Source organism: Neopsephotus bourkii, unplaced genomic scaffold (genome assembly GCF_033783945.1).
Source record: "Neopsephotus bourkii isolate Nb327-2 ecotype Australia unplaced genomic scaffold, CSIRO-AGI_Nbou_v1 NB_991, whole genome shotgun sequence".
NCBI lineage: Eukaryota > Metazoa > Chordata > Aves > Psittaciformes > Psittacidae > Neopsephotus > Neopsephotus bourkii.
In genome coordinates, this window is record NW_026901483.1 from 1,023,505 (window position 1) to 1,167,683 (window position 144,179).

At 37.0% G+C, this 144,179-nt stretch overlaps 1 long non-coding RNA gene across 2 annotated transcripts; it reads right to left on the reverse strand.

The window, feature by feature from the left end:
* Positions 1–202: 202 nt before the first annotated feature.
* On the reverse strand, positions 203–77,439 carry LOC133215623 (uncharacterized). 2 transcript variants are annotated; one of them, XR_009726434.1, is made up of 3 exons: positions 77,412–77,439; positions 76,271–76,328; positions 203–260 (listed from the first exon to the last, which is right to left on the reverse strand). It is a non-coding gene; the product is annotated as an uncharacterized LOC133215623 (long non-coding RNA). The 2 variants fall into 2 exon arrangements; XR_009726433.1 differs by lacking the exon at positions 203–260 and adding an exon at positions 62,913–63,565.
* Between the last annotated feature and the right edge of the window lie 66,740 nt (positions 77,440–144,179).

Sequence of the window (144,179 nt, forward strand, 5' to 3'; positions counted from 1 at the left end):
GCCAAAAAACATACAGCCAGCTCAAAATATCTGTGAAAATGTCAGGGAAGTCAGAGTCCTTAAACACATTAAGACAGTTAATTTTTAATTTTAACTTTTAAGCATATTTTAAATGTGCAGTAACAGCTAATTTTATACTTTATCATCAAGAAATTGGGATGATTTTTCCCTGCTGTAGAATATCTTGTATTTATCACGTACATGGCTATACCCACTGGTGAAGAGAGAAGATACGTTTCTTCTGATACTCTGCATTTCTCCTATTGCAAAATAAATAGTAGAGTTAATAGACAACAATGGCCATAAACTATAAACATAAGCACTAACAAGAGTGACTGCCGAGGTCATCAATTTCAGGCTCCTTTTGTGCTGTACCATATACTTCATATTTGATGCACTGCTGCTGCTCCTCAAATAACATGCTGCCTAATGTTACTGAATTCTCTCAACACCAGTTAAGGCTTTTGAGAACCACTGATATTATTAAGATGGGATTGTCCACTTTTGATGACTAAAAACCTTCTCAATGAGCACTCAAATACATTCATGTCCAGTGAACATTCTTCATGATTCACAAACACTATAAGGTTTAAAGCAGTTGAACATGTAAAAAATTTAAACACCAGGTAAACAACTTGAAAACATCTTGATTTACTAATAACAGAAAATATGAGAGGTATTTCTTAATGTCTGTGCTTATTGTGCTGCTTTAGAGAGCAGTGTGCTAAGTGTTATTCAAAGCAAGATTTTGGTGGATTTTAAGGAACTCCATCATCCTCAATGGAACTTAACTCCCGTAATCTACAATTGTAGGTAAGATTTGCTGGGATATGTATAGATAGCTATCCTGACATTTGGAAATTTTGCGTTTTAATGTCACATTTCTATATTTCAGCAATTATTTTACCCATTAATTTTCATCTTTCCGTAGAGGAATATTTCCAACTGATGCTTCTTACATGTATTTCTGTCACACGTAAGATTTTAATGACAAGCAGCAAAGAAAAAGAAAGTCAGTTCACAAAGGATTCAAACTGTGCTGCATTCCCTTTCTTTGTGAATGACCTGATACACAGTCTCCAACGCAGATAAACGTCTCATCCGGAACTACTGAATCAGTATATTTTGATATGAGTATTTGCTTCCTCTTTACCCTCACACTATTAGGGGGATCACACAAATCTGCTTTCCATGATTTTCATAAGAGTGAAGTAAAACAGAGTTATGAGAGACTGATTCTTTTAAGCAGACTGCTTCTTTTGCATGATTTACTTAAAGTCCTAACTAAGGCATGACAGTGCACACACAGAGAATTGGATAATTCCATTGAACTAGAAAGGCAGGGTTTGATTTTCTTCATCACCCTAGCAGATGATTGCTGAAGAAAAGTTGTTTATAATTTAAAGTTACTTATGTTACTTGTTTGCATTCGAACCTTCAGCTACTTTTCAATGTTTTATTGTTAGTTCTATTTCATTATTTCATACTACCAATATTAACCATTGATATAAAACACTGATAAACCTAAAAGGGAAAAAACCCAGCTCAACAACTTCATGTATAATTTCAAATGCTATGGCTACGGTAATAGTACCTTCAGAGGATTCAGCATATTTAAAGCATGTTCTCCATATTTAAAAATGCCTACTGTTCATCAAGCTGTGTCCTTCCAAGCAGTCTTCAACTTATTCCCTAAAATGGTTTCTATAATTTCATCCATGGCTTATGGTAGACAGACTGAAATGAACCTGTAACTGCATGTATTTGCTTTGTATAGTAAGTGAATGAACATAGTGTGGTGGTGCAAAAATAACTTGCAGCAAGAGCCTTCTGCATGTTTTCCATCAGAAGCCTCATTTATGTAATTATCTTCAGAAACTGCTAAAAATTGAGACTGCAAAGGATAATATTTTTAAGTCATTTGAAATACTGTTTAATGATACTTCTTGATTAGAGAAACAAATAACGCTTAAGCTTTAGCTGCATTACTTAACTTCATAATATCCAAGAGTTAGCCTTTATTAAGTACTGTTTTCCATGTGTTTTAACTTTGTAACTGTATTTGTAAACTTTTAACTTCCACATTACAGACTCACAGTAAGCAAATGTACGTGGAGTCAATCTGCCTGTAAGTTAAAGAGTGATTCTCTCAAAAGCCCTTAATCTCTTTAAAGGAGATAAATATCTTTTAAAGAATGGACATGGTTCTGCAAATACATTTTTGGAACACATGGAAATTTTCCAGTAGAGCTATGGCAGCCACTCCTGTGCTTTCCAGTATCCAAGCTAAAGAGCTGCACATCCATCTGTTACAGAAAGATATCGCAGAAAATAGGTATAATTGATTGATGCTTGGATTGCTGCAGTTACCAATAATAAAAAAGGTACAGTGATTACAGTGATTAATAAGTGATTTTCCCATCATCACACAGCTGCAAGCTTCCTCTGTGGCTTCTCTACTGGCCAAGAAGTAAGAATTCCCCCTATGCATTCTTTCACTGGATAGATAGATTCACTGACTAGTTAGATGACTAACCTACTCTGTTCTTCTCATTCCCTGCCACCCCCAGTCCTGTTAACCTATCTTCATGAAACTCTCAGCAATGTTATTTTTCTTGAGATTTCTGCTGCTAACAAAGGTCTGTGGAGAGAATGTGGAGGGATATACAGGCAAACACCCTGAATAGACAAGAGCTGGTGTCAGGACAAGGGGAGTATGCTTACATTCCCTATGTAGGAAAAGGACAATTATGCAAGACTACAAAATTAGAAGAAATTAAGTGTGTCTTTCTGAGTATGTGCAAGACACGCTTGAACTGAATAGTATCATATTAGAGAGAAACACAAGCTAATAATTGCACATAACCATTCTCTTTCTTATTTTTCTTTCCATCCTTCTTTGTGTCTCTTTCTGAATGTGTAAAGTAGAATATGTGTGTGTTTGATAACTTTTGTTTTCCAGCTCCATAACAGCATGAACACTGTATATGAGCATTTAAATATGCCACTTTAGTAGTTGGGTCCAAATCTGAATATATATCTATGGCTTGGACCCCTGTTGCTTAAAGCTATTTGCACTCAGATCAAATTCTGACCCTCAGAAATGGAAGTATTTATGTTGAAAAAGAACCGAATAAAATATTTATAAAGCTATTGTTACAAACCAGGAAAATTATGATATAAATATGATTACACTGTATAAATCAGATAAAATCTACACAATCTGTGTTTCTTTAAAGAAACACAAATGATTTTGTTTCTGAAGTACACATAAAAAGAATTTCAATAATGTTTTTTCAGACTTTATTGCTAAGGGATAAAAGGAAAGCTTTTCCCTGGTTGCAATGTTTTCTTTATAAAAGCATTATTTCAGACAAATTTAAAGTTCCCACAAAGGACTGATATGTTTTGAATGGTTTTGATTACCTAGAGGAATGATACGCCATTTTTTGAGATCCCAGTGTGACTTTATTTTCTGGACAACTCAGTTATTCTCTCATCCTCTGACCTTATTATGATATTGTTTTTCCCTTCTCTTCACTACACCATTCTATGAGAAAGCTCTGTATAAATTTGATTCAAATCTTGTTCACATACAATATCTGCAACGTAGTCAACTTCACAACACATGAAGGGATCAATTTCTTTTCCCTTATACCTCAGTTCTTATTTTGGTACAACATTATCCATTTGTTATTAGTTTCCCAAATGTGAACTTACACAAAATACCCATATAAACAATAAAACCCAAACCCACAAATCCCAAACTAAAATCAATTTTATCCACATCAACTACAGGATAAATTTTTTGTTTCCTGTGTTGGCTTGTCTTTTTTTTTTTTTTTAATGTATCAATTTAAATGCAGATGGACAAGGAGAAAGAGTATTTCTTCCACTACATCCACTGTGTACATCCACAGTGATGACAAGATGATCCAGACATTGTGGAGTGTGTCTCTTGTTTGGTCAGGAAGCTCTGAGTAGTTTCCTATTGATTATCTGTTCCTTTATGTAACTTTTTAATGTTAAAATCAGTGGAAATATTTAATAAGTCTGAAATAATTATAGATTATAATATGTCTGCAAGTAGATAGTTGCTAATTTAAAGATATCCATCACATGTATAGGTTAGATTTGAATATACTACTTTTATTGTATTAGGGAAAAAAATTGAGTTTGTGGGGCTGTCTTGATTTTGATTACAAGGCAATGGAGGTTATGATGTCTCATCCTTATTTGCATATTAGAATATCTGATAGCATGTGGTGAGTCAGCCAACACTAAATTAAAACTGTTCATAAACAAGGAGGAATTAAAAAATCAAAAATGACTGAGATGTGCCAGAGCTACCATGCAGCTGTATTCTGGAGCTAAACATAAAGTTAGTAACAGATAGCTTCCTATTTCTGTTTGCCCTGGAAGGTGCTGGTTCATTGTGAACTCTGTAAAAAAAGGCACCCAGATTCTGTAAGGCTATTTATTAGAGCTAATACATTAAGAAGAGAATAACACTGATAGTCTTATACCACTTTAGATGCTCGGAGCCCCCAGCGGTGTAGCATTGAACAGAACTCACATGCAACATGCCATGCAGACCCTGTCCACAGCAGACAGTCTCCCCTTTCAGTGTTTCAAGCTGTTACAGGGTCCTCCGACAAGAAAACAACTCCATTAATAAACTCTGCAGCCAAACAGAAATGATGTTCTCACAACTTCTTGCTGCCCTGTTAGCTAAAGGCCAGGCCATGTGGGTGATGTGACCACCAGTACCAAGTGGTAGTTGCCAGCAGCTTCCCTGGAGCAGAAAGCGGTGACCCTGTGGCCAGGAGACCTGTGCAGCATAACCTGTGTGGCACAGCACCGAGCAGGCCTGGGCCTGCATGGGTGACCTGTTATGTGGATCACTATCTCCTCAGTTTACAGTAGTCTTCCGGCCAGGATCTCTGCAAGTGTCTACATTTTTTTTAACACCTTACAATGCAGCTACCTCTTACTATATAATATCATAAATGGTTCTCTTATGTATAGACTTCTTGCAGAAAAATGCGGTTCTAGAAAATAGCACTTTGCATATGATTAGTATCCTATTGCCACACATTTACTTAAAACATAATTGTGCTGCCACTGTTGAGCCTGGACAGTACTTTTCTCTGCAAACATCTTATTCATTTCATTCCTTTTTGGCAGCACAGTCTCCCAAGAGTTTTTTCAGAACTTTTGAAGCTGCAGCCCTTCTTCATTCCTTGGGTGTAATCATGCATGTTATGATGAACCAGAGTGGGATGGATATGCTAAGAAGGGGGGGGGGAAGGGAAGAAATATACAGAGATTTCTCCAGAAAACCAAAAACCAGGTATGATTTTGGTTATCGCAGACACAGATGTAAGCAAAGCTAATTACAGGACTGTATTATTGTACAACTAAGAGGACAATACTTGAAGAATTCCAAGACAGTCTTGACAAGACAGCCTTCTCCATAACCTTGTCTTGGTGGTTTTACCACTAGGAGAGGGAACTTAGCCTTCATAAGTAAGACCCGGTAAGTAAGATGGACAAGTGACAGCATTGGACTTACTGTGAATACATTAGCTTTTTCAGGAGGTCTCTCACATGTCAGTAAGAAGACGACAACTACCTCAAGGCAGTGACAGCCTAAATCAGACAATGCAGCTGAAAAATTTAATGTCTTAGGCAAACCAAAGGAGGTCAAAACTCAGCAACAGTGAGGACAAGTTATCTTACGTGGTTGGTAGGCTTCATGGAAGAAATAAGTTTATGTATGGGCTGCCTCCTCTAATTCTGAATTCTCAGAGTTTATGAAAGATGGTTCATCTGCTAACAGCCTGCAGGGATTTGGTAAAACACCTACAGCATCAAACTGAAAAATAATTGAAATAAATAAAGTACTACCTGGCACTACCCTTGTTTATTCTATGCAGCTGATATTAACATTCTGATGTCTTATGCTCGTAATGCATAATAAGAAATGAAAATGTCATAAAATCAATACTTTGTAACAGCAGAGGGAAATGTCACAAATTATCCCATTCTCATTATAGTTTTCAGACAGTAATTTCAGAAGCCTCCAAGGGATTAGGAAAGCTGAGTATATTTTGCTCTTCCCTCAGATGTCAGTTTTATTGTACATGATCTAGGCAGTGAAGGTTCTCTGCACAGGAAGAAGTTAGAAATCAATTGTGTTGCCGATGAGATTCTTTCGCAAGGCTGTTAGCTGCCTGTGTAGGTGTGAAACTACCAAATTCCATGACCCTGCTTGAATTACTTTGAAACAGAAAATTACAATCTATCCTCTTAACGTGGTACAGAAGCAGGCTGTATGCACATGCACAATGGAGAGTTGTGCTGCTAATAAGCAAAATCTGCACATTCTGAAGATATTAATTATATACAGCAGATCTCACAACTCTCAGAAGTTTTATGAGGAGTGCAGGTTTTTGGCTTGTGTATTTTTTAAACTAGGGATTAGAGTCTGCCTGACCCTGCCTATATAAGAACGATCCCGGAAGAAATGGGTTGTCATAATCCCAGTGATGGCATTTGCAAGTCCACTTGTACCACTGCTGTGGTAGTGGATGCTCCAGCTAGATTAAAGTGAAGCTCAGAACTGTGAATAAATGTTACCAAGTTGATTCACTTGCTGTTTTACTACTGATCCTAATCCTCTGATCAATCATGCTTCATACATGTTAGCTTGTATTCAAACTCTTTTGGAGACAATCAGGCTCAAAATACAGTGAAGTACAGAGTCTGTTGTCACAGACAACATGGAAGGCCAAGCCCACCTGCATCACTTGGCCTTACAACAAGGACTTACTTCTTGTAGTACATAATAAAAACAGATGCAGCCACTCATTTCACATGAGCCAGAACCCCAGGATATTTTCTATCATATTAAGAAATCTTAAGAAAGTCATTCTGTGGGAGTCAAATAGATGTTATGGGACACTACACACATCAACAATTCTTTAACCCCAAAGTGTGAGTTATACCAATTAAAAACAAAATAAATCAAAACACAGAAAAACTCACTATCAACTACAACAACAGAACAAACAAAAAGAAAAAAAGAAAGAAAAAACAAACAGGCATCAGGGCTAATTTTAATTATGTCTATACATAAAATATAAACTCACTGAAGTAGTCTAGAAAAGGATACTACTTTTTGGCTAAACCTCAAGAAATAAGAATGAGTGAAATCTAAGTCTTTCATTGTGAAATATCTCCGGTTTTGATCCAGAATGCAAAGCAGATACTTTTGCCAAATATTATGCCATGCTTCTTCACCAAAATATAAACTACTGTGAAATCATAGAATTACAGAACAGTTAGGGCTGGAAATAGATCGAGCTAAGAGAATACAACTCATACAAATATGAAAAGGCTGTGATTTTTAATAGCATCTCTTTCCCAACAAAATTTTATACAGAAAATTTAGTACTTATTAGACTGTAAGACTCTGAAAGTTCAGATGGCCTCATAGTGTTAAAATAATTTGGGTGGGATCAAAGGTTCTCTGTAAGGGAAAGTCTCAGTGGGTTACTATAGAGATAATTCACAGTTTACACCTGAGACCTCTAAATGGCTCTGAAGCTCAATACAATATATTATTTCTTTGAAAAGCCCACTTTCCAAATAAAGGATATATTAATAAAATATACATTAGATTATATATGATTTATTATATATGATTTTAATAATGCTGAAGTACACTGGAAGCTGGAGTCAAATTCAATACCAAGTCCTCACTGTACATTAATATGGCCACATTCCATTTGTTACAGAGAGTGTCTGAACTGTCAGAACAACAGCACACCTCATGCACGAGGGCCAGCTTTGCATGTCAGGCATACTCCTTGTTAGGGTAAAACCCCAAGTGTACTATTCCTCTGCCCTATCAGCTGCTTATGGAAAGGAAGAAACATTAGGTACCCTCCAACTAGTGAATAATCAGAGCATACCTGGCTGCATCTCTGCTCAACAGTGTAATTGTAAAAAGAGCAGCAAAGAACAACTAATAAATTAATGTTCTGCTGTATTTAAATGCTCTTTTGTTAGCACAGAATACTGAAGAGCCAAATTCTAATCTCAGTCCACCCATTTGGAAGCACTTACATGACAAAGATTAACATAGTCAATATCCCAGACCTTGCCTGTAAGAATAAAGGCCAAACTCTCTCAGTGGGCTGAAAGAGCCAACACCCACCCTCTGCCCACACGAATGAAAAATAAGTTTTTTTCATTAATTAGACAAATGTATTCATCAGTCATTTCTGAACATTATGCACTTGGAATGCATGAATGAGAAACATACTAAGCGTAGGTAACTGCAATAGTGAGCACAATGGCTCGCAAGAGAAGTATCAGAGGAAAATGACAGCAGCTATAATTCATTTCAGTATTTATATTTTCTTATTTCAAAATGGTATCTTATTTATACAAACAAAAGTAACTCAGCAGCTGAGGAAAGAAACCCAACTTGGGTTTTATTTACTCTAGAGGAAACATTGTAGAAAAAGCTCCTTTCCTTGAAAGTCTGCATTTTTCTTTTTCTATCGGCTCCAGATCAATCCCCTATGTTTTTATTTCCCCATGAGTTGTGTTCAGGCATGTGTGCTTGCAAGGATTTATGTGCCACTATGTATTAAAAAAAAAAAAAAAGGTCAGAAAATGCACTGTAATAGAGGACACCTTTTTCTCTGGGAGATGATTCTGTAAGTTACTGAAATCCGTTCAGGAGGGTACCCCACTTTCAGTACTGTCCAAGGCTGTTTGTGGAGATACTTCCTAGTATGTATTCCATATATTAAAACTTTATGAGTAGTGAAAAGTCATTTTGCACAAAGGATACAATCGTCTCTCTCATTATGGAGACCCCCCCTCACATGCAGGTGAGTGAAATCCAGGCTACAGTACAATGTTTCCATGGGCTTTAATTTCACATGGTGTGCTTGCCGACCACTTATGATGCTTGAGAAGCCAGCCTTGTTGATGCGATTAGAAGGCTATGGCACATAACAGAGTTGGCCTGCATTACAAGGACATTTATACAACATATATTCCTTTCAAGTGTGACACAAGTACCTCAAGGCAGCTTTGCTGCATCCTTCAGGAAAGCTGGATTTTTTAAAAAATATTTTTATGTTTTCCTTTAATCTCAGGTTTTGGGTTGGTTGGTGGCTTTTTCCCTCAGGCACTTGGCAGCACATCAACTCAGAAACTGGACCATTTCCATGATCTTTAGATTCTCAATGAAGTAAAGTTTGGATTTCCTGGTTTGCTCATTCCTCTGCATTAGTTTCTTTCATTTCTGATTGTATTAGTGCTATTAGAGTTTTCCTTTCACACTGTAACCCCAGGATTTATCAAATTAAATGCTGTTTAGAGGGTTTGGGATTTGAGTTATGACTCCTATTGCTGATGTCCTGAAGTATTCCAGCTGAATGCCAACTTATTAATCCTTAGCAATTATTTAAATCTTAAAGATGTCAAGCAGTTAATGAACAAAAATGTGGAGCATAGCATTTGGCTAAATAGATGCACACTGGAACAGCAAGGTAAACGTGAGCTCCTCAAAGTGCAAAGACTTGACGGCTCAATTATATCCCCAAAGTGACTTTGAATATGCTTATAGATTTGTTTTCTTGAGCTTGCTTTTGAATATGACTCTGCTACACATCAAAAATACATAATTAGTATGTGTGATTTCAACATGTCCAACACCTGTAGAATATGGACAGTCTGGCTCTGCAGTTATGTAAATGCTGTGCAATGACCTTAAATTTGGAGGGCCAACTGCCAGAAAAAGAAATCTTTAATTTCACTGACTCATTAAACTAAACTCATTTTTCAACAAAAATAATCATGTGTTAATCACTGGATGTTCTTGAATTTTAGGAGACTGAGAAGATTTGTAAATAATTAGAGTTCAGAGCTGTTCTTTTGAACTAGAACATTTTCAACATTTCATATATGCTACATTTACAATCCCGTTGAACATAAAGTTTTGAAACAGCAGGCAAAACCAGGTAAAGATATGAGTGATGCTGAGAGTTGCATACTGTTTGCCAAAAGATATGTAGCAATTTTAGTAATTTACTTTCAAAGTAAAAGTCCATAGATGAAGAATATATTATAATGACTAAGGTAAATCCACAAGAAAAGCTTAGGAGATTGCAGAACTAATTGTGATTGTTTTTTACTTTTATACTGACCACATATCCACATTGTGTCCTGAAGTAAATGTAATGTAAGTGTTAGAGTTGTTGAATATGATTCACTGATTCAAGATAGAAAGGAGATGAACAAGAGAATCTGCTGCAAGAGATAAACAAAATCTCAGTAGGAAGAAAATCCAGATGAATAGGGGCACCATCTGTTCTCCTACAGTTGTTCTTAGATTCATCACTGAACTAATTATTGCTACTAAAGTACAGATGCACCAATCGCACCATGCAGACCATGGAGAAACGGGTAATCTTTGATCTAAACCAGAATGTTTCTCTGTGCTCAATTCCTCCTTTTTCCAGTTTACCCATCTTTCTCTGATTCTTCTAGAAAAATAAAAATAAGATGTCTTATTTCAGAATGCTCTAATATTATTTATGAATTCCCATCAACCAAAGTGAATTTATGATTTTCGATTAACCAAAGTGAATTTAGGAATTTAGACATACCCTGGTAAAACTTAGGCTACAATCTAATGAAATTATTAACATCAGGTAAATCTGAGCTAAAAAGAAACTGAAGCTTCCCTGAGAGGTAGACATTTTTTCACATGAAGTTATATAGACAGACTTCAGAATTGTCTTCAGACCTTACTACCCACCTAAATTATTCTGTCCTTTGTATTACTTCACATTGTAAGCAACTATAATGTGCCAACTAGGTACACATCCATCAGAAAGCAGTCTGGCAGTGTCAGAAGTCTGTGTTACGAGTTCTATCTTTTAATCTTCCTCTTTTTTTCCACCAAAAGATGACTTAAGTGGTGATCCGTGACCAACAAAGTTTCCTGAAAGCCAGCCACAGTGCTCTTGTAAAGGAATACCAAATAGGTAACCTCTCTGATGTTAAATTTTGTATAACTATTGATATCTTTTGGAAAACCTAAGTCCAGACCCTGCACACATCCCTAAGCAGAATGATTTCTGATCACAATCTGGCTCCAAACTTTATTTTTTGGAACTGCTCCTGCTCTTACTCTAAGATATTTCACTGTATGCCTCGTGAGAAATAACAGCAAGATCTATATGTCACTTCCCAAAGAAAAACTCTTGAAGACCTTTTTGTAAGACAGTGCCTTACTAACACAGACATCTGTGCTAATCAGTGCTGAACTTTAGAACTGATTTGTTTTGTTTAATACAAACCCCTGTGGTTTGGGAAGGTGCAGGTTTTAAAGATTTAGTTTGCACACCCTTTGTTTCTTTGAAGTCATCTGTAAGACTGCCCACTGATCTCTTGCTTTCCGTTATCACTTTTTGCATTGCAAGTGATACTGCTGACTGATTTCTATATAAAACAAAACTGCAGTGAACTTGAATATGAAAAAGGGAATAGGTGATAAAGAGAATATTATGTTGCATTAGATGGCAAGAAGATAAGCCAACTTCAAAGATTAAACCAAGATCATTATGTGAGCTTCTTTTGTTGAATAAATGATATTTAGAAGAACAGAAATGGGAAGCAGAGTATACAAGTAAGCACTATAAAAATACAGTAATTTGTTACAAAAAATATTACACAAATCTGTATGTTATTTATTTCTTTAAACATTTAAACTGTGTAAATGTGATATTTTGAAAAAATTAATTGCACCTTCTATAAACTGAAATGCTGTGTGAAAATTTCTGGTCTTGGCCACAGTTTCTTTCATCTACCTTTATCCTCAGCCAACATCGTCTCCGCCTTTTTTACCCCTGACACTATAATCTTCAGCTAAGCCGACTGGTCATACCACTGTATGGATTTTTAATTTCATTTCTGAAAAAGGCGAAAACTGCTTACACAGATGCTTGCAAAACAACATACAATTTTAGCTTGATTTATTGACAGTTTGCATTCCTTCTGTAGGAAAGATTCTGGCACAGTGAGTAACGAAGGCAAAATTAGAGTACTTCTACATAAAGCAGGAGGGGGCATGTGACAGCCCCATAGCAGAAGACGCCTGATGAGGCACCAGACTTCAAGAGATACAATATTTACATCACATAATGAACAAGTATTTCTGTAAATTAACTTGAAGCATTATATGAGATGCATGGTGTTAGAAATAATATTTAGTGTTCTATTTTAAAGGCCTGCTTACATTCTGGAAGAGTTTAAAGATTGTGGCCTTAATATCCAGCCTTCTCAATAGCCTTTAAACACAGAGCATTAGGCTATGAAACACATTCAGAAGCTGGAAAAGAAGTCCTGGCAATGCAACCAGCAGTCAGAAGAAAATACACCACTCTGTCCATTAAAGAATCATGTTAGATATAGAGCAGAACACATGTAAGTGATGGTGGTCCAGTCTGTTTTCCAAAGATAATATAATTCAAAATGCCTAATATATTCAACTATATTTTTTCTTAAAGTTCGATCCAACGCTGCCCAAATGGAAATGGCTTGTTGGAATTGCTGGGAGCCTTTGAATACAAGCAATATTTTATTAGATGTTTTGATATATTTCTTCCATTTGGAATTAAACCAAAGTGTTGCTTGATGTCAAGAACACTTACTAGGCAATCACTTTACAGAGCGTGCTACTATTACTATTTTGGTCTTCCTGCTACCTAGAAAGACAGAACAAAAATACACTGCAACTGACTAACTACTGAAGTTGCCACTTCCAATTAATTTTGAACACTGCTCGTTTTCCTATTTATAAATTCTTAAAAAAATTGGGATGATCTGATGACAGCAGCAAGCTTGGAACTGATGTGGATGGCAGATGAGGAGAAAGAAATGGAGAATTCCTTTCTTACCCAACAAGACAAGCTCTGACTGTGCTGATAGCAGTTCTTGCAATGGCACAGTGATGCTTCACCCACAGTCATTAACTTGAAGCACATACTGATGAGATGTTCCAGTTCTAGAGTTAATGCAGCCAGTGGAGCTTTGGGATTCCTGTACTACATGTAGTAATAATAACCAACAGCTTTGACCTCTATAGAGGCACTGAAATTTCTCTGAACTGGAACAAAGCAGCTACCACAAAATCTGAGAGCAGTTCAAAACAGAAATAAGAAAAAAAGTATCTGTGATTGTGGACAGATAAATCCGAAATGCTGCTCAACATGTCAGAAAAAAAGAGGAAAACAAACCCCATAAAGGATAAGATTTATTCATTGCTGGCACAATTTATTCATTATAGCTCCAAGCTGCTGGCGCGACCTGAGTGAATTATAATAATTCTTTAGAACTGACAACAAGGAGAGGCAAACAAGAGATGTTGGGAATTTGTAAGAGTAGTTTGTTTTAAGAAAATATTCCCATTTTTCATATCTATTAAGGTTGCACCCAGTGAATTCAGATGCAAATATGAACACTACAAAAATAGTCTACAAAAGTCAAAGTTCAGGTTGAAGATTGAGCATGAGGAAGATCAGCATTCCTACATGGTTCTTCTAATGAAGCTTATTAACTAACAATAAGCCTAACTATACAAGTATGCATATAGCATATGCACACTGCTGCACTTACAAACGTAAGTGTAAGAAACAGAAACATTAAATAATAGATGAAAACTCCACCTGGGCACTGAAATGTTTGATCTTCATTTAGATTAAAAGAAATCTTGCGGTATGCATTAATTTCTAAATGAAAATATAAAATTGGTGTTCAAAACTCCAACAGTAATCAAGACTCCTGGGTTGGAGCAATCCCAGGCACAGCTACAGGCTCGGCAGAGAAGAGATTCAGAGCAGCCCTGCGGAGAAGGACTTGGGGGTGCTGGTCGATGAGAAAATGAACATGAGCCGGCTTCAGTGTGTGCTAGCAGCCCAGAAAGCCAACCGTATCCTGGGCTGCATCAAGAGGAGTGTGACCAGCACATCGAAGGAGGTGATCCTGCCCCTTTACTCTGCTCTCGTGAGACCTCACTTGGAGTATTGTGTGCAGTTCTGGTGTCCTCAACATAAAAGGACATGGAACTGTTGGAACAAGGCCAGAAAAGGGCCAAGAGAATGATCAGGGGACTGGAGCACATTCCATATGAAGATAGGCTGAGCAAGTTGGGGCTGTTCAGCCTGGAGAAGAGAAGGCTGCGTGAAGACCTCAGAGCAGCCTTCCAGTATCTGAAGGGGGCTTATAGGGATGCTGGGGAGGGACTCTTCATTTGGGACTGTAGTGATAGGACAAGGGGTAACGGGTTAAAACTTAAACTGGGGAAGTTTAGATTGGATATAAGGAGGAGATTCTTTCCTGTTAGGCTGGTGAGGCACTGGAATGGGTTGCCCAGGGAGGTTGCGAATGCTCCATCCCTGGCAGTGTTCAAGGCCAGGTTGGACGAGGCCTTGGGCAATATGGTTTAGAGTGAGGTGTCCCTGCCCATGGCATGGGGGTTGGAACTTGATGATCTTAAGGTACTTTCCCAGCCTAACTATTCTATGATTCTATGATAGTAAAGATGGAGTTGTATAGGCTACAGCATGGAGAAGGTAGAAATACAATTCACTTAACCATACTGACAACAAAAACAAGCTGACTGCTTTTTTTTTTCCTGCTGAGCCTTGTATGAGCTCTAAGGATGACTGTCTTCCCAATTAATTCTGTCCTATTACATTTCTTTCCTTGACAGAAGGTCCAAGCTATCATTCCACTGATCGACTGCTTGATGTTCTGCACCAGATCTTGTAGCAGCCATTAGCATTACAGAGGCCCTCAAATAACTTTGGTCAATCAATGTAAAACATGACCAAATTTTAATTACTGCATTTAGCCTGCCTAAAACATACAAAGCTCTGAAAAAAAAGAGATTGTACTTTACTAGTATTATTGATGTGCTGTTCTGCAAGTTCTGATGCCTAATGGAGTAATTTTAAAACCAGCTTGAATTCTTGTACACAATGCTACATCATTTTAAATGTCCCAGCTTTACCTTTTTGGAAAATGCATTCACCCAACATACAGACATAAAAATGTGCCCTCAATCACTTGAGAATTGTTTTTAAAAGCATCTTGAAAAGGAGGCTATAACATACCAGATCTCATAACAAAACCAAATTAAACCCCAGAAGTACAATAAAAATTAAACCAGGTATATACGAACCCATAGACAGATAAGGCTCATCAGAGCAAAGGTTCATCTAAAGAAGTATATGTTTACCCTGACAGTCTCCTTCTTCTCTTGGAAAGAAGGAATTAAGGGGGAAAAAATTCTCCCCTCAATTTTTCTATTTTTCTATTATTTTGGAATCTCTTATCTTCCCCAGTCTTGTCAGAAAAATAACTCAAATACCAAAGCTGTATTTCTATCCTAGTACATTGTTGCCTAGTTATATTTGGTATCTATCCATATGTCAGCTTGTGGTTTACCATTATTAGAAATGTAATACAACTTTTAAATAACTTTTTAATTAGGAGAATGGATTGTTGCTAAAATTAGATATAACATTTCATTGTATCTGACAGTAAACATCTCTAAAACTTAGCACCACTGTGCACTGAGGTTGGCAACTGGAGAAAGAGGAGCACCTCTTCTCACCTCTGTACTAATTATCTTCTGTTTAATGCCATCTCATCTCTCGGAGGGATTTTAATTGTCTCATAATTTTTTTGGAGACAGGCACAGATAATTAATAGCATAATTTTCACCTGATTTCCATATTTGCTAAAATTCCATGGAAAACACATAAAAAAAACATACGTTATTATAAGCCAGGAAATTTCTGTCAGGTAGTAAAAACCTGAGTAACTGTCCCAAATTATTCAGAGCTTAACAACTGCTGTAAAGGGCTGAATGTAACTGCAGGTGAAGGGGACAGACTATATGTAAACCACTGACAAAATGCAACAGACTGTATGGCAGAAGGATTTTTCTTTCTCTGCTGCAGGGCAAGTTGCGTGATTTTTCCTTGAAGTGAGAGAAACAGTGGAAGGTGAAGCAGCTGAAACAAGTCTGTATGCTCACATAGTCCTAAATACCACTCACTACAGCAAGCCAGGTTCACTTTAGCTTGCTACCCTTGAACAATACACATATCAAATGTAATACTGAAGAAAACACAACATGTAACACAGGCAACAGAACTACATTCAAGACGTTTATCTACATATGCCAGGAATTTAACAAAGTTGAAACATACTGATGGCTTGCAAAGAAAATTTCTTTCTGTTTGTGAAATACTCACAGAAATCATGACAACTTTAAAACGGTTCATCCTTACACAAAAGTATTCAACAAAAGTACATTAGGCTTATTCTGCTTTGTGGGCTTGACTGAGTAGAAAACGTGGGTTGTAAAAGAACCAAGCTTAATTTCATACTGCTCCCCAAACTGCCCATGTGGTAAAAAAAAAAAAAAAACATAAGGAAACTTATAGCATTTGAAGCCTGGCTTAGTTTTCCTTTAGCTATTTTACTTGTAATGCTTAAAATCACGCTCAGCAGTACATTATCTCTCTAGACATCTTAAGTTCGTAAGTCATTTTGCTAGGAAACTCAAGTTCTGCTCCTGCAGGTACCTAAAAATATCTGTTTGGTAAGCATTAGCTGCTTAGTTTATGCCAAATCCTTTCAAGATACAGTCAGCTTGCCACTGCTGTCCCATACCGAGTGAAGGGCCAAACAGCAGCATGCACACTACCGTTACAGTTTTGGGGTCTGACTTTGCTGAAAACAGTGACTGTCTTGCAGTTCAGTCGGAGTTTGAACTGAATCTCAGTTCTCATCTCTGCCTGGGAGAAGTCAAACTTGCATCTTTCAATTAAAACGAACATGTAAAAGGTTTGCTCATTATACCTGCTTTCACACAAGCACTCTCCTCCAGAGGTGAAAAATACTTCTGCTTTCAAAGAAAAGCAAGCAGAATATTGTTGCCATAAATAATGTGTATAGCATTCTCAGAGATGATAAAGGTATCTGACAGCTGTTCTTGTCTCAGACTGAAGAGGGAAGCAGAAAGGGAATAGACTGTGCTAAGACGTAGTCCAAGATGCTGTTACACACATAACTTCAAAAATATTGTAAAAGTTCGATGTAGTCCAAGATGCTGTTACACACATAACTTCAAAAATATTGTAAAAGTTCAAGCAGAAATTCATAGTATCCTGCACACGTTTCAAATGAATGTTAAGGGGATAAACCTGGTGTGCAGGCAGAAATTAGAAACACACCCTGATGAGAAACCCATGAGACTACTGAAATACAGAATTCCATTAACTGTGGTAGACTGTTAGGTCTTGCCCTTGAAAATTCGTAACAGAGTCACTGGTTCATAAAAAAAATGGCTCTACATCTAGTTGCTAAGAGAAAACATTAGGTAAACCGAGTGCCTGTGCTTTTCAAAAGCCAAAGAAAAGAAAATCACTTCTCAAACAATTTAACACTAAAAATATTGCCTCAAGTTACAAACCAACCAAAACCAAACTTTTTTAACACAGCACTCAATTTTGGTGTTTGCCTCCAGAAACAGCAGATAAGATGCTTGTATGATTTTCAGAATCTGACTCCTGTTACCATTTTTATAAGGTCACATGCTGAACATAAGAAACAGAAATCCCTGTGGAGGAAAAGTTCTGTTGCAAATGTTCTGAGTCCTACGTAGGTATCGTGGTTGGGTTAGTTGTTTGGTTTGGTTAGTTGGCTGGGTTTTTTGTTTCTGACTGCACTTGACTTTCTCATAATACTTTATTCTTGAAATATAATGTTTTTCTTAATTTTTTAATTGATTGGTATTACATAAACCATACTTAAACATGTTTCAACTGATGTTCAGATTAAAGTAGAGAAAAATATAATGCTCTGATATAAAATATCTTAATGTCTGAAATCTGGTGAGATTTAGGATTATAATTTTCTTCAAAGTTCACTGAAAGCCAAGGAACAGGACAGTAATTTTTGGCTTAGTATTACTGCTTCACCGCTTTTTTTCCTTCACTACTTCAAAAATTATTCTCTGCTGTGATAGGACTTTAGTTATCTGCAAAATGGGTTTGCTAGATGTATTCTGCAAAATTATTGTCATTATCAAGTATACTCACTGGTTATAAATTAGTATCTTTCACTTACAAACAAGGAAGAACCATGGATCATCCCCTGAATAGTAATGGCTGGATATTTTTGTTACTCGTAGTTCAGTCACATTTTTTGAACTAACAAAGATAAACTCATGACTCTGATGTATTTGAACATGTATTAGTTATTGAAGACAAAAGAACACACAGTTTGTAAAGCAAAACACATTAGACAAATAAACATCAATCATTTAACACCTTTCTCTTTTAATGGAGTGCTTGCTTTTCTTTCTACTTATATAAATGTAAAATAATGTCTTTATAGAATGGGATATAATCTTTTCATCTCGAGAGCAGGCCTGGAGAATGATGAGCTCCTTTTCCAACACTGAAAAAGACGGTAGGCAACTGAGCACATATAAGATGTCTTTCAAACAATAATAAAGAATAACTAAACCTAATTAAATGTCCATTTCTTGCCTCTCTCCTGTACAAGGAATTTGAACAAACAAAACAATTTGAACAAACAAAAAGGCTATTTATAATGGATGATATCAATTATGATCAATACTCATGTAAAATTTAGCATCTGATTTAAAGCCATTTGATACAATGCAAAAAAGGTAAATAATACATGAAGTTCTTTCTCCACGAGTGTTGCTTCACACTATTTAATATGTGAAGGGTGTTCATTTGAAACCTAACCCACACCTATTGCAAAATATTTTAGTCTTCAAGAGTCTAGGTAATGTTAGAAACTAGCCACCCCAGAAACAGAACTAAAAGGCATAACTAGAATCTCACACCATAGTGCCTTCCGGAAGGAAAACAGTTTATGCTCTTCTTCAATAAACCTTTGACAGGAGTGGTTTTAAATATATAGCATGGGGATAGGCAGCACTGAGCACACTGAGAGTGTAAAAATGCAGGTTCTGAAATTATTAATGAGCTGTCTCAGTCTTTTTTTTAATTAATTATAATTAATCAAAATAGGGCCTGACTCCAGTGAAAGGCAACCAATAGCTCGATGGACATGTTTGTTTTTCACATGGAGGTGCTGATAATTGCATTTGCTAGCCCTTTAGGACATTCATTTTACCCAGTCTCAGTCAACTATTAGATGCTTATTTTTAGGTGTTTGTAGGTCTTTTCTGTAGTTACTGATGAGATACACAGCTCCAGAAGCTACTTTTTTGCTCTGCATTAGATTTTTAAAGTCAGGTCTTTTGGGATGATATTCTTCATACGTCTGCATTAGATTTTGAGAGGGAGCTCAGACAACCATCTCAAACTACAGTTCAGATGGTGTGTATTAGGTGAGATAGAGATTAACTCCTAGAGAGTGTTGGAGATCTGCTGAGAAACTTACTGGATTTGCGGAGCTATTCTGAACACAAACATTTGTAACACCAGAATTTCAATACAGAAACTACGTTCTGTACTAATCACAACATATTCAAATGATGTTAATTGTATAATTCCAGTATTCCCCACACACACACTTTTCACAGTCATTTATAAATATTAATTATCTGACATACATAGAAAGGAAAACTAAAAAATGGGACAATTAATAATGTACCCAGTCATAAATTAGACACTACGTTTCAGGTAGCTACTCAGTCACAGAGGCTGTGTGCCAGAAAATATATCCTGTAAGTGGTTTTGGGGTTAGACAAAGTCCATTTTATCCTTTCAATATAATACTATTTCTTCCAATAATGATAGCTGTGGAAATTTTTACCTTCCATGCTATTATTGAAGAAGGATTAAGATATTTCTAATGTCCTAAAAGTACTCTTCGGGAAAGAGTGATGGTTATTAAAAAGTGTTCGAAAATTAGATGATTCAAAGGTGTCTGTTAGGCATGAATCCTGACAAGTTTAGTGGGTAATGATGGGGACAGAGCTACTACTGGTCTAGACATCTCTTCAAATGGAAGCAATTTTCTTTGAGGACAGGGAAAAAAAAAATCATGAACAAAAATACCAAAGTCTCTTGACCTTCAGCTCCTTGTCAAGTTTGGTTGATTGGATGAATATAGTCTAGGCAAGGTTTAACAGTATCTTACAATCCACCTTATTTACCACAGGGAACACAGTGAAGAGTGGTTACTTCATCAGTTAACCAAGTTTTGCAGTTGTAATCAAAGACAGCTGTTTACTTTTATTTTTAGAAATGCAGTGGGTTATGTTGAAGGACTATAATCTACCACTTACAGCACTGCTTTATAAAAGAAGATCAGATTTCAAACTATATCATATAGGAAGAAAGTACTGACGGGCTTTCCTCAATAGGTACCTTGGGACAAAGATAGAGTAAAAGTAACTTAGGGACATATTAATTCCTTTTCTTTCAAGATAGTTGATTTTACTCTAGAGGTCTGAAGCACAGTAGAGCAGGTCCTATTCTTTTCTACATAAAAATGAAAAATATATACTATCTCAGGAAATAGAAATAGAGGAGGAGACAAAAGCCAAGTTAGTAAACAGAAGCCGTTTGTTGCATGTTTGCATTTGTTCAACATTATCTGTCCTATAATAAAAGCCACACAAAAAAGAAAAAAACAAAACAGAAAGAATATGCAGCTTGTGATATGTCAGGATAATTTTCCATAAATTCTTAGCAAATCCTCACTCACATAAAGTGAGCTATTCTTGCATTTTGTCCTGAGTGTTGGCTAATACAAGGGATCAGAGAATTGCTCCCTTTCCCGCTCTTCTTTCTCAGTTCACATTTCCTCAGTCCCATTTTGTATTATTCAGCATTGCTCTGCATGCTCAGGAGAGCTGCCAATCTGCTTGTTATTAAACCTCGAAAGCTAAAGTACACCCTTGAGCAAAGAGTGACAGATCAGCAGGCTTCCTCTTCTCCAAGATATTTCAACTAATTTCCATTGCGGTTGTTTGAATTTCTGCCCCACTGCTACTCAAACACTGTATTTTCCTCATTCTTCCTTAACTAATTGTTGGAGTTACTCCTAATAATAATTTGTAAACTATTAGATTTTGCTTACAACCACTGGAATGTGTGGCTCTACATCTCTGCTCTCCTGCTACCACCCACAAACAAGGCTAAAGTTTGTAAGAGTCCATGAGGTATTTATTACACTGGCACTTCTCCTGTGTGAGCTGGAGAGCATGAAGCTAATATCCTACTTTTTTTTTAATCTACTTCTCCTTCCAGGAAGCTGAAATCTTTTCTTGCAGTCATTTTCTTCATTACAATGTTCTGGTGGCTTAGTTGGGGTTTTGTTTTTTTTGGGGGGGGGAGGGTATTTATTTATTTTTTGAAGAGCTTTCTTTTTGTTCTAGTTCTTACCTAGACATTAAGAATACAGGGTGTGGGGCTTCTGCATTTACAATTCTGATTCACTGTCTGCATGCATGTACATGTATATGAAGTGCTTCTTATTTTCATGTTTGCGATCTGTTCCTTACAGATTTAGTATGTTAAAATGAAAGCTGTTCAGTCTTCCTGAAATTGGATATCATTACTATGACCTAAAAATCTAAGTTGCTTGCCCATTTCAAAAGGTGAGTAAGTGCTATTTGTATGGCTGCAATGAATGTTGAATTAGGTCTGATGGGGCCACTATTCAATTTCATTAATGTAAATCATTGCTTGAAAACTTGCTGAGACATTTAATCATGTGGAGGTGCACCAGGAGGTGCATCATGTAAAGGTGAGAATGGCAAGGTTGCTGTCAACAGACACTGAAAACATGTTATGAAGAAAGTACCTCAGCTAAGTGCAGAATGTAAAGCTATTGCCTTTTCCAAGGTTCAAAAGCTAAACAAGAAAGAAGCATTCTTGTCATGTCTCCTTCCTAAGCTGAAAGTCAATAGCAGACAGACAGATGTATGTGAACAGCTTAGTTTGGTGTGATAAATAAAGAATTCTGAGGCCATTATCAGATGCCAGTTTGCTTTTCATAAACTCAGTTTGATTGTATGAGCACATGAAGGAAGAGTTTCATGGTGACTCAAGGACAGTGTTTGTGATACATGTTTAACTACTTTTGGTTGAGCCTTGAAGTTTCTAGTGTGGTGTGATTCTCTTTGATCTTTGGGTCTTGGACAAGGACTCAGGACTGGGCCCTTCAATAATACTGGTATTAAGCTAGTTATATCTGGAGCTTCTCTCTGCCCTGCCTCCAAACAGCACCAGTATCATTAACACAGTATCCCATAACGCAGTTTACATTTATAATAGCTTGTTACCAATTGCATCTTAAATACCAAAACAAAACCAAACAAAACAAAAAAGCAGACAGCTGGTCATACAAAGGTTAAAAACACTGATAGAAATTTGTTTCCTGAGTACAGAATAACAGAATATCAGCTGTCACAGCATAAATGTGTGCATAAAGCTGTTTATATTTTGCATACCATGAGGCTTCATTCATTATTTCTCCACAAACTTTCTGATGATACAGTCTCTGACTAATGCATTTCCTAGCAATACTGCAGCATATTTCCATGCAGAAGAGTGTGTGTGTGTTTTTTTACATGAGGAAGATCTCAGCCTTTTTCAAATGCCACATTCTAGTAAAATGTCTAACATCATAGGGCTAAAGGATTTTGGTGATATAAACAAAGAGGGATTTTTACTCAAGGCTTCTGGCGTGCACATGCCATACAGAGATTTGACTCTGCTTCTTACTAAGGATTAACTGTTTCTTGGGTTTTGTTAATTATCAGCTGAACGATCTGACTGATCCAGTTCAGCAAACCCAAAATGCTCCAACCTCCACTGCATCGTCAGTATAACAAATGTGCTCATCAGACAACTGCACATAAACATTTGAAGACACAAGTAATACAAATCAATGAAAAACTGCAGAACATTGCAAGTGTGCTTCAGTTTTTGTCTAGGTTCACAGACTGAAAAGTTACCCTCACTCACCAAAGGAATAACACAGTTGTCAGCCCAGCACGGATTCACTTAAATTCACTACAAGGAGCTAATAAACACTTAAGATACCAGAGCACTAGGTTCAGTGTAAGTTCTATGCAGTTGCAGTCTGAAACACTTTCATTTCATATTCAAAATTTTCTCAACATTTCTATATCTGATATTTGAGAAGATGTTTGTATTTACAAAGAAATGATACTACCAGTGTTCAAGATACACTCAAAATAATAACTTGCCCAAGCTGCTGCTGGAAATATGACTGAGAGAACAAGTATGTTCTGGAAATCTATAGAAGCAAATTTTAAGAGCACTATTCAAGAAGCAAACTTAGTAACTAGAACTATACAGAGATAATCTTTAAAAACTTTGCTTAGACCCCAATGAAACAGCAGGATACCAAGACAATTAATGGCATGTAGGATTAGACTGTCAATAATTTGTTTCTTTAAAAACACAAACATGTTTGTGCACTGACATATTGACATGGTGCTGATACATTGAAAACCATGAATCCCTGCTAACATTTGCTCACTTGCAAAATGTTAGAAATTATACACTGAAATTTGCAATGCTAATTTGGACTTTCAAAGCAGCAGAGAGATGATTCAGTGGGAATTTTTGCTCACAAAAACAAAGGGCCAAGGTTTACCCTCTCCCATCCTTCCTTGGACAAAAATTTGCTCTGTAAACACTATATGGTAGAGATGGAATCAATACAAGATTGGAACTATATCTAAAACATGATTACGTAAACATGCCTTGAGACAAAAAACAGAAGTGTTCAAGACCCATTAGCAGTAGACAGTCAATACCTGTTGTTTCACTCAATGAACTGATCCAAACCATCTAAACAGATGGATGGGAGAGTCTGAGGGCAATTAAACACAGAATAATTTTGATGGCTTCCCAATTTCAGAAACACCTGTGCTGATTATTGCAGTGCATTTTGAATATTCACACAGGGCAAGAGACTGCTCTGTAGCCCTCAGGGGCTCTCATTTCCACTTGTGTTGTGGAAATACACAGTGGTGTGTTAATTATGGAAGAAAAAATTATGTGCAATGGTGATGTGGAGGAAAATGAGGAAAGGGCTTTTTTTTCATCCAGAAAATGGTTTGAGTAAGGAAGGAATTAGCCTCTCTTCTTTTCTTAGACTTAAGCTGTCATGAAAGGTACTCCAGGAGGAAACCTCTAACTGGAGGAAGAAATCAAAAGAATCCCCCAAACCAATCCAGAAAACAAAGGAAGACACAGCCCAAACCAGTGGTGTGAAGCCTTGTTTGAAAAGGCAGATTATGTGGTTAGAACAAGCTATTCTATTGAAGGCCAACCTCTCATTCTTCCCTGCAAACTGAAAATAAACCTATGATAGCCTTACACACAGATACAGAGGATATTCAACTCTCTAGAGTCTAACTGTGATTGGGCTAAATATTTATGTAAAATGAAATCTGCAGAAGCATCTAATCTTTTTTTTTTTCTTTTTACTAGACTCAAAACTTTTCCCATTTCTGACTAAAGTTCCTCCCCATGAGAAAATGCAGGCAGTATTGACAGTTCTGACAGAAACAGAGTTTGACAGACACAAAGCCTTGCCTTGGCTTTCCCTCTCCCTCTCTCTTTCTCCACACTAGTTTTTCTCCTTCTTAGTATCCATTTGATATCCTCATTTGTTTTCCTAACCATAGATCTCCAATACATATTGTTTCGTTTTACCATTCCAGTCAGTTGTTCTTAAGTCAGCAGATGTCCTCATCATTTCTTCCTACCCACATGTCCCTGCAATTTAATGCAGACTCACAAGGCACATGGAATGTGAAACTGGCTAATAACCATTCTTTGAACTTATGCTAAATAGGGGGGAAACACCTTGTATAAACATTTGGTTTATGCAGTTATTTAACAAGTTTGATTTCAACTGTTTTGTCACACTGCAGTAATGAGAATTCCTGAAAAATCAATCATTTTGCTTTAACACAGTTGTAAAAGTGGGCTTGATGATTCCATCACATCTCCATGTATAATGTATGATGAACTGTACTCTCCATACTTAATATACCATAACTTTTTAAAGGAGTCCTAAAGTGTTTACTGAATTGTAGCTTCTTATTCATCACAGTAAATTCATTTGTAAATCCCCTTTCACAAAGCAGTATTTGTTAATCGGTAACAAATGAACATGGCAGCATCATACGTTAAGTCTCCTTTAAAAAACAGAAGTGGGCCTTCAAAACTGTATTTGAGTTAGTAAGATGGAGGGGCGCAATGAATGAGTCAGGACTGTTTGTGTGTCATCAGAATTCTAAGCAAAACCCATTAGGAACTAAAATTTAACAGAAATGGTGAAAGCAAACTTTCATAGAAGGATGCTTTATTAGATGCGAACATCACCCACTTTAGCCCGACAGACTATGTCTGGTATACCCATTTACTTGTGGTTAGGGTTATGTCGCACAGTTTCATCCAAAAGTGCTTCCACAGCTATTGTTCTTGAGACTTAGCTTTTGAAGTATGCCATTACTGATGTAAGAGCCTGGCAAACAATAGAAACTTTTACGCAATGCAAGAAATGTAAAGAGTAGTAATTAAATACAGATATAGGCAATATACTCTGAATGTTACCAATACCTAGTCAAAGAAACAGCCTCTACATCAGGATCTCGTAAGTTACTTGCTTGTATAAAACAACCTATTATCAATACCTTACCTCTGCTCAGGTGAAGCTAGCCAGGCACAGACAGGGGGTGCAGATCATGCAGTACTTGCAGAAGCAGCTATTACTACATGAAAGAAAACCTTATTTGGATGTCTCAGAAACATCAGCAAATGAAGAATAAGAAAATGCCTGTCAACTCAGCAGGAAGCTCAGTGCAACTCTCTGTAGAGGGTAAAATAGCATTCAGTGCCTGAGCAATGAAATTTCCTTCACAGCAGGCCAGAACAAACTTCCATAGACAATCAGCACATCCGCAAAAGGCCTTTCAAGGACTCCTTGAGCTGTGGGACCATTTATAATATTTCTTTCTCTGCTCTCCTCTTGCAGGGAAGAGTTTCTGGCTGGAGGACAAGTCAAATGAAAGCAAGAGGCTTCAGAGAGCTCTGCTGCCTCCAAAATCTGTTCTGCTATGCATTTTCTTTGTTCTTTCATTCATCCTGCTCCCTTTCTCCCCTCAAGGGAGGAGCAACAAGCTGCAAGAACAGATGTTTCTAATTTCATTAGACACTTCATAGTGATACACAGAGCTTTACTTCCTAGTTAAGCAATGACAAGACACTGTATCTCACAGGAGTAGCATGATTCTCAAGAGTGACAAATATATATGTATTTAACAGTCCAAATTTGAATTTCTTACTTCCATAGGTAAGCATAGGTAGGCTTCCACTTGGCAAAATCACTGCCAAAGATTATTCAGTATGAATAGGTAGCTAAGTAACATCTAAGCATTCTTTTTTTTTTTTAAAAAAAGCAAAATCTGAACTTATTGCATGAGATGTCTGTGAAACCCTCTCATATTTTCAAATATCCTTCTCAAAAAAAAAAATCCTTAGAATTGCTTTTTTTTAAAAAAAAGAGTTTCTAAAATGGTAGAGTATTAAATATGTTTAGTCCACAGATCCCATTTTTCCCCATTATTTATCTTCCTTCACCTGCTTCTTTATCCCTGCTGATCCCAATTAGTGGAATTTTCTGAAACTTGTTAATCTAGAGACACAAGCTAAAGCACACATCCTGCCTTACTAAGGGCATCCAGCTGGACATTTTCTTGTTTAAAAAAGAAAATCCAAAAATGAACTGTTTGCCTCTAGGACTTAAGTCTAATCCATTGCTGTGACAGGATTGCATAAACACAGTGTGATTCTGATTCTCATTATTCAGCCCTGACAGAGAACAGTCATCCAGATTTCAAAATTCCTCTTAAACAGATACAGCTTGATGAAACCACAGTCTTAAAATCTGGGGAAATGCTAATGCTGTTATCAGAAATCAGGCTTTCTGCAGCAGGATATGCTTTTGTTAATTTAAATGGCAGAAAGAGCTCATTGTCCAGATCAGAAAATGTACCTGAAAAAGGAATAATGAAAACTCACTTGCCTGCATTGGAGCTGCAGGATGTATTTCCTTTGCCTTCATCCTCCCTAAGGGCTATATGGGTTTGAGCAGGTGTTTGTCGTTGGCTTGGAGAAACTCAGCTGACATGAGTGTTATTGTAGTGTTGTAAAACTAGAGTAATTGCAATCACTATGAGACTGTATGAAACTGCAGCCGAGAAATAGCAGTCTAATAATTTTTGTGATTACTATTATAATTTCAAATTAGGAAGCATAAAAGTAATATTACACTGGCATATTTGCAACACAGCAAAACTGCATGGAGCTACTTTGAACATAGTCTCCTTTTTACAGAGATTGTAATGTGGCAGAGATCCTGAAATGTCTAAAAGCATAGCAGTGGGCTTAAAAAGATGTATGTATACAGAGTAAAATGTAATGTACACAAACTCTAAGCAGTCCTTTAGGAATGCGTTTAGATATCATTTAGCTATAAGGAGTATGATCACTAAAAAAAAACCCAAACAAACAACATAAAAAGAAATGCATAATCTGAAGATGCTGAGAGAAAGGAGAAGGAAGGTGAAGAGAAATCACTTAGCACTTCTGCAAAGAATAGCATAACCAAAGTCAGGAACAAAAGTTGGTGAGACAGAATAACCAAACCACCTTCAATAATAATAATAATAATAATAATAATAAAATCTAATTGCTGGAGCAGCTGTAGGTTATTAGAAGAGTCATCTAAGGTTTGATTGTGACCTCTTGCCCTTTTTTTTTTTTAATCTAAACTTGCCTAGTTCTAAGAATGACTTCTTGTGGTAAAATGTATTTTTTACTTCTTTGATGATATATCTGAATGAAACAGATGAATAAAGATTTTCACGCTAAAAAAAGAATAACAGATTTCTATGCTAAAAATAAAATTAACAAAAAATTTAAAAGCCTTGCCAACCACCTCCAAGTTGCTATATGTAGGTATCTGAGAGAAGGTGCATTAAGCTTTCTACTCTAAACTGAAATATTTAGTTTTAGGGTTGGTATTGCGAAGCATCAGATCTCAAGGTAAAATCTAGTATGAGAGAAACAATCTGGATCCCTTCTGACAAGGAACAAACAGCACAGAGGCAGAAGATGGTGTCAACTGTCCCAAAGGGATGACAATCTTATTCACTGCATGTGTTTTAATTTAAGTCTATACAAAATTACAGGTTTTGAATCATTTATCTGAACAGACAAGTTAATAAAAAACACAATAGAAAAAAAAAGACTTAAAAAAACCTTTTGAGAACAGATCTGAAGAAAAAAAAATAAACCAAACAAAATTTTGGTTTTACTACTTTTTTATGTCAGAGCAAAGCAATGGAGTACATCCTGTGGAACAACAGCAGAGTGAATAAAACATCCTGAATATGAGAAAAGGCCATTCAGCCTAAAGAGGATTAGCCTTCATAATACATATGCTCCCCTAGGATGGTATCTAATTGCTTCCTGAATGACTTTAACATTGGTTCCGACATCTTTACCCACAGCACTGTTCAAACTATAGCCACAGTGAACAAGGCATGCTTTGTATCTTCTGAAATTGTTTTGCTTTAATGTTAATTCATGCCCTCATCCCTGTATGTTTCGTTGTGCTTCGTGATAAAGGGTGTTGATTTTACAGACTCTACCTCAAATGTCTTTCTTAGCATCTTTTTATTTTCTACACAGCTCTATTGAAGGTTCATATTGTCTGTATTTTTCCTTCTAAATTTCACCCATCTACTTGAATAATTAAACAAACTGCTGTATTTTCAGTCACACTGTGCCTTGACTCTCCTTCGACTCTCCATAAGGAAAACACTTATTTTGGTCAGAGAAATTATAGCAGTTTTTTAGATAGTACGTTAATTCTAAAAACTAACAGCCTATAGAATCATGGAATCATAGAATAGTTAGGGTTGGAAAGGACCTTAAGATCATCAAGTTCCAACCCTCCTGCCATGGGCAGGGACACCTCGCTCTAAGCCATATCACCCAAGGCCTCATCCAACCTGGCCTTGAACACTGCCAGGGATGGAGCATTCACAACTTCCCTGGGCAACCTATTCCAGTGCCTCACCACCCTAACAGGAAAGAATCTCCTCCTTATATCCAATCTAAACTTCCCCAGTTTAAGTTTTAACCCATTACCCCTCATCCTATCACTACAGTCCCTAATGAAGAGTCCATCCCCAGCATCCCTATAGGCCCCCTTCATCAATGCAAAACAATCCCACTGTCTGAGATAATAATAAGGAATTAGGGATTATATTTAGTGTAGTCTTGACTGAGTGCCCCTAGGATCATAACAGTGAAATGTGGTCAAGTCACAAGTTTTCAGCAGGTCTATTATTAGAAGGAAAAAAGCTTGTGTATTTCCCCATCTCTGTGGCATAAATTACTGTCTTCTGTATGAGCACAGACTTGTTCAGCTTCTTACTTACTTTATAATAAATAATTTGTAAAACTAAGTCTAAAATGGTCATAAAATTACACATGCACATAAGGGAGATATATAAAATTACTTTCCCCTATCTGCTTCTGTTGGGAATTTCATGCCAATCTGCTGCTAGCCAATATCCTTCCTCAGACTGCATTTGCAGTAAAGTGGATCTTACATTTCCAGAGCTACAATAAATGGGGTTTGTCCAAACCATTTTCTGTATCTTCAGACTCTCCCTAAACATCCCAAATGACTACAGCCTTCCTTTTCCTTTACAATAAAAAAAGATGAGTAACATTCTGAACTACAAAAGTACTGAATTTTAATCTAAACAGGTGTTTTTTGAATTATAAAACTGTGAACGAAAACTTAGCAATGTAATTAAATCCAAATTATCCAATTTCATGCCTATTAATACTATGAAGTTGAATTGTTTCTTAATCTACTTTGAAGGGTTGTTTTGATATTCAAATTGCTGGTACAGAAAAAAATGTGGGTGTTTAGTAAGATATCAAGAAGACTTCTGATGAGCTACAAGAATTCACAGGCACCTAGTTACTTTGAATGTAGAGCCTCACAATACCCAGTGTTTTGTAAATAGCTTAGAAACTTGAAAATACTTCTCAGCTGATAGGAGGTTTTTATGAAAATAATAAAAAAAAGGTATTCAGAACATACACACAGATTTTTTTAAACCATAGCACAATGATTAAAATGAAGATATATATTTATTTGAGTTAAAACCTTCATACTATCTGTATAGTCTCTGGAAGTCAGACACATTTATAACAGCACTACTCATTAGAGTGAATTATAAATAGCAGTGTGTTAACTGTCAGGCTGCAGAAGTCCTGAATACAAGTTTGGACACATTTTTAAGTGTAAGCTTTAGTCAAAAAAGGCTTGAAAGAGAAGTAACAAATAAAATTTGCTACTAGTGCTATAGTGAAGGTCAGAAAGATGACTTTTTTACCTTTGGTCAGAATACATTCAAGTGTGTAATATTACTTATGATGCAATCACACTTGACCTGTGTGAACACAACCATCTGAGGTACTAAAGGATATTCTGAAGTAAGTGGGAACTCCGACCCCTTTAAAGCTCGGTAACCCTTTCAATTGTTAAATTATTAAATTGTTTACTTTCAAATGTATTGAAAAATTCTGTGTAATAAACAAATTGTTTTATACTTACATTATAGAATACTGATTTTGTGATAGCTTTACGTAAGTATCTCAAAGCCTTTTCTCTGTGCAGGAAATTCTCAGTGTGTAACAAATCCTGGCATATAAATTCTAATTGTTAAAAGCTGATTTTATTTTTTTTTTTCCTAACAGGAACCCATTTTCCAGTAGTAAAGTTGTCCACAGCAATTGAAGATGCTGTCAGAGTGAGATCCATCATCTTGGTAAATAAAGCAGTATGTGTGACTAAGATGAACTTCTGAATTGTTTTAAGATTTGCAGCTTGAGATAAGCACAACATCCCTTATCTGAAGGTGATGTCTAATACTTTTATTAAAGAATCTAGTCAACTCAGCAGATCCTAAAAGGTAAAGCAAAATCTACATTCTCAACTGGTGTATTTACTGGGAAAGCAAACATCTTTGCCTGAATAACGTGACTTTGTGTTCTTCAGTTTTCAAGTCCAGAACGTTATTTAAATTCTATTTATTCTAAGAATCTCCATCTAAATAAATAAAAAAAATAAATGTTTAATTTCTTGTGTCATCACTTCATTATGGTACCAAAGCTATTAGTAATGGAGAGAACCACAAGCTGGGAGCAAATGAGCAGGTAGGAAAATTAAACGTTTATTGCTCTCTAACCAAAGTTAGAGTTATGGGGTTCAAAAGAGGATAATGACGCATAAAAAGAGCCACAGAGTGAGGAAAAAAAAAACAAACCAAACCAACAGTTGCACATTAAGTCTGCAAATATTCTGAAAGTGACACTGACACTTCTTTTCACATTTCAGCCCTAAATGTGTACGTTGTTCATTTAACCTGGAATTCATATGCAATTCACTATGGATTCAGTTTTGCCGTGCAAAATGCACCTTTTGACAATCATGAGATGTGTGACTGAGTGCAGAAAGCAGACTCATAACATCAAGCCACACCTTTGCTCCTTCCCAGCTCTGTGAAGAGCATCTACAGCAACAATTTTATGTACAGAGGAAATCAGAGCACAGGATCCTGATGAATGTTCTTACAACAGTTTTTCTGACATGCAAATTCTCAGAGAACAGCCTACTTACTTTCGATTTACAACTCTATATGTATTTGCTTCCAATTTACACCTACACTGAAATTAATCATAATACATATTCCTAGAAACAACTTTGCTTGATAGCCATAAAAAAGCCATCCTGGTAACAATCACTCAGTAGCGCAAGTGCTGCCACAGGAGAAACCTATCATAGCCAGGAAATGAAATAAAGAGAGTGACACTGTTGTCAGAGTAGACTTAGTATCTCCGTAATTGTTACTCCATGCCACTGGTAAAATAAGGCATCATCACTGATACAATTTATGGCATTTGGACTATTTAACTCCTCATATGAGTTACAGAGACAGCCCAGCACCATCATACATAAAACTAGACTAAGGTTTACCTCTGTATCATCTTTCTGATTATTTACTACAATAAAGAGTATAAAATACTGTCTCTGTGAGTCTAAGATGTTTAGTAGGTTTTGGAAATCGCCCAAGTGCTGTTGAATTATATGGGACTATACACTTGCACATGTTTCCACAGAGGTACTCAGGAACCTGTATAAAATGTTTTGAATAGAGACAAGATGCCCACATGCTTTGTATAGCTCAGTTGTAGGCGTCTTTCATCTTTGGAGGCTCCTAACTACATCAGAACTATCTGTCAAAATTTACTAGTTCATGAACAACGTTCACACCTTAGATGACATGTATTATTTCAAACTTCCTATCTCTGTAAAGCGTATTGGAAGGAGGAAGAGAATCTTCACGTAACCTTGACTAAATAGTGTTTGTACATTATATGCAAATCCCAACCAGAGAAGTGAGGGCGAAGGCTGTTGAGCACTGCATCTTTATATTGAATCATAATGACAGAAGCACCTCTCCTGATTCATTCTGAGTGGTGTGCTGCATTCTCCACATTTCATCTTTCTTGCCTGTATGGGAAGGTTTAACTGTTTTACGTGACCTATGTTTCAACAAAAAAGGAAGCTTCTGAGAAATAAACAAGTGAAGATCTACAGCATACTGTCTTTTACAAGATAAATTTCATTAAGCTTAGCAAAATTATAGCACTGCAGAGACCAAGGGAATATATTCAAATGTACTTCAGGTTATGTTATAAAAGCTGGATTTAAAATTCTTTGGTGATGAAACTGTTTCTACTTCATGAACTGCAGCTGCTCAAAATTAATCTATATTGATTAAATTTCCCCTTGCTTCACAAAAAAAAAAAAAAAAAAGAAAGCTTTTAATTTAGATCATCACTGTAATATCTCACATGAAACAATTGCAAAATGAAAGCACCCACGTGATGTCAGCAAATATTATCACCTCCCTAAATCACACGGAAATTAGTCTTCCAGAAACCAAAAGGTTATCTCCCCACCACTTCCTCTGGTGTGTCTTGATATACTCTGATCTATGTTTCCAAAGCAAAGTCTGTTTTCAGCTTTGTCATCCTAGTGATAGGCAGCCTGCCTCATCCACTTTCTAACATGCCAATTCTCAATACCCTGGTCTTCCTCAGTTGGCTTCTTTAAGGTTCAAAATAACACAGTTTGTGCCCATCATAAATAATGAAAAGAATTATCCAGCATACAATCATATAGCACACTGCAGGTAAATGATGGATGTTTCTGCACACCCTCTGAGCTGGGAATAGGCCTAACATGCCACAGAGCCTGAGCCAGGGCTTCTGAATTTGAGCTAAAAGACACTCAGCACGTAGGGACTGTTTGCATCTCCAATCTAAACTGTCAGATAAAATACCTAGTAAAATGACCCTGAGAGTAGACCTATTTTATTTTTAGAAGTTGTTTTAGCAACAACTCAAACAAAAAGGAAAAGTGCATCAGACACAGAAATTATTTTGACTGTACAATAACAAAAAACTAACAGGTAGCTACCTGTAAATTCAAATATAGCTTATATTTTTGACAGCTTTTAAAATATATTTTGGACTTCTTATACCTGTTGTGTTTTAAATAGTCCTGAATAGGACTCCTGAGTAAAACAAACAGGATTTGGCTACTTGTTTCTCTGGGCCCCAGTACAGTTTTGCAGCAAGATGAGTCTCTGCTGTACAAAGCTGAGACATTTTCATGAAGAACTGCATTATCCTGCTTTTACAGTCACATTCATATGCTTTTGTTTACACATAATATAGCACTTAGAAATTAAAAATGTTGATTATTTCTTTTTTGCATTCAGATGTTCCTAATGTTTTATTTTGCAGTATCTTGGGTGATGCATATATTCTAAGTGTGCTTTCTATCTTGTAGAAAATGAAATAAATAAACAATTAGAATTGCAAAATTCTCTTTTTATTGCTTTGTGCTTTTATTTGTTGGTGTTTTGTTGTGTATAAATCTGTATATCTGACACCAAACTGTACTTGATGGCTCTTTGAAGCTTTAATTGTCAGCTTTTTCCCCCTGCAGTCTTTGTATACTTTTTAAGAGTTCATTTTTCTAAAACAGTAACTCCCACTTGCTGAATTTAATATTGTTTTCTAGCAACATAAAATCATGTCCCAGTTACCCTTTTTCAACAATATAGTGTTATTTTCCTATCATCTGCAAGAAGACAGTGAGAGCATAAATAACTATATTAACACTAAACATGTTCATTAAGTGCCTCATTTTGAAAATGTGTTACAGCTGGCCACTTATACTTGGCTGGAAATCAAGTAATACAGGACAAGCAGAAAATAAATAGCTGCCTCTGATACGATGCTCAGATAAATAATTCCAGGCTAATCTACGGACTACTTATATGAGATGTGCAAGACAAAGTCCTTGCTCACCAAATTCAATCCCTGTGGAACCAAAGCCCCATTCCTGCAGTGTAAATCAGGTACATAGTACAGAGCACTAAAATCATTCTGGAAAGTTGTACAAGAGTTATAGAGTTGGGATGGTCAAAACACGGTAATAGCATCTTTACTAGATACTGTGGTAGATGGCAGATCCGTATCGTATAATGTTGGGTATTGCTTTTCTTCTAGCTGAATTGCGCACCTAGAGTCAAGTGCTGACAAAATTTTATTCATTTTAGTCTTCCATTGTCACTAGAGCTGCTGGAGCAGCAGTGAAAATAACTTGACACTCCATAGTGTGGCAATTTGTAACTTATTTACCTATGACTTCACAGCCCAGTGTATAACTCTGTTTTAAAACTAAGACATCTTTGTAATGATATTCCTTTTTCAGAGACTTACGATAGAATGAGAATTTTTAAAGAGAAGGATAAATTTGAGAGAGATAGATGGAGGGGAAAACAGCTAAGCCTGTGAGTGTACTATTTAGTTTGCTAATTTCTGACTTTGCAGGCACAATACAGTCAATACAGGTCTTGGATCACTTAGTTCGACCAGCTCTTTTTCTAAAGCCAGTCTACATGTTTTCTAATCATGGTGGGAAATCACTTCTCTGCTGTTACTCCCGTTTTTCAGATCAGAGTGCTGTAGCTCCTTCTCAGCCCAGTTATTAGTCTGAATAATTTATTAATTACCTTTTTTTTTTTTTTCCTCCAGAAGGTGGCACAGTTCTGGTACTGGAGAAGAGCTTAAATTCTGAAACTAATGTGTTAGATCTGGGGCAGTTCTTACAGTTGCCCCATATACTATATGTTTCCATCTAATTGACATTTCTGTGCGTCTAGATTTATTTATAGCTTTCATCTGTTGCATAATTAGTATGCTGGGGCCTCACTTTTATTCATCTTACTCTAAGTTTAATGATTTACTTCACTGGCATCCGTGCTGTTACTTCCTCATATATCAGTATCAGACCCTGTATTATTAATACATATACAATTATTGCAAGGATCATTTAATGCACCCAGGACTTATTTCAGATATGCTCTTCTCATTTGCATGAGAGAATAGTAAATCCCCAAGTGTTTTCAGCATCTCCATGTCTTATTGGTTTAAGGTGAAATGTCTTTGTTACGTTTGAGAGTTTATTTCTCTCATTAACATGATCAGTTGGTATTAAAAAAAAAAAAAAACGCAAACCAAAACCCACAACTCAAAATTGTATTTCTTAATGGGATATATTCACATAAATATAAACAATTTGTTTCATTAGGAATACCTGTTATTAGATGACTGGAGATATCAAAACATCTAAATCAATTTCTTAAGCAATTCTGCATCACATCCTCTTTCAGATGTTAGTGCTCTACTAAATTAACAATCTGAAAGCACAAAGCTGAGGGGTAGATTCAAATAACATAGAAATGTAGTATGTTGCACTATTAATTTGTGTCTCCAGGGTTATGGCATTTTGTTTTCTAATTGGATTTATTTACTGTATCATTTTAGATATATAATCAGATAACTGCAGGACAGATCTGCAAGTTACAAGAGATTGCTTTTTCAATGTTTTATACAGAAATTCAACACTAAAAATAACAGCATATAAATAGATTTTTAATCTCTGCTGTAATGTTTGTACACACTTATCTTTCTTTTCTTTCATATTCCTAATTAGTTGCAGTTATCTTACATTCAGTTAAGTAGACAAGCGATAATTATAGGAATACATAGCCTGATTCTAATCTAACGTTTGTCAGTTTTACACTGGGTTATATCACTGTCTTTCCCAGCATTAATTCAGACAACCAAAATCCGTATCTTGTCGCTTAATCTACATCACTAGTTCTACTCCCATTTCCAAAATTTACAGGTATTTCTTTGCACTAGGCAGATATGAAATCATCTTCTCTGTTTTATAATATGTTTGTGTTCACATTGTTGTTCTATATTACTTATGCTGAACATAATTAATGAGCTTTCAGCACATCCAGGAGAAGGTCCCCTCTGTGATGTCTGTTCCAGTAAATTATCCAGTGCCAGGAAATGCTGTCCAACCTTCAGGTCAAATGGCACGGCCTGTTCATAAATGTCTTTCCTCCTACCACTCCTTTACGCGTGATCATATTCAAACTGCTTTTTGGGAACAACCTCTGGCCTGTGCTAATTCCCCAAATTGTTGACAGGAATGTTTTTAAAGTGGCAGTTAGTACAAGTCACCACAGAGCATGCTGTTAGTTTATCAAAATAGATACAAGCTTCAAATGAACGATTTCAGTGCAAAATCTCAATGGGACTGGAGTCACAAAAAGATGTCAGAAACAGTCCTAAATGAAATTACATTATATTAATTCTAATCCAGCCCTGAGGATGATACAGTTAGTTGTATTTTCCAGAGAATTTAGGACTTTATTTATTTCTCCCTTCTCATCCCACCTTTGTCCCTGAACTGATGATGACTCTGCAGCTAATTTGTCTTTGTGTCCTCCCAAATAACTTTACATAACTTAATAGTCAAAAACAGAATTAAAGTTACTTGTTTCTGCTCAGGAAACTTTGTGCATTAAGACTCAGAGAGAATATCAGACAGTGGGTTTGCAATGGTCCCATCTCCCTGTCAATTTTGGGCTGTGCAGATAATTCTTGACGGTCTATGTCACATTCTTTTGGGTGAGAGGGAGGCATCTATTTCTGAGATCTGTGTTTGTCTGCAGTGGCCAGTACTCATTTTGACGCCAATCTGGGTTTTTTCCTGCAAGATTCAAACCTTTCTGATTAAAGAACAAAACAAAAAAAAAGGAAAAGAGAGAAAAACATTCCATTTTCCTCTCACCAGCCCTGATTCAGCATGTTCATGAGGGTTAATCTTCTCACCTTTGGAGGAATGATGAATAACCAGATATGAAGAAAAAGTCATTCACTCTTAAAGGCCAATCACCCTCTAGCAATTCCATCATTTATTGCTCTTCCTTAATTCTCTCTGCCCTCCCTTTTGCGCTGCTTCCCCTCTTGCTTTTCTAACTCCTTTCCTGTTCACTGGTGGGTTAAAGAAAAAAAAAAACAAAAACCAAACCACCCAACACTCGTATAAAAGCTTTCTGGCTTCTTTAAAACACAAAGCTGTATTTTATACAGAATAATAGAAATTATATTGTGTAACAGAGCTCTTTAAGTACCTACAGGAAATTGAGTTTTGTAGCAGTGCTGTCAGTGGAAATGGTGTTTTCTGCCTTGTTTGAACTACAGAGAGGAAGTTGGCAGCCTAGACCTTGACACCTATTTAAACATAACTCAGCAGCCTTTCTGTTCAGAACTGCGTCATCCAATTTCGGATCCCTAACAAGACCACAGGTTACCTGCATTTCCCACGGCAAGGCCATTGTTGCTTCCTAAATGTGCCATGTGAAGGGACAGTCAGCAGGCTGCTTACCCTGACAGCAACTTGTCCCTGATATGGGACAAACACTGGTAATGCAGTAGCTGGTGCCAGCCATCTAGGCTCTGTACTGTGCCACCCCAGTAACCACTCCTCTAGTACAATAATGCCATTAATTAGCCCAAGATCCTCATTTACCCTAAGTCAGAAGGACATACTTCAGCTTTTTCTGCTTTCCTTGGCCTCTCACTGTTGGCATTAATGCAGGATTGCCATCCTCTGGATTTAGATAAATCAGGAAAGCCTCTTTGACTAACTTGCTTTCTCCTTTGCTTCACACTGAAGACTACAGGATCAAAAGCTTATATTCCTCTAAAATTTTATCCCAAGAAAAGCTGAGTGTCACAGGGCCAAAAGCAGAATAGACCTTGTGGTTTCAGAGGGGTGTTCATGATACTAGTTTATCAATATATTGCCAGGCTCCACAGGGTCATTCATAGTGGGATTAACACATTTAATCTTTTCTGAAAGATCATTTTCAACTTTAACCCTTTCACAGTCAATACAAACTTGTGCTCACCCAGGGTTTGTGGGTTTTTTCCACAGATGGATTATCGTTAGCTTCCAAGGGGTTTGTGTCCCAGATTTGTGTTAGGATCAAGTGGTACCAACTACTATAGGAACTGGTGATGCCCTTTGCTGAGACTGCAGAGCTGTTTTTTTTTGTTTATTTTCCAAGTCAGTTTTGCCTACTGATCAGAAAGAAATCCTGACCCATTTGCCCTATGGACAATGCACATACCTGCGAGCAAGTCAAAACCATTTCTAGGTCAATTATATACTTTATCTTTCTGAGAAGAAAAAAACCACTCTCAACCTCGTCCTGCTCTAATGAAGTACACACAACCAGGTGATGACAATACTTGCTTAGACAATCCACAGAAGGCAGGTTTTATTCTTAAGCAAGTTTTAACATTGGAACCATATACTAAAGGAAATCAGATACTTTCTCTAACAGAATTCCATTTAACATTTTCCTCCAGTCATTTATTTAGGCAGTTCAAGTGTGATAACTAAACCAATATGTATTTTTATTTTAAAATCTCCTGATGATTACTGCTCAGTGATGTACACTATTATCAGTTTAAAAATTTTAAATTGATAATAACATTCTATTGATAGTTTTAATCAATCACTCGTAACTTGTATTCAGCACTGTAAGCACCTCCCAAGAACTGTTAGATGCTAGTTAAGTTTCTCGAATATAAAAAATATTTAGTATCAAAACATTTAATGGTTTTAATTCCCCATCACCCACTAACAATCACAAGCTTAAGAATTTAGACTAATTGCTACAGTATTCTACTCATCCTACATGTTCTTAGTCAGGCATTCATTCCGTACCAGCTATCTGACAGGCAATGCACATGCAAATATATAACCAAAAAAATACTTCATTTGTTCAACATGCCAAGTGAACAAGAGTTATAAAACCATTATCTAATTGTTACTGTTTAATCTATTAAAACTGCTGTATCAACGTACTTCATTTTTCCCCAACAATAAGATTCACTGAATTACTGATACCTTGGTTACTTATCAGTGTATTGCCTGTCAGTAAAACAACTGGCATTTCTTCTCTTATTAAATATCTTGTTTTAATTCTGATACAGGAAGGACTATTAATTATGCATTCATTTTATATCAGAATACGCATTTAACACATTTTTTTGTGGAAAAGCAAAAACTGGCAGACAAATAACTCATAAATGACACTAATGAGCACTGGGAGATGGAGTGGAAAGGCTTTAAATGTGTCCCATTATTTAGCAGGATAATTAAGAGCACAGCTCGACCATGGCTTTTTATTACAGAAATAGATAAGTTCCCATCTTATTGCAAGCAGGTGTTGTAATGAAGCAAAGCAAGATCATTTTTATGAGGTTGTTCTGGTCCAAAAAAAGACTGCAAATTTTTTTTATGCTACCTTAATTTAAAAAGTAAGCACACAGATCTTGGGAAACCAAGGCGACAACAATACATGATCCATTAAACCACTTCCAATGCTATTGAATCAGGTTATCCCCAGCGAAAAATGAACAGATCATTTGTTCTCTTGCACATTACAAATGCACTTTTGTTTCTCACAAATAATGTTTGGTTTAAGCAAGTCTTATGAAACAGAACTCATCATATACAAATGACATCACAGTTTATTATAAACTAAACTTCATACCAGATATTTACACTAAAAATCAATTCATTATGAAGCTTGAACCCTTCATAATTATTACCACTAAACTTTTGTAACATATGGGTTATGATTTTACATTTTTTTCATTAGAATTTAATAGCAAGTGCTGCAAAACATATATAATCCCACATGGTAATCCATAAGAGATATGGCACTGAGTGACACCATATTTACAGTGGTGTCAATGAAGATGATCCTGGGCTAATGTCTGCCAATTAAAACTTCAAGAGTATATACAGGACTGACTGGCACAAAAACTGCAGTATTTGATTACCTAGGGTGCAAGCTGTGATTCTTTAGTATACCACTGTAGAAAAACATTATAGTGAAACTTAGAAGCTGGATTTTAGGAGGGCAGGGCTTTTTCAGATGAAGATAAAAAGACAATTAAGGTTAAAATACATTAATACAGATACAAAAAACTGTAACTTCTGTCTTTCAAACACAGGATCTGGAAGATTATCTACAACAATGAAAGCAAGTTGGTAATATTTGGACAGATACTGTATCCTGTAGAAGTCTAACAGCTAGAGGCAGATGGTAAGATTTTGATGTTATTACTACCTTTTTTTAGACGGAAAAAGCCCTGACAAGATGTCCACTTCGAATGAAAGAATAAATATCATCAAAAATAGGGTTATGCAGATGAAAACACATGGACAGAAGACAGCATACGGAACACACCTTCCAAGGAATAGATTACAGAGGCTTTCCCTAGAGCAATGACCTGGTGGAGGAGGTGCTGTATAACAAGCTGGGGTCTCTGCCCTTTGGTCCAGTGACAGCACAGTGCTAGCCTAAGGACAGCAGAATTCGTCCTCCACACTGTTGGACTTGGGCTGGGATAACACTGGGCTGGGATAACACTGGAGACATCATGCATTTCAGTTTTCTGATCCTCTTCTGGATACTCTGTGTAAATGTATCACCTATGTATTCAAGATATCTGCAGACACAGCTTTGACATTTATTTTCTTAAAAAGACAGTGAAAGCTGAAAAGCCATTGTACAAACGTTTCTGGGGAGACAGAAGTGCAACAGCATGCTTGTGAAGGCAAAAAAAAACCAGTTCTGTTCTTATTTTGAAAAAAACATTTATATAATGGTATCACAGGGCTTGCCTATTTGTGCATTTCATTATTTCAGACTGAAAACATAAAAACATGCACAGTCCAAGCAACTTAAATCTTCATGGCTTCTCAAATTATCATGTGAAAACAATTATATTCACTCACATTATGCTTTCACATCAACCAGCGGACAAGTCTGTTGTGAACAACTTTTTGCCTGAGCGTCCAGAAAATTCACCAAACTTTTTAAACATAACAGGTATTTCTGTGTGCCATACAGACGCCAGACCTCATCCTTCTCAGGTAGCCCCGGTCACGCTTTAGGTTACACTGAAGTTTCAAGGTCATTCTTACTAACATCACAAACATTAGCTGACAGACGCTAACCAATGCTTATGAGCTTTATGCCAACTGTTTGGACTAGAATTATACAGAAAAATTCAAATGGTGTGATTTGAACCAATAAGCACTTTGCACCCTGATGGTGGCAACAGTTTTATAAATCCTTTTGAGAAAACAGAACCTGTACTCCTTATCAGTTCATGGTTTTCTAGTTTTCACTTCCACCACTGAAACCTTGAGGATTGGTAACTACTGATGGACGGTGAGAATGGTTGTGTAGGCTATCACTATGAGCTTATAACTACAAAAATGGCTGGATATCATCAAACCACAGACAACTTTCTGAACCTGGGAAGCACAAATTCATAGGCTCTCATGACAGTTCCCTCTTTTTCTATTTTCCTTTATTCACTGGAGTTAGAGATTCGTTACACTTAAAATCTGAGGAAGTTAGGTGGTAAGATGAAAAAGGGAGTGAGATACAGAATGAAAGAAGTGTGGAAATTGAAATTTGCAGCATAGCTAATGTCATTTGGCTGATTTGGCTGCAAACGTACCGGTGGAAAAAAAAAAGAAAGGAAAAAAGTGAAGTTCTGCAGTATGTGAGAAACAGCTCCCTGAAATGGGCTTGGTTTTCTGCTATCCCTGCATGGTGAATACTGTATATTTGAAAGAGCTTGAAATTAATCATCTTTATAAGAAGATGAAAGAAAAAGTGATGAAGCGTGATAACCTACAACTTTTTTAGTTCTTACAGTTACCTCTACTACAAAGAATGCAGAGATGAGGGGCAGCTGCAGAGGATCTACAAGCACCAAACACCTACCCTTTCATCTCACATTTCAAACAAATATTACAGCATAATATTTACTTACTTCATTTGTGATGGAAAAGGAAGACCACCGGTTTCAGTATTTCAGATTTTGCATGCACATTGCCCTGAACTGGGATAGAAAAGTCTCAAATGTTTCTGTGACGTAAGGCCGCCATTTTGAATCTGGTTTACATTCTATACCTCTTTATAGACTTACAGTAACTTTAGCATAACACATATTAATCCAGCAGATACTGTAATAGAAGAACTTAAACTTATTTCATTATTTCCACAAACCTTTTGCAGCAGGTGTAGGTCTCCAGACGCACATGAGGGAGCGGGGCCGCCTGTGTCAGAAGCAGCAGGGGATACCCTGTGGTGGTTACAGCCGGGTATAACCAGTTCCAGACAGTTCCAGGGGGTCCCAGCACAGGGCACAGCTGAGCTAGGTAGGGAGCAGCAATGCCTCAAGGGCAGCAGCTCTGGGGAGTGAAAAAAGCTGCCGAAGTGAGAGAAAAGTGTGAGGAACGGCCCCTGGCACAGCAAGGGCAGGGGAGAAGGAGGTGTTCCAGGCGTGGGAGCACCTGCATCCATGGAGACACCATGGAAGAGCACGTGTTTCCCTGCAGCCCATGGAGTCTGTCATAATAATTGGTAAGTAATCTCCCTGTCTTTAATCTAATTCCATGAGCTTTTGATTTTTCATTTTCTCCCCGTTTTGTTAAAGAGGGAGACCCAGAGCAGCAGGGTGGGTGTCTGTCAGCTGCCCAAGGCCAACCCACCACACCTTGCTTTTCCTGGCTGCATGGCAGACTGCTTCGTCTGGATAAATTCACCTTCTTATAAACTATAACCTTATTTTACAATCAGTAGCTCCCAGTAAGCTCTTCAGCTGTTCAGGGCTTGCAGATCCTCAGACCCTAAGGAGAAGCTTTTACCTGATGAGGCTGAGAGAAAACCCAGTTCCAGAAATGCTAATTCTGCTTTGTCACTCACTACATAAAAAGAAATATTTCCTATTTGAATTTTGAAAATATGAATTTATGAAATATGAATTAATTTTTAACATATTGCTTCTACTGCACAAACAGCTGCTGTGAGAATACATGTTTCTAACACCACTTGGTCTTTGGGTGAACTCTGGAAAACCTTTGCACACTAAAATGCTACTATAAATTTAGGATGCCATGCCATTCAAAAAGCTTGAAACTGTAATAAGAGAGGAGAAATTCCTCCGTTTATGTGCAGTTAATGTTTTGCTTCACACTTTATTGCGCTGCCTTCTCTCTGTATCCATTAAACCTGTTGTGAGTCACAGAAAATAATGTCAGGTTTTGTCTACAGGGAATAAAACAGCTTAAAATTTTACATTTATTAAATTACTTGGTATCCTGTGTGGTCATTCATTCTCCAGGTAATAATTAGCAATAATGACTTTATACTAATAAACATCTAATGTTGGCCTGAATTAGAAAAGTATCCAAATCATCCAGCTTTGGTAATACAGCAGATTTGCTGGAATGCATTAACTATTTAAAGCATCAGAACATGATACAGAACTGTCTCCTGATTTCTGCAATCCCTCCCCTTTTTTACTGCAAACTCCTTGCAGTGACATAAGATTTCTGAATTTTCTAACTATTCTGTAGGGAAAATACCAGGGTTCTGAACTAGCCAGGTTTGTGTAAATTACTGAGAATTATTTGCTATGTAAATTGCACATAAATTGTTTAATTGCCAAAGTTTTTAACATTTATTTTCTTATTGATAGTTTGCATTCTTCTGGGTCTTCTATGATGTCAAAATACACTAAAGTAGCAACTGAAGTCAGGAAGGGTTGTGATTCAAAATACTGAAATGCTTAAAAGGTATTGCAAACAAAAACATTTACATTGCCACAAGGATGAAATAATACTTAATACTGCAGTATATATTTTTATTAAAAAAAATAAAAAATACACACCACAGAACCTTGAAGAAATCAAACAGCCAAAACTGACTCCCACTGACTACTCAGTTACTTAATATTAAGGCCTTATCCATTAGCAGGTTTCTCTCATCTGTGGCTCATTTCAAACTTTTTTTCTCCACATCCTCCTTTCATATCAATGACATTATTCCAGCTGATTTATGCACTGAGGAGGCACACTTCATCAGGTTAGATTAATTCACTAACTCATGGGTGCTATTATAGGCAGATTCTAGCTCTGTGCATATCAGCTAGCCAGCTAAGGTTAGTACGTGACATGACAGAGATTAAGTTTCTGTATTTTAGCACACATTTTATTCGATGGTCAGAAATAGAGAAATAGCATACAGAGTGAGTCGTAAAACACCAGGTCTTGAACTCACATAATCAAATCAGGTATTTTCTTTAAGTTTAATGAAAATGAAAAGTTCTAGCCTTTATGAATACGGAGGAAGGGAATAAAGGGAGTAAAAATATTTTCTTATGTTACATGTTCTCTGAAATCTACAACTACAGTGAAGGCACAGCTCTTGGGAGCCTGTTTGTTCATGAGAATATACTACTGCATTAACCAGATATATCAAACCAATAATCTGATAGGATATTACAGTAGTGTAAACCTTTTGTTCCCAACTAATCAGTAGTGCTTTTTTGGACTGCACAGCTCTGTAAAAACAGTATCATTCCTTTTTAAAGAAAACTAGATTTCCACACTGTGTCCTCAATACGGTAGAAGTTACAATAAAGACTTGTAAAGACAGCATTACAGAGTGATCACCAGTCCTTCTCTACAAGGTCTTTAAACTTTCTTTCAAACTTCCTAATAAAAACAACACGACATAAGCAATCTACCACTAATACAAATACCTAATTCAGTAACACTACAGAATCCTTTAGTAGAGGCATAACATATTTTGACTGATCACTAAAGACACTTCAGAAATCTCACCCAAATACTGTAGTGGAAATGTCCTTTCATCAAACAGGAGACAGGGCACTTTTTATGATCAATATTATGATCATCTGTTTACCAGTGTTTAAACAATATTAGAAGACAATGCATTATCAGTTTCTGCTTCTAAATAGAAGTACACAATCTTGCTATTTTATATTCTGAAGTTTTTGGGGGTTTTTTAATCCTGATTTTGCATTAATTTACACTTAGCATACATCTTGATGTACAAGAATGGCAGATAGTATGTTCTGTAATATTTGATTTCAGCTGCTCCCATTTACGTATGCAGTACATGTATGAGTGCTACCAATGGGTTAAAAAAGTGCTAGTGAAGGAACCAGCAGGAACATGCTTTAAATCACTGTATTTCATTCTTTGGCTTCCTTATCACAAGAATGACCGTCTGGAAATGTTCTAGGAAAATTCATATTTTACTACAACACTAACAGAACTTGCTGATATAGGTCACTGTTTCTAACAGCTTTGAACTCTGTTCTTGTGTTTAGATTTCAGTACATTGACATCTTTGAGGTTAATGCAGCTCTGAAATAAAATGCTAAAAATTGAAATTTAGTCTAATTAACTCTGAGGTTATTATTGAATCTCCAACTCCTTTGAATCCCTCCAACTTTAGTGATGTTCAAGAACAGCACTGCTCTATACAATAAAGCCTACATCACACCAGTCCAAAGCTGCCATCCCAGTGATTTGTGTTTCAAGCACACATTATGAAAGGCAGCTGGGAAGGCATAACGAGCAAAGAGCAATGTGAAAGGGATGTTTTCATTTAGAGATCTGACAAAACCTGGAGAAGCCATATTGATTGGGTTTGTGTGGTGTTGGTTTGTTTGGGGGGTTTTGTTTTCTTATTTTCTCTCTAAATACCAGGGAATGAATCCAATCTATGTATTCTTTTGTAACTCTTAGAGACTCCTTTGCATTTGTGGATTTTATTTTTTCTGTACCAGACCCTGTGGGTTTCGTATCTTAAAAGAATCAGGTACTGGAAGGCTCTCAATCCTTATTAACACAGCTTTTATAAAGGTATCAGCAAAACATCTGTATCCATGCTGACTGTGTTTGCACAGTATTTGCTCTTCATGCGCTACCAGTGCAAAGGCTGAAGCTGAGTTACCTGCCTGTGTGCACACCCTCCTCAAGCTTGTTTTTTTTGTATTTGTCTGCGTTGCTTTAACATAAAGCAGTGGCTGAGCCTTTTTCATCATATTCAGTATTTCTTCATATTGCCAGAAGTGGTAAGGAGTTTGCTTGCAACTGCTATTTTTCTTTGCACAGACCTTACAGCACTTAATGCCTTCTAACTCTTGATTAGCAAGGACACTTCCAGTATCATCTCCTTCAATTAACCATTAAAAAACAAAAATCAGCAAGAAAATAATAACGTTTGCAATATTTACTAATCAGACCATAATATTTTACTCTGTGCTCTATTTATTTTTTTTTAGCCATCATGCAGAACCTTACGAAAGGGGTATATATTTCATTACAAATCTTAATAAATTTTGTAGAAAACTAGTCTTGACAGAAAACTAAGAGGTATAATGGGATCACTCTAGATGATGAGGAACTGAGTGAGAAATACCATAACTTAGGTGAATTTAGCCACAGCTGAAACCAACTGAAGAATGCTTAAGGAGAAAATATGGCTAAAATTATTTTTAAACGCTGCATTTTTTTGTGATTTGAGTTAAGAGTCTTTGCAAGATGGAGTTTGCTATGATATCCTACTGGGAATAGTCTCATGCAAAGCTGCCTAGTGCTTTGTGAAGTATATAAATAGGGTGACAAGTTACAGCTAAATTTAAGAGAGAAAATGTCAACTTAAGCTTAATGCTTTAAATCTCAATACTTACAAGATCCTTATGTGATACATCTAGAGCTGAGATCAAAGGAAATTGAAGGCTCCCTCATTATGGAAGAGAAATTGCTCTCTGTATATCATTTTTCAGTAAAATGTCCCTAAACTGGAGCATGTATCCTTCCCAACTGTTCTGCCAGAAAATTTATGACACTCCAGTTGAGCTATCATTGTTGTTATTTTTTGCACACAAGGACTTGTGTTGAGAGTAAAAAAAGAGAAGTTAATGCTTTCCTGTGACTGTTGTCCATAACTATTCAGTAGTTAACAGCTACAATTATATGGAAAAAAATAGGACAATTTGAGGGTATTATTTAAATAGCAGATGACTCAAGCTGAATCTTCACAAGAAGAGTGTCTATGTATCAGGCAGTACAATGCACAAGACAGTTACATTACACATGGGTTTCTCATGGACAAGCCCATGAAAACATAAATGCTGCAGTACCCCAATTCTGAATTGCTGATCACTTCTTCCATTTCTAAGACTGGGGGATGTTGACACTGGGTCAATTTCTGGGTTATGTGATAAAGATGAGGATTATCAATGTGCCTGGAGCACTGTGTGCAAACATTTTTATAAATTAAACAGTCAATAAGTATAAAGTGTTTATCAGTTTTTACTGCTTGACAGCACAAGATTCTTTTTGGGATTCGCTAAATGAATTTTCTCACCTTTTCTGTTCCTAGAATAAACTGCTCTTTACACCTACTACACACTTTTCACTTTTCTTAAATAGTTTCACACACTGCCTATGCTTGCTGTCTTTGTCAGCTAGCCTGTAAGCCCTTTTCTCACTGTATTCAGTCACTGAGATGACTGCTGCATCATCTGATAAAACCCTCTTCATTACTGGTAGTTTACCAAGTAGTATGTATCACCAACCTCTATAGTCTGTAATCCACCATTTCACTGGCCTTGTTTCCAACATTTCTTGCCATTAGGTCTGAGAATCTACCTAAATTCCCTGAGAGATCACCCATAGAAAACAGCATCTTTGTGCTCGATTAACAGAGAACTGCAAGATTTCAAAGTAATAATTACCCATAAAATTCTGATACCTCAGATCCCTGTAGTTCCAGTTTGTCTAGATTTCTCTGCATTATTGCCGTGATTGAAGACCCAAGGTTTGATGCTTGTAGAAACAGAGTTCGGGTGAATTCACTGCAAGCTTAGAATTTGGGAAGTACTATTATACAAAACATTTCGGACAAAAACTGAAATAAAATCCAATGGGTATTTTTTTTATTTTCTTTGTTACAAATCTAAGAATTCCACAATTGGATTTTAGATAGCTACTGGCTGGATTGAATCATTCTGATCTCCTATCTTTCCCTCAAAGTACTCAACTAGATATGTGAATCACTGCTGCTCTGCATCCCAAAAGCAGAGACCTGAAGAATCTCACAGCTGTACAAGTTTCCTGGTTTTGATTTAGAGCTTTGTTCTTTAAAAAAAAAACAAACCAAACTAAACCGTATTACTAATAAAAATTTAAATAATAAACTAAATATTTAAACTGAAACCTTATCATAAAATTGTATTGAATTTAATATTACATTTCTTTGTTGGCACTAATTCCAAAAGTGATGGTTACATGCTGGATGAGCATAGAACCGCAGTTATTTTGTTCTAATTTTAAACAAAAATGTAGATAGCTGAAACTGCCTGATAAACAGGGCTTAGACAATCATACATAACATCAGTATGAATCTGTACTTCAAATGTTCTTTGATGAATGCAAAATACAAAACATCTTATTCCTTAATTTTGCCTTTTATGGTCTTTAACATTACACGTAAACTGCTCAGGGAAGAATTTTGTCATCTTTACATTTCAAATATTTTCCTAAACCCAAATTTTAGTCAAAATGTATTTTAAAAAAATCAGAACACAAAACACATTAATGTAAATACATTACTCAAATTACTTTGAAATGATATTTCAATATTGGTCATTTAAATATATAAACTATTGTTGGTCAAATATTAGCTTGAATTTCAAAGGGAAGAGTCGCTTCAAATGAGAATAACATTAAAGTTTTAAGGTAAACGGATTTTTTCAAACTATTTCTGAGTTTCAATACTCAGCTTATTAAATCTTACATCAAGAGATCAATTCCAGTAAATCTATTTTTTTTTCATAATTAAAAGCAGTAGCTTTAATGGAAACTAATTTGAATTTCTAAAAATAACCGTTTCTATGAAATGACTATCAGTCGATCAACCCCTTTGAGATAAGAGCCCTACTTTGTCCTGATAGTAGTGCTGGTTTTATGGTATCCTTGGCTGACAGACTTTGTCTCCTGCAAAAATGGACTTCCTTACGGAAAAAAACTTTCAAAACTCATCATGTTCAGTGTATCAGCATGTTCAAAACATACCATGTTCAAATAGTGATTTTCACTTGCATTGGATTTTATTCATAAGCATATTTACAGGAAGACACAGGAAACCCCTGACAGAACAGTCTGTCCGAAATTACTGACACTAGATTTGCACCTTCTGTTTTTAAAGATCGCAACTTAATTTCTAAAAAAGTCTTAAAATGGAATCTTCATAGATACAATTTGAATATTCAAATAAAATACAACATCTCTACCTAAAGTGTAGGTAAGATTGCTTAATTTTCTTTTTCTGTTACATAATCTTGAAGAAATTTGTCCTCATTTTACTTTGGTAGCAATTATTAACTTCCACAAAAGGACCCATAGGTCACAGATGGCCAGTTTGATGATGACAGCATCAGAAGAGTTAGCTAAGCGATCCTCAGAAAGGATTTAAGGCGGCATAACAATCTTGCAGGATGTTCTGTGTGTATATCTATGTATCTGTCTGTCTGTCTCCAACCTTTTTTCTTCAACGAAGTGAAAAGGGTGCTTGTCAGCATTTCAGCTGTCCAGTTAAAAGTCCAGGCCTGCTGTCTGTGATATCTTTTGGTGTGATGGATTATATCTTGTTAATATTCATGAGGGGGTGTCTGTCTTTCAGTTGCTTTTCAGACCTGGATATTAATTACCTGCTAGACGAGAGTGGAACTCACATTATTGTCTTCATTTTAGTGTTTAAATTTCCTTACAAAGGAGAGTTTGACCCTGTCTGGGGCAAAAGTGATTGACCTCAGTGAGTAATTTGATATTTTAGAGTACAATTTACACAGAGTGATGTCTAAGGCAAATCGAAATAGTGATTTCATACCCAAATGGACTGAAAAAAAGCTAAAGAAAGGGTCATAGACAAAGCTATAAAAGTCAGGATTTCACTTCATAGACAAGTATTGATTTAGGTGAAGGTCTAAGTGCATGGATCCAGCCCAGGTGTGTGCAGAAGCCAGCCAGGACAGGGACAACAGGGTCACCACAGAAGTAGAAGCCATACTCTATTTCAAACTGGAGTTGCAGAGTGATAACAATTATTTCCTGCAACTTTCTAAACCCTTTTGTTCCTAAAAGGCTTATCCAAACTACATTAAGGATCCTTATAATGCAAGATTCTCCCACTAGAAGACATTATATGTGCTTAATTGTATATCAAATATACGCCTGCATCATAGGCAGCTCTCCAAAGTGATGGTGAAAATCTAAGAGGTCTGACCTGCTATCTGTACTGAGTAGATGAAAGAAGGTAGTTTTGTTCTAAGACTTTTACCTTCTTAACTTCAACTTCTGGACATGGATTTCTGAGGAACTTAAATAAATTCTGATTAAATTTCTCAGAAGTAAAAAGTTAAAATAATCACAATGGAGAATAATCAGACACAGAAATTAAATGTTTCACATCAACACTAGAATACCAACAGTTATTACAATTTCTTAGTATTCGAGCCAGCCCACTCCATCCTTTTATAAGCTTATAGTAACTATGTGTTGGTACAGACAAGACCATTATGTTTCAAAAGCACAGTATTTATTCTAATCAACATCAGCAGCCACACATTATTCAAGTGTTCTGGTGTTAAACTGAATTAATTTGCTTAAAGCATCTTTTCCAAACAAAATCTGGTTAAAATGAATATTTGGCTTTGGGCTTTGTGTTTGGAAGACTGCCAGAGACAGTAAAAAGGATTGCAAAATTTTCCATTTCATTTCCTTATGTCTAAACATTATTTAAGGACAGCTTCAAAATAAGGCATGAGATTTTGAGGGAAAGTAATTTACTTTTATTTTTTAATTATGTTAAATCAAGGGCATACCTATTATTTAGGGTTTTCAAATAGTCTTTAGGGTCATTAAATAGCGTAATTACAGGACAGGATTGCTGAAGACATGACTAAGAACAGAAATGCTTGGCATAACAAAAAAGTTGTAACTTTATGACGTGTAATAGCTCAAACAGAATAAAATACAGACCAATGCAGCCGAAGTGAAAGCATCTCTTGGAACCTGACTACCAGCTAGCTAGATGCCACAAAAGTAGAAACCACAGGGGCCATAAAGATCCACTATAAATGTCCCAAAATCTCTGGAAAGACTGACTGAATCAGGACTCCTATGTGCAGTGCCTAATTTTTGTACAAAACTATTCCTCCTGAGAAATTTTCACCAAATTTGGACTAAACTGTTTCTTATTATTAGAGGTCAAATGCTTCATTAAATTCCTAATTTCTCCCTTGATCCTAAAAAACTTAATGATTCTTCCCCCCCACACACATACTGCTGTGCTGCAGCTCTTCTGTTTTCTGCATATAGAGTGAACTAGGTGCTTTGGAGATATCAGTTCACAACAATTCACAAAGTCTACACAGATTAAAAGCCAAATGAAGGCCATAAATATTGCATGTAGCACTGAGTGCTATCTACCCTATTCTTGGATGCGTGTATCTTGTAAGATATGCTTCTGCATTTCATGTACAAATGTATATTAGCCAGTTTTACAGGACAAATTGGGATGTATTCCTGATGGCATCTCTAAGAGCAATATCAAACTCAAACTTGTTATAATGATATTCTGTTTGAGAAAAAGGAAAATAATAAAAGAAAAATCAGGTTCCTTGCAGTTACATTTATTAGAATCATTTCTGTTCCTAACTCTGATGATTAAATACCTCATGCAGTTACTTTACATAATACTAGTAAGATTTTTTTTAGATAATGATAACTTCTACACGAGGTAACATGAATCAGAACCAGGTAGTATCAGATATTAGGAATTAAATCCTGGTAAGTTTTAATGCAACAATAATATTATCTAACACTGTCATATCTAGAATGAACTGTGGTTCATTTTCTGACTCGCTACTGCCAGTGAAAAGACATCAGCTTTTTGTTTTAATGAAAAAAGCTTCAGAAATAATTTGGTAACTGATGCTAATGAATTTTGTGAAAGGACAGTGAATCTAAAAATTTTACTTCTTAAAGCAAGCAATTTTACTTGGACAGTAGAACAAAAAAACGACTTCTTGGTGGTGCCCACCTTAATTTTTATCTGTCAGGAGAGCTATCTTCTCACTTGCTCTGTCTTTTCCAAAAGACACAATGAATGAAAAATGGCAGAGAAAGTGAAGGGAAATTTTTCTTCATTTTATGTGGACTGTATACTGCTGGCTTGGTTGTATCTTAAAAGATATCACCAGCAGCCAATTTTCAACATCCTCCAGACAGCTCCACTTACTACCTTGTACTTGCTCAGTTCTTATGCGTGTGTAAAATACCTAGTGTACAGAGTAGCTCTGTTGGGTATTTTTGTCCAAATGGAGACAGTAAATCAAAATATTGATGCTGAAGACAAAAAATTAGGCGTGAAACTCAGAGGTCTGGAAAGCAAATAACTCATCCTTGATAAAGGTAGTTTACATGCTAGTTGACAAGGCTTCTGTTGGCTGAAGCCATGGAAGGGGGTCAATGTTGATTTAGCTTCCCTGGGATTAATTTACTTGACAGGACTTATGTGTGATTTCAGAATGGAGCAGAGAAACAATAAGTTGCCTGCTTTAAACGCACAAAGTTAGGTGAGAGAGGTAAAGAGGCAGAGGAAGGTGAGTAAATGAGTTTCACATGACCACCTTTTCTCCTCTAGATTTTCAACACCACCACCCCCCACCTCCCTTTCTATTTTTTTAACCTGGCAAGTACAAGGATGCTGTGGTTGGTCTCATACAGAGCCAACAGTAATACCAAAAATCAAACAAAGGATCTTCCTCCTGATACACAGGATACTACAAAGGGCAGTTTCTTTCTCTGTGATAATAAACCATTCACATGCAGGGAAAAATTCTTCATGTAATCAAAGCAGTTGACTGAAGAGCAGTAGTAAATATGCATTTCTCATGGGCAAGAACTCGGATGTCTTTTCTCTCTCCTCTTACTGCTAATAGTAAGAACTTTATGTACTTCACCAAAGCTGCAATGAGACTATTTCAAGGACATAATTAGCTGCCCTGTATTACTTTTAGAAGATCATTAGAGACCTTTAATATCCTTAAGAACCAAAACGCAATAGATTTTCTCTAAGGAAAAACCACACTATTCCCAAATACAGCTCATAATGGTAGAATATCCACTTTTTTGCAGCCATTAAAAGGTGGATGCATACAGCATGGAGTGCTGCAGCAGCAGACCTAGGGAGTTTTCATGATCCAGCTGACTTGTGTGCCATTTACCACTATTAGATAAGTACAGCTTCTACATCATTTACCCACCTCAGATTTCAACAAAATATGAGTTATAACCGAACACCAGAGCATAAATTGAATTCACTCTATAAAACATGAGAATTAAGTAGGCCTCATAAAGATGCAGCTCTTTTCAGTGAAGAACTGCAAATATGTAGTTACAGAGTATTATTTATAGAGTTTAGAGAATCCTTTACTGTAAGGTAAAAGGCTATATAAGAAATACAGATAGCTAGAAGGTTTAGTAAGTCAGTAGATTTCCATCTTTCAGAGTAAAAAATTTCTTGCTAACTTCACCATAGTTCTTGCTTGAAGCAGAAAAAACCCCACCACCTTTAAATCTTTCTTTCCCTCTATTCAAGTAACCAGAGAAAGAGATAAGGAAAGAAAAAATTAACAATCATAGAATAGTTAAGGTTGGAAAGGACCTCAAGAGTCCTTTAATAATAATGATACTTTTATTTAATAGAAGTTATTAAATAGAGAAATCCTACCCTCTATAACGGAAAGAATCAATGGTATAACCCAAGAAACTATCTAGGAAAAGAAAATCCAAAAGGAAAGTTATACTATAGGGATTCATATCACACGGTGGTAAAAGTAGAATTATACAGAAGAAAACTTATTCTATTCTTTGAGGATGATACATACATGCGGGTATACATATGCTTCCATTTTCACCTGCTTCTGAATCTTCCATAGGGGAACATCAGCCTAATAAATTTATACTGCAAAGGTACTGAACAGTCCTAACGAAAAATGCTGTTGATACTAAATGATATTTTTTTCCAGGCTTTAATGGAACAAAGGTATTTGATTACAAAGGAAAATAATAATTCAGCACTCAGAATGCCACTCCTTGTCCATGCAGCAAATGTAGCTGGAATTCAGTTTGCTTCCTTGGTTGAAGTAGTCCAGAAAATTCAAAACCTGAGTAAGTTTAAGAATTTAAAGTGGAAGCAGGTGACATTACATTATAATAAGCAAGATTTAATCCCATCTAAATGTTTGTAGAGCTTAATTTGTTTATGACCTGGAGCTGAAAGTTTGTGATGCTTCTCATTTGTAATGAATGATCAAACAAGCTTGTAAGAGGTTGTGGGGGATTCAGAGGGGGGAAGAGAGAAAGTTTTTTACTTCCACTCATTTTTTACCTCCACTCTTTTTTCTTTTTTTTTTTTTTAGCATTTATCATTATTCAGTCTGACAAATTTAGGAAGGAGAAGTATTTTTTTCTGAAAAAAACCTCCTCACTGAACTAGTTACTGGGCAGGTGAAGTAGGTTTCGGTGCTTTGTGCTAGAGAGGATTTGCACTGTGTTTGTACTGTATTGATTCTACTTGTAGCATTTTTACTGCTTGTTTATAAGGGCCTGAATGCATTTCTTCCCTTGGTGATTACAAGGAGGTTCAGTGATCTGACTCTTTTTCTTTTTTCCTTTTGTAATGCCTGCCTCCTTCCCCTCCCTCATTTTCTGCGTCAGTCACTAGTAACACCAGGATGTCATGTGTAAAACAATAATAAAATACTGTATGGTAATGATTAGCAGGGATCAAAATAGATTTTCTGTCATCTTTTTTTTTTTTTTTCCTTTTGAAACTCCATTGAATCCTTCAATATTTGCTTCAAGACTGAAAGGGTTCAAAAGCTCTAAGAAAAAAGATACTATACAATCTTAGAGCATTAAATCTACTCGCTACTGGTTCTGTGAATTGAGAACAAACATGATCATATACTGATTTTTCCAAATAAATCCTTAGCACACAAACACTGGATTAATATAAAATATGTTTGTTACTTTACCTCCCAATCCTATTTTTTGCTATTGAAAAACTGCAAACTCCGTAACATTTACTGTCTCAACACTATGATTGGAATTTCAATTCCTTCTGTTCTCTCCAAACTTCTCTAAGACACTTAATTCAGAAAAATTTTAAGGTCTTCAAATCAACAGCTTTCCAGAGCATGAGGTTTTTTTCCCCAGCCTTACCATTACACGTAACTTCTCACACCTGATTCAGTCCTTACCAGGATTTTATGCAGCAAGAATCTTTGTGCTGCTGATCTCTGTAAATGCTTATAGGTTTCTACCTTCTGGCTCTTAAATACGAAAAAAGTAAAAAACTCCAACAAAACAAAGAACCATCTTACTCCTTTCTGTTTCTGCCACATTCTTAGCTTACCTGCCCAGAATCTCTGTAAAACCCTGATTTGTCAGCTTGATCCTTTAGAGTGGCTTAGAGAAGTCATTACTTTTTTTTTATTCCAGGATAATCTCAAAAACTCCCTAAGGTATCAGTTTCTCCTGATCCTAAATTACTAATAATGAATCAAGTACAACTAGAGTAAACAGCTTTGTTACAGTGGCTGCTGCAGGTCATGGTACATAAGCCTTGCGATTGAACAGATTCCACTGAAAAAATTAAAGCTGACAGACTTCACTCCCTTCCCCACTTTTCCCCCAAATTCTCATTACCAGTACTTCTTGGAAACATGAAGTTGGTTACGGCTTTTCTCACATTACTGGCTATAAAGCCCTTTATATTTATGTTGACATCATGAGACAATTATCGCAAACCATCAGAAGGTAAGTTTTGGCAAAACTATGAAATCTAAATAAAGAAAAATATCAAAATAAGTATAAAATTAATTCTTATAAAATTTCAGGGTCTGAGGTTATGTGATTGCTGTCAGCAAATTAATTTTGATAGCATTTCTGTAAAATGTTAATTTTGATAAAAATTCTGTTATTATCAGTAACAGAAAACAAAACTGTAAGACAGCCGAGGGCATTTCTAGTGCTGTATTCATGCAGAGTCAATAAGGGATGCAAGCCAAGTCTTCTCATCTGGGGTGACTAGCAACAAAGAAAATAGTGTGATCAGCTGAGGAACTGAATACAAAAAAGGGGCAAAAAGGAGACTGGCTTTGCCATACCACCGATGACTGTAATTCGAAAGAAGATACAAAAAAAATTGCCTTTACAATTAAAGACAAAAAAAACAAACCCAAACCCCAAAACCACATTGGTTTTAGAAGTGGTTAAAGTCATACTTTTCTCACTAACTCTTTACCTGATGCCCTTTGAAAGAGGAGACTCTTATTTTATTGCAACAAATGTTATCATCTACAGAACTGTAGACCCAAATGAACTTTTCATAGTTTTAATGATTAAAACCTCTATCTTACTCTACCAATTATCTGTAAAAGGGTTTCTTATTTAATTAACATGCTGCTCATTATTATCTAGTTAATAATTCTAATGTGTTATTTTAAGTGAAAATTAAGTTTTGATGCTAGTCAACATATCAATGAAAAGAGTACATATATATTGTGTGTCTTGCCTGCCTCCATGAAAACTAGCACAAAACAGGAGGAAAAATGTCTAGAAGTCAAAAGAAACACTATTAGCTAGTATTTGAGCAGTGTTATTAAGTTGTTGGGGTTTTTTTAATACCTGGTTGCCAGTTACTCTTGAAGGGATTATTTTTTTTCATGGCATCACCAACACCACAGTGTTTTAACTACAGCTGTGAAAACTAAGTAGTTGTTTTGCTCTTCTTTTTGGAGTACATAAAAATGCAAAGCTTGTCCTTTCTCTATCAGCTTCATAATATTTGCAAGTAGCTTATGACTTCTAAACACTGAAGATAATTGCCTGTCCCTAGAGATGGACCTGATCCCACCAATCCATTGCAAGAAGACTCCCACTGACCTTATATGACCTTCAGTCATATAACCAAAGCCAGTACATTACACCTGGAGTACTTATATCAGATTTGTGGACAGGTTAATAAAAAGTAAAAACCACGTTGCTAAGCATAGCACAGAACTGGCTCTCAGTGGAGAACTGTGTGAGTAACCCAAGGTCACTTCCCAGCTCTCCCAAGTGTGATAATACAGCGCACTTCCAGCACAGTAAATGGACCTGCTCACCCTTTAGTTTTAAGAAATATTTTTAGGCTAGGGATATTTTTCAGCTGTTTAAAGCCTAATAAAGATAGAGCACAAGTAATTTACTATGTCATTCTATGTAAGTAATTCTCATAAGAAGTCAAATTTCAGATACTCTGTGAAAGAATTTTTTTCAGGCTTGACAGTGTTATTATTTTAGAATTTAAATGACATATTGAGATACATTCAATGCTGAATACTGTGGATCAAAGGCAAGAGTTCAATGGAAGAAGAATTCAGTGGTTATAAAAACGTTAACAGAAAATCAAGTCCAGCTGTCGATACTTTTCAATAGAGATTTACATCAAGCCACTTTAAACTCCTCTCATAATTCTTCAAGCATTCTGTTATAAATCAGATCAAAATGTATTCCTAGTCAAGTCTCCTTTTTCTTACAGCATTTGATGTGTGTCTGTTGGATGAATTTCAAAAATTTTCTTACATGAAGCACTCCACAACTCTGAGACTACAAAGTAGAACAACACAAAATACACAAAACTTCTCAAATTCCTACTCTGGTGGCTCATCTCTTTAGCCACGAATTTATGGTTTTGGTAGAACAGGAAACATTTTGTTGGAAAGCAGCATTAAGATGAGAATGAAGTCAATCAGTTGCCAGATCACTTTTCATGACCTTCACCAGACTAAAAGTTAATCTGTATAAACTCATTTGGATTCTGGAGTACTGAAAACCACACTGTGGGGTTTATGTAATTTCCCTAACTGATTTAGGGAGAAGGCTCTGATTAGAGACTGTGAAATCTAAGAGAATGTTTGATAGTTTTGACATAGTAGTTTCTGCAACCAGCATTCCTGGAACAGACTGGCTTTGTGTGAGGATTTCTAAATGGAATCAGGGAGAGAATCTGCAGAAAACAAGTGAAAACTGTTTGGTTATTAGGTAAAAATATACTCTGTGGGGAAAAGCTCCAAACCCATCGAACTGGCTCACTACAAATAATGAAGTCCAGCTTAATATACTTCCATGGACAGAGATGGGTTGGAGGAATGATACCAGCTGATGTTTCTAGCACAACTCCAGAGCTAAGGTACACATTCACAGCAGATTTGCATCTGTCATATACCAAAGAAAAAGTGAACGAGGATTTTGTGTACTTATCTGATGTATCTTATAGTACAGTTTGAGAAGGAGCATATTTTTAAATAAAAGGGAATTGGTTTATTTTTCTGTAAAGAAGAGTCTCCCTTTCTATCCATATCCTAAGCGTCATTGCAGTAAAAGTATATCCGAAAATATTCCTTGCATTTCTGTAAGCTTTTTTAAAGAAGAGGATGCTTTAGCATGAAGCAAGATATCCTTTGGGAATGAAGTTACCTTTAGATGTTAGTGGAGCCTGATGGGACAAGTTTCATCACTTCAGAGTATTATTTATTTCTCCTGAAAAATGATGCCACCAGGTGCTGCACCTGCTCCTTGCATATTGATAAACTGTTGAGTATTGCATGCGCAGTCAGAAATATTACTGTTCGTGGGGAAATGGGAGGAGGCAAGATGTTCAACTGACAGAGTGTAATCGCAGTATCTTCAAAATACAGTGCATTTGTTGTATCAAAAATACAGGTGATCTTTCTGGGCTTCAATTCAAAAGCTTCTTCAAGTAAATTAGTAGGTATTTCTGCTAATATGATTTAAGACAAAAGAACTGTAAAGTTATCCCTACTGGAACTTTGAAATTCATTTCTAATTTGGCAAAAGACCACTTCCCTCTGGTAGGAGATCAAGCCTGGTAAATGAAGATAGCTTATTTTGCATGCACATCTGTGGAGACAGGCAAGCAATTCTTTGGTTCAGGCAGATAAATTGCCAACTTTCATATTACAAAAGAGAGTTTAATGCATAGCAAAACAACTACTGTGGCTATTTGCTGTTGCTAACGTAACAGCAAAAACTGTCTGATAGAAAAGCAGTAAAGAAATATACCATAGAGTGGACAGATGTCCATAGTACATTAAGAAGAAATCTATGTCCTCTTAGATTTAAGGAAGCAACTGCATTCCTATGATTTACTATAATTTATCTGGTTCTTAGCAAATTCTGTCTTAATGATGCTCACAGAATAACAGATGCATATGTATTCTTTTTCATGCTTTAAGAGTCCATTTAACTTTTGAATGAAGGAAAGAGCACTTAGATGAGCAGTCACTGATGACAGACTATTGTTAAAAAGCCATCATATATTCAGATCCATCTGGTGCTATCCTGGGAGCAATGTGTTACGAACTAATAAAATTACTGTAGAGGTAGGGAAACCAGCAAAGATAATTTAAAAAGAACAGCCATTTGTTTTATTGACAGAAGCATTCCACTGGTCTATATCATGCAGATCACTTTTTAAAATATCATTTTGGCAAAAAATCCTCATTTAAAAATGTCTCAGTCATATCCAGATTCATATTAGTAATTGTTTCAATTTTCTATAAATAATTATTACATTAAAATATCTGTTACACAATGCTTAAGACATGTCTGAAATGTGAACATAAGCCTGAAATATGTTTTCACATTTCTGAAATAAGCCAGTAATAAATGTTATATAAATATGGAGTTAGTCATATTATTAGGACAGTGAGTACATGAAAAATATTCTGATTGGTTTTCATAATTTATCTACTCTATCACAGTATGTTAGAGATTGGAAGGGACCTCAAAAGATCATCTAGTCCAATCCCCCTGCCAGAGCAGGAGCACCTAGATAAGGTCACACAGGAACGTGTCCAGGCAGGTTTTGAATGTCTCCAGAGAAGGAGACTCCTCAACCTCTCTGGGCAGCCTGTTCCAGTGTCCTGTCACCCTCACTGAGAAGAAGTTTCTTCTCAAGTTTAAGTGGAACCTCTTGTGTTCCAGTCTGTACCCAAGTGAGTCCTGGCCTTGGGATGGCCGCTGTAGTCAGGAATCCTGTCAGCAGGGAGGGCTGCCGGGGAGGTTCTGCAGCCTCTGCTTTTGCCGGTGTGCAACAAAGCGAGTGGTTTTTTTATACTCTATCATCTATTAAATACTACATAAACGTGTAATACTTATGTAGCCCCTTCAACTTAAGCACAGCTGAATGGCTACACTCAAAGAGTTGCGGTGAATGGCTCCATGTCCAAGTGGATTCCAGTAGCAAGTGCTACTCTTCAAGCTTGAGAGCTGGGCTTGTTCAGCCTGGACAACAGAAGGCTCTGGGGAGACCTTAGAGCTGCTCCAAATGCCTAAAGGGGTCAACAAGAAAACTGAAGAGGGGCTGTTGATAAGGGCCTGTAGGGATAGCACAAGGTGGAATGACCTTAAACTGACAGAGGGAAAATTAAGATGAGATATTGGGAAGAAGTTCTTCTGGGGAGTTGAATGGTGGTGGATGGTGAAACAGTGGAAGAGGTTGCCAAGAGATGTCTGTTCAAGGCCATGCTGGACGGGGCTTTGAGAAACCTGTCTAGCGGAAGGTGTCCCTGCCCACGGCAGAGGGGTGGAACTGGATGATCTTTAAGGTCCCTTTCAGCCAAAACCATTCTATGATAAGTCTATCTAATGGCTCTTCAAGACTGTTTTTAGCTCCAGGTTTTCAGTCATAACTGCTTACTCTTCTCACTAAGGAAACTGATCATGGAGGAATAACAGCAAAATGTGAATCTAGCTGTGTAAAGCTTTGTTTTCATTGCATCTGTTTGAATGGCTTATATTTAATTGATGAATCTCAGTGTTTGTCCCTGAATGACTTTCAGTTCCCCAGTGTCTCAATCAGCACAGTGCAGGCACACAAACCACAGGTGGGCTTCCTCACACTATTATGCTGACATAGCTTTGCTCTTCATCTCAGATGACCACCTGAGACGAATGTAACATATATTTTTATCTGGGAGTGTATGCAGTCTTTGGCATTTTCTTAGGCAGACCATTGGTTTCCTCTGTATGCACCACATACAATTCAAACAGCAAAAGTTCAAAGTGTAATTTTTATTTATTTAGTTGGGGGTTTTCTTGCACTGATTAAGGACAGGTTCATCCCTGAGCTCTAAGAATAAGAAGCTCTAAACATGGAATATGTAAGGTAAAAGTGAAAGGGTATGGGTGTTAGCTACCAAGACATATGGCTGGTAAAAAATAAGTAAGAATGCATTAACACATTTAATATGTAACTACTCTTTTTTTAAAGACGGTCTTATTATACAAGGGCATTTGTGTTAGTTTCTGAGACACACATGGCTGGTAAAAAAGGATTAAAATAAATGCATTAACAGGTTTTGTATGCAATTTCACTCTTTAAAAGGGTCTGATACATGGTATCTTTCCTTTATTCTTTACAGAGCAGTGATCAGAGGGAAAAGAGATTCATTAATACACTTATTAGCACTCACAGGCAGAGAATGTAATCATTACTGTCATGGCTCAGGTGTTTTGTGAATGCAACTGTAGGATCAAATCATACCACACTAATGTAAACTGCAATGAAACTCTACCAGATTTTCCTATTATTCGAGTGTTTAAACTGTTTTGTCATAGATATATAGATCCATGAAGGACACTGACTATAGTCACTGACTTTCATTATCATCATCTTCCCTTTTTTTAATAAAAATCAATAATCAAGCTGTCATAGTCTGTTTTCTGCAGATACATTCCAATTCTGGTGGATTGGACTGATACATGTCAGGGATGTAAAATATAAAAAGACATTTGACAGAAGTATTAATTACTTTGGATTTTCTAGTAGAGACTCAGATAATGATACTGTTTCTAAAAAGGGGGATAAAATACTACATCATTATTAGTTTACAAAGAAAAAATTCTGTAGACAGAATATCTGATAAAAAAAAAGCCTTTGACTGACTTCAGAGGGAAATCTCACTCTGAATTTTGTGCTTAGAAAGGTATTAAGTATCTTGCCTTAGTATACTTTGTGTTGGTTTCTGTACTTGCTATTTAAATAAATGTTATTTAATGCAATAATAAATTAATAAATGGAATCACAATATTTATTATTATGTGATCTATGTATGAACATTCTACAATAAAACTTGAAGAAAAGCAATTAAAAAAAAGATACATAAAAAGGGACACCACTATTTGGAGTTGAAAATACATTTATATCTTAATCTGACAAAAACTGAGTTTAGAGCCACAGCTCTTCTGTTTAGGAAGGTAGGCTTGTCCTGCAAATCAAACCTTATCCTCAAGCATGCTGCTTCTTTTCATATTTAAGCTGGTCCAACTACAAGGGTGTCGCTAGAAGGGAAGCTTCCTCTGCACCAATTCAGGCCCAGGGAGGTTTCTCTGGATACAAGATCAAACCACTGTGCAATTGTACAGCAAGTTAGATCAGCTCTCTGATCTGTCACTACTACTATTTTTAGTGTGGTAGCTTTCTAGTGGATAGGCAAGCTGAACCAACTATCCTTTGCGATCATATATTTGTTAGATCCAAGACAGAAGATGGGATCTTTCCTGGCAGAAAAGGTCTGTTCCATGATAAAAATGTCTTTTGCACTAGTCTGATTTTTCATTCTCAGCCCAAAATTCCAGACACTCTTGGTGGTAGTTCAGATCAGAATTGGTGCTAAACTTACTTCCAGTGTTTTAAAAAGTAACTTGGTATAGTGTGAAAACTCATATCAAAGTGCCTGAGCACCCTTGAAGTTTGAACAACCTCATTTACACATCTTGTTCTGACAGAATTATATATTACCATTCCGTCCTGCAGGGAGAAAACAGATCACAACTTTGTCACTTGTGTATATAAAATTAGCATACCAAAGGTTTACTCACAATATGAAAACAGTCGGAGTTTTTAGACCCTTTCGTTGAATGCAAAGTGTCTTAATAAATGGTTACCTGTACCCAGTCATTTACATGGCAGTAAATCCATAGCTTAAAATTCGTGAGGTACAACACCGTGTGCTGTCTTGAGTGACTACATTGGCATGTGTTATGTAAAACTTGTCAGATCTGAAAATTCTGAATTCCCCTTAGTGTCAAAGAAAAATTCAGACACAGAATGATAGAGAGCTGCAGAAATTCAGAATTAGTCATTTTTCATCACTACTAACTGGAGATCTGAACTGGAAGAAATCTGTACTGAGCTGAAGCAAAATTTAATGCAACTTAGAAAGGCTTAAAGGAACATAATTTTTTGCAAGTTTTTAATAGGAAGTATCTAAAAATGTAGCTGAAAGGACACAAATATATGTGTCCTTTCCAAGTCAGGTCATAGTATTTTCTATCATACTTCTGTCTGGGATCGACAGCAGATACAAGCTAGTAAGAGGAAGCATACACCACATTCCCCACTTATATGTTCCTACTTATCAGGCCTATCTGGTTCTGTAACTTCCTGCAGTGGCAGCCATTTCTACATGTTCTTCCCCCTTCCTCAGTGTGCACACTTAGAGGCTCTCCTTGTAGAATTTCGTTCATCCAGAAGTTAATTTCTCTAAGCAATTTTTCTAAATTACTTTCAACTTTGTATTGTAACGGTTCAAAATGAATCCAAATGTGATTGACTTCTTCATTTGTAATCCTACTGGGCTTTTCTTCTTCCAAATGAAATAACACCCCAAAGGAATGTGGTTTAGGATTTGTTTTATGAAAGCCTGAAAGCAAAATTGCACAGAAAGTTCATTCAATCATGTAAGACTGAAAATTTAAGCATAAAAGTGACAGCTGTGTTCTTGAAATCCTCAACACCAACACAGTATAAAGAGAGAAAGAGTGCTTAAACTAGGAACCATTTTTCCTGCAAAATTTGGTTGCCCGAGGCAATTTTGTCTTCTGCAACTCAAAGTAGCCTCAAGATGTCTGCACCCAGTATTTCCTCTTAGGAACTTAGAGGATCATTATGCACCTGGAAGTCCATGGGTCATATTAACCACACACCCTATTAGTCCCTGTCTGGTTTCATTTGGGGGCTTATTTCTCCCCACAACACAAGTCTGACTTGCCCTGGAAAAGCAGGTTATCATTGTATTGCCCCTGTTCCTCAGAGAATATTAGCAGAGGGGAGACGAGTGGAGATGGAGAATTAAGCACTATAGGCCAGAAGCACACAATAAAAGTGACCCAACAGCACAATGGTTATAGCATTGAACTGGAGAGGAATATAGACACACATTCCACACCCTGTGCACTGAATACTTAATGCAAGATATAAAACATTCAGTGTGGTAAGGATAGAAGTGTATAGGGTTTCTTTAATCCTGTTGAGGCTTAGAGTTGGGGTAAGAACTGATCAGCTCAAGGCTGTGAAAACTAAAGTACTTCCTAGCATGTACAGAAGGAAAACTTCATATAAGAAATCCTAGACAGTCAATTAAATCATTAATATTAATTAGGGTTATACAAGGGAGACCTACATGTTTGGGTAATGTAGAATTAAGGCCATGAAAACCTTGATATCACTTGATATCACTGATTGGCAGTCCCCAGAAACTGCAGGTCAATGCTACAAGCAAAACTGCCTGCACACTGCCCAGGCAGGAGCAAAAAAATGCTAACACAGAAGCACTGCAGAAGATGAGAAAGATGGGAAACATTGTAAGAAATCGTTCGAAAACACAGTGGTAAGATATAGTAAGAGCACCAACTCTGTAACACAAAACACTCGATATCAGCCTGTGGGTTGGGAAGTAACAGTTACATTCACAGAGGTACAGCAGTAAAGAAAAAAATGCCTAAGAGCAATGCCTGAAACTTGCCATCAAACAGATCTTGAGAGGGGACTAACAAATGGTCTGCATTTATTTAGTATCTCAGAAGTAGTCTAGAGAAATTTCAAGCTCACAGATGCAGTGCCATTTCCAACATCATCTGTCAGGGAAAATTCTTGATCTCAAAACAGCTTTAGTTTCAACCAATGATCACCACAATAAGGCTCCAGCATACTAAATATATGCTTTCCCCAAGCAATTAATCATTATGGAAGATTCTGATAGCTCCTTCTGGACAAAGACTGTGATGATATTTAAATGATATTGATGTTGCAAAAACAAAAGATTAAAGACCTTACAACCAGATACAATGTATTATATTACCGAGGATTAGATATATACATGAAAGCTGTACTTCGCTTTTACTGTTCTTAACAATAACTCCATACAAAAAATGTATCCCCAGAATACAAGACATATTGGTGAATTTTTAACAAGGTTGTTTTTATCTTAAACCTTTGGCCTGCCTTCTTCAGAAGTGGTACAATATCTGTTAACCCATCAGCACCTCCTAACAATTTCTGAGTATACTGACATATTTTAGACTAAAATATCAAAGAGTTAAGACTCAAAGACACTAAATTTCTGAAAGTTTCTTGAAAACTGGAGGCTGCATAGAGGAAGCACAGGAAAATTGAAATACCCAAATCAGGGTAAGACTGTAATGTATACTCAATAGTAATCTGTGCTGTTATATCTGCTCTCTTACTAACGGTCTTACTAATTGCCTGCACAGTTATTGGACTCAGCTTGGAACCAGTTGGACTACATAGCACCTCGTGCAGTCAGTTCATATGGAGCAAACGTTATCAGGGAAATAAGGGCATGGGAAAAGCTGATGCCTCTTTGCTGAAGAGAGGAAACAGCATAAGCTACAACTTGTAATTAGCCAACTTTCATGATTTCATATTAATTTCCTATTACTTCATTATTTTCATCATGCTTTTATCCTGCATTAACTAATAGCAAGTATGTTAAAAAGGTGAAGAAACTTTAAACTAAACTGACCTTATTCCAATTAAAATAACGTTTTTATTAATGCACAGACTTAAGGGAAAAACCTGCATTTTAAATGTAAAAATCTGCTAAACTGTCATAAAGAGAACTCCAGTAGTAACAATATCTTTAAGGAACACATAGTGCTCTACCTATAGATTCAATTTCCATTTGGATGAGAGTGGTTTATCACATGTATTCTTAACAATGTAGTATAGCAAGATGTTTATTTCACAAGAGCAGTTTCAGAATTAGAAGGCTGTATAAGAATTTGCAGAAGTGGTCTTCGTTTGTTATGACACTTGCAGCAAACTGTATCTTGGAAACATCAGGTACTCAGAGCATTTCATGTGGGTTATCTCTCACTGAAGTATAACTTAGTTATAAGTGCTTTTTATATCTGGAAATACTGACCAACAGATCAACACATTTCTCTTGCAAACAGTACTGAGTTCTTACTGTTCTTGCTAATATGTCCAAATACTTGCACTGAAAATGCTCCACTAACTTCATACTTGGCCAAATTTTCCCTTTGCCTAGTCTAATCCTGAGATCTCAACTGCATTCTCTTAACTGAGAAGGCTGATTGTTTTGCTTTATGTTTGTTATTTAAGTCAAGTAGTATCCTAAAGAAATATTTAAGACATTGCTTTCAAAATAGTAGTCTCTGCTTACCTCAGTTTCCTTTAGTTACTCTGTACACCAGGATAGCTGGAATGATACCGGATAGTGTTATCCATGCTCTTTCCTGTGTTTATTGAGCTTTTGAGGAATTATCATTTCATTAAACTACTTGAGGAATTAACACTTTCCTTAAATGAATAGGATAAATGAAGTTATGCATATAATTTAGATCTTTTTCTCCTAATATACTTCCAAAGCCTCTCTGGAGTGGCATACAAATATATCTTTTGAGTTTTTAGTTGAAGAATGGAATTGTCTGGCTCTTCTTACCATCCATAAAATAACAGAATGCCTTCCTTTGGAAAACAAACAACAAAAACCCAATTAAAACCCCAAAGACCTGCAACTTAGTTTGCACAAAAACAGTATTAAGAGGTTGGAGCTTTGGCATTTCATCAGTGAATGACATACTTAAATGTGAAATGAAAACCACTTCTTAAAAAGTACACTGAATTAAAATAATCTGTCAAAAGAACTGTCTATTGTCCTAGGAGGATGTGAAATAGGAATTTGTACTCTTGCTATAGTAAGTTCAGTCTTAATTTTTGAATTCTGAGTTACAGAATTTTGGCATTATTTGTCAAAATTTGTTGCTGGCAATATGACAAGAAATTAAAACACATAAACAAAAGAGGAGAGGCAAAGTAATACAATCTAACAGTGAAATAGCAGCAAGGTAACTGTAGTCACATCAATTCTAACACCAATTTCTACTCACAGATGTAGTGTTCTAGATTCTGTGGTACAAGCCTTACACCTACCACCTTTGCTAGCTAGAGAGATCATTTTTCTCTTCTGAAGACAGAAGAGAAGGAAGGCTGGTCTAGTAGTGACCATGCTGGCCAGACTTCCAGGAGGATGGGGTTCATATACTGAAAAAGTATATTTAACTTCTTTGAAAAAAGTCATTAATGTCTGTGTCTCTTTTCACTAGCTACAAGTTGTGAACTAAAAAACATCTAATAATGCATCTTTGGGAACTGTATAACGTTGTCTTTCATAAGAAAAGTTTGGTTCCAAATTAAATATGCATCCAAACATCAAATCTAATCCCAGTTACAGATCGAATCTTCGAGGAGATTATTAACATGCATATGATATTGTTATAGTAATATTTTTGAGTATAAATAAAAGCAATAATACCATGCATGCTAAAATCGTGAAAGTAGTTTAAAAAACAAACAAACAAAAAAACAACCAAAAAAACCCCAAACAATTGAAAGGCATTATAATGTTTCTACAGCTGTCCTTCTGCCTCTACACAGGATGCTCAGGACCATACTATCAGAGTCAAAAGTCAATAGGTCATCTACTGTTCTATGGATGTAGGATATTGCCAAGTATCTCATTTAATTGTGCTTTATTTTGCCTACATACAGTGAAAGCTTTAGCATTTTTTCCTCTTTCTGTAAGTTTATTTCAGAGTTCAAAGTAACTCTGCAGCTGGAGTACACAGTTCTTTGGACTCCAGTCCACGTGCTAGTACAGTGAACTACGCCACTCCAGTATATCCATTGGAAACGATTTCAGGAAGAGGAAGAGCTGGAGTAGCTTCTTTAGAGATAACAGGAAAACAATAAGTACATAACAGTAGATTCTCTGGTCTTGTTCCCTTCCTCCCTATCTTCCCGTTCTTTATTATTCTCAACAAAGCTGCACCCAAAGAAAGCGACACTGGACCACTCCCATTTCCAGCTAGACTTCCTACCTACATTTTCTCAAATATAAGAAGAGCAATATCATAAAGGTGTAAACTCTTTAGCTGAAAAACTCTGCAGTAAGGCTCAGTAGACTTACTATACCAACACAATTTTAAAAGACATTCACAGTAATATATCTGTGTTTAAAATTAATTGACTTAGGTATCCTGTATCCACGGAAACTGTCAAAAACTAGATAAAATCATGGCTGATCCAAAACATCTGTAGTTAGTTTTGTTTTAAATATTCATATTTATACACATCTTCAACATATGCAATTCATAATAAAAAGCAGTGCTGCAACAAATACCAAGCACTAATGTTTTGGTTATTTAAAATAGGCAGCGAGAGAGTACAGCCCACATTATAAGTACATAAATTCTACTTAGTTTGTACTATCCTCTGGTAAGTATAATACAAAGCAAGTATTAAAAAGGGTAAAAAGCAGGCAGTACTGTTCCTACAATTAAAGTAATCTCAATCCTTGAATTAAGCCACTTTTGAAAATAAACCTTTCCTCAGGAAAGCCACTCAGCTGATCCTTTGCACAAGAAAAAATACAGCTTATAAGAGTGGAGCCTTTAAAACAGCTCTGGCATGTTAAATGTGTGGACATAAGACCTGTTTGGAATGTACACATCATAACAAATTTAGAATTTAACTTTAAAAAGGGTTGTCTTTCCCTGAATGTGTCAAGGCTTTCTACACCTTTGGTCACAGACATAGATCTGTTTTGTATTTGGCATAAAGAAACAAACTACTGGTATGCTGTCAGTACTACTTAATGCACAGAGAACATTCAAACCCATACAAAGAGAAACTAAACATTATTTAGGAGAACAGCACTCCAAAATCTAATAACAGCATCAGTTCTTAATAGGGACAGGATTACCTAATCATTCTAAAGATAACATTAAAAAAATACAGCCCCAAAGGATTTTTCAACCCAAACAGGCAATCAATGGGTAACAAGCAAGCCAAGTAACTAATATATGAGATGCTTATACAGTATATATGAAAATTCAAAAAAGCAAGTATGGCTTGTAACTAAAAAGGCTAAATGTAAAGCTTTTACCTATCCTGACAAAGGCAGGCAAAAGATGGTTCTGAAGAAGATGTTTTAAGAGTTTTTAACACAACATTCCGTTTTGCAACCTTTCAGCAAGATCCTACAAATTAACAGATGAATTATACTAGAGGGCTTTGTTTAATGCTTTTGGGGAAAACGAGGTACTACCAAAGACCAAGGACAACACTGCTCTAGATGTGAATAAGCTATCTTTATGTCCTCATGGTAATTCATTATTTGCTATTTATGGCAAAAAAAGTAGGCAGAAAAGGGTCAGGCTTATGAGTAGTTAAAGAAAGAAGAAATAATCCTTGCCTACTGGGTGATTAAAGCAGTGCCATTTTGTGCTGCTCAGTAGCATACTGAGTTGTTTCCAGGAAAGAGAAAAAGTGTTGAAGTTTGCCAATTTTATAAGTAGGTTTGTTATTAAAGGTCAATGTAAGGCTAATCAGTGCTTAATTATTTTAATCTCTTCATTGAAACTGAAAACAAAGGGAGGATTTTTACCTTCTACAAAACACTCAGTAAAGGATCATAAATAATTAAATCCAAAGAAGTTAAGCTTACAAACTGTTACAGATGTGATAATGAAAATTAAAGTACAGAAATGGCTTCTTTTTCCTCATTCAAATCGAGTAACAGTATTTTAGTGGTTATGCCAGAAGACCCAAATCACAGGGCAAATACCACAATCCCAGTATCTATTTGTGTTGACACCTTGTGCATTCAAACGCGCAGCTTTTTCACTGCAGGAACCGATTTGGTAAAAAGGTTGCTTTTCTGTCAGATTTATAACACTGGTCGTGATGACACTGTACTTTGAGGTGAAATTGTCATGTCTTCCTTTGCTGAGAGGAGTCTTTCTGCAACACTACAACATTAACCTTGAAATGCTGCAGGGTGATGCAGCTCCTCAGACCAGTATATAAATTGTGGCACAGCTATTTGTCCCTTGAGCCATTGAAGGACTCTAAAGGTTTAGCCAAAACCAGCCAACTTATCAACAACTCAACTCTCACAAAACTATTCCTCCACAGAAGATTTTCAATTACTATTTACTAAAATGGTTTCCTGGCATAAGACCTCACCAACACTTTGTAGAGGGCCAGAGATTTAGCATTCTCTGAAGCTTAATAATATAATGCTATAGTGGTAAAAATATGTGGACAGACATTTTTCTGCCTGTTTTTTTTCCATTGCTAAGACAACCATAACATTCCTCTAACTATCCTTAAACTTACATGGAATTTGGTCTTGTCTTATTCTTTATTCAGCTGCTCCACTAGAAATCACACTTTGATTTTCTTCTACAGTGTAAACCTCTCTGATTTAGATACTTTTCTGTTTCTTCTATCTGTAATGTGATGATGCAGTTCCTATGTCATTATTAATGATATTATATTATGACCTATTTGCCCTAAAATAGCTGGGTATCTGAAGGAAAGGGGGTGTGGGTATTGTTTTTACTATTCCTTCCATATACCAAATTTTTGTCACTCACAGCAGACCAAGAATAATGTTTCATGAGACAGGAAGCATATCACGCAGTGTTTCTGGAAGTAATATTGCTCTTTTCGTATATTCGTCTCATGTCCAGACAAATTCAGATGAGAGCCGGTTGGGCTAAACTCCTTTTCTAGGTGGGGTACAATCAACATGAAGAGGTTTGTCCTTTTTTTTTTTCTATTTTTAGTGATTAAAATTAGCCATAGGAATATCTTCAAAAAGTCAAACAACTTCTTTAACTTTCCATCCTTATGACCTGCAAATAATTATCCAGCTTTTCACCAATACTGGTTTTGGATTGAGATGCAGACTTTTGTTTCAGAGTTCATACTGCTTCTGAATTCTAAGCAGTTACAGTAGATATTCTAAGCCAGTCCTGGCAGCAGTGACAGAAAAAATACTGCAGTATTAGATTTCTGTAGCAATCAATGGAAAATCACTGGCAGAATCTACCCTAAGGTAGTCTTCTTACCTAGCATAATAATTAAAGCTGTATTTTTAAAGCTTTACAACAGGACAATAATTTCTGGAACTATAAAATTACTGCTATCAGTACATTAATTAACCCTCTCTCATTTCCCCAATTAATTTTTCCTGTTGTTTTTGCTCTACCTTTTGTTCTCATTAAGTGTTGTCCTGACCTTTCAGTCTGTAAAAAAAAAATCAACAAAAGGTATTTCATTTTTTATTAAAAGATTGATTGCAGGAGGCCTGGGACCACAAGCAAAAGAGACAGAGAAATAATCTATGCTCAAAACTTTATATTGCTATACTTTTATTTCTGAAGGTCCAAGATATCATAGACTTGTCTGTAATCACAAATAAAATTAAGAGAAAGGAAGTGGTCCATAAGGTAACTATCCTGAGTTTAATTCTTCTCATTAATCTAACTTATTGGTTGTGGCATGCACTTGTTCTACCCAGTGAAGGTTTAATAGCCCTGTTTCTTATACCATTACCCATACACAAGCCTGTTGATCAATGACAATTATTTCTTAATGAACATGCAATGACGGGTAAGCCCAGTGAGAAAGGAATAAGAAAAAAAAAATGAAAATCACTCACTATAGTCTTGATTGCAACCTAGCACTGTCACTTGTCAAAGTGCTACATTGGACAGGTTTGCTTAGCCAACATATACAGGAGTAATCAGCATGATCAGGTGCTTCAAAGCACTGGAAATCTTCAATGACCTGAAGTATATTCAGCTTCAAAAGGAGATGCACACAAAAGCATTCTCACTTTAATTGAAAATTCTCTTCTGGGTAGTTGTTTTTTAAAAAAAGCTCAGAGCTATTTGTTTCTTCCTGATTTTTCTAAACTGTTATTTTTTCTTGCATTCAAAGTTACATTCTTATTCCAGTTTCAACAATAAAACCTTTCCAGAAGCTTTCATGTGAAATCCACAGTGACTAAGAGTTATTTTAACAGTGCCTGATGTTCATGAAACATTGCACAGCCTGAGGAGCTAGAGTGCTATATTCACAAACCTAAGACAGCAAGGAGTCATGGTATGTCACATCAGCATCATACCGGTAAAACAGGTTACGGGCTTTACAAAAACAATGCAGGTATTTGCTTCTGTCATGCTGGCTCAGTGAACTCTGAAGTGAAATTCTGTAATATTTTGAACCCTAGTAGCAATCACCAATGTTCCATTTCTCATTTTTCTGTTCATTAGACAAGGCAGAACATCTATAAACAGAAAGAGTGTAGATGTAGATTACATACAAGGAAGAAGTTCTTAGGAGGGTGCTGAGGTGCTGGCACAGGTTGCCCAGAGAAGCTGTGGCTGTCCCATCCCTGCCAGTGTTCAAGGACAGCTTGGGCAGAGCTTTTAGCAAGCTGGTGTAAGTAGAAAGTGTTCCTGCCAAGGCAGGGGGTTTGAACTGGATGAGCTTTTAGGTCCCTTCCAACCCAAACCAGTCTATGATTCTAACTACAAAAGTTAAAATTATGCGAGAAAAGAAACCAACATCTAGGTGCTGATTCATGGGAAAGTCAGACCAAGTATTTCTGGAAATAAAACTACAAATTAGGTATGTGCCTGAGCATATTGAGGTAAATTCTGCAGATTCTCTGCCTCCCTTCTCCTCCTTTTTTAAATTTTGATGTAATATGACACTACGTGTCCTGTTTCTTAAACTGATATTTTGGCTTTTTCTAATATCAGAGATCAAACAACTCATTTAAAACTTCAGAATCAAAACAGGACATCATCATAGGTTGTCAGCACTTCCGTAGGACAAAACCAGCCTACCATGACTGAAAGGTCCAGTGAATTTTTAATGTGAAATGGTTTTAAGAAATAATATTTTCCAACATAAGTTGGAAAGATCGTTCCACAAGTCAGTTTCTCTACAGCTCTCTTGAACTCATGTTAACAATCCTTAATTTGAAAAATGGCCTTTATAACAATGGATAAGGATGCTCATTTAACAACTTTCTCAAAAGTTATTTGCAGAAGAGTATAAAGTTTATAGAAACTCCCTCTGCACATTTAAACAAGATTAAGCCAGTAAAAAAGGCAAGCAAGACCTATTTTCCATGTTATGTATTCATTTATTTACTTTCAACCTTGAAATAAATATTAGAGAGAACATTTTGACTATCCAAAGTTTCCTTCTAATACAATGTACCATTTGCCAAGCATAAAGGACAGTTAGACATTCAAATAACAGGTTATCTGTAAAGCACTGAAAAAACTCCATGTTTTCAAACACATCGCTAAAGGAACAGCTCTGGGAGGAAAAAAAGAATAAAAAAGAAAAAAAGCAAGAAATGAAAACTCCAGATTTCAAAAGCTTTTCTACCTTTAAAAACCTAGTCGGGGGGGAGAAGAAAGGAAAAGAACTGTTTCAAGAGAGATCAGGTAACTGCTCTAGGGCAACACTGTGTGGGAAAATAATTTAAATACTTAATTGTAATTTCTGTCAACAGAAAAAACTCATATTCATTCTTATCTCCTAAAATAGCTTGTCCAACATGAAAAAGTTTGATTGCTGAAGCAGGCTGTATCTGGGCAAGAACTGTAAACATAAACATACTTTTATTATGATTTCCCATGTCTTCAACTAAACGTTATCTTTAATGATAAGAATTACTTATGCTGCATTCATTCCTTTCTATCTCACATGTTTGGGGGTTGGTTTGTTGTTTTGGGTCAGGCAGGTAAAGATAGGAAAACTGATCTTAAAAATTACCAAAGAACACAGGACAGTTTAAAAGTTGAGGTGTTTCCTTTTCAAAGGTCATTTCCAGCTCATACTACGAAAAGCAAGAAAGCTGTGTGATTTCAGCCAGAAACTCTGAATGATGGCATGGGCATTTCCTAACTGACATGCTGCTTTCACAAATTATGATCATTAATGGAAAAAAATGGATTCCTTAAAAGTCTTTCCACTGTTACAATACTGACTACACCATCTTTGATGACTTACCTAACAACAGGATTTAAACTGAGTTTGACAGACGGTATTTAAGAACTTTTTTGGTAAAACCACAAAAAAAAAAAAAGCACAGAAAATGGCTACAAACACAAGTCTACGGATCTTACTTTTGTTACCACAGGGAAGCAAGGAAACCATTCCACCTCAAACTTAGTCCCTGAGGTTGTGAATTGAGTTCTTGAAAATGTGCCAACTGCAAATACTGAAACCGAGTATCTATCAGTTAAGAATCAGGGTGCCATATCACTTGCTTATTTCAAACAAACTAGAGAACAACTCGATTCCCTTTTGTTTTCCAAGTGAGGAAATACAAACCAAACACTTTACAATCAATCAGGCCAAAGGAATGTTACTAAATGCTCACAACCCAATGTTCAAGACTTCTGACTAACAGAAGTAATAACTTATCAAAACTTGGAAGGAAATCCTCAAAAGTATTTGTAATACAAAAAAATGAAATAAATAGTCCTGCTCTCAGATCTCATGGCTGATTCAGACTTTGGTAGCCTGGCTTTGTTTAAACACACAGGACACCTGCTGACATTAAGCTATGTATTTCTGACGGTCAGTAAGCACACGCTGCTCAGAGCATAGTTGTTTAAAATGCAAGTACAGCATTAAAAGTCTATTGTTTGTTTGAAGTTTGAAGCCAGCAGTACTGGGGGAAGCCGGGGGAGCAAGATAGTGCCTTCCAGCAAAACTTACTTTTGTCTGCCCAGATTTTGATACTCTTCACTCCTCACAAGGAGTGGGGCTATTTTTTCTGCAAATACCCAGGTGATCTTAGGGGAATTATTACCAGTCTGCCCCAGCTGCACATTAGCCAGGCGATCTGCAGCTGCAGAAAGACTGCACCTTAGTAGAACCAGATTCTTTTGCATTTTGCAAAAATGATCTAAGACTCGTAATTTCTCTTTGTTTTCTGTGACACCACTACTTACTTTTTAAAGGTATCTGATGCTATTATAAATGGAGAGCAATTTCGATGATGGGCAACAAAAAAAATTAGATTAGCACTCTTCAATGCCTTTGAAAAGCAGTCTCAGAGGAACACACCCACAAAAAAAAAAAAAGCCAAATGAGTGAAGTGTCTTACGCTAAGCACATAGATTTTTGATGGCTTTTAAAGAAACATATCTGAATGGTGGTCTTGGCAATCCTGAAGGTAATGGTTGGACTTGATAATCTTCAAGGTCTTTTCCAAACTAGCTGATTCTACAATTATGAAATACCATTTGAGGCATATATTCCCATTTGTATTTTCCACTAGGTTTTTTATTTTTTCCTCCTTACCTTGAGATTGCATAAAGATGGCCTATAATTTGTTATACATACATCTTTTAAGACTTCCCTGGGTTTACAAAAGAAAGACAGTAAATGAAAAATTAAATCTTTAAATAGTCAAGGACAAAGAATATTATATGTGTGTTATCACAGCTGTCTCAAATCACGGCAAGGCACTAAAAATGCCAGCCAGTTACATATGCCACATAGCTCTCTATTATATAAATCCTACCACTGCTATGTTCCTTTCCTGTTGGATGTGGAAGTATTAGCTGTATTTTATCACAGTGGTACGTCAAGAAAAGAAGGTTTGCTCTTAAAATGCCACTTGGAGAGTAAACAGCAGCCTGCAGAGCAGGATTTGTTTATATCACTTTTGGTACGATGAATAACATACTTAGAAAGATATACTGAATACAAAACATGGAAGTGTAAAAGTTGTGACTCGTGTTAAATATTCACTGCCATTTCTGCCAGCACTAGTATATGAACCTCATGTATTTCAGCCAAAGCCAATATAGGTCATTACTATATATCCCAACTAAAGTCTTTTGCACATAACTTGTCATGTTCTCTTTTTTCTTCACTTTCCACTTAATATTTCTGTCCACCTCTAAGAGTCACCACATCTCATCTGAGAGCTGCCAGCATTCCAATGATAAAAGAAATAATTCCTGCTGTATGCATATATATTAATACACAGGTATGTAGATGCACCTACACTGCAAGGTCCAAGGCACTACAGACTGCTGAAGCAGAGAATTCTGCATGGACAATAAGTTACATTAACACCATCTGCTCTCCGTTCACACATATACAAGACTCCCCAAATCCATAAATACTGAGTTAGGCTGCCTGCAACTAACATAAGAATTAAAAGGTTCAAGGTACACTAAACATTTTCCCTCTAAGACCAAGAAATTGCACATAGTATCTTCTAGTGCGTAGCACTTACCCTGCAATGTGTCTGGAGGCACCTCTAGAAGCACCAGAGTGGAAGAAGTTCCTCTAATGATGCAGTAAAAATACAGCTGTACCACACCATAGTCAGTAATTACTGACATCAAAGACTACAAGGGAACTTACCATAGATTCATACATATGTGAGGAAAAGCTATGTAATTCATGGAAATATAATAGCTTCACCGACCTTTACACACCACCCCCTCATCTTCACAAGCCATTGCAGGTCCACACACACACACCCTAACAGTATTTAAAGAGGCACAGAGCTTCTAGATCCACCTGTGACAAGTTTGCCAATCACCCTGGGGCAGGCTGAAGCCAGCTCTCCTTTCCTTGTAGCCAGTGGGACTGTGGTTCATGACAAACAAACAATATAAAAGCACTGTCTTTAGGTCTGAAAATTGGCCCAAACTTGGGTTTTCTCTCAGAGCAATGTTGGGATGCAGCTGAAACCTTTAGTCAGAAGCTGGTAAATGTTCCTGTTTGCTAAAGTTCAGATATAGCCTTGTTATTTTTAAAGTTTTTTCTGCCTATAGCACAGCTGTGTGATTGTCCCTAAAGTGTTCTTTAATGTGAGCTATCCATGGATACAAAGGATGCTAGAATCCTAGCAAAGCTTTTTCAAACCAATGTTGCCCGTTCAGTTGTTTACATTTGCTGTAAGATTCAATCTGCAGCTCAAGGGCAGTAATTTGTACATTATACTAAGGTACTCAATTCACAAAGCTCACGGGACAATAATGTTGCTGATAGCAGAAAGTCAGGGGAAGAAAAATGAAGAGTACAATATAATAACAGAAGAAAGCATCTTAAACATTATGAAATGCATTGCATAACATGTTACTCTATAAAACAATGACTGACTTCTCCTTGATCATTACCTTTTCTGAAGCAGATTAAGCAGTTACTGTCATATTCTGTGCACCTCTGCAACACATAACAGTCCTTCCCCTCTAAGCTGGGAGGCTGCACAATACTTTGGAACATATAAATTTCATTAAAATATCTGCACTACAATGAAATATCATTATTGGTAGGAAGATACCTGAATACCAGTGTAGCTAAGAGTTATTACATTATCTAATGTAAATTGTGTTTTCCAGGGGTTTATAGTGCATGAAAAACAGATGCAGATTTTGTTTCAGTTTTAGTCATGTGTCTACCTGCAAGGATTATTTTTAGTAAGTCATTTGGAAAAGACTGGTTGATCTAATGTACGTTATACAACAAACCAATCTAATCTATGTTGCTGTGTACATTGTAACTCAAAATATCTTAGCCACTGATAATTCATTAATGGGAATTAAATGCTCAGGTTTTAGAGCCACTGCTTAGACCTCAACAAAGGAAACTGCAGGAGTAGCTAGTTTTGCACTACTATTCTACTAAGATGTTTTACACAAGACTGGCTGTATGTATGACTTATTTCTTCCAAGCAACAATATAAATCCAGGTCCAAAGCCTCTGGAGTAAGCTTTATTGGAGAGAACGCCTGTCGAATGCAAATGTAGTTTACAGGTTAAATTCTAAGGTCTAAGTGTGCTGCTGCTGTTCTTAGTCAAGTTTATTATTTTGTTACACTTTCTATTGATTGCCATCATCACCCTATTGACTGGCTGTGTAAGTGTATGAGACAGTTCAGAAGAATCCCCACAGTTCATTCACAGTTACCAGCTGTGGGCAAACTGGGGGGATCTTGGTGGGAAACAGGATGAATTGCCTAATGATTCCTGCAAAAATATTCATTTTGCACTTAGAAATAAATAAGTAACAGGCAAAAGGCAGATCTGTGTGCCTGCTGAAAACTTACTTATGCCACATTAGAAAGATATATTTGACAATTCATTGTTTCACAAAGCAAACTCAGCAGTTAAGAAATTTATCTTGAAATATGCTTAACAGTTCTATATAACTTAGCACCCCTGCCATAAGGGAGTCAGAACATAGTGGGTGCTGTAGTCAGGGAGGGGAGCTATTCTCCAAAAACACAACTCCTCTTGGAAACCACCCCATAGACAACTTGCTCTCCTTTACCCTCCATGGCTTTTACATTGATCACTCTGGAGCCCATGACCCAGTGTTGCAGATGGACAGTGGGTGTCACAGAATCACAGAAAGGTTGAAGGTGGAAAGGACCTCTGGAGGTCATCTTGTCCAGCCCAGGGCCACCTACAACTTGCTGTCCAGGACCATGTCCAGACAGCTTTTTAGTATCTCCAAGGATGAAGACTTCACAACCTCTCTGAGCAATCTATGCCAGTGCTTGGTCACCCTCATAGTGAAAGTGTATTTCTTGATAATCTGATGGAAGCTCCTGTGTTTCAGTTTGTGCCCATGGCCTCTTGTCCTGTCACTGGGGTTCATTGAAAGGAGCCTGGCTCCATCCTCTTTGCATCCTCCTTTCAGCCATTTATACACATTGACAAGATTTCCCTGAAGCCTTCTCTCCTCTAGATTGAACAGTCCCAACTCTCTCAGTTTTGCCTCATATGAGAGGTACTCCAGTCTCTTCATCATCTTTGTGTCCCTTCACAGGACTCCCTCCAGTATGGTCATGTCTCTCTTGTACTGGGGAGCCTGTAACTGGACGTGGTACTGCAGGTGTGGCCTCATCAGTGCTGAGCAGAGCGGAAGGATCACCACCTCCCTCAACCTGCTGGCAATAAATATCATGCAACTGTTGAAATATGGAAAGTCAAAATCAGTTAATGAAGCCAGAGAGGGTACTAAAATCACTTTCTAACAAGTTATTCCATATTTACTTTCCATATTTTGCAATGACTTGTTCTACTATGGCCTTATCTTGAACAGAGGATTTAGGATACAACATAATATGAAAGATAGCACAAAAAATGTGCTTAAAATAATTTACAGTTTCTGTGTGTAAAGAATTATGCAAGCATACTGTTAGATACTTGAGTAATTAAAAAGCTAGGCTAAGTAAGTTGGAGGGAGTTTATGCTTATTCCAAGAATATTCATCTAAACTAGGAAAAAAATAACCAAACATTATTTTTCTGATATTAGGTCTGTTGTGAGACTGCATAGTGTGAATAAGAATATAGTGCATATTAATATTCCACAGTATTGTAGCTCATTCTTATGACAAATATTTTAATGTGAACAGACTAAAAATCCAATTAAATCATTGTTATAACAGTGCTTTAATTAAGGCAGGTCCTTTTTCTAACAGAAGACTACATTTCTAAGCTTTAAGAATTTTTTTTTAATATAAACCTGTAAAAAAAGGTCTAATTATCAATTAGTTTTAAGTTTTCTGGATTTATCCTCCATAAACACAATTTACTAAATGTTTCTGTGACAAACCTTTATCTTTTCTGAACTTTTCTCATTTAAATGCAAAATAAACATTTGAAGAAATGATTCCTAAATCTCTTCTAACTGAATTTACACTCTGTAGAGGCTCACAGTACCAATTCCTTAGCCACATCCTGAAACCATGTCTGCACTCCATTATAAATCAAGGATTCCTTCCGAAGGCGTTGTTCAAAGACTGTGTGGGTGCTCTCAACCTCGCCCATCAGGGCAAAGGCGTTACTTCCATTGTAGCTTTAGTGTGCAGTCTGAATCCACTATGACAGGGGACCATGTAATGGTACTTTATAGCCTCAGACAAATTTATCCAAATGAAAGATTTAACAGTCTGCATGACCTGATACACTTAAAGGTTTTGTTCCACTCACTAGTCCGCCCAGGTCAAGTCACACCTACTGATTTAATATAATACACCCAGCAAGGGAGATCATGTCCCATAAAGAGGAGACCATCATGCCAGGTAGCATGAAGAACACTGATTATCAGAACAGAGCCTTTCAAATGTAGCCTGTATGCTATTAAAATCCAACCACGAAATGAGAAGTTTTTATCGTCATTCAACCTACAGTACTAGCTTAAAATAGAATCTAATTCTGCCTGGCATAAAATATGTTAACATTAAAAGTTCTATTAATACCATTCAATAATATATGCCTTTTAAAAATATATCACAGAGGTCAATTTTGATTAAGATTAAAACTTCTCTATGAGAAATTACTTCATTATGCCCTCTGATTAATATAACAGTCTATTTTTCATATGTTTAAATAAATAAGTATGAGAGTGTCTCAAAGAGGTAAGTCTAACAAGAGAGACTGAAAATATATTGCTCATGGAAGTCCATCAAACTTCAGCTGCAATTCCAGCAGCGCTGCTATTGCATGGCTGTAGTGATATAGAGGTGCTGTAGTAGTGTTTCTATATTTACTAGTGTTTCTACAATACTAGTAGTGGCATGGATTCTTCCCAATGAAAACCTTGCTCTGCACAAGCAAAATGTCAGGATTTCCATTCACATTCTTAACACTACAACTATGTTTTCTACTTAGAAGAAAATTACCATACAGCTCCACATTTATCATTTCATGATGTTCTTCATGTTTTTGATTCAGCATTATGAGCTTGCTTTTAGCTAGGAGTTCATTATTATCCATTCAGAGGAAGCCAACAAAACAGTAAATTATGCATTTGAAAGCCCTGCTGGCTGACATTTTAAAAGTTCATTGGACTTTTCTATTCTTTTTACAGAGTAGAAATTTGTTGCAAACACTCAAGATCTGATAACTGATCCCCATTTAGATGTCATCGAGATGTAAGTGCAATGTGTTTTCATTAATATTTCATTGTGTAAGTGTTCCTTGCTTTGACATTGCCATCTTGTAGTTCTTTGTCCTACACCTAAAGAGCAACTTGTAATCAGAAAGGTATATTGGACTTCATTATCTGTCACCACACATTCTCAGCATAGAGAATGTTATTAAGTTATAATTGCTTCTGGTTTTTCCCTTACGGGAAGATGAGCAACATGTAATAACACAGGGAGTCATTAAAGAACAAATAAAGGTTGACAATAAGCATAAAACTGTCAAATACACGAAGGTTCCGGATTCAAAATTTTTCTTTACCCTTGTGTTGGTTTTTTATAGCCCAATGGGCCCATGGCAGCTCAGGTCATTAAGGAAAAGATGCAACACATGGCTGGGCTCAGGAGCCAGTGGCTGTGTGGTGCTTAGATGCTGGCTGGAGTTAAACCATGACACCGCTAAATACAACCTATGTTTAACTGATTGATGAAGACAAGCTCCATTTGAAATGTGGCAGGGTATTTTTTGGTTGCATGTTAAAATACTGGTTTTTAAAACCAAATTTCACATCAGGAGACACATGTCAATTAAATACACATGTCAATGTCTTTTTCCAAAAAAGTAAGAAACGTTCTTCTTGGCTTTGCTATTCAAATTGGCATGTCTATAAAATAATAAAAAATAACTGGCACTACTAGGTATTTCAGGTGAGAATACCTCAATAGGTACTGCAACAACTTGTGTAAATTCCTAAACTCTTGCAATAATTAGGAGTATAGCTTGTAGATGCAGATAATAGCGTTACTTTTTTTCTCATCCTCTGTAAAATTAAGCTTTGCTCTGTTACATTAGGGTAAATTAAAGACATAATCCAGAGTTCATTCAGAAAGATGTATCTCACTTTAAATAATTCAAATGGAAAGCAATACTTAAGAAGGTTTATCAGTAATGGTTTATCTACTACTAGGAACTTCATTGATAAAGAGAGAGAACCTCTCACACTTCCTCATATACAGGGCTGATGTGGTTTACTGAAGTTCTCAGTGAGCTAGCAGTTTAATAGCAGCTGAAAGAAATGTTGAAGTCAGGCAACTACACTGACACTGCACATCTTCCCTGTTTCTATTTCCATATTCTCGGTGATCATTATTTACTGCTCCTGCTGCAGGAGCTGAGGAGACTAGGTGAGTCTGCAGCAGCATTCCCTTGTTGTGTGCAATACAGAGCACAGGAACCAGGGTTTCCAGGTGCAAAGTGGGTTTATATCATGCCCCTTGTTTCCCTGCTTGCATCAACTTGGGTTGCTCCCTCTGCAAAGAGGAAGCAGGTGTCATAAAGCAAGTTATGTTGATGCTTTGCCGTCAGGAAATTCTCAAGTTGTCATACAAATCCTGAACTGCTCCTGTATGGCTTCCTTAACTCTTCATAGAGGTATTGAGCCATCAAATATATTGTACAATATTTCCACTTTACTGTGTGCTATAGGTTTTTTGTATTAGGAATAACTAACTGCATTGTGGAAGTTGCTGAGGGAACAGCTGCAGTACTTGAGTTCTGTGTGGGAATGAATTGGTGCTTCTGGCACAGGGGAAGGAATAAAAAGTGTCTGGGGCCTCTGGGAAGTTTCTGCTGAAAGAACAACACTGAAATAATTTCAGTTGTTACATTTAAGTTTCAGTCCCAAGCCCAAGCATTGCTCCTCTGAAGTAATGCTCCAAGCTGCCTGCAGACTCAACTGTTCCCTCACTGAGGCTATATTTGCTCTGTTCTGATTTTCCCACCCCCTAAGGGTCTGTGCTAGATACGGCACAGGTAGCTGGTGAGGCACTGGGCTGGACGGCCCTTGTTATAACAGTTCTGCTTAATCAGATGTGGACAGAAAACACGGTGTCAATTATCCTCTTGGCATTTATTCTCGTTACTATAGCAGGTTTGTACACACTGCGGCTCACATGATAAATGCCCCAAACTCCTTGTGGGGTGCTAAACATCCTGTGACAAACAACAAGGCAAAGCCAGTGCTGAGCTATGTTGGGGAAACAAGTAGCAAATATTATAGGAAAAATTACTGTATTTGATAGAAAGTAAACAGTGTTTAGCTGTAATCATCACAAAGCCTGATTACCTCTACCAGCTTAAATCACAAGCTACTGCATTGAAATTAGTGACACGATCAATACTGAAGTAGAGTCAGCATGAATGAAATAAGGATCATATCCACAGTCCAAACCTGTGGTTTGACTGTGCACAGGGGTATGACACTTTCATTTTACTACTGTATACTGAAAAAGCAAAGAGGTACCGGTAGTGAGAGTACAAAGTGATTTGTCCTGTCACCAATAACCAACATACACAATTACAATCCAAATGCTGCCTACAAATTCCATGGGATAGTATGTCATTACTATTTCTGTAATGACTGTTGAGTTTCTTTTGTTTTCTTTCTGGGAAATGTATGCTTCACTATCGTCTATTTCATTTTATATTTAGTTATATTTGGTTATATTCTTGTATAAGTTCTCTTTAAAAAGAGGATGCAGGGATAAAAAAATCATCTTTCTTAGAGAGATTTTACACAAGAATATAAAGAAATATCATATAAATCATAACACTTCATATAATATCAGTATATAATACTCAGAATTTTTTGAAAGCGTTTAACAGATATTTCCAAGAACACTGCCTTTATTATACCCCAGATCTTCCTCTTTTTTTTTTTTAAGGTTGTTATTTTGATACAAAAATGCCCATCCAGTGCTTCTCAAAAGGTGCTGAGTGCTTTGAACTGCTGATTGTACAGCAGGCGGTTAACGATGTTATATCCCTTATTGGTACCACTCACTCTTCTGGCAAGCTCAGTACAGCAAAGGAGAAAGCAGTTCCAAGCTACTGCTTTTAACAGTTTCTAATATCAGTTTTAAGACTTTTTTCTTTTTTCCTTTGGGAAGGGACACAGCTAATCAATGATTCTGCTGGAGCTGAGCCACCTTCATAATTATAAGACAAAACATCTGAAAACAGTTGGCATTTCAGTGGAGCAAAATCCCAATTCTAGCATTCTGGAATGTTTCCTCAGAAATTGAATAGAATACTTCTGGGATCTGTTTATTAAATTTGTCCCACATAGACTGTGACCTTTCAAAATACAGAAAAGATCATGTGGCAAAGCACTCTCAGGAGTGATTTTTCTTTTGGCTCTGACCTCTCCCTCTGACCTTGGGAGAAATGTTTTCTGTATACACAGCAGAGCAACTGTATTTCTTTTATTCTTTGAAAAGGGAGAAACAATCATTTTTGAATATTCATACATTTCTCTTTAAATATATGCACAGCAGACTATTGCATGAGACTTCTATAATTCTTGATCATTTAACATACAGGTCAGTAGAAAACATCCATAATTTAGATCCAATTTTTATTTTTGCAAGCCCAGAGAACACAATTTCTGACACTGACTTGCATTCAAAAGGCAGAATATGAGATGCTATTGTTCATTCATAGGGCAGCAACTATGCATGACACTATTTCACTGGAATTCTACATACATAACTTCTGCTTTCCTTATCTTTAAGTGTATTGATTTTATCCAGTGTTATAAATGGACCTGACAGTCACAGCTACACGGATACTGGTGTATCTTGCTTTGGATGCCTTGTAATGGTTAAATTTTAATGACTGGAGTTGGAATTATCTTTCACAAATCTCTCCCAGGTTTTGCGGAAGTCTGGGTTGATCTGTTTCCAACAATGAAGACAGGGAAGTAGCAACAGTGAGTGGATTATATTTCTTTTTGTATGCAAGGCTTTCCCTTGGCCCTTGCTTCAAAACCAAATTGGAAATTTGACAAGATGAATTGTAATGCAATGAAAGAGATTCCTGAATTTGTCCTTAAGAGAAGACATTCACATTTGACATAGTTACAAACCTCTAGAAATCACTGTATGTACAGAATTGCTAATCCTTCCCTCAGTTTCCCAATTATATTTCAAGCACTGCCTATGCTGAACATGACCAGAAAGCCAGGTTTCAGTCACACTCACAGGCCCTTGAAATATGAAGGGCAGAAGATACACAGAGACAGAGATATACCAAGGTAATCATGTATACAAATCTCAAGCTTCTTACAATTATTTTAGAAAAAAAAAATACATTAATGAATAATTTCAACAGCAAAAAAATAAGGCCTAGGAAGATTAACAAAGCAAATGGGTTGTACCACTATAACCAAAGTTTTGATCTTTTTCCTTCCTCTAAGTGCCCATTCTACTTTTCAGGTGGCTGTTCACTATTTCAATTCACTTATCCAAGTAGGTAGCTCCCTTTGGGTAATAAAGACTTTTATCTTATCCTGTATGTTTGAAATAAAACAATTTTACAGTATCAGTTGGATTATCAAGAACACAAAGGTGAACAAGAAATAAGTAACACCTAAATAGTCAAGTATTCTGTATTTTTAGCTGATTCACTGAAAAATTAAATACAGGTTGTAAGCAAAATTCTTGTCTTATTTTGTCATTCTGAGAGGTAAAATTATATCGGGTACAGATTTTGAAAATGGTGAGCAGATCTAAGGCAAATCTCATGGCAGATCAGTAAGTAGTAAAAAAAAGCCCAGCTCCTACTCTGCTTTCTGGCTCACTGTATCTATATTCACTGCCTCAGAATTTGAAAAGTAAATCTTATCTTGTTGTAACCCGAGAAATGGAAGCTACTAATTTTTAATAGCTAAATGTGCAATGGGAAATTAACACCACAAGTCATCTGCACGTTCCTTCACATTAACCCTTCAAGTCTGCATGTAGCACATGGGTTCTGGTTTTCCCTGGCTGCTATATCCATTCTGTTCTGGCATTTTTAACTGTGTTAACAATAAGGTACCAGGAAATGGAAAGTTCTTCTAATATGAGTAAAATTTTCTGAATATATGCTTAATGCAGAGCATCCACTGAAGACACAGAAAGTGAGTTTGAGAATGAATCAACACAACACATGCAGAAAAATTCATCCTTTGCTCATCCTGACAGAAACATCTTGCCTCTGCTGAAGTGTACATGCACAGAATACAAGCATGAGAAAAGACCTGGAAAGGAGCCATTCAAGGGTAAAGATCAGTAAAATTCAGCTATTTTTATTGTGTTGGCTGCTTTGCCACCAGAATTTATGGAGGACTTTGATTCACACTATCCATCATAGACAAACACTGAAAAGACAGAATATAGAACTGTGCTGTTATGGAAAAGCAAACATTCAAGCACATCACATGAATTCTTTTTTGCACACAGCTATTTTTGCTTTTCCTTCCTTCATTATAATGATAATAATCTGTAGCTCCTTATTCACATGTCTTCAAAGCCTGATTTTTAAAGGCTTCCTAGCGTGTTATTCTGTTACACAAATAGACAGAGACCCACTCTTCTTTCATTGCATCTGATCTGGCCAAAAGACTAACCACATGCATGCTAGAAGTCCACAGATAATCTTACTAATATATGTGTGTTCTCATATGCCTGCATGTACAGCTACACCTTTGGACTTTGTAGTCAACTTTTGTTTTACTTAGAAAAACTGTCCTACTGATAACCACACAGACTGCAGACTGAACCAAGCACACACATCTGATTCCTGAATTGCTGGTAGTAAGGAATCAGAATAGACATTTGTTTGATGGATAAATCCAAATACTCTGGGAAAATGCACACTGTGAGCACGTTTCATTTGACTGTTTCCATCACACTCAGTGCCTTTTAATTAGGGGATGCCTGAACAAACAAAGCAATGTTTGCTGGAGCTGATAGAAAATATAGCTCTACCTAACATAAACTACTACATCAACCAATATTATTGAAAAGCAAACATACAAGTCTCATTCTGTCTCTGCAATCAGCTTCTTAGAAGATGGAACTATGACTGTCACAATCTCCATGTCAAGGAGAGGAGAATAGCAGTGGTAACTCCTGACTGCCCCAGCTGCTAATACTGCCTTTGCTAGAACTACATGCAGGCTGACAAGTCCCATACAACAGTTTGGTTAAGTTAAGCCTGAGTTCCAACCCACCTGTGTGCACAGCTGGACAACAATGATCTTGAGAGATGAAAAAAAGAATAAAAAAAAAGTCCTACATTATGTTATCTGAAATTCCTAACTGGTACTACATGGAAATACAGGAAAGTACATCCTTTAAAGCTAAACCTGAAACAAACATAGTAACGTGATAAAAGACAGGAGAACAGTGCAACTGAGCAACAGAAGAAAAAGATGTTGGTGTTATTTTTGAAGAATCACACCTGAAAACACTATGCCAAAACCTCAGGTAAGACTGGTAACACAACCAGGTAAGTAACTTTACTTACCTTTCCTCTTTGTAAAAGGACCAAACATGCAGCTAAGTATGCCAGGGGGCTATTGCTGGAGGTTAATGAACAAATAAAGTCTAAGGGGAGTAGGTATTGCAAATGGTTTGTTGCAAAAAAAACCACAATGGAGGAGCACACAGCTGGTCTTGGACTTCCCATTCCTAGAGCTCATGCACATGCAATTAGTCAAGAAGAGACAAAGAGAGAACACTGCTTTTTAACAAAGATGTTCAGTACCTGTTTTGATCAATGAGCACAGAAAATGACACAACGATAAAAAGGGCCACCTCCTCATATCACTGATATATACTGTTACTGAACAGCTCTATTTTCCATGACTGGACTTCCAACTGTAGCAAAGCAGGATCCACTTCCTCTATGGGACTTTAAGGCAAAATTAAAACTGCTGGTTTTCATTCACTACCAGATATATGGAATAGTACATACTGCTACTTCTGTTTCTTAAATCTAATTTCATAGTCCCAGTGCTCACGCACTGAGTGCAGATAGATAAGCTTCCAACTTCAAAGCTATTTATGCACATAGTGTAAACATGACAAGAAAAACAGCATGTGGGATGTATATACAAGTGGCTTATACAGCCCTCTTTAAGTGTTTGTTTTGTTTTTTGTTAGTTGCCTCTGTTCCTTAGGAAGTATCCCATTATCCCATTACAGTATTACCTTTATCTTTCAGGGGTAGGGAAGGAGGTTGGAATGGACACAAACTACATATTTGTCCTTTTATTTCTGTTGGGGCTGTTTTTCTATGGATCCTTGTTCTTTCTGTAGTGTTCTCATTCTAGACTCTACCCTTAACATAAGATAATTGAAGATAAACCAGCCCCATGAGATGCCAACAAAGAGCTTCATGGCGCAAAACTTGCACCTTTATAGGTCATAAATGATCTTTTCACAGAAATACAAATAACCTCAGACTGAGCATAAATAATATTTAAATCAAGGTATCATGTCAAATGATACACAATCTTCTAAGACTTCTACTCTCTAGGCCATCATATTTCCACTTTTCTTTATATTATTACTTTTTCACTAAGGAAACTTAAATCCTGTTGAGAAAAGCTTATTTAGGTTGAGCTGTCACCTTTTGCGTCAGAACATTAAGTCTTGACAAATGCTTCTTTTGAAGTCTGACACCTGCTTCTTTGGCATTTCCCACTTTCAGGAACTCACTAGACTATAGTAATACTCAGCACAGCAGAAGCAAAGAGAATGAATTAAAGCAGAAACACTTTCAGACGTGAAAGAGCAGCACAAAAGAGCATCCCTTTGCTCAGGTTTCCTCAGTAGTTATATAGGACCTCAGGAGAGCTCATCTCAAATCTGTTTTCTTATTTAATGGGAATCTAATGCCCATGAAACAAGTGTGATTAGCAGCCCCAAAGACCAGACAATTCTGTCTAAAAAAAGATAGAGATCAGCAGGGGAAACCCAGTTTCTCTGTAGATACTTTCAGGACAGGGAAACATCCTTATTGTTAAACCTTCTCTTAGGCCAAATATCAGACAGATATCTGCTCATTCTGTAACTGAAATGCTTGAGGGGAATGTTTCTAACATATGCTAAGCATATGTTTTCTAACATACGCTAACACACGCTGAGATGTGGTTCTGTCAGATTTTCCTTTACATTTGCCTTAATGAAGATTATGATGTAATATTTATTGGTGTGGGGGTCTACCTCTAGAAGGGAACCCACAACCCATTGAAATAAATGAAAACTCCAATGAATTGTCTCTAAGGTTATAGGAGACCTACAGGATCAGTTTCACAGTTTACTTACCTCTGCCATGCATTTAGACACCATACTTCTTTTTGCTTTATTCCCTACAGTTTTATGGAAGGATTTTGCAACAGAGACCAAGTAATACAAGGATTAGGAACCAGGTAATTGAATGAATTCCTTTGAAAAATCTACCTCTTTGTATTTTTCCAAACCTGCATTTAGTCTTATAAAACAGAATCTGTACAGAGAATATTTTTCCTAAGGCCAAACCAAATTCAGTCTGTTTTTGTGAAACATACACTGTGATGGAATGTATCTTTAATCATATCCTGAAAACTGGAAGAATCTTAAAAAAAACCCAGATATAAGCATAGAATGGTTTTGGTTGGAAAGGACTGTAAGATCATCTAGTTGCAATCCCCCTGCCATAGGCAGGGATGCCTCACACTAGACCACGTTGTCCAAGGCTCTGTCCATCCTGGCCTTGAACACTGCCAATAGATTAATTTTATTGAAGAAAGGGATGTCAAAAACCCTTTCAAAACTAGATTACAGACAGCATTGCTATACTAAAAATCTACCAAAATGTATAAACAGCCTTTTAAAATAGTTTTCTACCACAGCAATCTTTCTAATCAAATCAAGCATCTTCTAGGACTGTATTTAGCAATTTTAAGCAATGCTTACATTGTGATTTTGTTAGCAGGGCCGGCAGTATTATCTTTTTTAAACAGTGTTACAAAGAAAGTGCCAAGTACTGTTAATCTGGTCCCAGATTTGTTCATCTTTGGCCAAGCTGACTCAAATATTCCATGCGAGGCTGCGCCTTAGAATGACATTTTGGCAAAGATTCAGCTCCCACATTTCAGGCAGTTCTGAAGTTCAGACCAAAGAGCAAACGAATTTGTGAAAAAGACGTGCAAGTATTCAAAGAGGAGGTCCAGAGCAGGGCTCCCCAGCTGGCTGCTCAGAGGCTCAGCACTCCTCCCTGCCCAAAGAGGGTGCAGTACAGCAGCACTGATTCACCCTCTGGTGGCAGCAGCCCACAGGACTGTTCACTGCCTTAAACTCCACAGTCATTGCACTGCAGATCCTTCAGTTACACACTGCTAATCAGTCCGGTTGTACCGAACAAAAGAAACCTTTCCCCTGTGCGACTTCATAACAGTGAAGCCAACACTGTGGCTGACAGAGAACTGGACCGTTCCCCTGCCCCCCAGCCAGGATGTACGTAGAGTGGGGGGTTCTGGTCTCCCTGTGTAGCGTGGTGCACACTGGTGTGACTCCTGTCCAGCCTGTGTCCACACAGGAGATCCCAGAGTCATCACCCCTGAGCCTGGCAGTGAGCCCCTCAGCTGCTCCCAGCAGGCTGATGTATAGCCTGAGGACTCTCACTCTATCACTGCTGATTGTTAACTTTCCAGTCCTAAGTTTCTGTGAATATATATTTATATACACAGAGAGGTCACTGTTCTTTCTTATGTGGGTAGATGTGAAATGTAGATTTCTGCAGTTAGCAGATGCATACATTACAAAAACTAAGCACATTAAAAAAGCTAGCGATTAGGAAATTATACAAACATATACACTCAGTGTATATATTTATAAAATAAGTTAAGCACCGAATTTCCTACACTATTAAGATAACCGCTAACTTTATGTAAATATAGTATTAATTACATGTAAATTTAAGACATGCTTAAAAAAAATGCATCATTTATAAACCAGTTATATCTTTAGTGTTTTCTTAACTCAGTATTTTTCTATATTTAATAGACACAACAGGGTGTTGCTTGTTAAATATGAAGGCTCATGTGACAATAATTCTGGTCAAGCATGGCTGCTGCAGCAGTTACGCAATGTTTATCAACAGCTATGCAACTGATGTGGCAATTTTGCTCATACATCATTATAACATATGTGAGTACAGCATCATGCTCCTATTGCTGAAGGTAGTAAAATAACAAGTCCAAGCCCACCCTTTATTACTGTATTTTACGGGGAAACAAGTTCTGAGGTCATAAAACAGAGGTTGCTGAATGTTTTAAAATATTTTTTATCTTTTCAGACACACATTCCTAAAAATTCCTCCTCTAAAAACCATTGTATAAATTTACATCACATGCCCACAGCCATATGAATCACAGCTAAGGCCTGATGCAACTGTAGTGCTGCAGGCAGGGCTGTAAGGCCTATTTCATTTACAGCTGTGCACTTCAATTTCTGCTTCACATTGCCGGTTCTTAACTGGTGGGCTTAGACTTAGCTTGCTGGACACCTGATTTAAAGAAAAGTACATTCCTTCTTAATTAGCTAGATGATCTACAATGCATTTCATGCCTGAACAAATATAATTGAAACAACTGAAATCATATTAGCCATGCAGAAAATAATCAAACTACTGGCTTCGCTCTTGGTAAGAACTGGTTGTCTTTCTAATTTTGCAGTGAAAATGAAAGCCCAGCAATGCTACAAAGCATTAACACCAGCACTGGTGTATTTACAGCCCAAGGTACTATTCTGTTTTAGGCTATGTAGTTTGCTAGAAGACGTGCCCAGAATTATACTCAAAGCAATCAGCAATCATATCTAAGACAGACATAGCTTTCTTGGCTGCAAGCATATCAATACAGCACTCAGTAATGCTGGTTTGAATCACCAGGAAGCATGATATACTGTGGAGGTAAAATACATTCAGTAAAATCTGGAAATTAGAAGGGCATGAAGAAACTGCAGCCATAAAATGCTTGAAGTGGAGAGAGAAGGCTGGACACAGAGCTGAATATCACAGGAGACAGGAGGAGGTCCTGACACAGAAACAAGACACGGCATCTTGCCCTAGTGAGACGTGAGCCAGAAACTCCTTTCTGAGGGCAGTGGGTTACTCCTCACACACACAAGTAGGTTCTGTGTTGGTGTCAGTGCCAGATGGTGGCTCCCAGGCTGTCTAAAGAGGGTCCTGTTACCTTGTGCCCCTTGCCTTGCCTTTGCTGTGAGCTGGCTTCGGGACTCAGGCTCTGCAGAGCTCCTGGAGCCCACTGCAAGGAGCTGCTGTTCACTGCACCAAGTAACTTCCCAGGCACTCTCAGGAGCAGGAATGGCTGTTTTGTTGTAAGCGGTTGATTAGCTGTGTCTCACTTATGTGCAAAGCAGTAGCTTCCACTGAATCCCTGCAGGGTGTTCCAAATACAGTCATTTGCCTAATGATTTGGCAATGACTTGGAACTGCTTCCCATAAACGATGCATGGCATATTGCGATAGACTGCCTCCCTCACTGCTCGGGAAGCGTGGCGACAGAAGGACAGCTGTCAGGGACATGAGAGCTGGACATTACCAACCCTCGGATATAGGAGGGTGGCAAGGGGGACCCACAGGAGCTCAAGGCAAAGGCAAGACACTGAAAAAGGTTGAAGTGGAAAGCAGGAAAAGACAATGCAGGAGTTGGGAGCTCTGGTGATACTGACCACAAACAGGGAGAGATGGAGTGTATTTTAAAATACTTTTGGAGCTGACATTATCCAAGAGGACTAACAGACAAGGCATAACAGGCACTGTAGACTTCTACCTCCTATGACAAGTTTGTTGGGAGATTTTTATAAACAAATGTCAATTCTGAATCTTTTTTTGGACCTGTATAGTATTTTTCAAGAATTTAAGTCTACACAACTTCTAAATATGCTACTGTTCACATGCATTGTTCATGTTTACAGGCACACGTCTCACAACTAGCATTAACTTTGTAGAGGACATTCTGAACTGATAGAAAGGCTACTTACAAATACCAGCAACGTCCATTTTGTAATATAAAAGGTTTAAAATATTCCACTGTTGCTAGAAAACTTCATATTAGAAAATGTGGATAATCACGATATATCCAAAGGCAAAGAGGAAACTTTCTATAGTGTGAAACTCTTTATTAAATCTATATCAATGTCATTCATAAGAAGTCACAGAAGTTCAAATTAATCAATCTATAATAGTTGAAAATCAGTGTCATCTTTTGCCTATCATGATCATTCTGCTGGATTCCTAGTTCTATCGCAATATCTGGATGACATGTAACTAGAGCCGAGTACTTTGTAAAGAGTAATGTTTTTAACCAATTTTGCCTCTTTTTTATCTTTTCTGTGACATATCCATGAATAAACAGATCACGATTTTCATTATTCATAATTCAAAACTCTTGACAGTCTCCCCTCAACCCACTTCCCTTTACAGTGCGTATATTGCTTACACGTATATCCCAGATTTTCAAGCTGTGAAGGGTTAGAATCAGAGCTGTGTAGTTAGTTGTGCATGGCCATACTCCATTGTTTCTATTCCCCAGTTGGACTCTTCTGAAGTAATTGAGTGTGAATGTTCATGGAGAATAAATGAGACTGCTTTTTGTGATCCTGAATGTAAAACCAACTCTCTTCTGTGCATTGGCACTAGTAAAACGCAGAAGAAACTCCACAGAAAGCTGACACACAAAAGGCATGAGCACAGCTGAAAGGAATTCATTCAAAAATTCACATGAATATTCATAGAGTTGGTTTGGGGTTTTTTTGCAGCATGTTTTTAGATCAGACATTATGAAAACAACTATTTCCTTAATAGATTCTACTCTGGTCTGTTCACCTGTTCTTCATGAGGCTGTTGGGAACACTTTGGTGGTTGGAAGAAAGGACAAGCTTGGGGCTCTGGCTGGTCTGGAGTTCAGTCAGGGTTTTTTTTGGACACATGCCTAAAAGCATCTTTTCTGTATCATAGTTGGGCTCTTTAAAGCAAGCAGTGAAACTTTTGGAAGCTTGCAGCTGAAAGGTAAAGCAGGGCTGTTGCCTGGGTAGGCTCACAGAGAGGAGGGGAAGACCCTTCCTTGTACATCCTAACACCGAGACAGCATTTTGCTGCTGCAGAATAATCTGTCAATAATTTGATGGCAATTTTCTATTAAGCGAGAAGCACAGATTTCTACAAGCCACAGCAGGAGGCAGTGTGGAAATCCATCATTCCTATTAGTCAAACGGAGGCACTATGCATACCCCATATTCCTTGCTCTCTCTACTTGGTAGTTGCCAAAGGGAAGAGAGGCAGCCCTAGGGTTTTTTAACAGTTATCACACTTTAAATAGACTTCTAAGGGATTACAGGCTTAGAAAAGTCAAAGTCCATTCCAAAAGAGGCCTATGCTACTAGACAGAATATACTCTTAGCACAAAGTCTAAATATAGACAAAGTAAAACAGCTGGGATAAAAATTTCAGTCAGAAGCTATGTTCCACGAGCAGAAGTAATGCTTCAGGCTGTTTTGCATTAGTACATTTGAAGCACATTGTTTCCTAATCTACTTCAAAGAAATGTTTAGGGATTTTATTAACATAAAACAAGATAGTGAGAGCAAATTTGATATCAATTAACATACTAATTAAATGTCACTTAGTAGTTTTAGCAATTACTTGATATTTAATTAACCACTTGAATACCTTGGGAGATCCATATTATTGTACATGTAATCAAAGGGCAATTCTTCTGACCCTGTGGGTATATGCTGCATGTCAAGACAATCTGCAGATAGCAACAAAAAAATACCTCTATGCACTGTGACCCCAGGTATGCTGAGTTGCTGTGTACCCACAAGATTAATTTACTAATTAGAATGCACTAAGTATCAGTTAAAAAGTTGAAACATTCCTCAAGTGATTAGGGACCTACATAATCGACACAAACAACCTACAAAATACCAACGATTTTAGTTCAAGCCACATTTTAAATTCATATTGCAAAATTGTCTTGGCATTTATGAAACCTGTATTCACCATCAAGTCTCTTTCCTTTTAGCAAACAGCTGCAAGGATTGAAGAATAAGGAAGCAAATATTTTTAGGAAACAATTACTCAAGGAGAGCAAATATGTACCTGAAGTCTTCTGGACTGTAGTCATAAAGGCTTTGCAGAAGGAGGAATTCCTAGTGGACCATTTCTGTACGATTTGTAGGAGAAAAATGTCTTAACCACAAACCACGTGTGATCTATGCCTGCTGAATTGCCCTCTCCTACAGGCAAATCTCTTTCCACCTGCTTCTTTTGAAGCTGAGTCTGTGTTGCTCAGCTCATGCTATTGTATTTATTGCACCATGCTGCCAGTGACAACTTCCAGCAGGCTCATGACTACTACAGCTACAGTATCAAGAGATCCACTTTGTCATTTCTGCCACTTTTCTAAATGGTCAGTAACAACTCTTAATTCCCATTTTTAAGATCATGCTTGTAAACCCACCAACCTTGCCACTGCTCTCGATTACCTTCTCAATTGCTGCATTATTTATGCCTCCGTTCTCCCTATGGCAGTACAGAGAAACTGTGCAAAGTAACCTTTCTGTTCCCTTTGTGGCTCTTCTCCATTTGTCATACAAGAAAACAGAACTTCATTCATCTTTAAAAAAGCCACATCCTTTGCTACATGTATGTTTTCAGTTATTCCTGCCCCTCCCTACTTGCCTATCACAGCAAGTGACATGTCATTTCCTTAAAATCTTTTCCCCTGTTGCTTTTCTGCCCTTGCTCTCACTTGGTTCTCCTGAAACACCTCTCATTGATCCCTCAGAGGATATTTACCAGTCTTTCATTTACAGGATTTCTTGCAGATTCCTGTGGGTCCCCTCCTGATATAACCCAGGCCAAGGAGAATTAAAAGTGCTGAAGTACTTCAACCTTTAAAAGGATTTACTGGTAATTTTAAGTGTACGACAGAGTTAATCTCATTCACAGTTTACAAAGGCTGTTCTTTTCTTAACTACAGATTTAGAGGAAATAGGATGGTTTGGCACTTTCTGAGCTGTGTGTTTTCTTTGGAATTAAAAAAAAAAAAAAGAGCCAGAATATTTAGGTTCAATGAGACCACATCAATGTCAATGAAATTCTGTTCCAAGGGTAATAATAAAATTAACCTGTATTTATGATTTAAGTTCCACAGTAGGTACAGGATAAAGCTAGTCAAATGTTTTGTGGTTTTAAGCATAAGGTACTGTCTTTTTTAACATAGTTTTTTAATACACAGATTAAAATAGAAATATGTCAGCAGCAAAACATAAATTTTTAAGTTTTTTTTTTTTTCATACAAAATTTAAATTTGCTTTAGTTTTACCCCAGGCTGAAATGGCAATGATCTTTCATCCACTGCAAAGGAACAGTGCTCTCTGAGATGTTAGGTAATGCACTGATCAGGAGGCTGAATTTTACTTCCTGTGAAGCACAAAGCTTTACACCTTTAGAATATAAATGTAACCCAGATGCAGCATGAAGATGAGAATAAACTTCTTGAAGAGCAAAGGTATGAAATACAGAAACTGTGTCCATTGCTTAGCTTGATTTGATTTGTCTAACTTCCTCCTGAGGTGATCCCGAGCCCCTGGCTACAAGAGGAATGACAAAAGCACAGGTGAACGCTCCCCTCAGGGGAGTTTTGCCCAGATCAGCGAAGACCAACTGGACCTACCAACACGCAGTGCACTACCAGAGTGCTGCAGAGCAAGTCACATGTGCAGAACACATACCCAGACCTTACCCCCATCCCCTTGTTTCAGTGCAGGTCGTATCTGCTGAACAGCAGACACTAGAAACTTAAAATACCCAGTAATGTGCCAGACTGATAATGCTCTACATTAGCATCTAAAAATTACTGATTTTGATAAAAAGACAAATGGGGAACAAGTTTTCCCCACTATTACAAATGTTGGAAGATAAAAGCAAATGTAAGGACTGGAAGCAAAACCATAAGCAGAACACCACAAGTTTACAATAAACAAGCACCTCGTTCTTATACAGCCCTTTCTATCATCATATTTCAAGCTACTCTCCACAGGTGCTGTAACCACAGCCGATCTCTTAAAACGTCTCTTCTGTGACACAGGAAAAGCAAGTATTTCAGTATTTCCCCAGAATTTCTGGCCACTCATATCTTATTCCTATGTATCATGCAACTATCATGTCACCAAAACCTTAACTCCATTATTCAGCATCTACAACCATTTTCACATGTCTTAAAAGTATAACTTCTGGATATTCTCCTCATAAACTGAAAAAGCAAGCTTGCCCACTATTCAGGGACTTGTCCTTTCATATGTACCATATACAATTTACCCTAAAAGCAATGTTTATAAACACTAAAACCATTCTAGGGATCATTTATTCAGATACCTCTTTAATAAGTACTATAATAATATCCTGGGAAAGAAAAAATATACAACTCACATTAAAATTACTACAGGGGTTGAGGATTTTCATGAAAGAAAGAAAACCTACTCTTTAATCAAAAAAGGCACAGTTACAAAAGGATTAATTTTGGATCAGAACACATCACGAGTCAGATGCTTTTCCATCCCAGCTGAGAGTAGTAATTGGAAAATCATGGCTTACACAAAAAAATCATTATTTTCTTATGATCTGCCTTTCTTTCATAAAGTCTTGCATCTTCATCACTCAATTACAATCTGAGAGATTAGGGGACTCAGTGCATACCAGATTAAAGGTCACCTGTTATTACAGACAAGATTTAATTGCAATATTTACATAAATTCCTTACCAACCATAGGGTTTAAGCTGCTTGTATATATTCAGCGTAGTAAAAAGGGACAGGCCAGTCAATAGTTGCCTTGTGGGGAAAAACTATATTAGTAACCTAAAAACTGAGCAAAACTCTGTTCTTTTGCTTTTTTAGAAGAAGAAAATGAGGAAATGTTGATGGTTAAAAAATTGTAGATTAAATCTTATTCCATTACAGGGAGTAAAAGTTAGCTTGATTGCAGTGCTGTAAGAACTTCCTAGGGGAAATTAAACTTGATAATCTCAAGGTGTTTCCCAGAAGACGCCAGGCATTCGGTAATGTTCATTATAGTTTGCAGAATACCAGATAGAATTTAAAGTGAAGACTCCTAAGGTTTAATCAATATAGACATTCTAAATTGTTCACAGTATAAAGCCCTGATTGTGAAACAAAGGTGCGATTAAAAGGGAAGCTGCAGTATTTTAGGTGGCTTTTTTCCCTGTCTAAACTGGCTGGTGAATAGCAATGGCCAAATCTCCACCACAATTTTTGCAGTAGCATCAGAGAGCACTTCATTAAGCTCCTGGGATGTGTACAGCACTGCCTGCATTGGGTGAATGATTCTTAAACCTGGTAGCAAATATTCTGGAGATTACTCGTTATAAAATTTAAACCCTACACATCACTATTATAAATCATTAAGAGGCTAACCATTACAAAACAGAGTTTAAATGCTTCTTTGGAAGAGCATGAAGAATATGAAGGTTTCAACTAAAAAAAAAAAAGACTTAACTGTGTGCTACCTGCCCAAGCTGTAAAGCAAGACATAAAAGAATATACAGCATAAACTGATACTGGTGCTTGTGATTGTCTGGTGATACACTCACAGGACTATCAGTAAAGGGCTGAAATGACACATTAGCAGTTCAAAGCACAAAGAAAATGAATCTTCAATTTTGATTAAATGACTACACAGCATCTGTGGCATCTTTAGACAAAAGAAGTTGCCAAATTGCTAATTGCAGAAATAATCCGGAGTAGCAGGTTTCAATGGTGGTAAGGAAAAGCTGTTTCAGAACAAATGGTTTCAGCTAAAGCCAAAGAGGATATTGACCCTCTCAAATCTTCAGTAGCCTGGACAAAGATCAAAGGGGGTTTAGGACTTAGAGAAGGACCTGGAATTTCAAATAAAATGTGGCTGGAAACATCTTGTTTTGGAGTGAGCCAGGAATGGATTTGTGGTTCTTCTCCATCTGGTGCTGGCTAGATGACATATAGTCAGTACAAACAGAGATGATGGCCCCTAATTTAATGTGGGTACATATGTCTTCCCATTCGTTTGATATACAAGGGACAATCAAGCCTGGAGATTCAAACCCCTTTATCAGTAAGGGCCTATGAGATGGATAAAAATGAAATAAAAATTCTGAAGAGTATTTTGGGGGGAAAATACTGCACTTCAGAGCCATTCAGGTAACTGGGGTCTGATGGGCACAAGATCTGCAGGGTTCACCCTATTTCAAAAATTAATTGCATTTCTCTGTCATGCATTTGTCCTCCACGATCCTGGTCTTTCCTGCCTCCCTGAGGAGAAGCTGGGAGGTTCATTTTTAATTGGTCTTCTGACCATAAGGATAGTCTCCGCTGTCTTCCTATGTGCTGGAAAGAAAAGGGCTTCCTCCCTACACCTTCTTTCATTTCCACTCCTAGATCCAAAATGTTTTTCAGAGGAATATATTTTTTATATATATATATATATATATATATATATATATTTATGTAAAAGATCAAATGAAAAGGGTTTGATTACCACAGTATTCCATGTGCACTAGGGGGAAGAAAACCTAAAAGAAGATGTACATTAAAACATTACAGTATTTTGATGAAGCTGATACTAATTTCTTGGACCTAGTCATTGCTTGACCTTTTCCCATGACTTAGAATCCGAAAATGATGGCTTCCATAGTTAAAAAAGTCTGAGGTGCTTCAAAAGAGAACGTGTAAAATGTTCTGCTGAACCTTTCCTAGACAGCACAGTTGAAACCGCAGGTCAATTTCTTTAATAGAAATAAATTCTGCTGAGCTAAACTCCAGAATAAGAAAAAGAAAATTACTAACTAAACTCCAAGATCAGAAGGTAGTGCTCGTTCTTGAACAGAGAAATAGATTGCTTACTTCAGTGAAAAGAGGCCACTTCATTGGGCAATTGGACTGAGTCAGCGTTTCTCATGAATGCTAACCAACACTTTAATTGAAACTTTTAATTGGCTTTTGTCAATAGGGCTTGAATTTACCCAATGTGTACATCAGAATCAATACAATGACATTTTATAATATAGTATTAAGTGTATATTAATTAAAACAAAAACCAAACCACCCACCTTTATTTAAGTTATGGTAAAACTGACAAATGAAAAAAAAAAAAACAGAACTAGCATCAGCCTTTTCCCTAATTCATTTTCTATGCACTGATTCTGTAGCTCATTTGTAATTGTGACCTGATCTGACATCTCAATGGAATTTGCTACAAAACAGATTACAACGATGTGGCAGCCTTATTTCTCTATTTCCCTGCTTTTCTTTTGTTGCCACTGCATCTAGGATATTATTTAAACATACTCTCTTAGCACATTATCTTGTTTCTTAAATAGGTGTACGCAAACTGACATTATTAACAATGACAGGTTATTTAAAGTATGAATGCAGTGAATTATAAACATACTTTGTGATGATTAGCTTAGACATAGGCTGGCAGATTTTACATACACTTACTAAGCTAGGCAATTACTCTTTTTAATCACTTTTAAGAACTGCTTGCTAACTTAAAAAGCAATATAAACTTAAGTATCTTACTCAACCAATGTCTCATCATGGAGGCTGAAGCTACAAAGGAAACAATTACAAGCTTATCTATATGAAATAAAGTTTAACTCAATAATGAGATTTCTGTTGTATTTTCTCTCCCACTCTAGCTGAGGAGGGGACTGATAAAGCAGTTCTGGTGGGAACTGAGCGCAGCCAGGGTCAACCCACCACATCTATCATGATGTACTATCAGAACACCTGGCATCTTTTTCTTGTAGACATTTCAAAATGTTGTGTTTCAAAGTCTTGTATCCAGTCAGAAGTTCCAAGAGTAACACTTCAAAATGTAACTGGCCAGTTTTTAAATGAAAGCTATAGATATACTCCAATATTCCTTTGACCAATTCATCCCAATGAATGGGAGAAGGATCTAGTGTTCTGTAATCTCAGCAGAGAAAGTATTCTCAAGTGTGCCAATCACTGAAGTTTCTTAAAGAAAAAAAAGTCTGTTTTTCAAGTCAAAAGAATGAAACTATAAATATATTTAGACTGTTTATGTTTTTATTACATAAATTTTGCATTATATAAATGTACCATATATAAGAATACTATTTATATATATATATGCAGTTGTATTTACCTATATGCAAATACTGTTAAATATAAGTATAGAAAGATATTATTTTAGAATTGCCTTGTCAGTTTTGCTAGAAGAAATAGCATAGCCATCACATCTTTGATCCTTTCACCATAATACATGTGTCTGCCAGAGCTGTGATTTTATTCTAAATAAGAGGTTGACTTCCTCTTTGTTGGTAGGTAGATGAGAGCATAAATAATTCATACCATGTTTTCTTCATGTTTGTGGGTATTGCTTGATCAGATTATAATAACTTGCAAGTGTTCATTATATAGTGACCACGAAATGCAGGTTCCAGTAGCACTGTACAGAGGACCTGTTCCCTTGTGGACATGAATATATGTTTCAGAACTCCATTATCTGCACTGAGTTTTACACAAAGTATTTTCAAATTACTATATACCTCCTTCTAACAAACATGGAATCAAAGTGGACAAGGCTCCTAATTTCCTGGAAGGAAACAGATAACCCTGTCACTAAAGGTTATAACATACTTTGAAGATTTTTTCAGTATAAGGTATTGAACAAAAATTACCACATTTGTCTGTAACTTTCCACTTGGAATGCAAGTCAGGCATAGAAGCACCTTGTATATGTCAGAAATGAATCATCACTATCATGCTATGTAGGATGCATTGTAACAGAGCACCTAGAGCAAAAAATTGGGAGTGAGTGGGTGGGAAGAAGTCAGAAACTTGTACTTGGTAGCTAACAGAGACAGCTGAGATTAAAGACACCTCAACCACAGCCTTGTGATCAGAGTGCTCTGAGAAAGTCTTACAGAAATGAAAATCTGAGTTAAGATCTGTTGATAATTTCCTACATCATCACCTGGTATGTTCGCAGAACAAAATGCTTTCTGCTTTAAACACTAACGTGAATTACTTCAAATGCAAGATCACACGGGAATACATCTCTGAGAATAAACAGCACTTAAAGAAAATAGAGAGCTGAAATCGCTGCTGAGAAAATACATCGAGATTCACATTGTCATCTTGAACTTTTAACAACTCAGATGTGCAGAACATAATGTTTAACAAACACATCCAAGACGAACTTCCACATAAATTAAATAGTTGGTATAATTGCTGTTCCTGAGGGAAGAGCGGAGGAGATGGGTCAATGACAAGCACACTATACACACATGTATTTCTGATGAGGACAGGAACACTTCTTTTTAGATCATCAGGTTCACTGGAAATGTTTTAAGAAATAGCACTGGTCCAAGCGCATCTGCACTATTGGTAACATGCAAGAAAAACAAAACCCAGAACAATCCTAAACTAAGTTTCTTAAACACTACCCTGGGGGGGGAGGTGAGGGAGGGAGGGAGGTTCAGGAAAGCAAGCTTCTTATTTCAGTACCTAACAATGTGGGATCAATTTATGACCTCCCTGCAGAAAATCATGGGGAAGTACTTTCTGACACTGGAAGGCCTTTCCCATTTCAAAGCCACATGGAATAAACAGTGGACAGAAGAAAATTCTTACTCAAAAATTTGATTTCTCTAAGGAACTTAGAAACTTTTGCCTTGCCAATGATTGTCTTTTTTTTACCTGGCCTGATATAAATCAACCACATTGCATAGACTTTCAATGGTGCAAGATGGGTGAGAGTGATCCAAGCAAACTAGCATCCAAACAAAAACAGTACAGACATTTATACATTCACCACTCTAGAGAAAAAAAAAAAAAACACAACTATTTTGTGTGTGTGTATATATATGCATATATACGTATATATAAATAAACATTTCATACAGGTCTGCTGCTGCTTATCCTGCCAATTTAACAAAGCTCATAAGCAACATGAAATAATAGATCCCCATACTACACCAAGTATAGGGAAGGAAGTGAGGGAGGAATTGATTCAGCTCTTAGAAAATTCTGTTGCTATTGGCATATTTATATCTATCTCTCTGCAAGTCTGGGACTCCAGGCACAAAATGACCACCGTGAATGATTTGTCTGAACTCAAGTCCATAGGATGCTACAGAATTGACTTTGACCAGATTAAAAGTAACACGTTACTTTTCTCAAATACGACTGAAATTCAAAATAAAACCCTACATGTTTTCTGTTTAAAAGAAATTAAAAGCAAGAATGGGCAGGTAATACAATGGTGAGAGACAAGCAGAGGACACTTCCTGCAGTCTGCGCTAGACCTGTGCTGTTTACCACATTCCTAAATGACAGAGTACAGACTGCAGTCAGCTATTTATTGTTTCTTGCACACAAGAGTTATGGCATCACATGAAGATGGAAGTGAAGCTCTAACAAACAATAAAGAAGGGGGTTCTCTATGTAACAGCTGACAAAGGATGTTGTGCATACAGGAAGTCTGCATAAGGTGATTCAAAGATCAGGCAATTAGTTTGAGACCACTTCCATTGTACCAGATGATTTGAAGAATGTGTCACTTAGTTCTGCTATGACTGTCCAGGGAAGTTAGTAATGCTCTGGAGGGGTTACAGAGTATTAGAATGACCTTTGATACTAATCAGTATAGCTGTGGGATAAACATGAGCAATAAACATTACAATTAAAAAGTTAAGAACCCAAGAGATGAGAGGCAGCTACGGACAGCAGGAAGTGAAATAATCCAGGAGCCATATTCAGGCCCTTAGGACATCTACCAGGGACAGCTAACTCCTCCTGCTCCTGAAGGAGGGCAGGTCTCTCCCAGCTGCCTAGCAGGGGGCAACTCCTCACCTATGCTAATCCCCAGATTGTGCTCAGACATTATGGAGTGGATGCTGGTTAAGTCATGAGCAGAAAACAAACTAGCAGGTAAGAATTTCAGAGTACGAACAAGAATACTGAGGAATGCAGCCATCACACCAAAGAGTCATACTGGTGTCCAGGGCATATGGATTTTACCAATACCAGGCTTTTGCTCTAGGCTTTGGATTCAGTACGGACCTTCACATATTAGAAGAGGCTTTACATGTGAAAGTAAAATTCCAAATACTTGTTATCCAAGTTAGAACTGACCTAAGGAGGAAAACAACCTTCACCATTCTGGTGTAGTAAGCAAAGCTAGAGCTTGTTAATTATTATGACTGGCATACCGTAATTCAATACCTTTCTATATAAAATCAACCCTTCACTGTACAAAACCATCAGTGGGACTAACAAATTATTCCAAAGTGTAAAAAGCTTCATTGCTGATCTAATTATGCTCTGTATCTCACAGCCCTGGGAAACACAGAACAATCAGAGCCCAGCAGGCACCAGCTACGATTCCTCCCTTCCTCGCAGCCTGCCCTGGCATGCTCTAACTGACAGGGCAAGGATGCTGAGCTGCAGAGGTACCTCAGCATGGCTAGTGCCTCTGGCATGAGCCCTGTTTTTAGGTAACTGTTTGATATACACCCTTTGAGTAGAATAAACCAAAGCAGCATTAGGCACAGCCCAGTGAGGCAGTGGAAGGGTAGAAGTCCAGAAGCTGAAATGATAGAACTAAGTAAGAACAGGGAACAGAGCTGGATGCGCCAGCTGTGCGCTGTGGTAGGCAGAAAAGAATGAACTCAGTTATGTGGAAGGCCACAGTAAAGAAGTCAATCAGGCCATAAAAAGAAAGAACAGAGACAGAACGCACAGAAAGGGGGTGAGTAAGACAGAGTGCATGTGACAAACAGAAAGAATTAGAGACAGAAGGAGGGACACACAGATCATAGGCAGTGAAATCAAAGAACAAAAATGTATCTCTGGGATAGAGGGAAGGAGACTTACATGGTCAAGAAACAATGAAGAAAAGAAAAGTGAATGGGCAAAAATGAATGAGCAGAACTGAAGTTATGCTTTTCCAGAAGAAGAAAGGCCAGAACAAAGCAAGGGGAGAAAAAGCAGAAAAATTAATAAAAGGAACAAGACAGTGGGGATGACTGGAGGGACATGAAAGGGATGTGGAACGGAACAAGGCATAGGCATTGGAGAAAACAGAACTCTTGTATTTATTCATACTTCTATAGTTTACATTATCTTCCTAGCAAGCATCCTGTAGCTCCATAGATATTAGTTTTGGGGGTGGGAGAGGAAACGGATGAGCTGGCAGCATACTGTTGCTGAGATTTTACTATAGCTCTTTTTTCTACTTGCACTGCTGGCCATATATGTATTGAAATTACCTGAGACAGTGCCTGGCACTTTTTCAGAACTGTCAATATCTGATACGGAACAGAGAGAAAAATTTATATATAAAAAACCCCCAAACAAACAAACCTAAGAAAATTCAAAGAGAGGGACACAGATATAAGGAAGCGATTGGTGTCATTTGCCAACAGTTACCAGCAGCCTGCAAACATTCAGCTCCTATAGATCACCAAACACTTTTTGCTATTTGAACATCTGAAACAGAAATGGGCTGTGATTTATCTTTCCTGAATAGAGCATTACCCTGGGATTAACACTGCCTTATGAAACAGTTATCTAGAGAAAAAAGACACCCATTTTGAAAATAATCTAAATCTATTCTCATATTATTCAGGTATTTTGTTGGAATTTTTAAGAGTTTCCAGAAAGAAAAAAAGAAGCATTTAATACTGTTAGTCTTCCTCTTTACCCATTTCCTTCACATGATAATGATCTGCCAGAAAAGAGACACGAGTCTCTGAAAGCAAGGCAACACATCAGAAAGGTTTGTACCTCACTGTTAATCATTACAACAGCAGTTGTTACAACCCCATGGACCATTTCGATTGAAACAATAGTTGAAAAATGTTATTAGCTTAGCCAGCAGTAATTGCCTGCTAGCATTCATAGGTTGTAATTTTTTGATGCATTTTTATGACTGTTTATGACTATTTTTGATGCATTTTTATGACTATTTATGACTATTTCTACCTGCCCATTTAGAGGACAGTTTTAGAATGCCCAAAGCAAGGCTGCCAGGCTGCTGTTTTATCCAGTATTCCATCCTGGGCTTTTATTGGATTTATTTTTCCTTCAGCAAGTATTTGCTCTTGATGCTTAATTCAGAAGCTTCTTGCTTCTGTGCTGGGAATAAAAATACAGAATTGGTTCTCCAATTAGCAAACATTTTCAGCTGAAAAACTATCAAATCAATACCATATCCTCTGCAATCATTTTAGTTACAAAAGTGTGAAATTTTTTTCCAAGAGCTCTCAAAGCCCATTTTTTGGCTAATTAGCTGCCTGTCTGCCTTGTCCAAGTGGCAGAGCTTAATTCCGAAATGAAAGACTTGAAGAACCCAAGAAAGTCCTCCAAAAGCAGATGACTGCCATTCCAACAAAAATCCCTTTTCTTAGGAAAGATTTCTCATGCAAATAGAAATCTAACGACTAAGAAAAAATTGGAAGATGTTGCTCTGGTGAAATTATGCTCTTTCATGTGGTTTCTTCCCACATGGTCTCCCCTGAACCCCTTGCACTAAAGGCAATGAATAGCAACATTAATATATAATTATTGTGGTTATTTACAGTTACACTGCTCAGGCACATCTGTCTCAGAAAACATTCTTACATGTTTTAATAGCTTTTTATTTGTTCCATTGGTTACAATTAAACTTGTTTTTCTCAAATAAGAAGATACTAGGTATCTTTCTGCTCTTTAATAGTCTTGATGCACTGGCTGATTTTTATTTGCCTTCTGTAAGTAGCACAATATAGCAAGAAAAGTGGTTAAGCCTTTTGCTGATGGTTTAATTAATTGGTGTTAAAGTTGCATTTTGCAGCTTCCAGGTCAGTTTGACTGAAGAAAGGGTGCATTTTCATACTGACTGTGCACTGGTTCAGGATAGATTGCACGAATTCATGTAAGGCAAAGCCATGAAGGATTACTAAATGCATGGCTATGCATAGAAATGCAACTAAGTCAGGGAATAGTAACCAAGGTGCAGCCTGGGAGAGCAATAGAGGGAATGGACACAGACAGATTGCTCTCTGTCTGCTGATAGCCCATCAACAAACCGGCTTAAAAGATTGTGCTGTCTGGTCGAGAAGCTCCTGGGGCTTTTTAGGTAACTTACTGCTCTGCTACGTGGTTTTGGCAGAATGATCTCTTCTACAGTAACGAGCTATGTTTGGAAAGCAGTCTGTGCTTTTTTTTCAAGGATAAAGTAAATCAGTAGCTCTATTTCTCTCATTGTATTCCGTAAATTTTGCAGTGTTCTTCCTCAGTCTTGGCTAACAAATAAAGATAGTCTGGGCCAGATTTACAGTGGCATTTAAACGTCCAACTTGGCGATGGATGATACTTTCAGAAGTGAATTACATGGATAATGCACTTAATTCTGAATAAACTCACTGGCCTAAACATGGAATTGCTGATGATACTGTCAGCATTTACCTGCGTCTTTACATGCCAAAACATCTTTGTAGATCTAATCCCTCATTTATACTTTACTAGCGGAAGAAAATTCATCCCTCTGCAACTCATCTATGTTATCTAAAGGGTGCAGCGAAATGTCCAGCACAAACTAAGAAACACACCGAGTTCCAGAGGATTCAGTACAGTTTCCTATTCCATAGCTAGTTACCTATTTAATATAGGCACATTACTATCTCTGGGCTAAAAAGCTTTCTGCAGCTCAAGTATCTTTTGCTTCTGCTGCCTTTTCTTCCGTAGGAATACATCAACAGCCAGGAAAACATACACTAAAGCATGGAAAGATAAAGATCTCAGAGCTAAATTATAGTTTTGGAAAATATGCTATGGATTAACTCATAAGCTTGTAGCTGCAATATTCTTGGCACTTGGAAGACCACTGCACTTAGGCTGTGTTAACTGAACTGCAGGTTAGCAGCATTTGGGGTGAAAACCGAAGAATTAGAAGTACAACAGAAGGATTTAGCCTTTTTTTTTGTTATAGTTTTTGTTATAAAAATACACTCTTGCCTTCTTGAAAAATGCACATGAATAACCTCCTAGTGAACTTCCAGCTGCAAGAACCTCAATTACACATATTATTTTAGGATGGATATAATTATTTGTGCATCATTAGTCACTCCAGTTTTTGTTATTTGTTGACAGCCACCTTTCAACATGCCTGGTAACTACTGTCCATTGTCATAATCACTATTACAATTCCATCAGAGGGTAAGTAATTTTACCTGCTTTCAGTCCAAGGACATCTGAAGGCATTTCTTGAAGTTCTGTATGTTGATTTTACTTAAACAACAGCGTTTTGAAACGAAACCAGGTAGAAACTGCAGAGCCAGAATCTGCACTTTCTTAGATGTCTGAACGAGCAGAAGGAAGGGGAAAAGGGGTGCAGTTGTATTTTTGTAGAAAGATGATTAGTGAATGGTTGACAATAATAAAGAAGCAGGCATCTTGGACATACTATTACAGATCACATATCACTTGAAACAACGAGTCTGCCTCCATAAAACATTTTATTTGTTATATTGTGCAAATCGATTGTAATTTGCTACTGGCTTCTTTTCAAATACATTTCTTCATTGCTGCCTTGGTAAATAATAAATCATACTAACTATTATTTCAAAATTGAGTGTTCCAATTTAGTTATGAATGGAGAAAGTAGAGATGCTTCAGGATATAAAATCTTCAAGCAGTTCATAGAAAAATAGCTTCTTAAGGATAACCACATCAAAAATCATTAGAGATGGGTTACACGACACTAGCAGGCATGCCTCTATGACTGAAGGCATCCTAACAAAACACTGACAAGGTTATGCTAAATCAAGTATTTTGTTCTCCTGCCCTTTGCAAACAGAAAACAAAGAGGAAAAAGGCCAGAAGAGACCCATGCAAACAACAGTTCCAGCAGTGCCGTATTAATACCGTTACAAAAGCACTAATAGCAAATCCATTTTTTTTAAATTTAACATCCTTATGTCCCTGGATTTGTCTTCAGACATAAATCAGAAATGCCCTTGAAGAACCAATATATTTGCTTCTTCCACATTACCAATTCGTGCTCTGTATAATAAAGCAGATCTGTTTCTCGTGCTCAGTATGGATGAGACATGCTTTCAATAAATGAAATTAATCTGAAGGAATAAAAATGATTCTACCAAGTTATGAAATTTGGATGGGTCATGTACATCTCTAAAACCTAATGGGTAATCTGCATTAAGATGATCTATTCATTTTTGTTTGCTTCTCTGGTTTTCCATGATTTTAAGAGTCAATGAGCATTTGTGCATCCAAAACACTCAGCGATTGAGAATTTTTAGATGGATTTCAACAGAAATGTGTAATATTCTTTAAGGTTTAGGTTTCTTTTATTGAGCTATTATCCCTTTTCACGGTTTTCTTTGAATACTTCAAATACTTCTAAACACCTGAAATGTCTTAACTGAAGTATTTTTGACAAACATCACCTAAAAGAAACCAAAATTCATGTAACTGTTGCACTTGGACTGCTATCTAGTGATTCCAACATTTCTATCAGATGTTGTACTTCTTTATAAATTATACCTGGGCTTTTCCGGTACTTTTTGAAATCCCTCTTTTAATCAAACCAGAGCCTGCCTATGTCTTGGGTTTCCTGCAGGACTTCATAATCTCTCTGCTTATGCATCTCAGATGACAGTTCTGCACATTTTGGACAAGTTAACATGTAACTGCCACACTGAGCCCCCCAGACTTTACTATATATAAGTAACTGATTACAATGAGCCAACAGCTCAGATCCATCTCTGCAGTCTAGTGATTCCTGCTGCTCTATTGCACAAATTGTGCACAACTATTATCAACACACTAAGAACCTACAAAATTTCCCTTCCAGTGGATCATGCAGCTAAAGCTGGTCTCTGGACAGTTTGTGATGTACGAAGGTCTTTATCAAAGCTGCTTAATTTTGACCATAAATACTCAGTAACTCAACTAACTTGAGTTAGTTTCATGCCAGTTAGTTCAAGAACTCACACGCCTGGAAAAGTACTTTGTACTTACTTGATATAATAAAACTGATATTCTCTAATCTTTTCTCTGTTTTGTTTCCCTGCCCGACTTTCTCTATGCAGCCTTCATATAAAATGGCTGATTTTGTGTAAAATGAGAGTACGAGTGACCTCACAGAGTTTTAGCAAAATGCATTTATCATGTCACGTCAAGGTATGAGAAATATTATGCTAAAGTTTCATTCCAGTCATTTCTAAATGAGAACAAAAAACAGTACTTCTAGATAATCTGAAACTGACTGAATTGGAGATGGAAAACCTCTGCCAGAACTGTTCACAGACCGTGACTGCCAAAGCCTTACTTTTAAAGACACGCACTTCGCAGTGGGTAAATTTAGACGAACATTTGCTTTAGAATAAACTTTCAGGAGTGTTACTGGACCCTTTCCTTCCATATGTTCAGACCACCTACTTGAAGGAATTCTGCCATGAACGCTACACTTTAAAAAACCATACCTCCATACTACATGGCTGCTCATCGATTTCAGCTGGAACATATTCCTGGTCTTATGGTTTTGTTGGGTTTTTGAGGTGTTTTCCATATAGCCACCTTTACCTTTTCCTCATGAAGAGGCAGCATAAGATAATAAGAATTTCTTACTAAAGCTTTGCATTTAGTTTAGAAATGATAAAAAAGAAAATATGGAAATAGCGTTGAGGGGAGGAGAGGGAAGAGAGAGGAAGAGCTACAGGTCTGTTTCATAATCACTAGCCTGTGATCTGTTGTACTCCTGACATACATTAAGAAGATCCCTCAGAGAATTCTGTCTCCATTCATTATATCCTGAAAGAGTCGGGTTTCATTGACCTTGCTCTCAGTACAGTGCCTTATGTCCCACTGATTTAAGGAGTTTTATATAATGAGTAGCTGGAAAGGGGTGAAATTAGCCCAGAGAGCCGTAATATATAAAATGTTCTTTGCTCAACACTAATTAGTTTATTTGATTTTCATCTGGTAGGTCTTGTCTCCAAGGTACAGAGAACAACTTTGTTTTTACATGGCATAACATCAGACACTTCAGTTCTTCAGTTTCATATGCTGTTCTGGGGGTGGCAATTTTGTTTAAAAAAAAAACCCTAATTTCATCAAATAAAAATGAATTTTTGTCAGACTTTAAAAAAAGTCCTTTTTCTTTGGGACTTGAAGGAAACAGATTATGAATTAGACTTTTTGATGATTATTAGATCTTTTTAAGATTAATACTAGTCTGCATCCAATCAAAAACTTCAGCCCTTGAATACTGAACACTTGAATATGGAGGCTCATTGACACTGCCTCCAAGACAATGCACCAAAATAGATACAGCTGCTAAAGTGGAAGTTGCTTTCAGCCAATGAAATTACTGCTTGTCAGATTTGTATGCATGTTTGAATGTGAGGGTAATGAAATAACATTATAGATATCAGAACCAGGGCAGCCTTTATTCAGATAAGGTTATAAGCAAATATATTTTTGAGTAAGTGTCTGCTGAAGTTATATAACCCGTTCTCCACTTATTCTTGGGAGTTTAACTGTTTGGCGCAACATTTCAACAAGCACAGAAACAGAGCCTGGGATTTTACACAAAGAGCTTTGTACCTTGGGCAAATACACAATACTGAGATCACAGGGGCCATATTCAGAGACAGTTTAGCTTGAGGCTGTATAGACTTAATGCTTTATTCATGGTGTTTCCTTTTAGCTAGGTGTCTTTCATATCTTAAAAACAAAATTAAGCAAAACTTAACTGCCAAATCACTGTGAGACTCAAAGGCTACAGATATTTCCAGATAAATAGCATACAACACTGAGGCCAGAGTACCCAGCAAGCAGAAGTGGATAGATTGACACTACATGTTTACAACTCAAAACTAAACACTTCCAGTGCAAAATTTTCAACATCACATCACTGTGATGCAGATTTTAAATAATTAAAATCACATTAAGTAAAGGTTAAAGTTTTGAAACTTACTCAGTTGCAAAACCCTCCAGCAGGTTAATGTTAATGCCACTCTAATGCTAACACCCCTCACCCAGAGAAAATATTCCCACATCAGCAATTGTGGGATAAATTTTTTGAAAGCCCTTTAGATACATCATGAAGTCTAGAAATGCAGAAATGACCACACATTGCTCCCAAACTTTACATCAAACTCTCTACAACCAGTATCACCATGCTACTATTCGACACAAATGCAATACAGGCAGATAAGTGGAGAGAAGTGGGTAATAGCAATCAACAGTTCCCATTCACACCAGGCAGAAACCGAGCAAGGAGGACAAGGACTATGTGCCTGAAAGAAACGGGGCAGTATCCAGCATTGGATCTGATGAAAATCCTTGCATTGCAAATATAGGCTATAATGGGTTATTAAAATATTAAACATAAAAGTGACTTCAGTTATTGGGGTTTTCAAGATTAGCTTTATTCCAAATCAGGGAGAATTTTGAGCAATTCAAAAGAAAAGGGTTGGCAGTAGAGATTAAATTAAAATGAACAGCATGACCATGGCAGGATTAAAAATATGTGCTATAGAGCTACTGAAGATATTTGTTCCATTACCATTTCACTCTTCTAAGGAAGTCTTTTAGCTTACTCTCAAAGGGCTGAGCTTGTGACCCATATATTCAAGACAAGAACCAGAACTGCCCTAAAGAGTATTTAAGTCATGGGATAATTTTTCTGAAGAACACAAGTAAATAGGCAAAGTGGAACAGACACATTCTGGGAATAATTACTGCCTCTAATATATTAAGTTATTCAGCATTAGGCTATTCAGCAGTAATTATACTACCCCTGGGCAAGGATGATTTAGTACTGCATACTGTTGAAAGCACATAATTAAGAGACTGGGGTCTGGCTACTATTTAACACACCTTTCCAAATGTTCATTTGATCCAGTTGGCAATAGCCACAGTGGACTGTATATGATGGGAAGGTTAGCAATGTGTCTTGTACTACACTGTCTGGAGTACTACAGCATTTAGCACTCCCTAGACAGAAGGTCAAACTATGCTCTCATTTAACTCTGTGTAAACCAACCAGCTTAAACAGAATTGCATGTGTCTAATTAAAAGCTGCATGTGGTCTGCTAGGCCACCCTCTGATTAAGTTAGTACTTAATGCAGTCTAGCACATTTTTCTCTGGTTATTTTGCTATCAGCAGAACAAAGCCATGTATAGGGTCTAAAACCAGCTATAATATCACTCATGCTTGAATAGAAAGAAAAAAGAAAAGAAGTTTAACAAAAAGAAGAAACATTTTGATGTTTCAGATTACTTCCAGCCCCTGAAATGTGAAAGCTTTATGCGCTATTGAGCATTGCTCCATTTTAGTGTTCCTCACACACTGCAGTATTCATAGGAATGGGGAAAAAGAACCTCTGGAATCCTCTGGGTAATGTCACAAAACCATTAAAACCCCTTTCTTAGCCTTCCTATTCATATTTCTTATAGAACAGAAGATGAGGACATAAACAGACATGAATCTGTTCCATAAGACTTAGAAAGTAGCACAACATAAACAACCAATAAAGTCAGATCTACGTTGCTGAGTTTATTTATGTGTATCTTGGAATCTGTGCGCTTTAATACCCAGCAGTACTCAGGGCTTCAACTTTGTCCCTGTGCTTCAGTCTGCTATGAGAGCACTTTACAACAACATGGGATTTGAAAGGCATCTAACACAAGGGGATATTCTAAAACATCATACTTGGGTATCTTTGCTATGACAGAAATCCTTTCTTGAAGCCTTATATCAACACATGGAAGATTATCAGCAAACATCTGACAGAGACAGCAAAATCTGGAATGCCTCCAGAGGCTGAATCTGGCTCTCTGCCTCAGTTCCTTGGCTTGCTCTCTGACAGATCCCATGACTTGCTTTACAAGCAGTAGCAGTGGCAGTTTGGAAACAGCCCCTGGGGGAGGTCAGGAGGGGGTTGACTTGGCTCCTCGGTATCATTTGTCTTGCCTGAAATTAATGTTGAAGAAGATGTTCAGCACTGTTTAAGAAAAAGCTTATGTATTAGCAATAGCCATTCATTTTCCCACTTAGTGCAAGGAAACCGAACACACCATTCAAATGCCAGGATTTATGCCACTCTGGGGAAACATGTTCTAACCAATTCCATTTTTTTAACATTTCTCAGTTACCCTGTTTGACACAAACATCACAAATAGTGCAAACCTAGAACACAGCAGAGTGAGAAACAAACAGAAAACCCTAGGTTTTAGGAACTATAGGAAGAAAGAAGTAGGAAGTGTTCACATTTCTTGTTCCTTTGAAAGGAAAATTAAGAAACAAAACCAAACCAAAAACCTTTTTGTTTTACATTCTTTTGCTACTTCTCAGAACTTCCTAGACCCTTCTCCAAGAAGTGCTGGCATTACTATTATTTTTGTATCCCTTGTTATTTCACTCAATGTCTATGACTTTCATTAGAAAAAGACTAAAGATATATTGACTAAACTTATTTGCAAAGTCACTAACTTCAATTAAACCCAAGATAAAGCAAAGTCCAAAGATGAACCATTAATTCTGTAGCCCTCCAGACATCAGCTTCTGTGACTCATTTTGTTAATAAGACCCACTCAAAAATAAACTGATTTTACCCACCTTTCACTGTTATTTTGCCTAAATGCTATCAATCATTTGTTCTGTATTTCTTCATTTTGTCATGTATTTTCAGTTGCTTATCTCCTTATCTCTTCTGGCCATTTGCACTTGCTGGTACATTCCTTTCTTCCACCCCACCCCAACCAGCAGAAAAATAATAATAATATACCATTTCAGTGTCCAAATCATGACTTAAATACTGGGAGACTGGAATAACTAGAAAAATCTTCCATTTACAAGCTGCTATTCCATATAACTGTTTTTCAAACATTCTGATTCAGGACAGAATTAAAAGCTTTGACATTTTCTGAAAATAAATTAAATAGACTACACTGAAAAAGAGACTGATGATCTGACCAATACTGGCTTCCAGAACAGTTCCAAGCTCTCAGATGATGCTCCAATCACATCCCAGTTCCACGCTGCAGTAAGATCAAGCCCTTTACCATTTCCTTCCCTCCTGCCCCCTCCCCATCTTACATTCCTCTTCCTGCATGAAGGACACCAAGCAAACGGGCCCTAAGAAGCCAGAGTGCACACAAGCACAGACTGAGCTAGCAATGGACCAAACTGCAGGGTGTTGTAGACTGTGCCTGCCCTTTGCTTTAAACACAACCCTTAAACCACAATGATCAATACTCAGATGGTGAGGACACTTACCAGGCCTGCAGGAAGGGCACTAACAGGAACTTGTTCTGTCTGATTCTGGTACTTGAACCAGAAAGGTATCATGACATGGAAGTGTCCAAAGAGCCATGCACCAAACCAGGATATACTTGGACAGCATATACCAGGCTGAAAAGAGTGTCTGGTGTAAAAGAAAGATAGATGAGGATGGAAAGGCAGCCTGTACTTGGTTTAGTCTGTATTTACCACTCATGGATATGTTCATAAAAAAGAAAAAAGCGTCATATGTTGACTGAAAAAGTCAGGAGTCAGTTAAGGACAATATTTCTATGCAGTGAACAAAGAAACAGAGCCTTGGTTCTTTCATCACTCACTGACTTTCACAGATGAGACAAAAATCAAACTCATATTTTTAGTTAGCTGAAAACAAACTACACAAGATCCTGAAAAAGCTTCAAGAATTTACATCTGCTATCACAAATACAGATGATTCTGCCTCTGGGTGACCAGCCATAGTTTGTCCATGATTGACTACACATAGAATTTCAGCAACAGTCCCCGCCCCACTCTCTACATCGGTTTGCTATTTTTCTAAGTGTGCACATGCTTCTCAAATCTGCTAATTCAATAAACTGCAGAACAGAAAAAAGAGGGGGGGAACAACAACACAGAAGGGGGCATCTGCTTACAGTGTTGGGGCAATCCCAAGGCTGAGAGAGAAAGGCAGTCTTTATCTTGTACTTCCAGTGCACGCATTAGCTGTGGTTTTCCTGCTGTAACGCATACTTTGATCTGGCTTTTTTCTCTTTCTCATATTTAGCTTAGAGGCTAATGATCCTTGTTGCTAAGTCACATCAGTGAAATGTTGTGAAAGGACAAGTTCCATTTAAACAAATGAGTCTATATTTGCACACACTATTTTCATCCATGTTCCAAGGAATTATTTTGATCTGCAAACTTAAATTAAAGCTCATTCCTGTTCTTTTAGCAAGGCACATTGCCCTGGGAGCTTATACTCTTAACTATTGCTAAGTGCCATTGCTCTCTCCTCTTTTGGAAAACAATGGATGCTTAGAATTCTAAAAGCTTTGAGAATGTACAATATACACAAAACTTCAGGCTCTGTTATATGTGTATTCAACTGTGCTTTCAAGTACCAGCTATAATCAATATCTGTGATTTATATGCTGGGATTTAATGACCTATTACATACTTATCCTCAAAGATAGATACAATTTTGACTCAAAACTCCCAGCAGCCCATGTGCACAGTGTTCTGTAACACAATAGCTTTGCCTGCCACAAGTTGTACGGCAAATCTGAAAAATTTCTTATCACTATGGTAGGGATTATTGTAATAGTTTTCACACTGGATATGAAAGCACTTGCTGGAACAGAGCTGGGGCAGGAATAGCTGAGAGGTGTGGTATGTCCCTTCACAAAGCCTCAAAGCTGCAGGTTTAGTTGGTATAAAGCATCACTGTCACTGCTTTGTGAGTGTACAGGAAAAGGTAGCAGGTACAAGAGAAGGTAGCAGGTACCATTTCTGCTTTGTGTGCACCAGAATACTAATGTGGCTTCCATGCTGCTTCCTGAAAGAAGACAAGTGAAAATAGAAAGGGCAAAGTGACACAAAAAACCTGGTCCTGTCATGCTAGAGCTTACCCAGATGGAAGACTGTCAAATGTGTAGCTCAGAGATCAAAAGCAACAGGAGTCAACCCAACCTGTATTAAGCATCATGGAGAAGCTTCTCCAAGAACTTCACATTCCACAGATCTCTGCTTTAACAGGTACCTACAATTTCCTTTCAACCTACAAATCTTCAGCACATTTTTACCACCATTTCCTGCTGAACCTTTACATATTTTGCTCTGTCACCTTTTTTTATTTTTCTCTAACAAGGACAAATCTCAAATTACCCTACAAGAATGGCAAAGCTCCTGCCTTAAAATTAAATGCTACCTTATCCAAATGTGAACCAGAGTATTTCCTGAAATCCCAGCGGACACAGTCTAAATTAAGTGTTCACTCAGGAAAAAAGAAGTATTCAGGCACCTGACTTTATAATGGCTTTAAACTATAACAATGACTACCAAATTTGAATACATTATGCTCTGTTTTTTACCAGTGAACTCAATGTTTTGGTTTACAAAGGACACTAAAGACTGTTCCTCTGTATAGAAGAGAGAAAATGAAGAAATGTAAATACTAAAGATAGAGGAATAAAAATCCTTTGAAGGGGAATTGAGCACTTGCCTACTGCTTAAGAAAAATGCACTATAAAGCAGCTATTGATTTCTCATTCAACAGCACTGAATGTTTTATTGAAAAGCAGCAATGCTCAGTAATTTGAATTTTCAATTAAGGTAGCACGTTCCTTGGACACATTTACTACTGCACTCCAGTGACATTTATTTGACTTTTAAAATCCCTCTACTATTGTATTCATGTTTGTATAGATCAAACTACCAGTACAGAAAGTGTTCAGATTATAACACTGCTGATTACAGACACATGTTTGGTAGGCTCTGTGGGCAATCTAATGACTGTATTTATAGGTAGGACAATGCGTAGTTGGACACAGCTGAACTAAAATATGCCACTATGAGATATATTAAGCAGTTCAGTATTTCAGCTTAGAAATATTTACATTTTCCTTGCCTTTATGGACATAGCTGCAGTGAAGTTAAATTAGTTATTAAAAATGTTTATGTGCTTACGTTTGTGAGGACTGGGGGGGGACTTTACTGAATTTCTTCTCAAACTGATCAGCTACTTATATGCATAAATATTTCCACTCCAAGTTAGGACGCAGTATTTCTGGACTATAAATAAGATAATGATGGCTCATCTTGCATTCTCTTCTACACAAAACCGGCTTGGAACCTGCTAGCTTTCCTAGCCCCATGGAAAAGTGGGATAGCTTGACCTCCAAGTGTTCAGCTGACAGACTTCATACTTCGTGAAATGGATTTAGTAGATTTCCTAGTCACAGGTGCTTCCTTGTTCAACAACCATAGCAGCTACTTCTGCTAAGCAAAGAATCCTGGCAACCCTTGGGAACTTTATTAAGGGCGTGAGGCACAGCTGAGAGTCACTACTGCAGCAGGCTGTGCACACTGCTGTGCAGAAAAATGCTGGCAATTTATTTCAGCAACATTACAGGGCAGGCTGTGTAATTCCCACCAGTTTGCAGGGTTGTGCTTAAATTCTTGATGTTTCTTGCGCATAAAATCTAGATATGAGCAAAAGGAACACACTTTGTTTGCAAAACTGAGAAATTACTTTAAGAGAAGCCTTAACAGTCTAAAGATTTAGTCCAGTTACTCACACTTGTATCTAAAAATGTATTAGGTTAAAATATGTTAATGTTCTGAAAATCAATGCTTTTCTTACTGGCATTGTGCCTGTCCTTACCCATGTTTTATTTCTTCTCACCCCTGGAACTAGTTCAGGTCATTTTTACATGCCTGCTCACATGCTCATTCTTCACTGGTTTGCAAGTACACATTACATTTACATGTACTATATATGGTGCGTTCCCATGTACTTTAGACATCTGTGCTTGCTTCTTTTTGTTACCTACTCTTAAAATTGGTTTTACCCAGGTCCCAGGCTTGTTTCCTTTAATGATAATCCTCCCATTGGTGAGTTATTTATACTTCTCAGTCCTTTGATATCATCCTGTGCCTGTAGATTCAACCCCCCTGCTGTTGTCTCTTGCCTATACACTTCTATGTTGCATTGTTATTCCAGGGTCATAGATAGTTCATTCTGCACAGAAAAACTTTTTCCTAGCTACCAGTTACAAACACAGATATCAATATATATGCATGTATATATGGATATTATATACACATACACACACCAGACAAATGTACAAAAGCTAGGTTTAAAAAAAGAAAAGAAAAACAGGTAGTAGCACCTGCTTGCCAGGCAATTGTTGTTAGAGCTAAACAAGCTAAACCAGAGCATGCACAGGCCAAACCAAGTCCAGACAAAGCCTGACAGGTCCTAAGGCCTATGTTGTTATTTTAACACACTGTGGCCTTTTGCAAGCAACAGCAACACCATTTTTCCAGGGTTACAAGGCTACAAAAGAATAATTTCACAGAAATAATGCAAGAAAAAAGTGACAATGAATTAACAGCGTCTGCAACAGTTACTAATTTGCTTCAGCAATCTTTCTGCTACTGTAGGGAAAAACAAATCTCAGCGCTGAATTTAATACTTTCTGCATTTGCAGTGAGTAGTGTCCAGATATCACCAATCTTTTCTGAAATCCAAGTCTTTTTCCTCTACTTATAACTAATTTCTCTTGGGTTTTTTTTTTTTGTAGGATTACATTTCACTAATGGCTGTCTTAGCTTTAATGTATTTCAGTAAATATCAGTTCAAATTGACCCAGGCAAGAGGGGATGGAATAAAAAATGTCTCTGCTACTTCTGACAGGAGTTAACCCTTGTTATAATGGGTGATGCTGTCATATCACAACCATGACAGTGACTGGTTAAAGTGGTGGCTAAATTGGCACTCTGTCCCTTGGAAACCTCAGCCCAGAGCACTGCAGTAGAAAATAGCTGGCTTGCTTAAACTTGATCCTGCTTCTTTTCTTTAGCTGTTCATCATCATTATATGTGGGGCACTTTCGTTACAGCCTTTCACTCCCCTTCAACTTAGGCAAAGATAGGGCTGGCTCCCACTGACTGAAACTGCTCACATAGCAAATGGTTAGGGAAGCACAGCATTCAGATGGGAATGCAAAGGCTGTCCACACTGACACTGTGCTGAACAGCTGAGGTAACAAACAAAATGTACCGAGAAGCTGGAAGAGGATAAAATTAAAAAATACAGGGAAAGTGTGATGTGAATATGAGGGTATTTGTCTCCTACTGAATCTACAGAGACTGCTAAGGTAGTTTCACACAGAGGTTATGCTCTTGAGCATTCTGGGCTCATCCTGGACAAATCAGTTCTTCTAACCTTATAAACATTAGGCATTTTCAAGTCAGAGAGGAAAATGGGTTCTTGGAGGCCAGGAGGAGCTCTCTAGTCCCCCTACAAGGCCCTCAGCCGGCTCAATATATTGTAGTACTGAAGGTGCCTTGTTTCTCTACATGACCCTTTAATAAGGATGGACTATACAGATGTACTTAGTGAAGTGCTCCCAGCCCTGCTATCATCTGACTGAGATTTCCTGTTAGAGCTAATGAGGTTCTGCTCCCACTTAATCTCTAAATATGGCACAGTTAACGCTTTTTAGTTTGCTTAATGACATGCTATTAATGAAGACATGACCTGAAAAGCTACTTGCATTTATTGTCTCTTTTTTTTTGTCATTTTTTACAATTATGCTGAGGCAATTTAATTTTTAAGATCATAAACTATTGTTTTGCTTGACAAGTTGTATATAAGCACCCTACATTCCCACAAAAGCGCTCACCAAGGTCAATGCATAAGCTAGCAATTTATCTGAAACATTTATCATGATACTGAAATTGCCCTGCTACTTTTCAAGTTATTATTATTATTATTATTATTATTGCCTTATTGACAGAATAGTGTGCTAACCCACACTAAAGAGGGTTCAAGTTATTGAAAGCACAAAACTATTCTTATCAGTAACTGAACAGTAACTACGCTGAACAGAACAATGTCTTTTTTGTTTTTCCAATAACAGATGGTTCTTCAAAATGTACAGCAACCTACACCTTTACCTAAACAAACTACAGCTTGTGTAAGCAAGGCAACCAAAAGTTTTTGCAGGAGTTAATGAAACCATACTATAATTCTCTGGAATCATTATCAGGCTATCTTGGTTCCAATGAGATTCTGTGTGTGTGTGTAAGGCTCAAATATTAGACAGTGGAGAATTAACTTCTACATCATTACTTTTAATTGAAAACAAATATGCAAACAAAGGCTAATTACCTTTAATTTTAAGAACTAGAAACCTTGTTTGTGTGAGTGAAATAAGAGTGCATTGAATTTTAATCGGATTGAATGTTTTATCTCTTTAGGGTTGATTTGTTTCTATCATTTTTCAAATATTATTATTTTTGCTCCAAAATGACGTTAAATTTCCCAAAGGCTGTAGTTCTCTGCTTTTCTGGTTTTCACGTATAGCTTCTAGCCATACTGTTGCATGGGGTTATTCCATCCTCAGGAGGAACTTTGCATTTGCCTTGTTGCAATTTATGAGACTCTTGTCAATCCTGTTCTCCACCTTACCATGGACCTTCTGAATAACACTGAATGATAACACAGTAACATTATGAATAACATAAGTCCTGCCTTCCAGCATATCAACCACTCCCTCTAAGTGGGTATCATCCACAAAGTCGCAGAGAGGGCACTGTGTCCCAACATTTGTGCTCTTAATAATGTTAAGCAATACTAGCACCCCTATAAATTGGTAAGAGATACAACGAGTAACCAGCTGGCAGCTGGAGTTTGCAATCCTGATCACAGCCTTTGGAGCCTAGTGATCCAGGCAATTTTCTACCCACCTTATCCATCAGAGTGTGAAACATATTTCAAGCAAATTTTTACATATTCACAAACATTTTTCAACCTCCTTACAAAATAAACTAAATTCCTTTTTTTTTTTTCTGCGATCTTAACAGAAGGTAATCCAGCATTCAAATACACCAATTCAAAACAGAGGGAAATAAAAATTAGAACAGAATACTGTCAAGCTTTAGAAATCAAACTTCAGAATTATATGCATGCTGTATGCTTACAAATCATCTTCATTAGCACCTAATTACAATTTAGTTCAGCTAATCAGATGATCAACTGCATTGATTCTTATCATCTGATTAACCCTAATATAAAGTACTATGAAAATTTACAAGATTGCAGTAGAAAATTCAAGTTATTTTCAAGTATTTTGTTCTCTGAGAAAAAGAGAAAAAAAAAAAAAAGAACATATAATGAGGGCTAAATTTTGCTTTCCTGCTTGGGAAAAAAAAAGTTTTCACTGAAAGAAGACACAAAGATGCTATATAATAGCATGGCTTGGCCCATGAAAATTAAGTGTGAATTTGGGACTGCAAAGAGCCTCGTTAAGTTTCTGTCTTACATAAATTCATACTTTCAGAGATTTTAAATTGGGTTTTACAAATGTATGATGTGAGCTATTTCAAAACAGAACTTGAACCGTTGCTGCATAAAACTATAATGATCATAAATGACGAATGACTAAAGACAATGACAAACGAGGACATACATGGAGCTCTGAATTTCTGTGTTATGGTTGAATACTTCCCATCCTGATAAATCATCTCTTCATCAATTTTAATGCTGGGGGGATTTGGGAACAAGAGATGAACCTGGCCTGAAGTTTACCTTTCTGAAGCACTACAAGTTTTAAAAGATTCCTTGGTGACTTTTCTTGCTTGAAAGTTGTACGATCAAGTCAGAGGTTGTTCCAGAGTTGAAGGATTCCAGGTTGAGAGAGAGGCGCGAGACACAATGGATAAAAAAACTAGTTTATTATTATAGGACAAGACAGAGAGAAAGAGACAGCAAAGAGTTAAAGAAACAGTGATGGTTATTTATAGTGAGCGTTCATACTACCAACCCCAAAGACCATGTGATGATGCTCAGGAAACCAGCTCTGAGAGACATCATCATCACAGTGCTAGGTGGCAGGCTCAACCTTAGTGGGCATCCCCATGGAGGCAACGTTGACATGGGTGGTATGAGGTTCTGCCTCTCCACATTGCATGAGGCTCAGGCTTTTATGCTAGCAAAAGGGCACACTCATTTCGATGTAGAGGGGCAGCCTATACTGGAAGGAGTGGCCAATTATGACTATTTGCTACAACTGCACAGTTAGTACAAGTGGGTCTCTGTTCAAGGATTTTCAAACTGGACTTCAGAACTTTTAGGGGATTTTCAGGAAGGAGCCACTACAGATCATTATCTCATGTGTCTTGCAACTGGTATAAGACTCCCCTTTGCTGACAGTGGTGCTAACTCCCCTGTTTTCGAGGTTATGTTCCCACAACCAATGCCAAACAGTACCGTTCTATATTTTTTGTGTTTAACCACGGGCCATTATCTAGTGTCACTGACACAGAGGTATTGCTGTAAGCTAAATATCGAAATAAACATTAAAGATCAAAACTTGACTATTATGAAGAATAGCATCAGGAAATTATTCAGTGCAGCTGAGAGTCTCTTCTTTGTACATACGTGGGAAGTTAATAAATGGTTCTTGAATTTGTGTTGAAGAAACTTTAAGTATTGATGAAGACTGACAGAGACTGGCCTCATGCACTTTCCTAATATACAAGTTATACATATACACACACCTCCACATATGCACACATATCTATGAGGATGTAACGTCCCTTTGATGTTCATTCTTACCTCCCAGTCAGTTTTCACCTAATCTGCAGTCACTGACAAAAAAAGTTAAAAAATCATTACTTTTATGGCACCATAAAAAAGGTGGAGGCTAAGGAGTTAATACAGGTGAACACAGTTTGTATCCTGATCTAATCCTGATCTGCCTACTATATTTACATTATTCTCTCTGGCATTAAACTGCTAATATGAAACATGCAGAATGGAGTAAGTCACTATAGTGTAATCCTCTTTTAAACCGCACATTTGTTTACAACTTCCCTTGCAAGAAAACTGAAGCAAACACATACTAATTCCCTTTCCTTGCTTGTCACTTGCTCACCCTTTCTACATGTCTCCCAAGTCCACAAGCAGATGTGGTACAGTTGTTGCTGAATACAAAACATAGAGAAAAGGAGATGCGTTGAACTTCAGGAAAAAAACCTATTTCTCTCTGTGAGAGTAAAATTATTCACATACCTATCAGAATAACATGGTCAGATGTACCATTATAACGTTTTACACTTCTACACATCAAACAATAAGTTCACTCTCCCCAGTGACATTAAGCAACATTAAACATTTTATGAGCATCTATTTTATAGCTGTAGGATGGAACAGAGCAAGAGGGCAGCACTGGGGCAGCACAAAACCCCTACTGTAACCACAAAAAATGAAAAATGAAAAAAAAATGAAAATCTTGAAAGGGCTATTGGAAATAATTTTTTTCTTGCAACTGTGTCCACACTGCAAGATAGACTTTACACTAAAGTTAAGCATGTCACCCTTCATAGGGCTTTTTTAAGAGGTGTGAACCAGTACACACTGGGGTGCAAGTGGCTGGAAAATGACTTGGTAGAAAAGGCCTTGGGGGTCCTGGCTGACGCTGAATTGACCATGAGCAATAGCGTGACTTTGCAGTAAAAAAGGTCAACAGCATCCCAGTCTGAGCTACCACAGTGTTGCCAGCATGTCAAGGGTGGTGACCACTCCCATGAGACCGTATCGGGTGTGCTATGTGCAGCTGTGGGCTTCCAAGCAGGAAAGAGACACAGACATGCTGGAGATAGTCCAGCAAAGGGTCATGAAGATGATTAGGTGTTTGGAACATCTCTCATACAAGAGGCTTTTCTCATACAAGAAAGTGAAGAAAAAAAGTTCTTTATGGGGGGAGGTCTAACACTGGAACTGGATACCCAAGAGGTTGTGGTGTCCCATCCTCAAAGGTATTCAAAACTCAGCTGGACAATGTCCAGGAACATGTCCTAGCTGCCACTGCTCCGAGCAGCGATATTGGACTATACAGTCTGCAGAGGTCTATGCCAACCTCAGTGGTTCTGTGATATAACTTTTAGTACCAGGGTTATATAAATGTCCTATGTAAAAACCCAGGAACCATTATCTTAAATTCTCTGCTGCTTTAGTGGCTAACCTTCATCTTCAAATTTTATTTCCAATAGTGTGCTAATGAGAAAACCACCAGTGGGAAGCAGTCCTTGCTGTTAGATCTATTAAACATGATTAAAAGAAAGAGACTGAAGTGCAATTAAGGTAAATATTTCATTGAGTTTTATTAATCTGCAAAGATTGTATCCAAAGCATACATACTGAAGTCTGAGAGTCACTGTGTTAAATTTCATGAGGATAAAGCTTCTGCTCAGTATGGATGCTATGGATGTGAGATGCGGTAGGGCATGATTTAATGATACTTCAACATACATCATTATTTTAATGTTTTTCAGTCTTTGATACTACCATTAAACACAAAATTCTCCAAGTTTTAAAAAGCCTATTGATAAATACTACTCTGGCTCATAAAGGATAGAATTAGCTATTGAAAGCATAAGGTTCATTTTATTTCGATCAGTTAATAAAAGAAGATACAATATGGAATAATGATACACAGACACTAAAGTGTTAAATTCCTTTGGAAACAATGTTACTATGTTTTGAAAGTGGCAAAAAGTGAATGCTTAAAAAATGAAAACCTGTTCTCAGAATTCCGGGTATATTAATTCAGATCATATGTCCATAACCTCCTGTTTTTCTATTTTGGTATACTTCCATTAGCTGCTTTCTTGGTTCTGTCTTATCTAACAGTTTGTGGAAACCACAATTGGTGTCACTGATTTACCTTTCTGCCTCTCTGACTGTTTTCTCATTCAGATGTGAGTTTTTTCTATTTCATCACCTTGCCCCCATTTCACTATAATAGAATGGAAATAAGCAAAAAGTGATATTCAAAAATCAAAATACTATATACCATATTCAGTTTTTGTAGCATAATGACAAGGTGAACTGCAGCAGCAAGATAAGTACACTTCTTTTCTCATCCCCTCTTTTATGTACAAACTATAGGAGATGAGATTCTTAATCAAGTGCCTGCAGACAGGTGGTTTTCCAAGTATTACATCACCTTCCATGCAAGTCACAAGAACAAAAAAAAAACTGAGAGAACTGGCAAGAGACGTAAAAATGGTGACACTGAAAAAACCCCTAGGGTGTTGCATCCACTGGTCTAATATTTTAAATGTTTGTGATGTTAGGAATTATCACCCCTGCCCTTCCTGCTGCCTCTTTACTAAACTGGGAAAATGCATTAATTCCTGTGGAACGGCAAAAATTAGAGCCTGGAAATGTGAAGTACAAAATACTGCATTAATGGTCATTGATGGACTTGCTCTAGGGTGAGGTGTCCCTGCCCCTTGGAACTAGACGATCTTAAGGTCCTTTTCAACACAAACCATTCTATGATTCGATGATTCTATGATTCACAGTCATTTTAAGGGCACAGGCCCAGTTCAGGCGATTTTCTTTAACAGCCTATCATAACATTAGTTCAAAATATGCAGAATCAACCTTTCTAAGACCAAACAGGAAAGGACTTACTTTCATGGATCTGGACATTCTTTAAATAGAGTCCTAAGAAACTCCATTAACATCATTATGATGTCCTTCTCCACAATCCAACTGAACTTTCTCTGTCAGTCTTGTGCATCCATTTGTATTACACTGCCACTTGGAAAAGCTTTTCTAGCTGTCCTGGGTTTAGCAGTAGCAGTCATTTTTTTCTCCTTCTTGGTAGCTCTCCTACATAGTTTTTTATCCACACTAACATACTTTAAGAGTTTAATGATCATTCTGTATCTTTAGTTGTGATTGAGGTACCAAGACCAACAACGCTAAGGATTTAACTGCCTTGTGTTCTTGAGGAGACCCTTGTATTGGAACTTTTCTTAACTCTGTATGTCATTATTTTAACAAATGTATTAGAATCAGCAATATTTAATAAGCTGAAATGTACTCACTGACCTTTACAGCTTTTCTCATTGGGATGCCACGTTAATGATGGGCCCTTTCTTTGCAGCCTACCAGCCTTCATAAATATAATTCTATGTTAATCATAGAAAAACTGTACACACCAACTTCTCTAAGTCCTTAAAAAATAAAACAGCAGGTCACAGGAATTGGTTGTGTGCTTAGACCTCTTGTCAAACACTTTACTGTGTTTAATCCATAGACAAAAGACCTACAGATAAAACAGCTATGGAAATAAAAGCACTTGGAAGCTTTCTCTTGTTATTTAAGTGTAGCAAAACCCATTCAGAACAAAAGGCACCTACTGATTAGCATAGCCTTCAGTTCTGTTTGAATTCAATACTTCCCAAACTCAACTTTCAACTTAATAGGAGACTTTTGACATGCGCTTCTTTGCGGACCACTCATGCTAGTGGTTGGATGAATTTTCTACGTCTTTTAGAGTGCAATTAGGCATTTTATAAATACGAAAGACTGTTCTGTAAGAAAAAAATACAACCAATAACAGCAAAAAAAACCAAACCCAGTCACAGTCACTGAAGTGTAATTTGTAAGTGCTGTATTAAGTCTTATCCCTCTGCAGAACACTCCTTTTGATTAAGCAACTTGTTTAAGAATCAGATTTAACAGTTGAATATTAATCCATTACTAGTGCTGGTACATTAGTGGTAACAGTAATAACAAGTTTGCTTGAGCTGTGACATGCTCAAGACCAAGCTACCTGTTCTGCCTTTTTCCCCTGTCATGATACTTCCCAATGAAAAGGTTGACCACTAGGTTCTTGCTATAAAATATTGTAATTTTGCAATGTTACTAAGATCTTAGAATCAGAACCATGAAGCTCAGTCTCTTCTGTTATGATACCACAACCTATGTTATCAATATTCCTACCACAGTGCTTACTTTAAGCAGCTCATCACCATGCGTAAGTAGCAGCAGTTCTGCTCAGCTTCTAGGGGCTCTAGTGTCAGCTCTAGAGACAAAAGGTGTAATATAACTTGTGTGTGTCATACAGCAACAGAGCCTGAAGGGAGCTGTACAGTAGTGGTGGTAGAGAAACTGGGAAGGAATTTCATTGTTTACTCTCTTATTCTCCCTTTTTAAGCCAAGACCCTTTGGGTATTTAAAGTTTTTTATGTAAAATACAGAAGCTGAAAAACACATAAAGAGCTTCAGCGAGTAACAAACTGTATAGAAGACAAAAAGTTAACTTTAAACAGCTCAGTTTGCCAAACTTAAGCACAGGGATAAACTTGCCATGTAAATATGATAATGAGCAAATTCTAAGATATTCAGTCAAGCATCTACAGGGTTTTTTTTGTGTCTTGCTTAATTAGTTACAGTTTCATGTACTGCTGTCTTTCATTAAGTTTGTAATTCCCGGGCATGCATAGGTGGGTGCCTCACTAAATATTATATGAATAATGTGCGTTAATCAAATAATAGTATGCTAATTCTTATTTGCTAGGAAGCTAATTATAAAGCTTTGATAATCTGTTTTGATAAATTTAATTCAGTGGAAAATGTTTGTTCCTAGAACAGAATTATATTAAGTTTGGTTTGGGTTTTTTTTGGGGGTGTTTTCTTTTAGCCGGTTACCTGCTACCTAATAAGATGAATCAGCTGCTTGCGCTATAGGCAAGCCAACTTTGGAGTAAGCATCAGGTTACCCTTTCATTTTAATAACTCTTCTTGCTAACGACTATTTTTACATAGAAAAATACATTAAGATTCATGACCAAGAAAGGAATAAAGCAAAATCAGTGTGACTCGCTTTCAAAATAACTAATAGATTAGCGAAGAAGAACTTCCCTGTCTCCAAATTGTAGCTGCTGGTAAGTACATATAGTGTTTGGCTGCTAAAACTATCATTTATTTTCTTGTCTCTGGGAGTCCCAGGAGTAATAACGCTCTTCCAAAGTTACCATGACAATAGCACTATTTGTTAAGAAATTAAAAATAAATTTAATTCAACTCACAGTAATACACTGTGAATTGTAAAACTCCTCTTAGATATAAAATTATTTTTTATATGGGCATATGGAAAAACGATTGTCACTAGACACTGATGTGAAGCAATACCTATATTTAGCAAAGTTAATCTCTTGTACAAACAAAATGCCGCTGATTTATTCACTTTCCTTTCACTTAAATCCTAAACTTCTAAAGACTTCAAAGCACCATACAGAAGCTAGATAAAGAGCTTATCTGCATAATTCTTATGCTAATTCACAGAAGGTGTCTTGACTAAAAGAATGCCTATGCGCACACTAAGGGCTCACTGTTACTAATTCTTTTCCTCAAAAAGCTGAAATGAGATACACATATTTAGTTTTATGGTACCTTTCACTGCTTCTTTTAAGAGAGCACATGGTTCTGGATCCACATGGGAGCCTGGTTACTCACAGGCTGACCTGTCACTTCTCTGCAACACCTGGAGGTATTTTTGAGCCAGGGTACTACCACAGTGAGTATGTGCAGAGCATGAAGCACAAGTGCTCCTATGCTTTTTAAGGAAAATAAACCCCAGCCCTGTGTCCTGCTTAGTGGCACAAGAGATCAGTATGTGAGATACTATTGACTGCTGCTCATCAGAAATTTGCTGTCACCCTAAAAGCTGCAGCTAATAATTTCTTCCCAGCTTCTCCTTTCCCAAACCCTACACTCACATCTCCAAGCATGCTGTATATTTATCACTTAACTCTTTGGATAAACCAATTTGCAGTCCCAACATTACGCATATCTGGCACTACAATTTCTACGTAATCTTTGTATCTTTGTAAACCTTTTAGTTCATAGAGGTCAAAGACAAACTGAAATCATCTGCATTTTCAAAAGAAGTGTTTTCCCAGAGAATCTGGATAGTGTTTAGTAGTATGTTTTAATTAATATTTGCAAATATTTATTATTTTCAATACTATTTGTGTTCAGCAGAAAGAGCATCAATTATTGAAAAAATAGTTTGCAGTTGGTTGCAGAAAAAGATATAGAAGGTCTAAATGTATACTTTGCTAACTTAATATACAGGGGGTTGTATTTTATAAAGCCAGGATTTACCAGCTACTGAATAAAACAGTGCTAAGAAAACCATTTAAAAAAAATTAGAATGGTTCCACTGTTTTCTCCATCTGCATACATTTATCATACACCTTTTTTTCACATTCTGACTCACTTTAGACACAAGGATGTATGCAGTCAGGACTGCTTTCAAACACAGTAAAACCAGGGACAGCTGCCTCCAAGTCTGCAAGAAGCTTTCTTGCTGAAACACCTAGTGTATACACAAGTCCTGTAGAGATAACAAATACAGACTTGTGGCATCATGAGATATTAAAAATCTGTATTTTCTTATGCATATTAAATATATATCTCTATCAGCCTGTGTATGTATACACATTTTCCAAGTATCTATCAATCTCCATAATGAAAAAAATGTTTATACACTGCTTCTAAACTATTGTCATAATGTTTTTATGACAGAACTGGCAGCTAGCGCAACTGATCCAGCTCCAGGTAGGTAACTCTGCTGGCCTCATCTACATCACACCTGCAGACCATTCTTAACCTAAGCCAAGAAAACAGCATACTACTTAAAACACTTTTGGACAAATTACATGTTACAGCCCTCAGAAATTACAGGGTTTTTTCTACAGGTTTTCCTACTCCGTGCTTTTTATGGAGCATACAATGGCTAGAGGCTTTTTGGTTTTAACTTTTTACACTGTGCGCTGCGTGTTAATCGTGAGTGCACACACACATTTCCATTACTCGATAACTGAATGTTTGCAATAGTAGTTCAGCAAAAGAAAAAACAAACACTGGTGTCCACAGAGCAATTCCCTGGGATTGTCTTCACAGACTTTTTATATAAAAAATAATTAACTAGGTTTATTTAATGAAAATGGTGCAGATCTGATTCACATCCACAACTGAAGGAGGCTTTCTTTTTTAAGAAAGGGAGGCACTCAGTATGGAAGAAACACACTTCTCTTAGAAGTATAAAGTTCTGAAGGGTAACTGCTTTCTACATAATGTTTAATACTTCCTGGAATTACACTGATTTACATGTACAATAAATAACTCATTATGATAGTATCACTAAACCAACCACTAAGGCATTATGATATACTACACTGTTAATATTTCCTTTGCTTTCACAAAAGACTTCCTTCTTTTTCCACTTTTTCTCTTTTCCAGAAATATATACAGCCACTTTTTCCAGAATTCATTTTGAACCAGGCTACTGAAACCAGGAATTGTTTTAACAGAGTGATGGTCTATAGGCTTCTTAGTACATATGACAAAGAAATCGCTGAATCACTCAGATGCAGATTCGTGCTAAGTCAAGCATGACGTGTCGGTTAGGAAGAATGCATGCATCAACGGCAAATGAATATGTTCACATAGGTCTAGCAAAATATATCAGAAGTGAATAATTCATATAATATGGGAATGAACAATTATCATGCACATGCATCTGGAAAACCAGGGTATAGGAAATAGGCTTTTTTTATTCTCTTAGTTTCTTTTCTTTTTCTGTTTTTCAACACTAACTCCCCCTTTTCCCTTTGTAAATTGTGCTCACTTCATTTTGTGTCAATTTACACAATTATAGAAATTTGAGCATCTGGGGAATGCAGTGTGTTACATACTATTTTAATCCACAGTCCATTCGGGTGAGGATGAATGGGCATTAAGTTTCCCCTGTTTATCTTACCACTACTATTTCCATTACTGCTAAATCTGATGTGTGCAAACTGGGTGCCTCTGGCTAAGAAATTTTACTTTTGCATACTCCTACAAAAGAAATATTTAGTATTAGAAAAATATAGTCTAGGCCTGTCAAGGCTATTGATTCTCTAAATAAAGCTAACATGATGCGCAGCTTCTATTCGTTCCCCTGTTTTTCAGTTCCAAGATTATTTTCATGTGGCAACTCGTTTTTAATGAACTGAATTCTTCAATTCTTTTTTAAGAGCATCTAGATGTAATTGCCCCCTGTACTGAGCACTATGTTTTGATATGTCTCCTTTAAGAAAATCAATAATATATTTTAATCTTGCAAGTATAGTGGTAGAATTATACCCCTTGTTTTCTGAGCACATTAATGTGATGCTTAATAGGAAGAAAACACTTAGCATATGATCTTTCTGACATCTTCAGCATTCTTAAATGTAATACATATTTTCTTCTTGTGGAAACAGAGGTAACTGGAATAGCAGAAGCCAGACTGAAGGAGCTGAAGGCAGTAGCCCTTTTAGATAGAAAAGATTCCACTTTTATTTGCAACTGATCCAAAGTGGAAGCCATTGAAGACAGAAGTTCAGGTTGATACAAGGAAGTTCTTCACTGTGAGGGTGGTGAGGTACTGGCACAGGTAACTCAAACAAGTGGTAAATGCTCCATCTCTGGCAGTGTTCAAAGCCAGGCTGGACAGATCCTTGGGCAACACAATCTAGGGTAAGGCATCCCTGTCCATGGCAGAGTGGTTAGAACTGAATGATCTTCAGGTCCTTTCCAACCCAAACCATTCTGCAATTCTATGATTCTATGAAGGAACATAATTTTCTAGCTTCATAATGTGGATGTGGAGTTTCAAACATTCCATTTCCTATCTGCAGCACTGCTCAGTACTGCCACTGGCCGTAACGGGTTCTTAAAATATCAGCAAACTCTGCCCTATGGGGGGGCAAAGATACTATTTATCATTCATAGCACAGTTTTGTTTGGGAAACTTATTTTTTAGAACCCTGACACGTGTAATCAACTCCAAATGATGAATTTTGTTCTAACAGTTCAACCTTTAGCATTAACACTGTATTTCATAATTGTGTATTTTTGTCCTGACATAGCTCTTCTGCAAGGCAACGGGAGTGCTTTCAGTAGGATTGAGTCTTCGTTTTCTATTTGCCACTGCACAATGCATACAGAAGTAATGACTAAAGTTGCAGATACAGTAAAAATTCTAACACACTACTCAATGGAAGCAGCAATATAACTGTGCTTTAGCAACAGCCTCAAAAAAATACAGATCTAGTATGTAAATGATAAGCACTCACTATAATTTACCTCTTCATTATAAGAATGAAAAACAAAAGACATATGCAGAACTGCCTAATATTCTTTTACCTCAAACAGCTTAGTGGTTCCAAAGTGATTCTGCAGAAAGGATATCTTAGCAGACTGTTGTAAAACCAATGTAATAGGAATTATTTACAGGTGATAAGACCTATTCAGTAACAACCCAAGTGATGTTACCCTTATTCTCAGCAAACAACAATTCTTTTCTTGACTAACAGGATACAAAAATACACCAAACATATCTTTACTCCTCAGCTCTTAATAGGCATTAATAAAGTCTGTATTGTTTTTCCCAAATTTAAGACTTTACTAACTTTCCTTTTTATGTAAAATGGTTTTTTTTTTAATATGCCTCTTGAATTAACAGGATAACTTATCAAACAAAAGAAATATCTCTGCTTGCAAGCTGAAACAGTGTCTTTGGAAGAGCTCTGTAGAATAAAGAGACTTTTATAATGTTACAATATTAGGTACAGAAACCTGCTTAACTATGATGGACTTGCACTACTCTAATTTCATTGACTTCAGTGCTACTAATGATCTAAAGCTCACTGTCACACAGGGGAAAAATAAATACATGCTAAAAGTATAGATTCTTTTCTGAAGTTGTATTTCCTTACAGGGAACTACAGTATTGACCAGCCTGATGGAGCCATTCACTGCTTGGTAAGCACTGAAACAGGAGATGTGACCACCTAAATGAGCATGTGATTAGGCCTGATAAATTCTATCTGATGGCTTAGAAGTTAGTTTGATGGTATCATCCAATTTCCAATGAACAATGTCTATCCTGCAGGAATTCTAGGTGATGACTAGGTGCTGTGTTTAGCTCTCTCAACTGAAGACAACTGATAAGGGAATAGCCATGGGAATAAAAGTCTCTTCCCTCCAGAGTAAAGTCAGGCAAATAATATTTTTCTTAGTTTGCTGACAAACCAGAATGGAAAACCAACATACACAAATATATATATATATATATATATATATGTGTGTGTGTTTATTTTTGAGCCAAAGAAAAACACTATTTATTTTTTAACAGAAACAGACAACTCAAAATGCCTTAACAATTAAATAAAGAAGTCTCCACTCTTCTTTCAACAAATGAACTTTTTCTAAATCCTAAATTAAGCAATTTTTTAACTAAAGGGTAAGCATTTTGACTGGAACTACGTATTGAATTTAACAAAAATTATTAATCTCCATAATTAATCTATTTAGGGACCAATTACCTGAAATGTGTTGAAAAAAAACTGCTTTGTTTTTTTTTACCTTAGAGATATTTAATCTTCACAAGACTTTTTCCTGCATGAGCTGGATGAGTTGTAAATGCCTGTAAGGCTACCAACCTTGTTCTGTGCTATTTGAGTAAAGAACACTTCACTCCCAAGACTTCCAACCAAACATGCAAAGCAGCATACAAAATCCAAATGAAACTAATGTTTCTAGCAGCCATCAGAATATCCTGGGACAATGAGAGATGATGCTAAAGCAGCATCCAGAAGTAGGGGCGTTAAAACACGCTGCTAATGATTAAACTGATGGCCAAATAAGTAAACAGGTAATTGTACCAGGGGATGGATGTACACACAGCCCATGGTGTGCACTTTCAACCCCAAAGTCCCCAAAAGAAAACAAATAAAGGAAATCACTCCCCCCACCCTTTATTCTTAATACTGTAATTGTTGGTATTTGTATTTTCCCTATCTACCCTTTCAAATAATTTCATGACACTTTTAACAGACGCTCTTAATCCACAAGAAAGAAGATCTAGAGAAATTCAGTCCAAGTAACTGATTCATCTTGGTAGCAGCTTTCTCACAATGTTCTGACTGAAGAGTTCTCAGAAACTTCTATTTTTAGTTAGACATTCTGCAGTCAATTTCTTTGTAAAATAAAAATAAAGAAATTGCATAGATACCAGAGGAAAAGGAGGACACAAAGCCACAGAAGGATCTGTCTGCATTGGGTACACTGAAACATTCTGAAATGCAAGAGGTGTTACAGTGTTAATCACTGCACTGTCAAAGACCAGCACTTCCAATGCAGAAAAACAGAGGGGATTTGTTTTAAAAAGTAACTGCTATATTGGCACAAGTATTTTCAGGAAGTTTATCTCATACTTTCTTGTCCGTGGAGGATGGTCTTAGCCCAGATGCTCCCTCTGCAACAGCAAGCGCCAAAAGGATAAAGAGGTCTCCAAACAATGGAAGAGAATTTATCATAGGCAAAAATACAAGACTAAAACCTTTCTAATTCCACCTATGGTTCAGTGTAAGAGGTGCATAATGAAGTAAAACCATAGCATATCATATAGATGAGTTTCTGGTAGCATGATATTTCCACAGCAGCCCTGAGGCACAGCTATAACTCAGGCAGATTTCCAAGGACCTTTAATTTAAATTTTGTGGTTTTCTAAGTGCTCAGTTGGGACAATAAAATAATTGTAAGCACAAACCCCCACTTTCGTTTCCATCTTCCCTCAGCTGCTAATTTTATGCTGCAGTTTAGAGTACACAAAGACAACAATTATGACTTTGTTGTTACGTTACTTTAAAATCACTTTAACTTTTAAAATGAAATTTCTTTAAAACAATATAAATAAATCTTAATCCTCTTTTTTCCCCAAACTAGTTTATTCCCTAATAAATATTCTTCCTCTTACTGAAACTTGATTTTGCTATTGGCAGTATGAAACTTACAGCTTTGTGCAACTGGGAAACACTGACGACAGAGTTGGTTCTGTTTTTTTCCATGAGTAAAACTCTGACTGGAGTCTCTATTTTTGAGAAGACATGACTGATTTCCATATTAGCTAATTGTATAAGATGTACTGTCTGCAATCTGGGTAACGACGATCAGTGAAATCAGTTGAACACTATCTAGGGTTTGTAAAAAAAATACTGAGGTACATACAGCAACATGTAAAATGCATTTGCTTTTATTGCCCAATATGATGCTAATAAAAGCAGTTTGATCCACGTGTGTTCAAAATCAATCTATGTTGTGGATTTGGAGTTCCACCCGATTAATTTTTAAAAATAGCCTAAAAGTTTAAACCATGCTCTGCGAACATTTTAAAGGTTGATGCTGAACATACCGATAAACCCATCCTTGTTAAGGGAATCGGCAATCCATTTTTTCCCTGCTAACCTAGGAGGATTTATAATATCCCCTCTTAAAATATACTGCTGTATCAATTTCGTTTCATACCAAAAGAAAAATAAGTATTTTATGGCTAAGCAGTAGCTGACACAAACAGGTAAGAGAGGTGAAAGACTTTAGGCCTCACGGGGACCAAGAATTCATTTTGTCTTTCATCCTGCACATGGAACATGCACCGCTGCCTCTTCGCCTCTTCTACTTCAGAGACCAGAGCATCGTGTTCTGAGTGGCTGCTTCAGGGATTTATATTCCTCCAGGGTAATGGTGCTGATTATTTAATCACCTTGTGTATGCCACTTAGGCAGGGAGAAACATAGTCATGTGCATCAGGAGTCATGAGACTGATTGCACCGTCTGTTTCCTTTTCGCTGCGACAACATAATCTGACACTCTGGTGGTTGGAGCCAGTTTTTAGAGCAGGTATAACATGTAATCAAATCTGCAGCCGAGAAGCCACTTTTGGATGTAGAGGAAGTAGCTTCCATTATTGAGCATCCATGAGGTTTTGTACATACACATAGCATATGAATAGCAATCCTGAAAGGAGTGACATCAAACTGGGCACACAAGCTTCCAGTCTGCGCCTCGCCTGCAGCAATGTGCAGCCAAGTATAAACAAAATACCATTACCTTTGAATGATGTGCCTGTCTAAAGTGGGAGCTCCAGGTGGAACAAAGCCCCTGTCACATCTGACTCAGCCCAGCACAATCCAAGTATAAGTACTGAAAAATAGCTTCTCTTTCAAAGCGCCTGTCATCACTACTGTGACAGCAGGGACAAACGAACAGCACTGTCCTCTCTATTATAGCAACAGTTATAACGTACTAATAATGAGGGAGAAAAAAGTAATTAAGGCTATTCTTAGAATAAACTACAATTATTCATGGTTGTGCAATCTGTGTGCACTTACAGTTTTTGCAGTGTCTGTGCTATGCTGTCCTGTGCTGTCTGGACACTAGATACTGGTGAAATTTTGAACACCCTCTGTACAAGTTGTTCACAAAATTGCTGTTCTCATCTCATTTCCACCTGCAGATCACAAGATTCAGGCACTTAAAACAAGTTGAAGTGTTTGGTATTTCTGGGGGGTTGGGTTTGGGTTTTGTTTGGTTGGTTGGTTTGGGTTTTTTTCTTTTAATCTGCCTGTTTTCTTCCCCTGATGTAGGTTCAGTTCCTCCAAGTGAGGAGCTTAGAAGTAATTTAGAGTTTGATTTGAAGCTGATAAAAGGTATCCTTAGCAGAATAATGTTTCAAAATTATCTCTATCCGTACATTTCTCACACAATTCACATGTCTGAAACTGTCTGCAAGATACAGTGCTATTCTCGCTCCCCATTAAGGACAAATACTGCTCAAGATCAAAGCAACTCAAAATGTTTTCTACTTACGAGATGTGCAGGAGCACATGGCAGTGCTCGGTGTATTTTAGTGGACATCAAATATTCAGCAAATATTATCAGAAACACCCACCATCCCTTTTTCCTTTTAGTGTGTCTTTTGCAAGAATGTTCCTTCTCATTTTATAGAATGCCATTCTAAAATAGGACCAGAAACTCAGAAAATTGACTCCTGCTCTTATGTTCTTTCACAAGCAAACTGCTGTCTGTTACATCTGGAACACTGTACTGCATCTTCGAGTGATATGATTCATGTCACTTGCCAAGGGATGGTAAGATGATCTGTGTTTCTAGTGGCACCATCAAGGACAGAACAGGCTTTTATTAATTTAATAAAGGCTGAGCAGATGCTACAGTCTTACCATAAGTGGTATTAACAGAAACTGGAACACAGGCAACAAATACAGTAAACAGTCTTAGAGAGCACTTGACCTTCTGTACCAGCCAAACAGAACCACAACTGGGATTGCCAGGTGAGTCTCTAGCCTTCTACATCATTTTACTAATACAGAACAAGCAGCAAATAAGTTGCCACACTTTCCTTTTAAGCCACATCTTCTGCAGTTATATATTTAAGAGGATGCATTGGTGATAAGCATCGTTAACTTTTAATCTTTAGGATAACTTGTCTCGGATCTCATACCACTATATTTTTCCTGTCACAGGTAGAGACCTAATGAATTCTATGTTAGATGAAATGCAGGAAACCACTACAAAGAGGAACACATCTTTGCATATTTTCTGAGTGAACTATCAGTGATGTTCTTCAGAACTACTTTTTGCTTTGAAAGCAGATGTTGATGCTTCGAAGGACAGCTTTGCCCAGTAGCGTGCAGACTGCTGAGCTGAGCTGTGAACTAGTGGTTCTTCTATAGGCAACATGTTGGAAAATATCTTTTATTTTCAGCATATGCTGAGATTTCTAAATACAAAATAGACCAAAGTTTAGGGAAGTCTACTTCAGCTCCTCAGCCAGATAACATATTAAAAGTTAATTATAATACTTCCTAGCCATTCCTCACCCCCCAGTTTTGGTTGCAAAGGAAATGTGAACAGAATACGTAGAAGGCACAACAAAACAACTTTGAACCTTTTCAAGTTGTATCAGAATTTTCTCCCATTTTTCTGGCACTATGGGAATCATCCTTCACTACTGTAGTTGAGAATGTAGTCAGTGGCGTTATCACCATCCAGTCATCGGGAGCCAATAGTGCAGCAGGAATAGAACTGATTACCTTCAGCCTTGAGACAGCACTGCACTAAAGGTTTTCTCTGCTTAGCTGTTTGTAAAGGACTCGATGCATGCTTTGACATAATGCTTTTGAAGTCGGGGAAACTAACTCGGTGAAAAATCCCTTTGTTGAGTTCAGCTGTGTGATGCTGGAAAGCTCAGAAGAAAATTGGATATGCAGGTATTTTTACTACTAAAAGGAGAGAATGTTCTCATAGACAGACAAAATCGAACTATTTCCTAATTTATGCACATGGACTTCAGTGTTTTTATAGCTAATAGAAAAAAATATAGATTGATGGGGAAGCACAGGAATTTGTAAAACATACAGTAATGATAAGCTAAAATTCAGGTGTAAAAAATAGATGTCTCCTTTTCCTGTAATCCATTAGATTAAAAAACTGTAATCGTGGGAACCTTTAGCAATCATTATTCATTCAAATAAAATAGAATTTTAATTAAAAAAACCCCTCTCCTGAGATAGCCAGCGCTGGTCACACAGACTGAGAACTTCTGATTTGCACTGTTCCACAAAAGTATGATCTTCTTTTTTTTTGTAAAATAGTGTAGGCATAATTTTGATAACTCCCTTTTCCCTTTTGTTGAACACAGCACATGAACATGCTGTTACATATTTATATTTTATGGAAAATGACTGATTGTGCAATGAACAGTCTGCATGAAGAGAACTTTTTACACAATGAACTATTGATGACCGACTTGCATTCACCTGAAAATGATACTGTTCTCTGCCCAAAATACTAGATGCATGTTGTAAACAAGGTAGAAGATGAAGTGAAAACCTCAGGCTTATTTAGAAACCATCAACACCATTTAAAATATAGTGCACAGCTGAACCCTCCTGGCTGCTGCAGAGAGCAATCTCAGTTCTGCAGTTTGAATTTCTTATCTTGTTAGGAGCCAGCCTGATTGAGTCACTGAACCCAGGCACAAAAAGTAAATTTACTATCTGTGATGGCTTTGCAAACTGACTCACGTTTAAAATAAGTCAGAGTGATCAAACAAGTGGTAAAATCACCAGGACTCACACAGCTTCTGAGAGCAGTCAATAGTGACCAGCTGAGGATAGTTTCTTATTTATGTCCAAGCAGCAGCCCAAACAGTCCTTCTGATGGGCCCACAGCATTATGGACTCAGTTATGGATGCAGATAGGCTTACCCACTGACAAATCATCTAAAAAATGTGTACTATGCTATCTGTGCTAATTTTAATCTTATCTGAATTTAAGGTCATACAATGATCATAATATAAGGTAATTAACCAGCCAAAGGTCATTTCTACTTTTGCATCATAATCTTATTAACTCTGCCTAAGAAATGTTACGTCCCACTATACTATAGTACTTGCTTTAAAAAGTAACATTAATGCTAACATGCTTAGCATGTCAAATGATGTGCCTTTCTTAACAGGTCTCCTGTGCATAAATTAACTCATCATAATTTACTTTTTTTACTTTTTTTTTTTGCACTTCTTGCTTTAAATCAAAGCTTGACCCCTAAATAGTCTGAAAACCGTATTACTGCAAAGATACTCTAGATAACGGCAGCATTCTTCTAGGCATATAGACAAAAATTATATTTTGGGCAGAGAAGGTTATGTTGAGACAAAGGGGCACAAAATCACGAAACAGAATACAGAAACCTTTAGAATTAGTTTTAAGTAATGTTAAGTTTGATGGCTTTGTAACAGTATCAATGGAAAATTACTGAGGTGCATGATACATAGAGAAAAAAAATAGAGTACAGCTAGGGAACATGCTGAGAATTCTCACAAGATAAATCGTTATAGTTGACATAGTTTTAAGAGAAACAGTCTAGAAGAACAGGACATAAGGATAAGGAGTATCTGGGAACCACAGGTGTCCAGGATGGGCTACAGTTAAACTAACTGATAAGTAGGAGGATAGGAGGGTTATTATGTCTCTGGTGCTAACGAACCAATTAAACTGGTATGAGCATCTACTGCACGTGCTTCAAAGGCTGCTAGAAGTGATGAAGATTGTTGGAAGAAGTAAACGACCCTCAGAGACCACCACCACAATTCTGTATGCAGGCGGGGAACCTTCTGGAAAATGATGTAATCCATATGTAGCCTCATGAATATGTATGTATGCCCAGGGACTATATAAGGACGGCTTGTGTAGCAACACAGGGACACACGATAAGGAGGAGCTATCCTCCGTGTCTCCCCGCACCGCAATAAAGAATACCTGCTTGTCAGCTTGAAAACTTTGTTGGCAAGTTTGTTCCTGGAGTTTTCTCCGAATCAATGTTGATTTGGGTATATGAAATAACCATTAGGCAAAGCACAAAGTTCTTATCCCCGCCTTACATATTGTTATCCACCTAATTATATTTTATTTATCTTACACTTTTGCAAAGTTATTTTTCATTTCATAAGAGAGTTCTCATGAAATTTTGGATATTCAGTTAAAGCCTAAGTACTGTAATAAGAAAAAGCTTGAGCTGCCCCAGGACTTAAAAGAACTCATATGCGCACAGTGGTGCCCAGACTCTGAGTAGGCATCAATTCCTAGCAATGAGTAGTATCAACCCTCTTTATATAATCTCCACTTTTATTCACTGGTGCTATTACCTTCTAAGATCAAACATCCCAAAAGAAAAAACTAATCCTTCCATACAGTGCCCTCCCTTGACATACATTGGGTTTTCTATGGGATTTTGTATTTTTTTAATCAAAAATACAGGAAATAGAAGAGCTTCACATGCAAAAAAATAAAATTCAGATATCATGAAGAATCCAACTAAGTAGAAAAGTCTGGAAAACTCAGAGTTGGTACTGTATCTATCCTTCCAATCCCCTGTTGTGGAAGAACTCTGAAGGAGTCTCCAAACAGCATGTGATTTTATAGGCCATATGATCTGCAATATTTACCATGCATAATGAAAATAGATAAGGCAAAGCAAACAGCTTGAATTTTGTATTCCTTGCTTTTTATTTAGTCTAGGTTGTTAGCACCATGTGAACATATATTTGGGAGTCTCTGTGTTTGTGTGTGTATGCATATGTGAATGTGTGTATATATAGGTATAAACAAACAGTGTCATTTCACTGTATTTCTCACATATCAGAAAAGAACACCTTCTGAGCAATTAGCTTTTAATTTGTATAACCTCTGAGAAAGAAAAAGCATTTTACTCAGAACTAGAAAAAATATGCTTGTTTTTAATGTCTGTATTACTTTGTTGTCCCTAGCGTATGCCGCTTGTTTGTGGAGGTTCCAGAAAAACAAATGTCAACACCTATAATCAGAATATTAGACCACTGCTTTATTAACTGCTATAAAGTATTAAGCAAATGAGAATAAATGGGAAACGCATTTGCTAATCCCTCTTTTTTCAATTGATTTGTACATACAAGAGTAGGAGACAAATACGTAGAAACTGTAAGTAGAAGAAAACCTCTATATTACATTGAAAGTGTAAGGGCACACATCCAAAAGAGATTCCTCTACAAATACAAAATTATGTGCAAGTCCTAGGTCATGTTGCCAATATCTGATTTACTCGTCTGCATCTCTATTTGAAACCTATGAGGGCAGTGGGGAAAGGAAATAAATATGAAGGGAGTTCAATGTATCAAAATTTCTTTGTGGAGACTAATAGGGTCATATTACTCCCTTTTAGTATTTTATACTTTATTTGCTTCTGGTTGTTTTGGGGGTTTTCTTATTTGGTTGGTTTGGGGGGGTTTTTTTGGTGTTTTGGTGGGGTTTTTTTGGGGGGTGGTGGTTTTGGTTGGCTGGCTTGGGGGTTTTGAGAGGGTTTTTTGTGTTAACACACAGCAGAAAAATGTATAAGAAAGCGTATAAGAAGTTCAGAAGAATTACACCTACAGGATATCTTATTGAGCAACAGATTATTTGAACTAAATCTCATTAAACTTCTGAGGTTCAAAAACAGTGGCAGGAAAATCCTATTGCCATCCTAATGTTTGGGATTTTCCTAGTTAGACCTTTAGTTTCTTTTCATCTGGAGTCCTTTTTCCTTTTTCTCACATTTAGAGAAGGTTTAGTTATGAGTTTATTATAACATATACAAATCTGCTTATTTTTAGAAAGTGATCTTTAACACTTGGGTTTCCTTGTCAGAGTCTGTAGTGCAAATAGCTGTGGTAATAAAATTATCATCTACAGTGAAGAAATTGCTTTCTGTACATAGAAATTTAATGAGATGGAAAATTTCAACAACTGAACAGATTCTCAGCAGAAGCTTGGTGGGCTCTCATAACATCTGCCCATGTGCAGGCTGGAAATACTCAATGCCATTAAATCAAGTCTGCTTTTGTGTTTCACACCCCGGTTTCCCACCCTTCCCTCCCTCCATTTCGTAAGTAAAGTTTGTTAGCTAAATGTTAATGAATATCCATATTTACTGACCAGAAGAGCATCTTTCCTCAGGTAAAGTTTCAAGAATACTACTGGGTTAGAATGCTTTCTTTACTTTTCTTTCACACTTAAGTGCATCCATTACAATCCACTTGTAAACAGGATCAGAACACTAGAGACTTGCAAATCCTTCTACCCCTAATTAACCTGACATG